The sequence below is a fragment of the Eleginops maclovinus genome, chromosome 15 (assembly GCF_036324505.1).
Source record: "Eleginops maclovinus isolate JMC-PN-2008 ecotype Puerto Natales chromosome 15, JC_Emac_rtc_rv5, whole genome shotgun sequence".
Taxonomy (NCBI): domain Eukaryota; kingdom Metazoa; phylum Chordata; class Actinopteri; order Perciformes; family Eleginopidae; genus Eleginops; species Eleginops maclovinus.
In genome coordinates this window covers 11989500-12133678 of record NC_086363.1, presented here as the reverse complement: position 1 = coordinate 12133678, position 144179 = coordinate 11989500, and the positions used below count along the sequence as shown (strand labels likewise).

At 39.3% G+C, this 144179-nt stretch overlaps 7 protein-coding genes across 13 annotated transcripts in view; 1 reads left to right on the top strand and 6 right to left on the bottom strand.

The window, feature by feature from the left end:
* Positions 1–5881: 5881 nt before the first annotated feature.
* ehd3 (EH-domain containing 3) lies at positions 5882–20383 on the bottom strand. Its single transcript, XM_063901984.1, has 8 exons — positions 19241–20383; positions 15435–15611; positions 14135–14232; positions 9790–9931; positions 9532–9631; positions 9032–9202; positions 8365–8529; positions 5882–8277 (listed from the first exon to the last, which is right to left on the bottom strand). Exons 1-8 carry the CDS (start codon positions 19465–19467, stop codon positions 7750–7752), a joined length of 1608 nt encoding a protein of 535 aa, XP_063758054.1. The 5' UTR covers positions 19468–20383; the 3' UTR covers positions 5882–7749.
* Positions 20384–21018: 635 nt separating this feature from the next.
* il20ra (interleukin 20 receptor, alpha) lies at positions 21019–29753 on the bottom strand. The gene is made up of 7 exons (XM_063901812.1): positions 29409–29753; positions 27186–27309; positions 26633–26841; positions 26314–26489; positions 26060–26204; positions 25656–25792; positions 21019–25339 (listed from the first exon to the last, which is right to left on the bottom strand). Exons 1-7 carry the CDS (start codon positions 29458–29460, stop codon positions 24257–24259), a joined length of 1926 nt encoding a protein of 641 aa, XP_063757882.1. The 5' UTR covers positions 29461–29753; the 3' UTR covers positions 21019–24256.
* Positions 29754–30619: 866 nt separating this feature from the next.
* med23 (mediator complex subunit 23) lies at positions 30620–46335 on the top strand. Of its 2 annotated transcripts, XM_063901811.1 has the most exons (31): positions 30620–30789; positions 31413–31444; positions 31551–31638; positions 31795–31919; positions 32231–32342; positions 32592–32690; positions 32787–32888; positions 32971–33040; positions 33433–33545; positions 33628–33723; positions 34423–34440; positions 38198–38239; positions 38631–38774; positions 38913–39058; positions 39176–39421; positions 39573–39715; positions 39790–39964; positions 40435–40598; positions 40802–40926; positions 41025–41230; positions 42139–42319; positions 42404–42574; positions 43131–43347; positions 43428–43537; positions 43638–43764; positions 44109–44274; positions 44377–44449; positions 44623–44837; positions 44944–45064; positions 45155–45286; positions 45670–46335. In XM_063901811.1, exons 1-31 carry the CDS (start codon positions 30739–30741, stop codon positions 45907–45909), a joined length of 4050 nt encoding a protein of 1349 aa, XP_063757881.1. In that variant the 5' UTR covers positions 30620–30738; the 3' UTR covers positions 45910–46335. The 2 variants fall into 2 exon arrangements, with proteins under 2 accessions (XP_063757881.1, XP_063757880.1); XM_063901810.1 differs by lacking the exon at positions 34423–34440 and having other exon boundaries at positions 38033–38239.
* An 11259-nt stretch (positions 46336–57594) lies between these two features.
* On the bottom strand, positions 57595–102477 carry LOC134876922 (A-kinase anchor protein 7-like). The gene is given in 12 exon segments (XM_063902179.1): positions 57595–60426; positions 65653–65682; positions 91421–91521; positions 92340–92386; positions 93735–93847; positions 96737–96874; positions 96877–96896; positions 99121–99257; positions 100145–100293; positions 100369–100527; positions 101613–101739; positions 101869–102477. Coding segments are annotated over 12 exon segments (1401 nt in total). The 5' UTR covers positions 102049–102477; the 3' UTR covers positions 57595–60226.
* A 450-nt stretch (positions 102478–102927) lies between these two features.
* LOC134876940 (uncharacterized) lies at positions 102928–107676 on the bottom strand. 2 transcript variants are annotated; one of them, XM_063902215.1, is made up of 11 exons: positions 107421–107676; positions 107251–107319; positions 107035–107156; positions 106768–106909; positions 106172–106225; positions 105950–106071; positions 105826–105847; positions 105529–105714; positions 105078–105107; positions 104697–104897; positions 102928–104406 (listed from the first exon to the last, which is right to left on the bottom strand). In XM_063902215.1, the coding sequence occupies exons 2-11, from the start codon at positions 107309–107311 to the stop codon at positions 104078–104080; spliced, it is 1269 nt and encodes a 422-aa protein (XP_063758285.1). In that variant the 5' UTR covers positions 107312–107319; positions 107421–107676; the 3' UTR covers positions 102928–104077. The 2 variants fall into 2 exon arrangements, with proteins under 2 accessions (XP_063758285.1, XP_063758284.1); XM_063902214.1 differs by having other exon boundaries at positions 105078–105110; positions 107421–107675.
* A 2046-nt stretch (positions 107677–109722) lies between these two features.
* Positions 109723–116775, bottom strand: LOC134876632 (uncharacterized). 3 transcript variants are annotated; one of them, XM_063901660.1, is made up of 16 exons: positions 116530–116775; positions 116360–116428; positions 116082–116203; positions 115932–115992; positions 115600–115797; positions 114630–114683; positions 114394–114515; positions 114170–114257; positions 113774–113842; positions 113546–113667; positions 113388–113448; positions 113076–113273; positions 112258–112305; positions 111654–111683; positions 111289–111489; positions 109723–111044 (listed from the first exon to the last, which is right to left on the bottom strand). In XM_063901660.1, the coding sequence occupies exons 2-16, from the start codon at positions 116418–116420 to the stop codon at positions 110752–110754; spliced, it is 1728 nt and encodes a 575-aa protein (XP_063757730.1). In that variant the 5' UTR covers positions 116421–116428; positions 116530–116775; the 3' UTR covers positions 109723–110751. The 3 variants fall into 3 exon arrangements, with proteins under 3 accessions (XP_063757730.1, XP_063757732.1, XP_063757731.1); XM_063901662.1 differs by having other exon boundaries at positions 116082–116250; positions 116530–116773; XM_063901661.1 differs by lacking the exon at positions 112258–112305.
* A 21574-nt stretch (positions 116776–138349) lies between these two features.
* The window catches only part of trdn (triadin), a 20227-nt gene continuing 14397 nt past the window's right edge, over positions 138350–144179 (bottom strand). For all 3 annotated transcript variants that reach the window (XM_063902182.1, XM_063902183.1, XM_063902184.1), the window contains 2 exons: positions 139632–139793; positions 138350–138597 (listed from right to left, as the gene is read on the bottom strand). In XM_063902182.1, coding sequence (XP_063758252.1) covers positions 138575–138597; positions 139632–139793 — 185 coding nt within the window. In that variant the 3' untranslated portion in view covers positions 138350–138574. The remainder of the gene's footprint in view (positions 138598–139631; positions 139794–144179) is intronic.

Below are 144179 nucleotides of genomic sequence, written 5' to 3'. Positions count from 1 at the left end.
ATGTTGAGCTGAATTGATTAACAGTGTTTGCGCTGCAGTGTATTTCCAAATCAAAACATGAGAAGAGTCTTATGCTAGAAAGACATTTTGAAAAGAGGCTATGAGTTACCCAACGTTGTCTTGCACAAAAGCAGAGAATAACTGAGAGGTCTGTTTGGTAGGCCTAATGCTCAAAACGTTTACAAAATATCTAGAAGCAAGGCCTTTTGACATTTCACACAAGAACAAAAACTGACTTGCATAACCCCATGTTGTGTTTGTTCTGTGTCTGTGTTACACTTTGTGGTAGTACAGCTAAAACATGACAAAATCAGTTTTATGTAAAGCCTTCTGGGGATCTTTTCAAGGCTTGATTTGAAAAGTAAAAAAGGGAAACTCCGGCAAATTAGCTCATCTTAGCTTCTTGCCGTGCCTTTACAATGCTTCTCTGATTTTTATGACTCCATCGAAACGCCATACAAAGTCATCAGGAAGTTTCCAATAAAATAAGCTTCCATTTTAGGGAAATTAAAATCACCTGTTCTATGATACCAAACAGGCTCTTTGGTGCAATAAGGCTCATCAAGACCGTATTGAATAACATTTTGTACTCCTTTTTAATACATTCTGCAAGTAACCTCTTTGTCTTTGTCAACATTTTACCCCAAAATAATTCAATGTAAGTGTAGTATATTTGTTTTTATTGAAGCCTGAGTTGTTACAGCCACTCAATGACCAATAGGTGGCAGCAGAGACATTTCGAGAGGAAAAGGAAAGAGGGAGAATTTGGAATTTGTTGTTCCTCTTTTTTCTGGTTAATATAAACACATAGAAAGCTTTAGTATTTGTTTTTTGTTGTTGGTGTATCTGTATTTTATGTTGGTTTAACCCCGGAAATGCCATAGATAAGCCTGATCTGAGAACAGAAATTCAACAATTTACCCATTTGTTTTAACTTAACAAATATAGATTCCATGTTGATCTTTTTTAGAGAAATATGATGGGAACTTAATATTAATGTCAGGAATGAAGAAAAGCCACTGAGTGTGAAAGTGCTTTGGTAATTTTGTTAGAAATCAACTTTTTTTTACCAACATGTTTATAATTCATCATCGTGTTTTCTGAGAACACATCCTGTCTGTGTGTTAAAGAGGACATCTTTTAGCAAACAATAACCACCGTCTCCTCTCTGCACATCCTCTCCTCACCCTGGCCCTTGACCAATTCAGATAACAGACGCTCATTCATCAAGTGATACAGTGTTTCCTCCGTTTGCAGTCGGCGTGCTGGCTCTCCGTGAAGAACACCCTGCCTGCGGGGAAATGCTTTGCCCTCAAGCAAACGATCAACTGACCTTAATACGACTATAAAAGCCCAACCTGTCCATATATCAGGTTGTGAAAGTCTTGGAATTAAACCAACTGTAGTAGCAATTGATGGTGGGAATTTACTAGAAGGGCTGGACAATCTGACCCTAACCATGTTGATATTCTCCATCAACCAATCCCTTTGCAAAATTTGAGAATTATTTCCCAAGTGTTTGAAAACGCTTTGTTTTATAATAGTGACAACTCAAGGAAACTTACATGCACTTGTGCACAGTTCTGTAGAGTTGAGTAGAGCAATTACAAACATGAACGTCCTAATTGAAACATCAGAGGATTTTTTAAACTTTTAGTTCCAATTATCTGTTGAGCTCCAAAAACACTAGATACTACATTTCCCATGATGCAAAATCTTTAATTAGCCCCCCTTTCCCTAACAAACATCTATGTTTTTAAATGCAATGACTCTTGATTCTGCTAAGCATGTGTAAACTGAACTGAGTGACCCTTTAACTGACGGTAGGGCGGTGGTGGCTATTCTGTTGGGAACCCAGAAGATCACTGGTTCAAGTCCCTGAAAGACCAAGTGGTACCGAGATATCCCTGAGCAATTCACCCCGGGCACCGTACATATGGCAGCCCACTATTCCTAATACTAGGATGAATCAAATGCAGAATGTAAATTCCCCCTCTGTGGGACAATTGAGGGTTTCCTTCTTCATTTATTTAAAGATGTAGTGAGAATGTTACCTAGACCTCACTGTTCTCACAATAATCAGTATAAATTATGACTGGTTACCTTCTGCGTCCGAATAAAAGAGTAATCTACAGCTGAGTGAGTCTGGTGCCAGCTCTCTGTGAGAAACATAACATTCCTTGATAACGTATCAGAGAATTCCTCATTTGGACACATCTTACATAACTTAGGAACACTCCTCCTCCTGGCATGTCGATCGCAAGCACTTCCACCAAATAGCACTCACACACAGACATACAGGCGCACATATACAGAAAAATAAACAGATTTGGCATGAACTGACGGGAGTTTAAAATACTTTTTATAAATACATTAACTGACGGAATTGAAAGACATAAAACAGAAATAGATGGATATTCACTGGAAGCAGCTTCCCAAGAATATAGAATAAATGACTAGTTTAGTTTGCTTTAATTTAGTCTTCGTCAAAAGGTGATATATTTGTGAATTTATTCCCGGTTTCTGAACAATGATGCTTGTCATTTTTAAGGTCAGATTTGTTTGGCGAACGAATGCCACAAGAGATTCTCAGAAAAATGAAAAGATGGAAAAACACTGAAGCATCCAAATAAAGAACATGTGTGTGTCTTTCAGTTTTATGTCTGTGTGTTTGCCGGAATGTTGACCTCCTTTATGGGCTTTGTTTTAGCTAGGAAGGAGGTTCAGAGAATTGCCACCAGGACTTGGGGTTACTTTGAAAACACACACACATTAACACACTAGCTATTTTCCTCCATCACAGGTTAAAAACACAGCAGAGACAGGTGGCATGATGTGAGTTCATAAAGCATGGGACATGTTATTCTGTGTCTTTAACAACATAACCCATGATTTGACTAAATTAAAACTAATTTGAACCTTGTTCTACACTTAATAGTCTTCTTGTCTTTGTTTGAAATATAAATTCAGTCACCTGTTGAGCACGAGTCAGTGAAATAAATTAGCATCTTGCTTTGTTATCCAGCCCTACTCTCACAGTTTCTTTCACCATGGAGACAAAGGCCAATTAACAGTACGGTGTTAGGCCACCTTGTTACGACCCAACCCTTGAACATGCACACACACACACACACACACACACACACACACACACACACACACACACACACACACACACACACACACACACACACACACACACACACACACACACACACACACACACACACACACATACAAGCCAAAGCAGGGTTGAGTCATGACTCAGAGTCACAAGTGGCTGTGTCAGTGTTCTCAAAAGGCTTGAGTCAGGTTCATTCCCATCAGAGGGTTCTCCTCAGTTTGCTCATTTGTTACAACAAACATCATTGGCAGTGTTGGGAAGCTGGTGATGGATCATGTCTCCCATTGGTTGACTGAGCTGCTTGCATGAAAGGGAACATGTGGGTTAAAATAACTAACGTAAAACAAGTAATGTCCTCCTGGTGAAGCTCATTGGCTGACAGGTAAAAAGAAGCAGCTCACAACAATAAAAGTCACAGAGGTCATATATCTCTCTGCTGGCCTTAAGCCTCCTCCGGTCTGGAGATGTAAAAGAAATGTAGAGGAAAACCACGCATCTGACTATATAACATAAACGGGCCTAATGTCTCAATGATAGGTGCATTCGTGTGCATTTGCTCATCAGACGTTTGTAGTTGATCATGCAAAGGTCACCATCCTGCCTCTATGTTACATCAAGAAGCTAGTATGCCGAGGCTAAATGTGTTAGCGCTAAGTGTTTTCAATAACATGGTTACTCCATTTTCTTATGAAACCTAAACCAAATTTCTAATAAAAGAAACAGAAGCAACACAATGTTAAAAACTGGGTTATACTGCATATACTTGTACATCAGCGAAATGATGCTAATAGTTTAGCCTCGTGCTTATGGCTATAGCTAGTTGGTAGCTACAGTTAGCAGAAGGCTAAACTTTAGCACCATTATCTTACAATCTCTGAAATGCTTTGCAGATATTGTAGCTAGCCAGAGCCTCAAAGTTTGTTAAAAAACTGCATGATCAAGCCTTCTGATATGTTATTCTAGCTGTCCCAAAAGCAGTATTTCCACATTTAATGCTTAATTACCTTATTGAGTTAAGGGTATTTTGTATTTTTTTTACAAACTGTTCAGAGACACTTGTATCTGAACACATTTCAGATGAGTATCCTGGTTTGTCTGGGTGTATATGTTTCCACCTGATGTATGGCTTCCTTGTACGCACCTCTCCACCAGACAAACACACACATCTATCACACACACCAAATGTTCATCCATCACTGTTGACAGACGTCTCCACATTATTTAAAAATGGCAAACCAGTTCAAGATATTCTGGGTTTCCTCCTGAATAGATTAGATACAAACCAAAAACAGACAAACACATTTTGGTTATCTCTCGCTAGTGTAGTTTCCGCTCCACCTTCATCATTCTTTCTAGTCTCTCTGTATTTCCAGGAAAGACTAAAATACTGTACTTAAAATAGATGTTCTGTTTTCCTTTTATTTTGTTTTATTAGCCAGTACTTTACCCTATGGCTACATGTGGTTTTATGATCTTGGGAGAGTTCCTGAATACTTACCGCTACAATACTCACACTCACGCGCATAGCATCTACAAAAATTGCGGATTGTAGTTTATTTAATCGCTGTCTGCTATTTTAAACATGAAAATAATCAATTTAGTTATTTCCAAATCATTTATATTTGCAAATTCAGCTTTTTCACATAGAAAAGGCATATCTTCTTCTGAAACTTAAACTCCTCGTTCTTACTATCAAGTGGCCTAAAACTAATACAATTTGAGTTTGTTGACTCCACATGACATCAAAATTTAAATGTGTATGTTGATGTGTGTGTGTTACAGGGTCAAGGGACGATGGACAGGATATGGTGGACAAGAACAGAACTTCCTGTGTGAGAGGAGAAAGTTCATATTCCCTGCATGTGAGCCTTGATTTCCTGCCACACACACTCTTATGCAAACGGTCCCTAGATAATAAAATAATGTTTAATCATGCATGTTTCCTGCCTTGTGTTTTATAGCTCTTGTCATATTATGGCCAATGTCAGTGACTCCTGATAATAACATCGAAATCTTCCTCCATTTATAAACAGAACAGAACATTTTTAAGGAACATTGCACACACGCACATTCATACATTCGTTCATGTACAGAAATAGCTCTAACCTACTGTAACATTAATAGAAAACATCCCTAAACTGAATCCATGATAAGAATGAATCCCTGAGTTCAACATGAAGACATTCAGTATTTTTTTGCTTTCACTGGACATTATCTTTCACCCTTTCTTTTCATTTGTGAGAGCAACTTTTTGAACTCATAGAATCCCTCGTCGGCCACTCATGGCTTCTTCCCTGAAATGATTTTCCTATCAACGCATGTTAGTATTGTTTGTTTTTAGTTTCAGTCTGCCTCTGATTATACAGCGCTCCTCTCTTGGCATACAGGGCACAGAGAGTTTGTAAGTGGAATCAAACTTTTAGCGATGAAAAGCATGAGCTAATGTGTTACTGAACATATTACGCTTCCAGTGTACATTTTGTCTAATTTTATTCAAATTACTTACTATATAATCTAATTTTCAATCATTACTGAGTCACTTTTTTACCTGTCAGAGAGGAAAAGACAAATTATTCTCAGTTTATTCAAAAAATATTTGCTGCATCCATCTGCATTATTTTTGCAAGCCTGACTTGGATAAAGCAAGTCAGTTATATATACATAATGAAGGTATGATTAGGTTTATTTTCTTTCTTGTAAAATAATCCCACTCACCGCTCAGATTGCTCCTAACAGAAACCAAACAAGGCACAAAAGTTGAGTAAATGAATTTTATTACATTTTTGGACTGTTCAAGTTGACAGAAAAGCTGTGAAGTACAGATTTAGCAATGCATACCCATCTTAAAACTGAAAAAAATATATAACGCCAGTGTTTCCACATAGAGTTTTTACCAGTACACAGACTTCATGTTGCAATCTGTCAGGGTATGAAAACATGTTAATTTCAAGGACTTTGTTATGCAGAGAATCCACATTTAACAAGAACCCTTTTTTATATTTACTCTATTTATCTGAGCTGTGAAATATGAGCAAGTGAAGCACAAAGCACTGGAGATGATGAGGATGATGTTCCTCAATCTGTGTTCATGGAATGCAAACAGTCTTATGTACAGTAAATTCACAGTAACGGCACAGAGATGCACGGGGAGGGAGGGAGGGGCACAAATATTTCAGTCATCTTTAGCTCAGACTCACTCATAAAACACAAAGTGATTATTTCTTATTATATGGGAACCCAAGTTTAGTAGGTCTAGTGTTATGATTACCGACAAACATAATCCTAATGTTAGTATATGTACATACTGTACATACTGGCTTACAGTTAATCCAATTAGATGTATACAAGTTAGACATGAAATGAAAAGCCAAATTAGTGTTTTTAATCATCACAAAAGAAGCAAACAGCTGTGTGTTCTTTCTTTAGAATAGTTTACTTGTGACATATTCATCCATTTTTCAATCAACAATCCACTCTCAGCTCAATAGCCATAATACTTAATACATATACGTTACAAATGCTGACAGTGATACATGTGGTCATTCAACAGTCAGGATGTGTCCACACAGAACCCAGAACGTCTTCACATTCAACATTCAAAGTCCTTACAATTACATCTTACTGAGTATGTCTGAATACTTGAAACAATACCCATTATATAGTTCCATGTCATAGTCACAGTATTTCCAAACATGTTAATATTTAGAGCTACGTAAAAATCATAAAAGGGACAAACTACTTGTTATCTTTAGTCTTTGTCCCCGTTGGAAACAATATCCCAAATCTAGATGCTACAGTAAAATGATTTACACAAATATCAACATCTGCATATCACATTTAAAATAACAAAACAAATGTTTGTAGGTCATTTTCCCTGCTCTGTATACAAACCATGAGAATTGTGTTATTTTTCCTTGTGTGTGTGCTTCTACACATTTGTTAAGCAGTTGCAAGAAATTCCTTGTAGCATTTTTAATATGTCACCATGAAACAAAAGTTAATACAATAATAATTTGCATTTTTAAAAGCTGATCTTCCTTCTGTGGGAATGATCCTTCCAACTCTTTCATTGTCGTCTTCACATTGTTGCGTATTACTCACTTTTTCCTCCAGTAGTTTGGATTACCTTACATTTAGTTGTCTTCCAGTGTCTCTTGCTTTAGACTTTTAATATTTTTTCATATCTTCTTTAGCTTTGCTCTATCTTTAGCTCCTGTCCTGCCTATCATTCCCAGATATCTCACCCTTAGAAGTAAAATACTTAATGGGCGAACTCGTTACGATCCAGTTTTCCTACCATGATAAAAGCTATTACAACACTGCAGAAATGTAGCATTTGAATTGACATGCTAACAGCTGCTGAGCATCCATTTTCATTATTTGTATGTTACTGAATATTTTTGCTTTAATTATGCCTCTTGAAGCTAAGGAAAGTCTGCCTTTATGGAGATGACTGCAGCAGAGCAAGATTGTGAGTTGGAAGGGTGGTTTAATTTTGTTAAAACATAACGTTTTTTGCTATAATGCTACAGGAATATTTCTACTTTACTTTGATACTTTTCTCTTGGTGGAGGGGATGGGTCTACTTACAGGTTTTTGGGGCAGGGAATGATGTAATCTTAGATTTACTCAGTTATTTTCCTCTTGGAAGGCGGCACCAGATGTGCAGGCAGGTCTGATGGCAGTTCGTGTCCCTCCAGTTTCACTTTGATCAGGTGATTGGCCAACGCAAACTCCTCATCGTCAAGCATCCCGTCCTTATCGATGTCTGCCAGCTTCCAGATCTTTCCCAGCACCGTGTTGGGCAGTTTTGACTTCACCATCTCCCTCTTGGCGTTGGCTCCCGTCACCTTCCCATTGACGGGAGACAACGTGTAGAAGATCTCGTCGTAGGCAGGTTTGTCTCGTGCGACCACCCACTCTGCATCGTCGATGCCTTCGCCGGCTCCTTCACCGTACCCGTGGCCAAACGGGCCATCCAAAGTGCCGTCAAAAGCACCACCTTTCACAACTGGGTTGGGGCGCTGGTTTTCCTCTTGGCGGACCAGGACCATTAATCCGGCGATATCGTGGGCCAGCATGTCATCCACTGCCTCCAGGAGTTTGGGTTTCAGAGGCTGGAATTTGTTGAGATCCTGAGATTGGAGTAGGTCCTGGAATTGGCAAGACAAAAGACAACAAGTTTAGACCCAATCTTTCTAAACAAAGATTTATAAATCTACATTCCTTTGTCTGCTTACCTGCATCTTCTTCAGATTAGGAAAATCTCCCGGTGATATCTGATGCTCTCTTTCGATGCGTTTGTAAATATCTCCCAGACTGCCAATCAGTTCCTTCTTCTTGTTCTCCTTCCCGAACACAGAGGGCATGTCTTTCTTCAGTGCGCTGATGATGTAGGCATGGACCTGCATTGTGAGAGGGATATATGATCATGTACTTAAAAACAACAGTTACTAAAACAACAAGTTGGCCTCGTAAAAAGTTGACAGTGGTGTGTTTCCTTGAATCCACCTTGTGTCCTTGAAGCTGATCCCAAAACACAAACGCACCCTATCAGCTGTCCAACAGGAAGACTACGCTCAACTGTCAGTTTGATAAATCTGTTTGTGTGTGTTCGATTGCGTGCACGCGTACATCCTCTGTGTTTTCCTTGAACTACAACGGTCAGCGGACTGTCGCCTCTTATACCTGACTTCCTGTCCGGGGAGGAAACAGGAAACAATTCACTCAGAGAGAGAGAAGTAGCCCAATAAGTCTGGTTCTGTGACAGCAACGAACATTTTCTGTCAAGGTTAACAGCTGGACGGGGCGGGGAGGGGACTGAGTGATGGGAAGAAGAAAAAGGAAACACACACTCACACACGCACACACACACACTCCATCAGTGAGTCTTCACTTCTGCCTTACCTTAGCCAGTCTTGCTCTCTTGATCAGATCGTTGAGTTTTCTAAGCGCTGCATTTCTCGGTAAAGACTGAATGTCTTTAAATAAGTCCTGCTCTTCTGCTTCGAACAGCTTCCTGTTGTCTGGGATCAACAGAGGATGGGACCAAAATGACCCGATGTACACCCGGATCACCTGTTGTTGGGGGAGAAATCAGACATAAAAGGCACATTTAAACAGGTATCCTCTTATTTTTCTTCATCTTCATAGACTTCACCAGCTCATAATAAAACCAGCTAAGCTCATCATTTTTGCCACAAGGGAACTCGCAATCAAAACAAAATCAGAAATGAGACTCTGATTCCGTTGTGATGTAGCTTACGATCATGGAGTTGTTGTTATTTTTTAGCAGAAATGTTACATAGATCTCCGATGACAAACACCAGAAAAAATAACTGAGCACTTTAAACTTCTGCAAAACTTAAAATCCATTGATTAATTGTACCAATTCATGCTTTGATTACCTCAGGGGTGTTGACTATTTTTCCCAGTGACCACATTAGGGCTCCATACACTCTCATCAACTGCTGTGTCTCTATCTGGTCAGCCTTGTTCAGCACAACCCTGGCAAAAGACGAGAGAACAGTGTTCATGTAAACCAAACAGTAATATTGCATAAATGACCTATAATGTTGATATAAATGTACAAATAGAGCAGCTATTTGCATACCTTTGAACTAGAATTAGATCTATATGAGTTACAGTAAGCCACCCTGCAGTACCTGATCTTGTCTTCATGGTTCTTCAGGGCCTTTATCACCTCTGAGAACTCATCAGAGATGTCCAGTTTGTGGGCGTCAAACAGTAAAATTATCCTGTCCACTCGCTCTGCAAACCACTCCAAGACTGCCGCAAAGTCATAGCCTGCGAGGATAAGGAGGATGAGGACCCCAATAAAAGGGTTGGGGTGTAAAATAAAATAGAAATTAGAATTAGGGAAAAAACTGATTGCGAGAAGAGAGGTGATTAACGATGTTTACTTTGACTTCCTGTTTCTTTGATCGAATCCCATAACAGTGTCCTAATAGCATTAAGAGAGGCATTCATATTCAAGGTTCTTTTTCAACACACAAGTTTATGAAGTTGCAATAATGAGTAAACCATTACAATGTCTTCAGGTCATAGAGGAGGCATTACAAATAACGCCTGTATTACGACATTCTGAGAGAAGACAGATGGATGCTGTCCTGCCAAAGATCAACTAAGCAGATCCCTGAAACCAAACAAAAAGAAATCAAAAACTAAAACAATAATATGTCACGGTCTCTTTTGGCTCCGTTCTTTTAACGGGAAATGCAATAGTGACAGTAATGAGTGAATGAATGAGTTAATGCCTCCGTTATGCATGAGTAAATGAATCAATGATTAAGTCCGTCAGCAGGAGTACAACATTTCCTCCTTTTAACTTTGTGTCCTACTCAAGGACACAACAGACTTTAACCTGGAGAAATTCCACAGTAAATGAGAAGGGAACAAAGAACAAAGGGCAGAACGAAAGATTAGTGAGCTAAAGTTTTCCAACCAGCGCTGAAGGATACCTCTATGTGAACCAGCTGAGATTATGGGACAGCAATGAGGGGGCATTTGCTGTCCAATGATAGTACACTGGAAAATCTGAAAGCTTGACTTTAATTAAACGTTTTATGTCAACAAATTTCACATAACTGCATTAGGTTAGTTAAAAGCAATAATAATAAGTTGAACCTATTTAACCCTAATACTATTATTATGTCAACTAACCTGATACAGTTATGTGAAATATGTTGAGATAACATTCATTTAAGTCAGTGTGTAAAGAAGCTTTGTTAATACAGTGAATGAAAAACAGATTTTCTGAAGAACAGGTTCTCCATTCTAAATAACAGACTTAATGTTCAAGCTTTGTGTTTGTTATTGCTTTGAATCTAAGTCTCGCTAAACAGAAAAAGCTATGATAAAAATCCCTCATTATACATACTCAACTGCTGCTGTAGTGCTGCTCCTCCCAGTAAAGGAATACTTTATACTCCATTTGAATGGTTTCTAATAGCTATGTGTATATATTCCAATGTTAAAAGGTACTGCTGACATGATGCCTCAAAGGCTCTTTCATGACAAATTAATCTTGAGTGTTTGATATTTCCTTCCTGGGATGTGAGCAAACATTTGGCAGCTGTAGCAATGAGTATGTAAAACATGTAAACATGTAAATTGGTTTAAGCTGTGTCTCTCTGTCCTGTATAAACACAGCTGAGATTAGATAGAAGACAAACTGCTGCTTGAGCAAAGCTACGCAGGGTTAAGAATGTGAGATAGTTTCTAGATATTTTGAAATAAAGTGGATTGCTTTTCACAGGAAGCACTTTTCACATGGTGTGGGGAAGAATATTAAGGTCCTGTATCTATCACAATGTTCATTACAGTGTCAAACTGAAGGTTATCCTTCTTAGAGCCTTAACAGTGTTGGTGGAGTTATGTGCAGGGGATCACAATTAATAGTTAGACTTGCATACCTACAATTCATTTCATCAGTTTGGAGTAACTTTTGTTCAAAGCTAATATTTGGACCTGAGGATAGCACTATAGTAAAGCTATGGGAATATCAATCTGATCAAATTATAGGGATTTAAGAGGAAAAATTCTCACCAAAATAATGATTCTTTTGAATGTAAATTTAGTTTTTATTGGTAGACACAAGGAGCAAACCACTTAGGGATTCATCCCGTGCAGATTACAATTATACAAAATAGGTACAAAAATAAATATTTAAATAAAAACAACAACTATGATTCATCCTCTGTCGATCATAAATAAACTCATAGCAGCTGGCTAATAATTGTTGAAAATGTCTTACTCTGGAAAAACCTTAAGGACACAGACACGGTCTGAAATCTGACTAAAATATAACATGTGTAGCTAACAAGCTAAACTCACAAACCTATATACTGTATATTTATATATATATATTATTTGTTTCCCCCCCAAACCATGTGACAAGATTCTGGCGAAGAATCTCTAACAGTCCAATAATTCTTCAAAGTATCATTTAAAATCAGCTGGTTGTTGCCAACATTTATTAGCTACAATACCTCCATAAGGACATCTATGTAGGCAGCTATAGCCTGACTCTTCATCTGGACACACACACACACACACACACACACGTTGGAAAAGTAATAATAGCATGAAGTAAAATGAGACACAACACAAAGGAAAACATAAAAACATACACAAGACAGGCAACATGATGAAAAGACAAATGAACACACGCACACAAACAAAGCTCCACCATACACACTCATACACACTCTGTACCCAAAGATAACACAGCTGTGCTGACTCAGCAGATGTTAAGTCTAACCAGTATTTTATTTGTTGTATCCAACGGACAACAGCGGGGTCACACCACACTGTGCCGTTTATTTGGTTTGACAGCACTTTCACGGGACGCTTCGACTGAACAAAGAAGAAGTAAATAGAACGGAGCTGATGTGGGTCGGATTCAATTGAACCACTTCAAATTGGAAATAATATCGTACTGTTTCCCAATAGAAAAGCCGACGAACGCATTGTTCTTCTGACAAACATTAATCCAGACCCCATTGTGCTATGAATTAATGCACTGAACCCAAAGACCCGACTATGTTCATAACTCTTACTTAGCTACTGGAACTACAAGTATGTATACATATTTTATCCTGCAACGACCAAACACGGGTCTATTGACACGGCTAACAGTATTGTGTATTGACAAAAGCATCATTACACAGCTTATTTAGAGCCCAGCAGTAGAATGGAGCATGAATGCCAGCACACCTTCATTATGTTTAGTTTGTCTTGTGAAATCATTCACTATAGAAAGTGGACTATTGTTTGTCACACTGCCTGCGATTAATAATTAATGTCCTGTGGTGAAAGCCAATATAAAACAAACATGGGACCTACTTGGCATAGGGAACTTTTTAACAGTGCACACATAACCGTAGACTAACAAGGGGAAAGAGAACAACCACAATCAAAGATGCCCAGTGTAAGAGTGAATGTGGGCAGCAGTAAATTGCAGCTGTGATTCATTATGCTAGCTCTTTTGTTAATGTCAGCTGTTGGTAGGGCAATGCCTGTATTTAGCTCCAGGAATGCCAGCCATGCCGGACACTTATCAAACTGTAAGAAAGCCGGAGGAATTCTTTTGAGGCTTTCACCCCTAAACTTCACTTCATCCTGAGGTCCAGTTCAACACCAAGTCTGGGATCCGTCCACTGCTGATTCACTCGTTTGTGAAGCATAGATAAATTATAATATCATCAGGAACGGTAACGTTTTATTTGGTTATTTTATCCTTAATTTTGTTTTAGCGTGTTCAATTTGAAGGTGAGATGAATGGGTTTTTGTGTAAATAGATGGACTGGATTAGGGAAAAAGTGTTATGAAACTAAATGGCAAGGTGACACTTTCTTATACTTTGATTTCCATCTCACAACCCAGAAAGGAGTGAAGTGTAAACGGATGGTTAGAGGTGTTTTGTGCTTCTCTAACTGCATTTTGTGTGTCTGCATTAACTTTAAAAATAGTACCTGCAAAAACTGAATTTTCTTTCGGAGTTAATGCTAGTACATACAGTATGTAACTACTTTGAGTAATCTGCAGGTCATATCTGGGTGTGTGTGTGTTTGTGTGAGAGAGAAAGAGCACATTCAAAGCTCATCTTTTTGTCACCGCTTCCTGTTCTTTGAAATGAATGAAGCATAATCCTCCTGATAGCTAAATGCTAGAATAAACACACACGTCCAAAGGAAACGCTGACATTGTAGTCCAGAGTTCAGTGGGACTAGAGGAACGCAGCTGAATGGGTCCAGTGAACGAACACACACACACACACACACACACACACACACACACACACACACACACACACACACACACACACACACACACACACACACACACACACACACACACACACACACACACACACACACACACACACACACACACACACACACACACACACACACACACACACACACACACACACACACACACACACACACACAAACTAAGGGGACTAATACAGTGTGTGTGTCTTACCTCGACTGATTCTCTGTTTCTCTCCTGACAAAATCCCTGGTGTGTCAATCACACTGATGCTTTCCAGCACTGGGTTAGGCAGCTGGGCACACACAAACCTAAAAGAAGGGGAGATGAGAGGAGAGGAATAGAAGTTGTGTGGAAAACAACACGAGAAGAAAAAGAGATGATGAAAGTGAGGAGATCATAAGAGAGGAAGAAAATTAGGTGAGAAGATAGGAAAAGAGTTGAGAAGAAAAAGACAGATAATATGAATAGGAGAAGAGATGAGAAGAAAATAAAGAAGAAGAGGAAGAAAGGGAGGAGAGGAAAGGAAACAGGGGGAGAATAACATGAGAAAAAGCAGATAAGGAGAGGAAATGGAGACGAACGATATGAAAAGAGAAGAAGAGGAAGAAATTGAGAGAAGAAAAGTAATGGGGAAAAAGAGAGGAAGAGATGAGGAAGGAGAGGAAAGATGCAGCAAATGAGGAGAGGAAAAATTAAGACATGAGAGCAAAGTTTATGGACAGAAGTGTAAAACGCTTTAACAACAAACATGGCCCTACCCCAGACTTCTACCTCCTTCTCTCCTCTATCTCTCTGTCTTCAGCTGTATAAACACTAACAAGTTAGTGGTCATCCTCACTGCGACCCCCCCCCCCCCCGATTCCCCACTGACAGTCAGCAGTTCCTCTGTCTCCTTTTAGCAGCGTTGGCCCCTCACAGCCAGGACACCACCGCAAGACTGCTTGGCATCTTTCCTTCACCAGAAGGATGACTCTGCTTCACACACACACACACACACACACACACACACACACACACACACACACACACACACACACACACACACACACACACACACACACACACACACACACACACACACACACACACACACACACACACACACACACACACACACACACACACACACACACACACACACACACACACACACACACACACACACACACACACACACACACACACACACACACACACACACACACACACACACACACACACACACACACACACACACTAAGGCAGCCATTAAAAGAGAAAGGCCTGACCAGTGAGCAGAGGGAAATTCAATCACATAGGAATGTAGAGCAGTGGTGTGGATTCTCACTAGTGCTCTCATTCTCCCTTTCTTTTCTACTCATTTCCCCCCCTACAGCCACATACTTCACCTTGATGTACAACGTTGTGCTCCAGTACACACACACACACACACACACACACACACACACACACACAGAAATCTGACAGCATCTAGCATCGGGGCATGTCATCTTTGATAAAGTGTGTTTACCTGTTGAGGAATGCGTTTCCAAATGCGTTCAGCTTTCTGAACGGCTTCTTGGGGTCAACCACCAAAGCGTTGCCAGGGATGACTCCTTCGGTGTCGCCGTGCATCACCGCGATGAAGGAATCTGTGGTGGGCTCGGGGCCGATACGCATACCGGGAAAATCCTGCTCCAACAGGTAGCTGTGGTCGAGATATTATATATCAGTGTAATACAAAACAAGGGATAGAAGAGCTGTTTTTTTTATATATATATATAAAACAATTTGTACAGAAGATGCTATCTGAGACCATGAGCAGAGGGCATTGTGCATTGTGCAGCTAGCATACCTTAAACCAATTTTCAGGTAATCTCTATAAACACATATCTGCGAATGAATGCCGGATCTCTGGGCAACGGGACGGGATTTTGATAACAGATGTCTTCTGGTTTTTGTTTGTAGTCTGAATCGTATTGGGCAATCATGAACACATTGACTGAAAAGGCAATCTCTAAACCAATCAGCTATTATCTGACGATAATTAAGCTTTCTCAGCTTCCAAAAAAGATTGTATACATGTCATAAAATGGGGTCCACTTTCAACCCAAGTTGCTAATCGGACCTATAACAATGACCAGCAAAGAGGAAGTGTTGCCCAGGATATATTAGCCGTTACCCAAGATGCTAAATCTTTGTTAGACCAATAACCAATCTGAGAATGAATTACAAGAGATTGAAAACACTTCATCAGACATTAGTGCCAACCATGTGTACAATTCTCTTCTTCCACAGCTGCTTGTAGTTGGTCTTTTATCAGGTTATACTTCCTATGGTTTGAAGGTTCTTTGCAGTCAACTGTAGGCAGCTGGTCAGATGTGTGATAGATCAGCAGGCTCTAATTTATAAGAAGTGCTGCAAGGCCTTTTAGTCTGGATGGCAAAAGAAAAGACTCAAAATTCACCAGGAACCAGGTCTGCCTTGAATTAGAAGCTGCTGGAATAAGCATTAGGGGAATTTTTACATCATTATGAGCTGGATGGCTGCTGAGCACGAAAGAAGCCACTGCTCCAAACTCAGCAGCATGACGTTTGATTTGAGTTTGTTGCTATTTAGTCCGTTGAGACAAAGATGGAAGGCATTGGGCCAAAAATAGATTAGTACATTTGCAGGAGACATGAGGACTACTGTCACACTTTGCTGCAAACAGATAAAAGTTGACATAATAATGAGGAAACAAGCATAGCAATGAGACCGAGCAGTACATCTTGGACTTGATTAAGTTTTCCTAAAAGGACTATTACCTTGAACATGACAAACTAGTTGTGCAGTCACTAAATAATGCAAGTATTAGAATATTAAGACGGGTTTAGGAAGACACATCTGAACAAGAATTTGGTTGAGCTTTACGAGAGCTGACAAGAAGACATACAGCAGCTTGCCAGGGTCTTGTGTGTTTTATAGATGATGCGAAACAGCTGACTGAGGTGAAAAAGGTCAAGGGAAAGACAGCCAAACATGAATGTATGGTTTTGAAAAGGCACATTTTCCAGAAGACCTATAAAAAACTTACATGTGTTTATGTGTTTCACAAGTATTATGTCTAACTGTTTGAAAACTGCTGCAAACTTTTGACCTCATCTGTAAGTGTTGCTGTGGCAACACAGCATGCTTGCATCTCATGCGTTTAAGGTGTGAAAAGGTTGCATGGTCATCTATTAATTCAGTGACATCACACATGTTAAAAATGAAGATTAGTGGGTTTCTGCTGAGTTTCACAACCCAAACATTGTGAGCGAAGGCCATTAAGAGATTTAGGAAAAAGATTTACGGCTAAAAACAGACCATAAATATAAAGTGTGAGTGTGGGATGTGTGTGCATCTTAACAGCTACCAGATGTATGGATGGATCCCCTTACACATCTCCACATACAATCACACACACCTTGTCAGAGCAGTGCCTGGTAGAGCCATCTCTCTGCAATCCTGTCTGTTTAATGTGTCTGTGGGGAGGCTGTGCAGTGCAGATTGTATGTTCCATTTCATATATACATACTGTGTGTGTGTGTGTGTGTGTGTGTGTGTGTGTGTGTGTGTGTGTGTGTGTGTGTGTGTGTGTGTGTGTGTGTGTGTGTGTGTGTGTGTGTGTGTGTGTGTGTATTTCACCTGCATTTAGCTCTCATCATACCATTACATTTCACACATTCTTTGCAGCAAGCTGTCAGTGAGATAAAACTGAAGATTCACAGGTGCTGGTTTACAAATCCAATCCTAACGTAATAGACTGTGGTGTGTAAAGAATTGATACACTTTAAAAATCAGCTTAAAGGAAAACCTGGATTCTTGGAATCCTCGAAAGACTCAAAGTAACATTTGGGAAACAAGTGGAAAATCAATCAATCTCAGTCCTACAATTAAGACAGGCTCAGATTACTGACCTCTGAATGACCATAGAAGAAGAGAGACTATATAACCCTCTCTTGTCTCTCCTTCCATTCATTCATATTTATTGACTTTATCTGATTCACATCAAGCCATAACTACACATAGTTACTCTAAACATTCTTTCTTTTGGTTCAACGACCTGCAGTGCTCGAACATCCAGAGTCTGACACCCAGCGATGAAGAGATGCTGCTGAGGGAGGGTTACTCAACAGATAACATTCTACATGTAACTGTTACAATGTCGGGGGTGTGGGGTCCGGCTGCTGATTGTTGAATTGTGTGATGGGTGAAAAGTCAGTGAGACACAGGAGAGGAAGAGGAGAGAGCAGTCTGTACTGTCTAGTCTTATAACAGGAAGTCACTAAAAGCATCCTCTTTCAGGCTTTCAAGGGCTAACCCCACTAATTACCCACTATGCTCTGCAAGACAGAGAGAGTGTGTATGTGCATGCGTGTGTGTGTGTCAAGTCGTTAGTAGCTGTCTTGCAGTTCAAAAAGAGGCCCAACACCCAGCTGCTAATATCTCCTGCTGTCACACATACACCAACACCGGACTATTCAAGGTCACGAGTTCTCACAACTCTGACTATATAACATTATTTTTATAATGAAGAAGATTATACTTCATCTGAATTTATGTTACGTTAGGCATGTATTTGCTTGGGCAGTGTACCAGCATGAATCTTGCAATGGAGTACAGGGTGTAAAATCGAATTGTAGGAAAACCGTCATCCTCCTTTGCATACAATCTGAAAAGTGGAATTTAGATTTGCTTTTCTTAACGACCCTGTAACATCCAACATCACAGCACTAGTTTGAGAGGGCACATATGATGAGAGGATGGACATGATAAAAAATGAAATAAAGCATTGACTAATTTAATCTTTGCATGTAACCCTAGTTACCCCTAGTCTTTGAAACCAAACTTCAATTTACTGACATGTTGTGCGAGTACATTAGTTAGTAAAAAGCAAGAAAACATCTGCTTAAAGCTTGATTTGTAACCCAACAACAAGCTTTTAATGGCCACCAGATGATGTTTTTTTTACAAACCATGTCCGAGGAATAAACCCTGATGTGATAGATGTCCTTCTCAGGTGTAATCATATATATAAAACATGCATACACATACACCTCTTCAGAGAGGACTCTTAATCTTGCAAAGGTGCGGCTCTTTAGGCTATGAGTGTTTCTGTGTGTGATGACTGATCTTTTCTATTGGTCCTTTTGTTTTTGATTGTTTTTGATCCCCTTCTTCCTCACTTTTTGACAAACTGAAGCAGACAGAGAAAAGTCAGTTAGGGTGTGTCAACCTCTCCTTTTATATCTTTCTGGTGACCTCATGTGTTTTGTGTGATTCCTGTATGGGTGTTTGTGCTGTTTTTCTCACCGTATGAAGCTTGTCTTGCCAGTGGAGTACTGTCCCACCAGTAGGACCATGGGCTTGTTGTCAAAGTCTGCATCCTCTAGAGCTGGGGAGTGGAACTCATGAAACTTGTAGCTCTCCTCCAGCGGCAGGAGTTTGGTTCTGTAGAGCTTCTTCAGTCCATCACCCACGGTCTGAAAGACTTCTGGATCCTTCTTCCTTCTGTCGTCGCTCCCAAGCCAGCTGAACATGGCTGCTGAACTGGTCAAAGATGCTGTGGGTCACTCGTGTCAGATTATTATCTTGTTGCTGACAGGTTATAGGTTTAACCTGACAGATGTACAAATGTTAAATGTCCTTGAGGGATCAAGGACTTCTTAAGAGCTGGTAAAGGAAAGTGAAGCAAAGATCTTACCCTAATTGAAAATTTAAAAAATAAATAAATAAAATAAAGGATAATCACATTAAAAAAAGAATCATTTATTTCGTTTTTTTCCTAGTAGTAGAATAAATGTGTCTAGGTGAAATTATGTGTGGTGACTGTTATTATTGATAATATTGAGCCACCCCAGTTGAAGGTTATCTTGCTATTTATTTCAGGCCTATATGTTGTACGGTTGAATGTTTTTAACTGAAAACGATATCCAAATTGTTCAATACTTTCCAGAATTTAAACCTTATTCATTAAATGCACTCTCATCATCAGATCCATCGGTCCTCCAAGTCCAGGCCACTAATGCTCCTGGGCCAAAAAAAAAAAAACCCCACTGCATTCATTAACTTTGTTTCTGTTTACCAATCTCTTTCAGAAAACAAACAGAGCTCAAAAAAGCTTAAATAATTCCGCTCATGCATAACATCCCGTAACCGCTATTCAATTTCGTCCAACAGCTAGCAGAGGAATCCCAAAAATGATGCACCGAGCTGCTGTCAGAGCACAGCCTCCGTTATTGTTCAATCTCTCCCGCTCTTCTGCAGCAAAACACCCCAAACCTCCTCAGACCATCAGGTACTTCTGTGTTTTTCGTCTAAAAACTAAGAGTAGCCTGTTTTGCTAATGCAGAGGGTTACTGTCTGTCACAGCACGGCGCTGAATGTAGCCGCAGCTGATGTCCTGCAGCTCAATTTAAATGCCGAGTCGAAGGAAACCCGAGCCCGGCGGAAGTGCCCAACGCTTGGCAGTCCGACCCACCACGGCCCCGCCCAGAGATGCGAAGCTGAAGCGGGGCAGGGCGACGCCATGACGGATGAAGAGAGATGGATGAGCCGTGGTTCAACGACATAGCGCCACCTAAAGGTACATCTATATACTGTTAATACATTTATATTTGAATTTATGTTATATATTTTTACTTTCATATACCTTATAGATTTGAACATTACTAATTGACGATAAGACACTTTATTTTTCTGTCGACAATCTCCCAAAACTACATAACGTTTGAATGAAAACTAGCAGTGCTGGAAAAAACAAAAGTATAATTTAGAAAAATATTATTCTGAAGGTATGTATAGTTTTTTTTTTTTTACGCTTCTACTGCAGATTTAGATTATTAATATAAAATACAGTATACTTAAACTGTTTAACAATTGACCAGCAGATGTCTCTATTCATTCTCTTTTCGTATCTAAAAGGCAGGTGTCAGAATTAAAGTTGAGGTTCAACCATGTAGCATATATATTACCTTAAGTATGTGCATATTTTGTAATTGTTGAGCCTGTAAGACTCAAACCTCTAGCGAGAAAAGGAAACAATGGTAAAAGATGCCTTTAATGTTAAAAACAAAGCAGAACCAAACTAGTTCACTTTAATATTGTTTATTTTAATGTACAATAATTCTGTCTGGCGATATACAATTCTATGAAAAACATTTTACATTCATGCATAGCATCAACATTTTCATCACATTGCAGAAAAACCTGAGTTGTGAAACTAAATGTGCCTTAGGGTTTTATAATTCCTGTTTACTGTGGCTTTGAAAACATGCATGTGTGTAAAACATATCAAAGTCAAAGCTTCCTTCATTTATAATTTTTGAGTAAAAATAGTGACAAAAATTGAGAGAAAGAGGAACAACATTATAAAAGGTCATGGTTTTCCCCTTTCAAAACTTAAAGAAACAAGCTATGTTGCATTCTTCTGGATAACAAACAAAGTGAAAGTATGTACAGTGCTTTAATCATTGATGGACTGCAGAAGAGCCAGTAGTGTAATGAAGTCTGATCACTTGTAGGCAAGGCAGCATACCATATTCCAAAAAGCTTCTTAAAACTTCAGCTCCAAACAAACAAATATAAATTGTTGTATATAAAAACAAGAGGACATTTAGTACAAATGCACAAATAATATTGGCACATACTGTAGGTCAGGCAGATCCTTTCTTTTAAAGGAAATCATCTCTACATTTAGAAGAAAAACATTAGGAGTAAAGTGCTTTCTTTAACTTCATTTGTAATTGCAGATTTAGATTATTAATATAAAATACAGTGAATCTAAACTGTTTAACAATTGACCAGCAGATGTCTCTATTCATTCTCTTTTCGTATCTAAAAGGCAGGTGTCAGAATTAAAGTTGAGGTTCAACCATGTAGCATATATATTACCTTAAGTATGTGCATATTTTGTAATTGTTGAGCCTGTAAGACTCAAACCTCTAGCGAGAAAAGGAAACAATGGTAAAAGATGCCTTTAATGTTAAAAACAAAGCAGAACCGAACTAGTTCACTTTAATATTGTTTATTTTAATGTACAATAATTCTGTCTGGCGATATACAATTCTATGAAAAACATTTTACATTCATGCATAGCATCAACATTTTCATCACATTGCAGAAAAACCTGAGTTGTGAAACTAAATGTGCCTTAGGGTTTTATAATTCCTGTTTACTGTGGCTTTGAAAACATGCATGTGTGTAAAACATATCAAAGTCAAAGCTTCCTTCATTTATAATTTTTGAGTAAAAATAGTGACAAAAATTGAGAGAAAGAGGAACAACATTATAAAAGGTCATGGTTTTCCCCTTTCAAAACTTAAAGAAACAAGCTATGTTGCATTCTTCTGGATAACAAACAAAGTGAAAGTATGTACAGTGCTTTAATCATTGATGGACTGCAGAAGAGCCAGTAGTGTAATGAAGTCTGATCACTTGTAGGCAAGGCAGCATACCATATTCCAAAAAGCTTCTTAAAACTTCAGCTCCAAACAAACAAATATAAATTGTTGCATATAAAAACAAGAGGACATTTAGTACAAATGCACAAATAATATTGGCACATACTGTAGGTCAGGCAGATCCTTTCTTTTAAAGGAAATCATCTTCATTTAGAAGAAAAACATTAGGAGTAAAGTGCTTTCTTTAACTTCATTTGTAATTGCAGATTTAGATTATTAATATAAAATACAGTGAATCTAAACTGTTCAATATTTGACCAGCAGATGTCTCTGTTCATTCTCTTGTTGTATCTTATAAAAGGCAGGTGTCAGGAATTCAAGTTGACTTCAACCATGTAGCATATATATATTACCTAAGTATGTGCATATTTTGTAATTGTTGAGCTTGTAAGACTCAAACTTCTAGCGAGCAAGCAGAACAGAGCTAGTTCACTTTAATATCGTTTATTTCATACAATAATTCTGTCTGGCGATATACAATTATATGAAAAAAGATTTTACATAATATACAATTCATGCATAGCATCAAACTTTTCATCACATTGCAGACAAACCTGAGTTGTGAAACTAAATGTACCTTATGGTTTTATAATTCCTGTTTACTGTGGCTTTGAAAACATGGTGAGGTGTGTAAAGAATATCAAGGTCAAAGCTTCCTTCATTTATCATTTTGAGTAAAAACAGTGACAAAAAAAGAGAGAAAGAGGAAGAACATTATAAAAGGTGTGCACGGGTTTCCCCTTTCATAACAAGCGATGTAGCATTCTTCTGGAAGTATTTACCGTGCTTTAATCATTGATGGAATGCAGAAGAGCCAGTACTGTAATGAAATCGGATCACTATTCCAAAAAGCTTCTTAAAACTTCAGCTCCAAACAAACAGATATAAATTGTTGCATATAAAAACAAGACGGCTAAGTGATAATGCTGTAATATTGCACGGCAGACAGTATGTTGTTTAAAGAGATAAAGACACTGATGATTGCAAAATTATGTTGATGCCTTTTAGTACAAAGGCACACATAATATTGGCACATACTGTAGGTCAGGCAGATCCTTTTCTAAGAAATCATCTTTACATTCAGAAGAAAAACATTAGGAGTAAAGTGCTTTCTTTGACTTCCTCATAAACGATATGAACACATTAATCATAGAGGTAGATACTGTCTTGTTCCTCTGAACATCAGTATTTCCTTCATATAACATTCAGTATTAGTGGATTTCTATTCAAATGAATACTGCAATCTCTGACTGGAAATCAGAAATGAATCACATTATGATTCTGCCCAATTTAGCAAAGATAAACAGTACAAACAACTACTATTCCAAAGTGTCTCTGCAGTTTAAGTGCTGCACCAGGAACTTAAAGAGGGACAGACCTGAAACATGAAACTAAACACACCTTCTACTACTAGACAGTAAACAAGGATATGTATAGTCATGGAATATCCGCAGTAAACTGTACCACATATAGTATCCAAACATGCTTCACAAGTAGAAAGCAAATCACCTAACTCACAAAGAATTGGCAATTTTCTGCAAAATCTTGTATTATTAAGTTATCTCCAAGAACACTTTGACTATGCACATGCATCAAGCCCAAGTGAGTCTCCTGCATAAGTATTCACATTGATCAGTATATTAGTTCATATAAAGTTTGAATCATAAAGTAATGATAATAAAGCAACTTTAACATTTACAGGTATAAAAGTAACACAACTACAATACTAAATGCTCCTAAGAATTCAGTTTTGTAGTATTAATAAAACCCATAGGTTATGCTATCTAATTTAAGTGCACATAATAAGTGCAGAAGAAGAGCATATGTTTCTTTATAGTAATGGAGTAAATAAATTGATGAATATCATCTACTTGTCCATCGAGATTACCAAATCCCATCTGGTCAAAAAATCCTCCCCACCTCCCTCCAACTCTCTCTCTGCCTCTGCCTTTTCCTCAGACCCTTGTCTCACAAACACATTTTCCAACCTCAGCTCACCGTTCCTCAAATTCCCCATCTCCTCCTCTTCCTCTCCTCCAATCCTGTTCTCCCTCCCTTTTTCACCCTGCATCATCCCATCCCACACTCCCTCCTTGTTAAACTCCATATCTGGCAACACAAGTTTCCCAGTCAGGGGATCCCAATCAATACAAAGAGTTCCCTCCTCCTCCTCCTCCTCCTCTTCTTCTTCTATATTGTGTGCTGTATTCATCGTCATAAGACCATAGTCATCTGGTAAGTCATCTGATAGGTCAGAGTTGGGGATAAGCATGGTGTTCTGAGAGGCATAAGAAGAAAGAAGGGGTAATACCTCACTCTCCCTTCCATCCATCTCACCATCAGTTCCTACTCTCATATTTCCATCCATCTCTTCCCCCATTCCTCCCTCCTTCTTTGCCAACAGATTGAAAGGAATATGGAAGAAGCCTGTTTGTGGGGTTGTGTTTATTACTAAACCTGGTAACACTCTTTCCTCTTCCTCTCCCTTCACCTTTCTCATAGACGCTCCCTGAACAGACAGGAATGGTGTTAAAACCGGCTGTGACCATGCATGTGCTTGTATGAGTGTGCTGATCTCTATCTGTGATTGAGTCAGAGGGGGTCCAGCAGAGTGGTCATCTTCAACATTCCACTCTTTTTTTTCAAAACTAGCACTTACTTTGCATTTCAGATTATTCCCATTTCCTCCTTTGAGGTCGATTTTAGAAGCTGCGGCAAGAAACCCATAGTCGACTGAAAAATCGTCCCAGGTTTCCTCGGGTGCCGGAGGTGTTTGGGGCCTCTGGGAGGCGTATCCTGGTGGGGGACGGGCAGAGTTTGTCGGCTTCTTTGGGCATGCAGAGTGTGATGTGTCGCTTTCTGGTTGTTGATCTTGGATGATGGTGATGACGATGAGTTTGGGATTCTCAGGGGGGAAAGTCAGAGGGGGCGGATGAAAAGTAGGCAGGTTCTAGATGTTGAAGGAAAATGTAAAGTCATGTCAGTATGCTGAGATGCCAGTCATAAGTCAAAACTGTATATTTTCGATAATAATTACACACTAAAATGAAGTCGGGATCAAATCTCAAAACAACATGGCGCTACCTTAAAAATGTTTTCAAAGCCAAGCTGATATTTTTTAAGACTTAACAAAGCCATACAAGACTTTATATAGCTGTAAGGCATGACAAGTAAACTGATCTTCAGATGTAAAATCAAAAGAGTTCCCTTTTACCCTTTAACAGATAACATTTGACATCTCCAATAAGTGTGTGCGTTTTCATTACCAGTATAAACGGGCTCTTCTGTCCTTTCCCCGACAGGTAGCGATGGAGAAGGTAGCCAACCACCACCAGCATACACATGCACACAGATGGAACAACTATACCCACAACTACCTGCTGCAGCTGGCCAATCACAGGGTCTGGAGGGAGATGGGAATCAGAAACGTGTCACAAAAATACACACACATGTGCATAAATGTACATATAGGAATTTCTATAAATATACATATTAAAACGTATTGTAAAATTCACTATTATCAAGCAAAAGCAAGACTATTTGAGAAAGACATTTCAGGCACAAACAATGATTACTGCTTCACTTGTGTATCATGTTTAGTCACATTCCTTTCTACCTGCCAAACAGGGCGCAAAAAATGTTTCTCTCACAGGCACACAGGCTGTTGTACCTTTAGGTGTGGTTATGCAGTGCCATGCTGAGGGCAGGTATTGGGCGGGCATGGATTCTAAACTTGACCTGGCAGAAAAGCAGTACTCTGTGTCGTATTCCATCAGGCGAAATGTGTACGGACTTGAGACCTTTGGGAAATGGTGCTAAAAACAAACATAACAAGACAATTCAGTGCAATAAAACCTAAGGTGTGCTTGATTTAACAACCTGTCTGTGCCAGAAAGGGGGGAAAAGCTATATATTTTAACTCACTATCTGTCCGCCACGGGTATTTTCGATGGAAAGGTTGTAATTCATGTCGGGGTACACTTTTGCCATGGAAACCACTGGGGTGTAGTTGTTGGGCTGATATCTCATGGGTCCTTTCAAAGAGATGATGGCATTGTTGTCCTCGATCTCCACAGAAACCAGTGGACATCCAAAAATAGCTAAACAGATAGACAGACATATTACGTTCCGGGTAGAGGTTGAATATTCGAGGTAGAAATGTAGGCTAAGTTACCAGCCCCTCCTCTGTGTGTTTGTAAGTATTTATGTCTGAACTTTTTTACATGTTGTCACTTCAACTTACTGTCCATCTTTGGATCAAATCTCTTTTTTGTCCTGACCCATTTGGAGGATGCTCCCAGGGTCACAGCACGAACTCTGGCATGGTATCCCTGATCCAGATCCCACGTCTCATTGCTCAGATCACACCAGCTCCGCACGATTTTTGTACAGCGCTGCACCGCCCTCCAGTGAACCCGTCTTCCTTCACTCCCCACAACACTGTCCCCATAGCTGCGAAACACAGAGAACACCCTCACAGTTTAGAGGATTATCCCGTGAAAGCTGGTACAATAAGAATGGAGCAAAGGGCTCAAACACACTCCTTTCCTAAGACAACTTTCCCTCAAGCAGGAAACTTTAGCTTACACAAGCGGTTTGTTAGATACAGTTACATTTCTTTCCTTCCCTCTTTTTACTTAGTCCAACATTGATATATTATGACCAATGTTCCAAAAAGGAAAGAACTTATGCAACTTAAATACAATATATGCAACTTAAATACAATAACTGCTGTCAGGAATACTTAGGTAAAATATAAATGTAGTTTTTATTTAATCTCTAAATGCTTTACTCACATGGCATACTGCACTGTAAACTCTGTGTCATCCGGTGTGTCACCTCCTGGGTGCCATTGCAGCACATTTCTCAGATTGACAGAAGAGAAAATCACATTGGTCGGGCTTAGGGGAGAGCAGGAGACTAAGGAGAAAGAGATTAGGAATGACAAGAGATGCAATTAACATGAGGCCATGTTTTTCTTTAGAATTTTTACCAGTCTCTTGTAATGTTACATAATGCATTGTCAATTTTGAAGTAGACTTTTTCGCAAATTGGTAGTTGTTGTGCTTGGATAATATTGGTTGCTTATAACAAATCTAGTGTAAGAAATGAACCAATTTAACTTGTCGGAGTACTTCACATACTATCTTTAAAAAGTTCATACAACTGTGTGTGTGTGGGCAACACATTGATGTAAGTTTCTGATGAAAGTCAATCGGTTGCCCAATTTGATAGGTTATAGACACCTGAACCTATGAAACATGAATCTTTAACTACAGATATAACTCATTTTTATGACTTGTGAAAGGCCTGGGACCCATTCTTGGTTCTTTCACTGAGGCGCAGAGCACATAATCACACTGACAACAAGCCGTGTACAGGAGGAGTAAGTTATTCAAACCTGTCTGCACATTATAATTTCTATTCTAATACTTAATGTGAATTAATTATTGTGTCTTTCATCAAACTATAACCATGCTGCATGGGCATATAAAACAAGATATAATTAATTTGGGCAAACATCATAAAACTACCTGGACTTTTGAAATATTACAGCCATATTAAGATCAGTCAATGATTAAATGCATCTGCACATTTCACTTAATGCCATATTCAGGGCCAAAAGAACAGTTTGGTGAATAATTAGCAGAGATCTTCTACTTTAGTAAAAGTACTAGAGTGTAGGAATAGAAATACTTTATTGATCCCAATTTGGGAAATGTGTAATATATAAAAAGAATACTCCGTTACAATTACAAGCACCGCAATCAAAATGTTACTCAAGTCAAAGTACAAAAATATAAGAATTAAAATATACTTAAATTACCAAAAGCAAAAGTAGTTATTATGTAGATTGGCCCCTTTCAGAATAATGTATATTATATGTTGTCATTATAACTGTTGATGCATTAAAGTGTTATCAAAGGTGGTTAAAGTGCAGCTGGTTTGAATGACTTTGTATACTGCAGGGTAGGTTGTGGATTTACTCCAGGTGTAACTTAATTCTTATTTAAGTGTTGATTATATTAATATAAGTAACTAAAGGTATTAAATAAATGTAGTGGAGTAAAAGTACAAGATTTACCTCTAAATTGTAGTAAGGTAGAAGTCAGTGGCGGCTAGCCAATAGAGGGCGCTAGGGCGCCGCCCCACCACTCACCTCTCACCACATTTCCTTGAATAAGACGTAAAAAAAATGAAATAAAAATGGAATAATAAAATATTCCATCCGAGCTGAATGCAGCTGGATTTGGCGGCGGGGCTGACGTCACAGCCTTCTGTCATAAAGTATGTGTATTGTCCATGTTATATATGATATATATTATTTAAATATAGATATAGAGATATATCTAGAGATAGATAGAGAGATAGATATAGAGATAGATAGATAGATAGATAGATAGATAGATAGATAGATAGATAGATAGATAGATAGATAGATAGATAGATAGATAGATAGATAGATAGATAGATAGATATTTATTATATATGTATATTGGCCATCTGTATAGTAATATAGCACATCTGTATATTTGTTCCTACTACATCTGTTTATACTATGCCAATTATTCCCACCTCTTTATACTGCCCTTATCTTTACATAATCACTCTTAACTGCATATACTGTACATACTCTATATATCGCACTTGTTTCTCTTTGCACTTCTAGCTATCTATCTATAATGTTGTTTTTGTTGTTTTCATTTATGTAAATACACTCGTTTGATACCTTAGTACATGTATGCATGCTTTTTTTTTTAAAAATACATTTTGGAGTTATAGCCCCCCCTGGAGAAAACTCCACCAGCCGCCACTGGTAGAAGTACAAAGTAGCAAAGAATTGAAATACTCAAGTACAAGTCTCTCAATACTTAAGTACAGTATTTGAGTTAATCTACTTAGTTACTTGACGACACTGATAATTAGTATGTTATGTTAAATCATGGGAATAGCCTACGTAAAGACAGGATAACAAACAAAAAAGAACTGTAGTACTCGTGATATATTTTTTTTCTTACCTTTGAAGTGCAGAGCTCCCAGGAGGTTCAGAAAAACTACCACTGTCCACATTTCTGTATACAGCGGTCATGTTTCACACATTCACAATAAACACCGACATTGTTAATACTCCGCAAGGTGCTCAGACCCTCCACCGGCCCGTGGGCTACTTCACCAGCGGTTCAATGTTATTCCACTCGATTAAAAAAAAAAACTTAAAAACATGTCCGAGGAAGAATGAGATTAGAGCAGATTTGGTCCGAATGGAATGGCTATCCTTGAGCGACTATCGATACTTTAACGACTTACAAAAAACCCCAAGGTTTCCGTGTAGGAGGAAGGAATGCGATCTCACTTGTTTGTGCACATTACACCTGTGCTAGTGAGTGTTTGTTTGGGCGTGCGTGCGTGTGTGTGTGTGTGTGTGTGTGTGTGTGTGTGTGTGTGTGTGTGTGTGTGTGTGTGTGTGTGTGTGTGTGTGTGTGTGTGTGTGTGTGTGTGTGTGTGTGTGAGTGAATGACTAATCTGATCCGTAAGCAAAAGCAAACAAAACATGTATAACTCAGACAGAAGTAGACATTCTTGTGATGTGAAATGGGCCATGCATAATTTATTTGTATTTTAATATATCAATCAACACATAAGCATGTTAGTTTAAGTTGGATCAATCGCTATAGTCGGTTTTATATTAATTTATAAAGTGTTGTTTAATCCAAAACTATGCAATACAATGAGAAACTAATCATATATTTGTTTATTGTTTTTTTTCATTTATCTTGACATGGATTTGAAATGGATTTGCGTTTATAATTCCTTCCGCTTCTGGAAAAAAGTGTCGTATGAGCTAAATCGTTCTACCTATCATGCACAAGACTTGGTGTACTTTAAGTTAATGTTGATCTGTGTATATGCGTATATACAAGTGCGGCTTGCGAATTTATGTGAAAGCCTTCGTGTACATATATATGTATACATTTTAACAATTGTACACGAGACCTTAATTAGATTAAAAAGGCGAAATTTAAATAAATATTGTTTTTCAAAAAGACGTTCCAAATGCAAGTGGTACACATTTGTGAAAACTTTCAATAATATATCATATTTACGTTATAATTGCAAACAAGGGTTACACACTTATGCAGTATATTGTTACACACTGTAGACAAAGTCAAGCGGAACTGTGCAGCTCCTGTTTCTGATGTGTCTCCGGATTGTTTTTGAAGTTGCACATCTCGCGGCGCATTCATTCCAGTGCCTCTTTGGAATTAGCTTTCCGATAGCATTGGATGCGACTAACCCTATTCATTCGTGTGATGGTTCGCTAAAAAAAATACACTTTTGGATGCAAACATGGCGCTTTCGATGGAAACGCAGCTCCAGAGCATCTTTGAGGATGTTGTGGTAATTTGCATCTTTATTTGCTGCTTTTTAAAGCTATAACATTTGTTAGCATTTCAGACACCGTTAGCCTTTTCATATATTCACTAACGAAGCTGCTGTGCAAATGAATCATTCAAACTTTAAAGCTAACGTTACGCGATATATCATTTCCCTTTCGGTTTTTACTAGCCGTAAATATTTGAACCAACAGCTAAGATTGAAACATTTTAATCGCCTAAGCATTGAAAAGTTAATTTGAATTCCAAACCAAATGCGAAATGAGTTGTAATATAATTAGCAACATTGCTTTAAAACTAAACGTTTTGCTATGTGGGGTTACCTTCCAGTGGACGATGACACGAAGCATTTAAAGGGGGATAGCACCAACGTAAGATGAAGGAAATCGGATTTACCTGCAGCTATAATTCAGTAACATCTACTGTAATCTCTCTCTATCTCAGTTGTACCGTAGCAAATCTGACATGTGACTTTTCTGTTAACTAAGGCACCAGAGTAGATGGTTATTATTGCGACTACTATTATTAAGACAGATGTCAATAGCTGAAGAGCGATACAATAATGATCATATTATATTTCTTTCTACATAATATTCTACATTTTTATTTTTCTCTTCCTACCATCAGAAAACGGAGATGATAGAAGAGGCCTTTGCTGGGTAAGATGCCTCCAAACACACTCAAACGTACTACCCGTTAGTAGAAACAACAGAAAAGAACATGTTAAAATATTTGACACTGTAAACCAATGATCTTGTCTTTTAGGATGTTTATGGACACTCCAGAGGATGAGAGGACTAAACTGACCAGTTGTCTCGGAGCCTTCAGGCAATACTGGGGGACCCTACCACAGGTTTCTGAACACACAGAGACACACAGAGACACACACACACACACACACACACACACACACACACACACACACACACACACACACACACACACACACATAGAATAATGAATGAATAATTGTCTGAATGTTTTCAATTCCTTCCATGTCTTTCTGCAGGAGTCTCATGATCAGTGTGTGCAGTGGATTGTGCGCTTTATACACAGCCAGCACAGTCCCAAAAGGATCTCCTTCCTTCACGACTGTCTAGCAATGGCTGTGGAGACGAGTCTGTTACCGCCCAAGTAAATGCACACACACTTACGAAGGACTGTAGCATGCATGGATTTAGACTCTGGGGATTGACAGAGTATTTTGTAATTTGGTTACTTTTTAATTGATTTCTGTTTAGGCTGTATATCAATGTCAGAAAGATAGAATGGGATTAGATTAAAACTGATCTTCATTGTTTATAATGACACTTTTAACATGCATGCTGCAGAGATTTATTTGAAGATGTGATATAACTCTTAACACATTGTGTGCCCGCTTATCTATTATGCTTGTTATTTTTGTGCTAATCGTGCTTCTAAGGAATCTCTTTGTGTCTCTGAAGGATGGTGTGTGGAGCTCTGATCAGCTCCGACAGTTTGGAGTGGGAGAGGACTCAGCTGTGGGCATTAACTTTCAAACTGATCCGCAAGATCATTGGAGGGGTGGACTACAAGGTCTCACACACATTCACAAAAAAGCACAGCTGAGAAAATGTGTGATAAGCATCGCTTGATAAAAATTCTGTCGTGATCTCTAGTATGCTGACTAACTGACATCTGTGTTGTTTCTCATGTTTTAAGATGTTACAAAGTAATCTAAAAGTTCCATAATGTAAAATCTAGACATATCTGCGCTTCTCATCTCTTCCTAAAAGACTACATTTGAAAATCATCCGCCATGTTTGTAACCTGTGTTTGTTTCAGGGAGTTCGAGACCTGTTGAAAGCGGTACTGGATAAAATTCAAACCATTCCTACCACTGTCAGCTCAGCTATAGTCCAACAGCTTCTGGCCGCCAGAGAGGTAATTCTTCTTTTACTTATTTTTCCCTTGTTGGAATAATTATCTGTAAGCATATAAGATCTTTCCCTTAAATTGCTTTCTTTGTGTTTACTCCAGGTGGTAGAGTACATCCTAGACAGAAATGCGTGCCTCCTGCCAGCCTACTTTGCCGTCACAGAAATCCGAAAACTGTATCCAGAGGGACAGCTATCACACTGGGTAAGTGTCAGTTTCTGGTGTGCATGTTTGCAGCTATGTCATATGTTTCTAACAGATTTTGTCCTTCTGTCTCCGTTTGTAGCTCCTAGGCAGTCTGATATCGGACTTTGTGGACAGTTTCAGACCCACAGCCAGAATCAACTCTATCTGTGGTAAGAGAGACACAAACACACCAACGCTGGCAGCTTACAGAATATTGTATGAAGATTATGATTTAAAAAAAAAAATATATATGGTTGTGCTTAAGGGTTTTTGGTTTTGGCAACACTCTTCTTCATGCTTTGCCGAACCTTTAATGAAGTCCATTCCTTTTTGAAACCAAAATATATACTAAAATGGAATATCAAATTCTGAACTGAAGGGTCGAAAAACTGAAAGCTGTACAACTATAGAACTATAAAACTATACAAACACTCAAATCTTATCTGTAGCTAACTCATCACATAGATTTATACTTAAATGTTTGGAGAAAAGAACATAATGCAACTCGTATATTGATGAATCAGTGTGCGTGTTTAGTCATTCGGTGTGAATCTACCCTCAGGTCGGTGCAGCTTGTTACCCGTAGTGAATAACAGCGGGGCCATCTGTAACTCCTGGAAATTAGACCCCACTACTCTCCGCTTCCCCCTGAGGGGCATGCTGCCGTTTGACAAGGTAATATATTCACATGTGCAGAAAAAACAAGCATTAACACAAATGCACAAATCCGTAATTCAGTGTATCATTTTGTGCGTAGGATCTGTTCGAGCCACAGACGGGCTTGCTGCGCTATGTGTTAGAACAGCCATATTCACGAGAGATGGTGTGCAACATGTTAGGACTCAACAAGCAGGTAGGACAACCCTTTTCTTCTACGTCATTCGTTTCTGTTATCCCCAGCCCCTCCACCTGCCTTCACTTCTCCTATCCCTTACATCTATTTAATTTTTTCCCACCCATCTCTCCTTCCCTCTACCTCCTCCTGTTGATCCTTTTTCCCATTTCTCTTCACATTCTGCTCTTCCTATTGTTGTTTTTTATCTGGTTCTTTTCTTATATTTCTTGTTCCACCTCCCCACCCTTTTCCCCTTTGACACCTCCCTTATTGCCCTGGTAACACAGCTGTATAATACCATATGTAGAGCAAGCCAATGCTGTGAGCTTGACCCATAATGCACTGGTGTTAGTTTTCCCTGTTGGGTTCATGCAGTTTCAACTCAGCCAAGCTCACTGAGCACCATGTTGACAGACAGTTTGACAGTTTGACCAGCTTGCACGCTCTGCTGTTAACCAACACTGGCTCTGAGATCTGATTTTAGATTTTGTTCTCACATTTCAAATACGAACAAATAACCCACAATGCAGTTTGTCTGTTCGAATTGGCTGAATTGACGTGACTGAACGCACAGTGAACGGCCTAGCTCCTTAGTCACCACTTTCTCTGTCTCTCCTTTTTCCCCTCTCTGTTTCTTTGTCCTTCCTTTGTTTCTCTCTCTTTTGTCCTCTGGTTGTGTGTTGTGTTTTCTCTGTCTCTCCGCCATGCGCTCTCTAGACTCTGAACATTGCCCAGGTATGTCGTTGTTCCTCCTCCTGGTCACCCGACCTACTAACTAACCAGCCCATTGGACCCATAGCTTTCTTTTTATTTGCCACATCGATGTCTTAGAAATGGGAATCTGGACGATAAAAAAAAAAGAAAGAAAACCTGAGTGAAGACAAATGCCACAGAGCTTGAAATGTTCACACCAGGGATTTAAAGAGATATACTGGTTAAAAACACACAGTGGCCAAACATTTACTAAATAAGCACAAAGGCTGACAAGCATGTACGTTAAATATGATAAGACATGCTGCAGCAGGTTGATCGATGTTTATGGATTATTAACCGTGGATGGTGTGTTTACCTTTTTAAGATGTTTAGTGCAAATTGAATTGAAATAGATTTGTTTGTTGTGTGATACCTTATCTCTTCTTTAATACAGCAGTGCTCCATACAATACAATGTATTGATTGCATCCAAAGATGGCCAGATGATTCAGTACCTATTTATTGGACAATTGTGTGGAGAACAAAACAACACCTAACCTCTAAAAAAAATTCCTGTTTTATATTGCAGAGTTTCATAAAGGGAAATAAACCATTCCTAACTGGTGACCACACATATGGAGAATACTCAGTCTGCTCTGTTGATGTTTTACTGCTTAAATGTGTAGTAATGTCTTTGCCACTTTTGAATTGCTTGTTATGTTAAGGTTTAATCTTCTCTAAACTCTTCTATTATTTTAATATATCTTATACCCTATGTTCTACTTAATATTGCCTTGTTGGCAATGCCCAATGTGTGATACCTAGTTGAATATCACAATCAGCTAGGTATCACATAATTGTATTATCACAATTCTTGACAGATAATAGTGTTCTCAGCTATGCCTCTCTGCTGCTTTCAGTGGACTGCTAAAAGCCATGAAATTCCACGAAATTCCAACACTTATTTTTCATTGTACATTGAGCGGACCACAACAGGGAACCAATACATTTAAAAAAGAAAGTTACTGCAATCTTTATTTGTTTATCCCGCAATATGACATCACGATGATGTCGAAGGCCCATCATTGATGAGAACTGAGCCAGCTGACACACATCATACAGTATTTTTATTCCAGACTTATACTGTTTCTTTACTCTAGTTTTTTAAAGGTTTTAGACCCATGTTTGTGGTTTTATATTATAAGCTAACATAGGTATCCTGATTTAAACCCTGCTGTTGACATTTCAAGTCCTGCTGCACTGCATGTTTGAATGTAGTCTGGTTCTTGCTTGTTGTTGGTGAGGTCCTTTCGTGTCTGACCCTGCTGCTTTCCCTTTGTGCTGACCTGGGCAAAACTACTCTTATCTGGACTGATTACAGTTTGATATGCCTTACAACTGCCATAATTTGGCATCAATCACAGGAAGACCATCCCTCTTTCTATATCAATAAGTCTGCAGGTACATCGTAAGGTGTTTATTTTTGGGTAGGCGTGGTGCGTGATTGCTTTTGTGAAAATAATGATTTTCTGATTGTCGTTCTCCTTCCAGTTCTGTTGCTGGGGATCAATAAAGGTCCATCTTAAACTAGCACATCAATGATTCTTAGCGTTGTGCAATTCATTAAAGGAATTACATTTGCAAAAAAGGATAAGAGGTTCACAAATAACTGGCTTTCATTTCTTAATACGTGTATCATTCTGCTAAGAGTCCCTCTTTCCAGTTTAGTGATGGATGTGTATGGGAAAACGCCAAAATAGAAGACATGGGAAAGCATGGACTACAAATCCAAATGCTCCTTACCCTTATTTCTAGTGTTTTTGCCCAGATCGGCGTTGTCAGAGTGGATGAGTGAACTCTGACCTGTGTTTTGTGATGTTCATTGGTGGACGTGTGGTGGATTTTTTTTACGTTCAGTTGTACCTTTGCGTTGTAGTTTTTACCTCTTGCACTGAACTTTCTTGAGAAACTATATGTCAAAGACTGAGTGATTGAGATGATTCGAGCGGGCCTAAATGACAAAAGGAAAAACTATTTCTTTTAGAGAAGAATTAAGAAGTTAAAATGAAATTAATATTTAGCTCCAGTCATTTATTTCCATGTTGATATTTCCTTAAAGGGGCCCAATTATAAGGAGTTTCTCTCCCACACGTTCCCCTTGCCTGAAACGCCCTCGATTGGACTCCTTTGTTTACTTCAGTAACATAATGACATCACTAAGAACAGTGACATGCTAATTTGCAGAAGAAATGCAGAGAAGTAGATATTTTATATTCCCTAAAATGTATTTGCTTTACATAATAATATACATGATATGTTTGTAGAGGAGGTGGATTATAGACCGGCTACTGGTGTGGTTTCACTGTTGCTAGGACACCTGTTTTGGGAGGTAACTCTGTAAGCCATTGGGATGATTTCTTTAGCTGGCAGAGGGAAGATGTGCTCGTGGATCCTTCTCTTATTCTCTCTCTTTTTGTTTTTTCTCCCGCCCTCTCTTTTTCTTTGTGTGTGTGTTTGGAGGCAGAGGAGGAGGAGTGACGGTCAGTCTAATAGCTCCTCTTCTTCTTCCCTCTATTCACACCACCTGCCCGCCTTCCCGTTAGCCTGCATGCAGGAACGTTTGCGCTCTTTGGTTTGGTGTTGTGTCATTTCGTGATGCTCTGTGGTGTGCTTTTAAATTCTTTGCTGTGTTGTTCCACAGTTTTATAAAACGTGTTCTGTTAAATCCTGCACTGTTAGCCACTGCTGTAAAAAAACTCTTACTAGGCAAAAAAAAAAAATGGTTTCCACTTAACCGATTGGGGCTTCAAGATATTGTTCACCTGCCTTCCCGTCAATAATCACCTCCCTGTCTCCCCCTTTCCCCATTTTTTCCCTGAGACAGTTTCCTGATTTTCTCCTGATTCCCTTCCTTCCCTCTCTCCTCCCCTCTTTCATTAAACGTCCCCTCACATATGGAATCTTAAACTTGTTGTTGGTGGTGGTGTTAGTGAGATAGTCACTATCTTTGGATAGGAAGTTCTAAAAAACACTCATTTTGTAGTAACCGTGTCCATTTTTAAATTGACTTTCCAGGATTTACTTGTGAGTAAGCTGCTAAATGGCTGCCTCATGCTTATTCTCAAACATCACAAACACCCACTACCACATTAACCTCCTTTGTGATTTATTCCCTTACCCCAAAACATAAGTAATGTTACCTTTTTGGACGTAGTGGAGTTGCAGCGCAAGATTTGACCAAAATCTTACTACGACCAAATTATAAATAAACACCACAGGAAAATAACCGGTGTGTTTGAAAGTCAATCTGAAAAGCGGTGCACAGAAAGGTTCATTCTTGACACAGGCAGGATGGAGATGCTGTAGCGCATGCAATGGATGGAAACATTTCTCCAATTGTTGCAGTGCTAATTAAGATTAAATGTGTTTGTGAAGTAAATTTAACAATGGTTTCTCCCACATTCTCTCCCTCCCTCTGTCTGTCTCTCTTCTCCCTTTCTTCTCTTCTGTCTTCCAATGTTTCCCTCACCCCCTTTTCTCTTTCTGTCCTCGGGCGTCCTACCCTCCCTGTTTTAACTTCCTCTCTCCTGCCCACTATTTCCTTTATCTGTAACACTCCCGTCCTCCCCCGTCAGCATAAGCAGCGCTGCCCGGTGCTGGAGGAGCAGCTGGTGGACCTGGTGGTGTACGCCATGGAGCGCTCGGAGACGGAGGAGCACTTTGACGCCGACATCGGGGGGACCAGCCAGTTGCTGTGGCAGCACCTCTCCTCCCAGCTCATCTTCTTTGTGTTGTTTCAGTTTGCCAGCTTCCCTCACATGGTGCTGTCGCTACATCAGAAGGTAAGAGGAGGGAGATGGCAGAGGAAGAGAGGCGTGAACCATCCATATAATGGGATTTGATTGATTTCGGCCCCATTATAAAAAAGATTTCAAACTACTAATAGCTTGTTTAATGTATCCTATGAATGAATGTATATAAATAAATGAAATTATAAACAGAATTATATGTTGGTACAAATAAATACACTAATAAAACAATTCTATATTTATAAAAATAATTATTCATATATTACTTTTTATTTTGAGTGAAGTACATTGCCAAAAAACAAACAACAAGCTGCGTTTGACTGATCAACATTTTTATAAAACATTTATATTCAGGCCATAAAAGAGTGTTTAAATGATAGCCTAGAATCAACCCCTGACTTTAAGTGTATCTCTATCTCCACAGCTCGCAGGTAGAGGTCTCATTAAAGGCAGAGACCACCTGATGTGGGTCTTGCTGCAGTTCATTTCAGGAAGCATTCAGAAGAACGCCTTAGCTGACTTCCTGCCTGTCATGAAGCTCTTCGACCTGCTTTACCCAGAAAAAGAGGTACCAAGAAATTAGTATGGTTTACTTCAATCTACCTCTACTACCAGTGTCAATTTCTTTCCAGAATTTGACAGTCTTTATTGGCTGTAGCGCAGTAGTAGTGGAACGATTTATCCCTGTTTTCTCTCCCACTCACAGTGCATCCCAGTTCCGGACATTAACAAGCCCCAGTCCACTCATTCCTTTGCCATGACCTGCATCTGGATCCACCTGAACCGCAAAGCTCAGAACGACAACTCCAAACTACAGATACCCATCCCTCACTCTCTGAAACTCCACCATGAGTGCGTATCTTTAAAATACTGGAGCCCAATATATGTACTTTAGGTTGTTAAATACCCAAGTATGCATCAAAATACAAAAAGTCAACATGTTTCTTTCCCCCCCCGCCTGTACGATAGGTTTCTCCAGCAGTCCCTACGCAACAAGAACCTGGGCATGTCCGACTACAAGATCGCCCTGCTGTGTAACGCCTACAGCACCAACTCCGAGTGCTTCACTCTGCCGATGGGCGTCCTGGTGGAGACCATCTACGGGAACGGATCTATGAGGATCAACCTCCCCGGCACCAACTGTATGGCGTCAGGGTCGGTCACCCCGCTGCCCATGAACCTGCTGGATTCACTCACAGTGCACGCCAAGATGAGGTAAGGAAAAGCAGGTGATGTCAAGATGAACCAAACCTAAGTCAAGGGTCCTCCCACTGGAGATCATTGATTGCATGATCCTTGAAATCTGAATAGGAACAGTACATACAGCATGCATTTTTTCATCTCTGCCTCGCTTGCCTTCCCCCAGTCTGATCCACAGTATTGCCACGAGGGTAATAAAGTTGGCCCACGCCAAATCCAGCATCGCCCTGGCCCCCGCACTGGTGGAAACCTACAGCAGACTGTTGGTCTACATGGAGATCGAGTCACTGGGCATCAAGGGATTCATCAGTGAGTTACAGAAACATTTGAATTGCTCTCTGTTAATAATGTTTAATAATGTGACTCTCTCTCGCTCTGATCAGGCCAGCTGCTGCCTAACGTGTTTAAGTCTCACGCGTGGGGAATCCTTCACACGCTGCTGGAGATGTTCAGCTACAGGATGCACCACATTCAGCCGCACTACAGAGTCCAGCTGCTGAGTCATCTGCACAGTCTTGCTGCTGTGCCCCAGACCAACCAGAACCAGCTGCATCTGTGGTAATGTACACCCATTCAACTTACTTTACTCAACGTCACTGAACACAACTCTCACCTCCGATGGAGCCACTTTTAGAATCTAAATGATAAATTGTCTCAATTTTTCCCGTCATTTGATCCCCTGTTCTGATTGACCCACCAATCAAACAGTTTGCTCATTGATCCGAGCACCCTTAATATTTATGTTACTCCTCACAGCATTTGTGATTGTTTAAGTAAATCCCTCCAGTAATGCAGTGTGCAGCATAAAGTGGTACATGACTGAACGTTATAGTAACCCATAACCTAATATATGACTCAAAACATCATACACATCTGCAATGCAAATAAGAAAACATGTGCATTTGTTTTTATATTCTGCCCACCTCTTCTAAAGTCCATTATAGAACACAACAAGAGAATCCTAAGGATGTCGACGGTTTCTCTCTGTGTCTGTATTGACGTCTCTGCCCTTTTGTCTCTGTCCCCAGTGTGGAGAGCACGGCTCTGCGGCTGATCACAGCCTTGGGGAGTTCTGAGGTGCAGCCCCAGTTCACTCGCTTCCTCAACGATCCCAAGACCGTTCTGTCAGCGGAGTCTGAAGAGCTGAATCGAGCCTTGATCCTCACTTTGGCCCGAGCCACGCACGTTACAGGTAGATTATGTTGTTACTATTTAAGATTTGACTTTTCTTTTGGTCTTCGTTCTACTTCTTTACTCTTTTCTGACATGTTTGTAATTGTTTTATGTATTTAATTCATTCTTTTTTAAATGAATTTGTAGGAGTTGCCTGTTGTGTCTCACATATACTCTAAATATTTAGTTTTTTGAGTTGCTTTCTTTGTTGTCTGTGTGCAGATTTCTTCACAGGGTCCGACTCCATCCATGGGACTTGGTGTAAAGACATCCTGCAGACCATCATGAACTTCACCCCTCACAACTGGGCCTCACACACACTGTCCTGCTTCCCTGCGCCACTGCAGGTGCGGTATCCTCAAGTGGAAATTCATGACACTGAAAATGTTCATTTCATCTCAAATCCGTTTCTCCTGTTGTAATGACTTCTCCCTTCTTCTCTCAGGCGTTCTTCAAACAGAACAACGTTCCTCAGGAGTCTCGGTTCAACCTGAAGAAGAATGTGGAAGAGGAGTACAGGAAGTGGAAGTCCATGGCCAACGAGAATGACATCATTACCCATTTCTCCATGCAGGGCTCGCCCCCGCTCTTCCTCTGTCTGCTGTGGAAGATGCTGCTGGAGACGGACCACATCAACCAGATAGGCTTTAGGTCGGTGCCCTACAGAACAGATGCACTTTCACAGAATCCATCCAAAACCGTTTTTATTTTATACAGTCAGTGAAAGTATTTAGTACTATACTGCACTCAACAAAAAATATATAACTATTTAAAATTGCTTTCAAACCTTTGGAGCCCTGATAAACCCCTTCAAGTGATTTCTTTTTCGACAATGATCTGCTTAAAGTTCTTTAAAAAACAAATGTGTGGAGAAAATTAAGTTTTGCCACCAAAACAATTTATACTTTTATAATATTTTTCCTGTTTCTTTAATTATTCCTGTTGCACCTTGTGTTTAGAGTGCATGAAGTAATTAAAGCACACATGGAAGAAAACTTGAATAATCGGAGTTCTTTTTATAACACGAGTAACGGTGCACTTTTGTGGCCAAAATTAGATTTACATTTTCTTTAAAAAAAGAATACAAATGAATTAAATCACCTACCAAAATGTTTAGCAAAACTGTGTTTCTTTTCACCTTGTAAAACCTGTTTCCAACTGTTTAGATGGAAACGAAGAAAGAATTCAAAAAGATCATGTTGGTAAAAAACAAACTGTTCACCACAGAAGGGAAATCTAGCAATGTATTTTCTACCTGCCTCTCAGGGCTTCTATTCAAATCTCTGTTTTTATGAATCTCTCTCTAATTGACTTTAATAATTGCAAATGTTAGCCAAGTTCCCAACACTTCAATTCAATGGCCTGTGTTTTGATGAAGCATGTGGTAATGATGCGCCTCACCACTGATGTTCTGGCATTTTGTACACTAATTGGCCCAAAGGGTGGGGGGGGGTTCCCAAGTCTCTTGAAACAACATCTGTGAGTAATTGGTCCAGTGGGAGTGCACGGTGTTGTGTTGAGATGAGGCGCTAAATGGAGACTGACTTTGTGTCCCCCAGGGTCTTGGAGCGTATCGGGGCTCGCGCGCTGGTGGCTCACGTGCGAACGTTTGCTGACTTCCTTGTCTACGAGTTCTCGACATCAGCCGGTGGACAGCAGCTCAACAAATGCATCGAAATACTCAACGACATGGTCTGGAAGTACAACATCGTCACCCTGGACAGACTCATTCTGTGTCTGGTGAGGAGAGACGTGCGCATGAAGCGATATAAATGCTATGTGACGCGCTCTTTGTGTCTCACTTCTCCTCTTCTCTGCCTCCAGGCGATGCGCAGCCACGAAGGCAACGAAGCTCAGGTGTGCTATTTCATAATCCAGCTGCTGCTGCTGAAGCCCAACGACTTCAGGAACCGGGTCAACGACTTTGTCAAGGAGAACGCTCCGGAGCACTGGCTGCAGAGTGACTGGCACAACAAACACATGAGCTACCACAAGGTATGCAAAAACTCACCTTTCTCTGTTAAGGGAAGTTCAGGTCTTCCGAATTTATATTGTGAGAGATACATATCCGTAGTTTGTATAAAACCTACAGTTGATAGTGGTCTGGAAGCCCTCTGTCTGACAGGAGTACCAGCACAGCAGCAAATCAATGTACTGGTCTAAATGGGGGCAAATGCAGAAGCTATTTAGCAATCTAAGAAATCAATATCAGTTTAAATGTGTGCTATATTTAGAATGTTCTCCCAGTTTCCGTTAATCAGGCAGTTATGTTTGCTCTCTTTAAATCCACCTTATTCCCTTTTAACAAATTCATTTTACCTCGCAAAAACAAAGGAGTTTCTTGTCTTCCACTTGTCTGTGTGTTTGTGTTATTGGGTGACATAGGTGAATCCCAACTGACAGTCACACCAACAAACCTTTAAAAAATGTCGAGTTACAGCCTTGCCACAGAAAACCTCATCTGATTTAGACTCCTCATTTTATAAAAAAAAAAAGGTGAAATGAAAAAACAATCTGATCTGAAGTCAGTAATGTCCGTTTGTCTAACCAGAAATACCCGGAGAAGCTGTACTTCGAGGGACTTGCAGACCAGGTCAACCCCCCCATGCAGCTCCAGCCTCAGTACCTGCCCATCTACTTTGGCAACGTGTGCCTGCGCTTCCTGCCCGTCTTCGACATCGTCATCCACCGCTTCCTGGAGCTCCTTCCTGTCTCCAAGTCTCTAGAAACACTGCTGGACCATCTGGGAGGGCTGTACAAGTTCCATGGTGAGTTAGGTTGCTTAAAAGTGGATGAAAAGGTGAAGAAGAAGAATTACAAGCACGCTGATTTATATTTTTGTGTGCAGACCGCCCCGTCACCTACCTGTACAACACACTTCACTACTACGAGCGCCATCTGAGGGACAGAACCAACTTGAAGAGGAAACTGGTGCACGCCATCATGTCTTCCCTGAAGGTAGGCAGAGGAAGAAGGAACAGAAACACACACAAAACAAATGTGAGCGGATGTATTAGTTAATTAAAGTACATTTACACTGTTTGTGTTTTTTTTGTAGGACAATCGTACCCCAGGTTGGTGCCTGAGTGAAACCTATCTGAAGTTCGGCATGAACGCCAGAGAGGACAACGTGTGGATCCCCGATGACACCTACTACTGCAAGCTGATTGGACGCCTGGTGGACAATATCTTTCAATAATCTCCCCCTCTTGGTAGACAGATCGAACCCTGTTCTCTCTCATTCTGGCTAATAAGAACTTATAGGCCTCTGGGGAATATGTACCTGAATAATTCACTTACCTTCCTGCCATTACTTCTTATGTCCCTTAATGCCTCGTTGCTTAGAAGAGAGATAGATAGTAGTCGTATATCTGTACCTAATTAAATCTTGGGTCATTTAATTGCAGCCAATGTAGTAACAAAGGAGACAGAAGTGGCTGTAGGAGTGTGTCATAGATTGGTAGACATACCAGCCAGGAAATTGTGTTTTTCCCGAGTGTTTTTTCTATCCTCCTTAACTCTCTCTCACCGATGGCGGGCAAGTCCCCCGGTCCCTTCCCCAACTGCGACTGGAGGTTCAACGAGTTCCCCAACCCTGCTGCCCACGCCCTGCACGTCACCTGCGTGGAGCTGATGGCTTTGGCCGTGCCGGGAAAAGATGTCGGCAACGCTCTGCTCAATGTGGTTTTGAAGAGGTACAATAGACTATAGGGCTAGGTGCAAAACAAAATATATAAGATAAGATTTTGAGGTCAATTATTGCAAAATCAAACCATGTTTCTTTTTTCATCTTTCAGCCAACCACTGGTTCCCAGAGAGAACATCACAGCTTGGATGAATGCCATTGGACTTGTGATAACCGCACTTCCTGTAAGAAGAACTCACTGTGTCAGTGTCTATATATGCAGACGCTATATATACAGAGGTTTTCTGTGCTATAAGGCAACCAGTTCTTAACCATTAGCATGCATCCAAGAGGAATCTAAAACAATAGCATACACAGAGTTTCCGCACCATGACCATCTCCCTCTCTCCTATCCCAGGAGCCCTACTGGATCGTCCTCCACGACCGCATCGTGTCTGTGATCAGCTCCCCGGCCCTGACATCAGAGACGGCCTGGGCAGGTTACCCCTTCGCCTTGCTGGACTTCACAGCCTGCCACCAGAGCTACAGCGAGATGAACTGCAGCTACGTGTTAGCGTTAGCGCACGCCGTGTGGCATCACTCCTCCATCGGACAGCTGTCTCTGATTCCCAAGTAAGGAAGTCTTCCTGACTCTGTTGCTTCGTCTCTTTCAGTTTTCTTCAACCAACATATCATTCGTGGTTGTCATACCATTATAAATACGTGTGTGTGTGTGTAGGTTCCTGTCAGAGACGCTGAAGCCCGTCGTCCTGACAGAGTTCCAGCTGCTCTACGTGTATCATCTGGTGGGGCCGTTCCTGCAGCGCTTCCAGCAAGAGAGGACACGATGCATGTTGGAGGTACACAATTATCAATAATGTCCCCATCACGTCACTGTGAATTTTCAGGATATGTCCACAAAATATATATCTTTGTTTTGTGTGTTTCAGATTGGCGTGGCCTTCTACGAGATGCTGCAGGCGGTGGACCAACACTGCCAACATCTCAGCTACATGGACCCGATCTGCGACTTCCTCTATCACATTAAGTACATGTACACTGGAGACAGCGTGAAGGAGCAGGTGAGGCAGTGTTTTAATCAAATGGAAAATGTAACTAGTAAAAATAAACCTTTAAAAATTATAATTGGATAACTTTGTTACAAGTGACAGGACATCTGTGACCTTGCAGGTCCTGGGGACATGGTTTGTGGGTTTCTATTTTTAGCTTGCATGTGTCACCTCCTGTGCAGCAGGACAGCTCCCCAGCAGTGCCCAGACCTGACACTAGAGTTAATTAACTGTAGCTCCATTTGTGCTTCAGGCTCAGAGAAGTGTGCTTACATTTGTTTTAATAATTATTTTTTTATAAGTAATTCATTTAATGGAAAAAGCCGCCATTTACCTAGAGAGCAGTCTCAACGCAAGCTACATGTGTTTTAATTTGATCTTTTGTCTTTCTCTAGGTGGAGAAAATCATCATGACTCTGCGTCCGGCCATGAAGCTGCGTCTGCGCTTCATCACACACAGCAGCAAGATAGAGACCGCATCATCAGCTGCCGCCGCCGCCGCAGCAGCCGCCACCTCCGCCGCCGCCGCTGCCTCCTCCTCCTCCTCCACCCCTCAGCCTCCCGTCCCCTCAATGTCATCATCCTCTGCTGCCGCCTCCCCCTCCTCCTCACAGCACGCACACACACCCATGTAGGTAGACACAAACACACAGTAGCAATCTTGACATTTGACTTTCACACACGAGGCCTAAACATTTTGGAGGATGAGTAATGTTTCCTGTACTTTTATAAACAAGAAACCTGGAGAGAATGTTGTTATTAAGTGCATATAAAACATCCTATTTTCAACATCGAGTGACAAACCCAGAATAGAATCAGGATGAACCACTTTGACAGAATCACTCATTCATTAAGAAAGAGTCTTCAAATTGAATCATGAAAATTCCACCCTTATCAATAAATAATATGCAGCTCTCTATTTCGGCTGCATTCAGGAGGATCACAATGACTAAACATTTCTTGTTAATTTCATGGCATCTTTTTTATTGTTCTGTTTGTAGTCCATTTTTATATTGTACATGTTTATTCTTAGTCCATTAAAAAAAGAATTGGTAATATGGGTTCAGCTTTTTATTGATACTTCTTTCTGCCTCTAGTGTGTATTCTTACGCATGCATATGTATTGAATTTACAGCAAACAAGGCCAATAATAAAGGCTTTTCTTCCTGTGAAAGGTTTAACAAGGTTGTCTATATTGTCTGGATAGCCTGAGTTATACCTAAAGCTACTCTTTTGATTTATTTATTTAGTTTTTAACATGGTTGTCTCTTATGGCTTTTCAGTCTGTGTTAGCCTGGATATTACTTTAACTTCAGATAACCCTCTTTGCTCAAACTCTGCAGAAACACCTTTTCTAACGCTACTCCTACACACATTACAACAGAATAACATAGTAGCCAAAACACCAGTAGGGGGAGGCAGACATGTACACTTGCCTTTTTTCTATCTTTTATGACTCGAGCACAGAGGGAGACATTAGAGACTCCACTGGCCCCATTTGAATGTTTCCCTGTCTTTCTGCCAAAGAGATGTCTTTAAAACATCTCAACAGATAGCCATTACATTTGGTGGAAAGTGCAGCTTTGAGCCAAGAACACACAGGAGTTTGGCGGCGAGTTGGATCTGGGATTTTTGCCATTTTCCAATTGGCAATGAAACTAATGGCGAATGAAAGACCTCACTCTGAATCCGGGGGGTTTATTTGTTTGGTCAGTTAGTCAAATAAAGGGGGGCCTTTTGGTGTTACAGGAAACTGGTACATTTAGCCATTGATGCTTTTCAGTCTCATTCTGGCATGTAAAGTATAGTCAGTATTCAAGTCAGATTGTCAGTGAGCTAAATGCTAAGAACAACAGGCTGATATTTAAAATGTTACATGACAAAACATTTCACATCAATTCAGATTATTAGCAAAGTGAGGTGTAAAAATTGACCTTTGACCTGATGTTAGCGCTAGATGAGGATCTCTGAAGCTGTGCTGCTATCGTGGTTAGGGAAAACTTTTTTTAAGGGTTAAAGTCTAAATAAAAACGGTATTCTACTATACACACTAAGACAAACGTTTTTGAAAGATTAAATTAGCCCTATTATCATTGACTGATAAAGAAGAAGCAATATTTCTATTGTAATGTTCACAATGTGTATTGGCAAGAATCTAGTAATACAATACATAGAATGATGTAGGGGATATGATTTAATATATTGCATTATATTGCAATAAAAAAACAAATGATGGTGTAAAGAACACATGCCAGTATAAATTTGAGATTGTATATATTTTTAGATCCTGTTTAAAGAGTCACATTTTGTACAGTAATATAAAGATCCTTGGTCAGGTTTATTTTAGTTTTTTGTTATTGTCTTCATCTTCTTATAAAGTGTATTTGAGCACTGTAAAAAGTGCAATACAAATGTACTATAACAACATTACATAACACACTGAGATCTTCGTCATCTCTTATTGAAAGCTTTTCTTATTCCGCTCGGTAAAGTATATGAAACACATTGAAGACAAACGAAGAGGTTGAGGCCTATAATCAATCATTGTTGCTTATCCACTCTTAATTACATTAGGTCTTCATCGAGTCAGCTGTAACTGAATTAAATGAGCATTGTGCAAGCTGTTATTTAAGTACATTAGAGACCAGAGGCCATCGCTTGTGTTTTCCAACGTGATGACTCTGCAGAGTTAACCCTTGTTGTCCTTGCTGAGATGAGAGTGAAATGTAAAGAGAATTATATTTTAGTTTTTGGACATGAAGCTTAATATCATTACTTCTCTTCCTTAAAATTTAATGTATACCAGGTCAACCGTGATTTAATCACATCACAACAAATGCCAAGTACTCTGGGCGTTTAGTCCCATTCTTCTTTCTGGGAGTAAGTCATGATATCTCAATAAGGCCCAAGATAAGATCTAGGTCATCTGATGTACTGCTGGCCCCGTTGGCTCACCCATTAAACTCTGGCCCCAAATGCAATGTGGCAACACGTAGGCCTGAGGGATGCAGATGCACAGGGAGTCCTTAAATCACAACAGGCTCGAGTAGAGCCGTCGTTCCATATGTGTGTTTCCGCTCTCCAGTCAGTGTTGCGTGGGAAGCTCGGGTTTATATATAACACAGCAATATATAACGCTCATGAGCTGAAAATGGACTGGTACACAGCATGGATGTGTCATCAAGTATTGATTGTAGACAGAACTGCTTTTAATTCTCCTTTTTTCCCATTGTATTTTATTTAGAAACAACACATTTGGTCACATATATATCAATATCACTCAATTTAAGCACTCTTTGGTATATACACTGTTGCCCATAAAGTTGGAATCAAATATGTGTTACCTCTTCTCATTAAATTGCTTCTATACTCACAACTGAAGTACATTCAAGGAGACACTCATAAGGCTAATATCTATTCCTTGCCACACAGTAGTTACTCCTACTGTAAAGGAAAATGAACGTTAGCAGTCATACCACATTTAAAAAGAAGGTGGAAAAGGATTGAAAAGTATGACGACCTAGTACTACTACTAATACCTCCAAAACGTCAAGCTTTCCCATGAGCTTTAGCTTAAACAATTATTTCAAGCTAGTTAGCATGCTAACATACTAAACGAAGAGGTGAATATGGTCATTATTACACTGTAAACATGCTAGCAAGCTGATGTTAGCCTTTAGCTGCTGTAAATACCACTTTAAAATTGCAAACTTTCAAGGTTTCAAGGTTTAGTTATTTGTCATATGCACAGCAGATACAGCGTATATGTTGGCAATGAAAATCTTATGTCGCGTGCTCCTCCAACAACTCCACATACATGGTGCAAATAACATAAATAAAATATTGCAAAAAGAGAGAAGAATATTTACAATATCAACAATAAAGATTTGAGGATGTGAAATATATACATATTTGGAATACATTGAGAGTATTTAAACACTTTACACTGTTGAATGAAACTAACACACTATTCATGCTCAGATTAATATAAAAATGAGTTATCAATGCATTCAAGTATGTATTCAAGTCTTATACCTATTTAAATGATAAGAAATATGTTGTTTTTGCTACACTTAGCGCTATCGTGACTCATCATATTTACAACATATTTCAGTATGTAGGCCCACTACATGAAATTATTGTAAGGATGCTTTTTTAAAAAACTTTTCAGCATGATATAAAACTTTTGCACGATGTCTAGGGAAAAAAAGAATCAAAGTTGTTACCCTGGATATTTTTTAAGTTTACTGTGACCTTATTAACAATTAGTCAAATGTGTAGGCCAAATAAATAATCAATACTGTTATTTTTGCCGCAACATTCAGAGTATATCGTTTCTCAGATACAAACGTAGCCTAACTAATTGGTTTTATGCTGAAGCTACAGCATTAACTGAAATATTTCCCTGCCTACATTCAAAAAAGCCACACACATACGCTAACTAAACACTGCAACAGCGTGTTCACTCGAGTTTTCCTTCCTTTACCTTTGAGTATTGTTAAATGGAAATCTCTGGGCTAAACACAGAGCATTTTATTTCTTCATCTAGGGTTTCCACGGTAACCGGCTGCATCTGTCTCCACAGTGTTTCCCTGCCCAGAAGTCTATCAGTGTCTGTGATAGTGCGGTGATCCTCTAACCCAATCACCCTGAGTCTGGCCTGGCCATCTCATTTCTGTGACAAGGATCAGAGGGACGGAGGCAGCGGATGTGAGTGTGATGAGGGAAAGGGGAGGTAAGAAGGGAAGGGGGGAGAAGTGATAGAATGACCACGGGGACAGAGGAAGGTGTTGTCCTTGGCGATGATTGTCGTCCTTCCCGAAACACAATTTAAACTTCACACTTGTGACACACTCAAATCAGAGAATTCACGTTAAGATGCCATTTAATTAAAAAATCAAGCAGAGAAACCTCATTGTGCGTGTGTGTGTGTGTGTGTGTGTGTGTGAGTGTGTATGTGTGTTTGGATAATGCACAAATGTAATGATGCCAGAGAGGAAGCAATTACTAAGATAATTATAATAAACTCCTCAGTAATTAGCACTACTGTGGAGGACAGAGACGGACAAAAGAGTGCAGCACCCGGTTGTTGGAGTTGTTTCACGGTTATCAAATGATGTGAGTGCATATAACGTGTCTTTATAGACAGAACAATCAGAAACATTGTACAGATAATAAATGTTGTAGGGAATATGGCTACAAATCACAGACACTCCTCTATGCATTGAAGCCCTTGAAAAACGTTTTTTTGTGCTGTATGTGAGGCAACATATGCAAACAACCCCTCAACTGGTGCTCAATCCTTATTGGTGCATAGAGAAACATGTTTTCCTCGGACCAAAATGAATCTCTCATGGGAAACGCTTTAAAACATTGGCAGAATAACATACCTCCGTTTGAATCCGCATTACTTGAATATGCTGTTTAAGAAAAACAGTTTTCAGAACCTTTAATATTTCACTAAAGACTTCTCCCTTTTAAATAAGAAATGGCAGCAGTTTTACAGATTACAGATTCCCTGTTTTTGTCTAGCCAGTGTGTTTCCTGCCTATTATAGCCTATTCTTCCTAAAAAAATGTAAACCCATCAGACAAAATATCTTGGCTTAGTTCATTAAACTGATGCTCATCCTGTTTCCAGTTAGGACATTCAAGATCAAACTTACACAATTTCAGGCCTTATTCATTATACTACACATTTTCCTTTTGACACACACACACACACACACACACACACACACACACACACACACACACACACACACACACACACACACACACACACACACACACACACACACACACACACTCATTCGTCAGGGCTCGCTCAAATGCTGGTGATTAATTTATGTGACTGTAAACCATTAACAATTCACTTTGAAGGAGTACCACCTGCTTAGCAGCATGTTTGTGTGTGTGTGTGGGCGGGCAGGCAGGATCGACAAACAATCTGTTAACGCTCACATTTTAGGACCAAAATGTAAGTCCTCATAGATCATTCCTTTATTGTGGTGAACACACTCAGTTTAAGGTAAAGTGGTCAAGCAGGTAGAAAATGAATGATGGTCAATGTTATGTCCTCTAAAATGATCGAAACATGTGCATGTGTGTTTTGAGTCTGGGTATCTGTGGCCATATGGTCTGTTATGATACAATAAAGAAAAAGACAATGACATCCTCCTCTTTCGTCATGTGTTGCTAGGTGAAATTTTACGATGAAAGCTGCCCAAGGACAAATAGAAAAAAAAGAAATAGGATATTATAGCTGCAAGAATCGATAAACACTCCTGTTGTTTGATGAGGGGGCAAGACAGGCCAATAAGGTCATACGCAGAATTCTAGGAGGCGATATTTTGCCATTTTTTCCAAGCACAAACATTTTGACGATGTTTGAATTTCGCACCACGTTTAACTCAGTTATGTTATGATGTGAGATATTCGCTTCTCTTCTGAATGATTTTTTAATGTACTCTCTAGCCAAAACAAAGCTGCAACATATTCCTCGGCCTGTTAGTCTGCTAAGAAGAGGTGAGGGTCTGTTGGAGACTCAGTGTGTGTGAAGCGGGCCAGACTCTGGTAAACACTTCTTTGTGGATGAACTCTGCCCATTTGTGGCTCTGGTAGTTTCTCCACCATTTTATATTCTGCGATACTTTATGTGCCTGTGCTGCGTGGGTGGGAATGTTTGGGTACTTTTGCAAGTGTGTCTCATTAGTAGAGACAAAATCTTCGAGTTGCTTTGGATAAATCTGTGACTTACGTCCTGAATTACGAATAGCAGAGCAGTGAATGATTATTATTATAAATCCAATCTTTCATGCCTGCATCTTAAAGGAATGTTAATGTAGTGTGGCGTTTAAAGCTTCATTACCAGAAACATCAGACCATGAGCTCTAAACAGGATCAAACAGTACATTTTACTGCTTCCAGTATTTGTTTTTACTGCTCATTCAACCACAGACATGCCCGCTTAGTAAAACACACACACACACACACACACACACACACACACACACACACACACACACACACACACACACACACACACACACACACACACACACACACACACACACACACACACACACACACGATGTTCAGAGCAATTTGCTGCTGATATTTCCGTGCACGGTAAATTGCAGAATTTATTTACAGAGTCCACATAAATCTCAATTTGAGGCTGTCAGATATAAAAGACAGGAAAGCAATCAATACATTCTCTGCTTCCTCCTGGGACGTCTTCCTGTTTTTGATGACTACAATCAAAATTAAACATTTGTGGCATATCTCATTCTCAGAACAAAGCTGTAATTATAAATGACTCAATCTTAACATTACTTCCAACCTTTTTCCAATGCAAAGCGCAGATTTTTTTATGCTTTTGAATGTTTTGTGAGTGTTACCTTTTGATGTAAGCACCTGAACACACCAACAAAGAGCCAAGGCTACCCTGAAGGTAGAGAATCAGTTAAATGATGTCAAGCATACTCGATTTGTGGTTAATGGGCTAAAACAAAACCTCCATTATGGCCTTTTGTTCTATTATTGCGGCTCATTAACAAACAACATGCAGTCTTTTTGTTCTCACTGTGTTTACATGCCAACTAATTATCAATTTGAAATTTTACTGAATGAGCAAATTAATTAGAAAAAGGCGATTTATTGGAGGCCATGTTGGAGTGTGTGTATAGAGATGTCAAGTGTTGATTATTCTGTGATATTTAACCTTCAGCAGCTATAAAAGTTAATTAAAGCAACTTCTGCTTTGAAGAATGCAAAAAAGGAACTCTAATTCAGATACATATGCATTTTCATTCCTAATCCTTCAGATTTGTCCTGGTTGAATCTGTTAGGCTAGACCAATGGGCCAATCAGATGACTCGACCCAATGAGCCTGACAATGACTTGATTCAAAGGGGCAATCCAATTTCACCATGAATAAATTGTAAACTCAATTTGAAAGCAACTTTGTTTTTTTAGGTTTCTTTGATTGTAAAGGCAATTGAAATCCCGGTCACTTCTAATTTTCAAAGGGATCACATTAAAGTTGAATAATATATAGAATCAGCAGTGTAAAGGAACTCAGATTGCCAGGTCATTATGGCTCCTGCTACCTATGATTACTAGTATCGAGTGATATTATTAAAAGCATTTAGCACAAACCATAAATCAGTGTGTGTGTTTCAGATCCGGCTAAAAGCAGGTGTTTATCACAGCAAATGAACAGAAAATGGATTTTGAGGTTACATAAAGAGTGTTATTGCAGTTTGTCAAACAGGCTGCAGTGAGGTGACAGTTTATAATGGCTGCAGGCTGTGAGCCTAATTATTTCAACACCTTATCTGTTGCAGGAGAGTTTTAGCTAAATGTACTTACAGCTAGAGCCAGCAGCTGGTTAGCGTTATCATTTAGACTGGAAATCGGGATCAGCTTAATTCTGTCCGAGGCTAACACAAGCTACAGCACCCCATTATTTTGTTTCAAATCATATTTCTTTTTGTGTACGAGTTAAAAAGAATTACAAACAAGTTCATCTTTAAAAATTGGGCTACTGGGAAATAGTTTTAGAAATAAATGTTTAACTGTTTCCGCGATGCTTAAAGCGCTATGTGTAGTAGCTGACTACTATGTAATAGGTCAATACAATTCAAATTCATCACAATGTAATTAAAATATATAGTTATAATAATACAAAGTTGTATGTTAACTAAAAAACTATAAAAAACCACTGCTAATAATCTTTACAAGCACCTCTCAAGGAACAACTGGTAACATATGCTAGCCAGTTAGCATGCTAACTTCCTAGCATTCCACTGTTAGTGAAGAAACCTATACAGTTCGGTTATGCAATGATAAAGGAATAATGTAAGTGTATTCGGGAGGGAAACAGGAAAAATAGTCTGTGAGTTTTGGAAAGTTTAAAGAACATTAGTTGGTGAATGACAAAGCAAGCCTTATTCTTCCTAATAGATCTGCATGTGGGTGAGTGGAGGGGGGATTATTTGTTATTCCAGTCATGTTTGAGTCACTTTGCAGCTGAGGATCTTCATCACAGAGCATGGCTCTCCCTCTGCCTCCCTCTGCCAGCCTTTCAATTTCTTAAAATTGTTATTGTGGTAATTGCCAGCTTTCAGCTAACAGCCTGAGTGAGATGATTCTTATGTTTTATTGTAATGACAGTATGTGTTTTCTGCAGTCTTAGCACTGAAAGGTTAAAAGAAAGTGGTATGATAAATGGACCAGCCACATGTATGCAGAATATAAAACCTACTTAGTTATGTTGTTTGGGAAACACGCACGCACACACGCACACTTACCCACTCACAAAAGCAGATGGTGACAGATGGAATCAAGAAAGAAACCTCAAAATAAAAAAAATAAAAACTGGTATTGTGTCTTTTAAAGAAAAAGCAGAGAACAACCCTGTGGGCTCACAAACACACAAGATAACTCAAACACTCTGCACAACCCAACACATCAGTGGCATGAGGTCGTACATGATGTTGACTTGTTTTTTGTTTATTCTTTTACTCTTAAGTTGCCGAGAAGTTTAATCACATTAGTTGGTCAGAATTTTGACATATATATAGCCACAACTGGAATCTTACAAAACTACTTACAAAATAAAAAGAAGTATACGTTTACACCCCTGATACCTTGGATCGTATACCCACACTGGAACACAGCAGTTTTTACAAGCTGAATAGTAAACTGAACTTTACTTGTACAATCAGGAGTAAGGAGTGCTACTGTAATTGTACTCTGACCTGTACCTCAAATTTCAATCATTACAAACTAGTCGCTGTGACATTTTAACTTGAGGTGACATTCTCTGCCTACCAGCGGTCATACTGTACTTAGAACCAGAGCAAGCTCTTATAATAAGGTTAAATGTACATTAAACACTGGAAATGATCTGCTTTAATAAAAACATTCTTATTTTGTGTTTTCTCCAAGAACAATAAACACGTGTGGTTATATTATCTTTATGATTATTCAGCAAAAGTTACATAAGTGTTCCATACAATGAGTTCCATTATTCTTTGAGAGAGGATTAGGTCTCATATTTATTTGTCTCCTGTTGATGCAATGCAATGTTTTTCCCAATATGCTATTTAAAAGATAAATACACACTGAGTGTATTTAGTACGTTTTTGTGGATGTAAATGTTTTGCAAAGGCTAACATCCCAAAGTTCCCCCTGCCTGAAATGCCTCATTTTAACTCCTTTGTTCACGCCTTTAACATGGTGACATCACTGTGTAACACTCATGCTTCTTTTGTAAGTGATAGGTGAAGGGGTTCATCTCTAAGTGGTTCACCAATCACAACAGAGCAGACCAGCTAACCAATCAGAGCATACTGGGCTCTGGTTCCAGGGTGAAAAGAGGCACAAAATACAAATATGAACCTGAAAATGAGCATAATAGGGCCCCTTTAAAAAAAAAAAAATCCTCCTTCCAAGAAAGTGCTAGATCTTTATTCGACCCTCACAGATAATCCTGCTGCAACACGTAACTCAAGAAGTTGAAATCCCAAGAGGGGTTTCATTTTACATATTTAAATCTGATGTCATTTTTGTGGTTGAAATCTATCTGGCAACTCCACCATGTGACACAAACGCAGCAGAACAAGCCTCCACATTACTGAGAGATGTGACTCAAATTCCAAAGAGGAAAAAGATCAACACGATACTATCTTTCCTCGGATGCTTCGATCATATCAGACAGGTGATCCCATATTTCAGCCCAGGCTCTAGTTACATCACGATGCGCTGGACAGTCACCCTTGGCAAGCTGTTTGGTTTGCATATCATGAATCACTCAGAATCTGCACCCATCATGGCGCAATTTCTCAAACAGGTCGGGTGATGACTAAATGCAGCATTACTCCACATGATTCAACAGATTCTCACATTAGGAGGGAAGCTGTGTAGAAAAAGATCTGGCATGGTGTCACGTTGGTAACACCCTTATGACCCTTTTTTCACACATTAAGGATTTTACATTCATTTAAAATCTTGATACAGGAAAAAAAGCTCAAGAAAACGATACATGCTGTAAAACAAAGGTGCTGGATGTTGGCAAGAGGTACTTTGATGCCATCGTCACTACTTCTGCTTCAGACCTGCTTAATGTCACCATATGGAAAAGAGGGTCAACATTGTTTGCCACATGTCTCATCACCTGCTTCACTGAAAATCTGCATCATTTCTCTTCTCTTGATTGATGTATGTTATATTGTTTTGGTTGTTAAGTGTGAAACAGGTCATGGATAAGAAACATGAACAAATATATACTTCATCGACGTTGCCTATAGACACATAAACATGTCAGAAAACGTTGTAAAAAAAGTCATCGGATAGTATGCCATAAAAATATTGTTGAAACGTCATAAAGATTTGTGCATGTAACGAGAATAGCATGTCAGAAAAAGGTCACATTACTGTTAATTTTGTTGCTGTTTTATAATAAATGATTTTTAAAATATATATAGACATATAGTGTTCAGTAGTATCTCTTAAATGTCAAGGACACCCAGATCCTCCAATGCGTTTCTCTTATAATAACCTGTTACTTGTTCATATTTCACAAGAAATCGTATTGGATTTATTAGTTAAAAAAATCTAAAAATAATACATTGCAAAATATGTCAAATCATAGCATGTTGAAATAAAAATAAATTAAAAACCACATGAATCACCTCGAAAATATCAGCAAATGTTTATAATATAGCATTTCAAAATGTTGCAAAAGCATGTTGAAAATGTCTGATAAAAAGTCATGGCTTGATGTGAAGAAAAGAAGTCATGTCGAAAGCGTGGAAACCGTCAGAGAAGACTTCAAAGTACCGAACGTCAGGACACATCCTGTGGATTTTTACTGTAAAACCACCTCAACTTCACATTCAAATCAGTCCATATTAGGGCTACTGAGAAAGTTTCAGTTTTAGGTTATATTACAATCCACTTAGGTTTAACATTAATATGTTACACAGAGTCCCTTAACATAAATGATATGCTCTTTATTTGTAAGATAACTCACACTGACATTAATGTTAACATAACGATTCAATTTGCTCATTAAATTATTTTTGAAAATAATTTGTTTTACTGCCTGGGTGATATACCCACTGCTATATTCCTAATACACAAACGCCTCCATAAAATCACATTATACAATTCTTCCAAAGCCTTTTAAAACCTATTGGGGCAATGTAACCCTGAAATGATCTCGGCCTTGATGTAAACACTACACGCATACACAATCTGCACTAGAACTACACACAGACTGAAATCAGGAGACAGAGGGAGAGAGGGATATTGGTTTTGAATCTCATATCCTGTTTTATTGTTCAAATATGGCAGGACAAGATGTACAACACAGTACAACCAACACACCCATCAGACCATCAGACGTACACACGGACAAATGGAAGGACAAACAGAGGGGACGTTCACACGCACACAGTCGCCATGATTGATAGAGACAGAAATTTCTCTGGGGAACCACTGATCAAACTTTGTGAACCCGCTCTCTCACACACACACACACACACACACACACACACACACACACACACACACACACACACACACACACACACACACACACACACACACACACACACACACACACACACACACACACACACACACAAATGAACAGACTTATCGTACAGACCAACAGGATTACTTGTGTGTTAAAGGGGATTTTAGGGATATTAAGGATCCGGTGACAGAAGCAAGATAAAAACAAATACGTTCAAAGTCCACCTTTAGACAAAATTAACCTTTGTAACGTTTCAATGAGCCCACAGCGGCAAGACTTAAGTGGATGACGAAGCGATGAGAGCACATTTTACAGCTCCACCTGTTCGCACTCCAGGGAAATAAACCTCTCGTGGCTGGAAATCTAGGCTGGCAAAGTCCCTGCCTCTCGGATATCGATTTTTCTGAGAGTGGAAATGACAGGAATTGAGCTTCATGGTGGACAATTTCTTACAATTAACTCAATAATCCTTTAAGTCTTTAGCCACAGGTTAACATCGACTTTGGCAAATCTCACAACAAAAATAGCGACAGTTACCTTAAAAGGCTACCTATGGGTCGTCACCTTAAGCACTTACAGAAAAGTGGGACGTGAGGCCCCTTTAATAATCAGTGATTTGATTGAACAGCATGAATATACATTTAGCTGCTCATTAAAAAGTGAAACAAAAGACAATTAAAACATCATTTTGTGTTTTTGCCACCTTTCAATGCAAACAGAACGCTCTTTTTCTCATTTCAAAGTCAAACATCTTTTCACGTAGAATTCATTTCTCTAACGGTGACGGCAAAGCATTATAAATAATAGTTAGAAAGGATAAAACAACAGTTAATAAATCATTTATCTCAGAGCTGTATCACAGGGAAACCCAGTTTAAATAAAAATCAGACAATCCCCCTGAACATCTTCACTGTTCAATATTTTTTCTCCATGGATTTCATGAGCTATCAGGTCAGATGGAGTGAGCGGAAAAGGCCAATTTAATTTTCAAGTTAAAGCAAAGATAAAAGTATTGAAGACGGTGAAAAGAAAAGCAGGAGGGCTTTCAGCTGACAGCAGAGATTGTCTGAGTTAACCTCCCCGACATCAGCATCACCATGTTGCTTGGCTATAAATGTGTTCGGTAGAGTAAAAACTGCTCGGATTAGCATAAATATTTCCAATAACTGAGCCTCCAACAGCCAGACTTCAGAATTATTAAATAATGGATTTTTCACAAAGAAATCACGGAACAATATAGTGTGTGAACAAAAGATAATGTATATACGGTCAGGCAGAAAGCGTGTGTTAATAGCTTGTAGCATTGTTGTGATTTAAAGAAGCAGGTCATTAATGGAGGAACAATGCTCTCTTGTAGTGTCATGTTGGGAGTGTTATTTTCTCTTCTTCATCCACTATAAGTATCTCCAATCCTGCTGTAAAGTACGTTTATTAGTGAAAAATAAATAAATATGATACCAGTCTGTCTGTTCCCACAGCGTTGGGGTAAAAAGAGGGTATCACTTTGTTTGTGTTAGGAAATTTGACTTCAGAGCTTATGACTGATTTTAAGTTGCTGATTGTCTCAGTGCTACCCTGGCAGGAAACACCACAACTGGTATATATAATACATTTCTCTAAACAACTTAGTGTGGTATGTGCAGACAAACATGTGTAAAAAGTCAAATTAAATGCTGGAAGTTTACAATTTTCTGTGGAAAGTGCTTTTAACCACTGCAAAATACAACAAAAACCTTCACTGATGCAGTCCAACATCCCACTTGAGTTTGTAGAATCCTGTCACAGCGAAGTCAAACCAGCTCTTTTATTAACATTTCTCCTCCAGCCACAAAGATGAACAAGTCATCTTTTGACAATGAAGACAGCATAAAAAGCAAAGTGGAGGAGAAATATGTTTTTGTTTTCACTGGAAAATTATGGATATTGACTATTTTAAGTGCAGGTGTTTACAAAACATGACATATTCTAAACGGGCAGTTTTGTGAGTGGCAGGTCAAAGTGAACCTTACATGTGCACGAGTCTCTACAGGAGTGCTTTCTAAGTTTGTCTTTCAAACGCAGACCCAAAGCTGAGTGAGGATCTTGGGTCAAGGCCCCTGCTGTAGGATGTAGTGAGTTAAATAACAGGCTTAGGTAGGCTGGCCCTGTTTGGACGGTCACTTAGCACCGAACACAAGCTACATTATTTATTAAACCGGCACTGTGACAAGCCAGGTCAGTTGGGCGGGTAGCTAGCATGACTGGCTAGCCGCTGTGGTGGGCTCGCTGGGTTAGCTCGTCAGCTAGTTGGCGTGTTCAGGCTTTGTGCCCAGGGCTCACTGACTCTTCTCCTGTTGAGCCTGGGCCTGGATGATGTTTTCCAGGCGGCAGGTTTCTCAGTCTCTGTACCTCAGTCCAATGATGTCACTTCCTGTAGTCAGTGGTGGAGTTAGCTGTAGTGTCCGTCTTTGTTTCTTCAGTGTTTCCAGGGGGCTGCGGTGCTCCCCCGTTTTGAAGTGTTTCTTGTTTGTACTGTAGCAAGGCGCGATTGACAGCATCCTCGACCAATCGCCGGCTCACCCTCAGTAGCTCCGCCTCGTCGGGCTCAGACCGGCGACGCCCACCTGAGATAAACAGGCACAAAATAACAATATTAACAAAACATTCACAAAAGTGTATAATCAGATCGAGAGTCCTCTTTCTGGCTAAGGGTTAGGTACATAATTAGAAGTTACACCTCAATGTATGGAGTTATTGTATCAACACACAGACACCCATAATCCATATAAAGCATAAAAGATCTGATCGTGATTATAGCATTGTGAAATGTATCCTATCGTGGGGCCTCTGGTGATTCCCAAACCTTCCATCTGATAAATAAAAGTCCACATTTGACTCTATTTTACCTCTGTTTTTGGTCTCCTCCAACTCGGCTCTCAAGCTGCTAAATGTTCAGCTTTTCTATCTGCTATCCTTCGGACACTTCTCCTCAAACAAGGCTGATGATTGTGCACCAAAACAGTTCAGTTGGATTTCAAGTAAATTAAGTATTATGCCCCTATAAAACTACTCTGGGATATGGTTGATATGTATGGGTCTACCTAAATTCTGAACAAAGCTCTATTTGTGTTTTAACTTTTTAAAGTTTTTTTGGCCTGAGACCAATAATGAATTAAGAAGTTTCGCTAAAAATACATCTTTGCGGTACTATCGTGTTAGAAGACACTGCAAATGTGTTTATACCGGCGTTTACCATCATGCGCTGACACAAAAAGGAATAGTGGAACAGTATTGCAATTCTAATAATGTTAAACATGATATTAACGTAGAATTTAAAGGAGATTTCCTGCTGCGTTTATGGCAATAGCTGGAGGTTAGCTCCACTGCTGTAAATGTGACAGGAATGACATATAAAAAATCCTAACTATGGCGATATTAAAGGTAATAAAACTCCACAAAGAATTTGAATGTAACTGAACGCCTCCCCTTGTGTTTAAGTGTTATTGCATTTGATACCAGGGCTGATTTATTTCTTCTTCCAGTAGGTTTCAAACAAACACAACAGAAGAAAGCTATAAATCTGACAATGAAACATGAGTATATACTCACTGAACCCAGCAACAATAGATTGAATCTGACACAAGATATCACAAGTAGAGCAGATAATAACAGTTGAGGTAAACAACAATCCCCCAGCTCTTTTCTTCATGCATTTTAAATGTAATGAACCTCCTGGAGTTATTGAAGGCTATTTAACACACAGTTGGTTTTGCTTTCGCTACAGGCACAATAGCAGAGAAAAAGACAGGGCGCTGGATGAGGAGTCAGAAAACAACATAGGAAAACAAAGATGGGCAGAAAGTCAATAATTCATGGAGGAAGACAGTTAAGGCAAGAGGGACAGCCTGCACTGAGCATTCAGAATAATAATGAAGAATCACTCAGCCATGCAGTCTCCCAGGACGCTCGCATCTGGTTTCCAAAACACAATATGACCTTCTCAATATTTTTGATTAGCGAGCAAAATCCCCAAGATTACCTTTTATACCAAAAAATCCCACTGGGCCCACAGGTTTGTTTACATTTGAAAGCAGCGCGGTGCTATATGGTATTATTCATAAAAGAAGGAGACAGATCATGAGTTAGTTCTGCGTGCATTTTGACTGTTATTGCAATAACATGCACGGCTTTTTACCAAACAGAGGTTTTTCTTGTTTCTATAGAATACAATTTGTACCGAGACATGTCGGCAGCACAGCACAACCTTCATTCAATCAGTACGCTTTTTTTATTCTAGGCTAGGGGTTATATCGGGGGTTTATACCAGGGGTATTCAAATCAAATTCAATGAGGTCCAGTTAGAAAAAATGTCCTTAAGCAAAGGTCAGGAACATCGTAATGTCTAACTTGCTTTATTAATTAGTGGGAAATACAGCTCCGGAAAAAAATTAAGAGACCACTCCAAATGTTTCTTAAATCTTTACCTCTACATGTACGGCAGCCATTCCAGTGTTTGTTGAAATCCAACACAGAGAAAAAATGTCATTAGTTTACACACTGCCTGGCCAAAAAAAAGGTCACACTCGCCTTTAGCTTCGATTACGGCACGCATTCGCTGTGACATCGTTTCCACAAGCTTCTGCAATGTCACAATATTTATTTCTGTCTTGCATTATTTTTTCGCCAAGATCTTGTATTGATGACTGGAGATTCAGACCACTGCGCAAAGTCTTCTCCAGTACATCCCAAAGATTCTCAGCCGGGTTCAGGTCTGGACTCTGTGGGGGCCAATCCATGTGTGAAAATTATGTCTCATGCTCCCTGAACCACTCTTTCACACTTTGAGCCCGATGGATCCTGGCATTGTCATCTTGGAACATGCCTGTGCCATCAGGGGAAAACAAATCCATTGATGGAATAACCTGGTCATTCAGTATATTCAGGTAGTCAGCGGACCTCATTCTTTGGGCATGTTGCTGAACCTAGACCAGACCAACTGCAGCAACCCCAGATCACAGCACTGGCCCCCATGGGCTTGTGACCTTTTTTTGGGCCGGGCAGTGTAGAATACAATGAAAAACTGACTAATTTCACTCAAAGACAGTTATAAATAATAAAACAACAGAAAATGATAATTCTGAAGTGGACTCTTAATGTTTTTCCGGGGATATATACAGTATATTGAAGTAGCTGTATTAACAGCTGCATGTTAACAAAAAGTTACTGAAAAATCGAAAACATCTATCACTTTGAACTATACAGACATATAATACTGTAGATATGTATAATGTTCTTCTCTGGCTGTATTGAGGAATAACAGAGAAAATGTTTCGCTCTCTGTATCTCTCACTCTCTTTCGCCCCCTGCCTGCGCCGGTTAAAATAGAAGCTCCCCGTCAGAATTGAAAATCCCTTTATAAATGATTGATTATAGGTTCGGTGCCTGGGTCTGCCATTTAGTGATGCCTGGTTTATACAGTATGTACTGTACTATTCAAGAAACTGGAAAACATTTCAGTTGTTGTAACAGCAGCATTGTTTCATCACCACCACTTAAATTCTGGTGGTGCTGCTAACAGCGTGCAAAACCCCCTAACAAACAGGATTTGTCACATGAGCTGGGATATGCACTCTTAATTCAGCCAGATATGGTCACCATGTGCTTCATTACGTATCTTTCTGTTGAATAGATTGGAGCTAAAATACCGATCTGCTGTAGTAGATCCCTCTCTGTTCTGAGAAGCCCTGCTGCTGTTGTACTGAGATTCTTTATTTATTGCTTCAGCCTTCCCGTCAATTTGAGTGACTCACACCTGACCGCTGTTTGATGAGGGACCTTTGCCCTCAGTAACGTCAGCAGAATGAGCCAACTAAAACCCGGGCTTCAGGCACCAATAGATCATTTCAGAGATATATAAAAATACTGGTCACCTGCTGTCAACATACAGTATATCTGGATACACTATATGAATAATGACATCCAATGAGCTGCCTTCATCCTTGTACTGATAAGCATTTGTGCTATATTTATTCTGGAATCTGACGCCAACATGACAATTATTTCAAAGGATCGTGAATTGGCGTCTCAATAATAAATACCAGTTGAGTTTCATGATTTTCTTTTTTTTATTGTCTTCTATAAACTACTGACAGCATTTCTCTGTGTTGGAATTCAACAGACACTGGAATGGCGGCCATTCATGTAGAGATTTAGATTTAAGAAAAATGTGGAGTGGTCTCTCAATTTCTTCCAGAGCTGTATATATATATACATATAATTATAATTATTATTAGAATTATATATCAGCTAAATGAACTACCCAGTACAAACACTTTTACAGCCCTTATTTATACATTAGTGTCTAAAATTTGAATATTGCGCTGAAAGTCGAATCCAGAGTTAATTTCCTTCTCCATTCATTAGATTGAGCCGGGAATGGTTGATCAGATACTAGTCATTTTTGAATCTATAGCTGGTATTTTTTGAGCAACCCTCATAGGAACGAACAAGGCCCAGCCTCTGACTCTGTATCCGGTTCTCTTAATACATCGATGCTTTAGCTAGCATAAAGAATAGGTTATCTTTCAAGACTGTAGGCAGATTTTTGTCTCACTGTACAGATCGTATCTATTTGGCTGAGATTTGATCACAATGCCAGCCTGACCACCTCCAGATGTGTGCGTGCAAGTACTGTACACCTAAATTAACGTGTGTTTTTCTTTATCAAGATAAGAGATCCAGAAACACATTGCTTGCATCTTCATGGTTTTGCACGCACAGCCGCACACCCCTCCGATTAAGGTCAGCATTTGAAAGAAAAAGGGCAGTCTATATGCAGCTCATTATTTATGATAGCCTCCCGGTTGATGAAACCAACAGTTCTAATTGTCTGGTGATCACACAGACACCATTTTCTTTCATGTAGGATATGTGGATGTGTCTTTAACTGCTTTCCAGTGGCTGGTAATTTGAAGATCCACTGCACTGAAAGACTGTGGTGTTGAGTCTCTTTGTTCTATTTGTGTGAGAGCTATTGTGATACAGTATTTTATCTACATAAAAAAATCAAACCTTCATTCAGCACAGTGTGTTTCGTTTTCCACACAGTACCACAGAACGAACTGCAGTTATAAATGGTTTGACACGTAAAGATTTTCTAGTGGGGTTGATTGTCCAAACAAGCTAAAGGGGCTGAGTGCAATGGAAACTACCATAAAGATGAGAGAACAGCAGTATGTGTACTTGGTGAACTAGGCATAAACAGTTGGTAAAGGCTTAAGATTTACACTCTATTTACACATAACTAGTGGTTGCATAAACAGAAATGTCTGTAATAAAATCTTTGCAACACCGGTGCATTAGAAATGTTTAGGGCTGTAGTTACAAGCTTTTGGATATCATTTCTTATTAGAGTAGGGATAATGTGAAACTGTATTGATCTCTGTAAGAAAATACTTAAATGTGTCCCCTAAGAGACTTCCTGGGGAAAAGAAGCTAATCGCAGAAAGCAGATCTAAGCAGGCCTTCCTGTCCTGCTTTTAAAACCGGATGGGACTGATTTTGATTGGTTCATTTAACTGAATTTAAAATGATGAGGAAAGTTAAATGATTAGAAGTTGAAAACATGAATGCTGAAACATAAAATGCTGTTGAGACCCTGGGATAGGATTCAGGGATCATCATTTCGGGTCAATCATTTTCCTGTGATTACATACACTGATTATTTCAATTATTATCTTTGCAATTAATATAATCATGGTCTCTGGAAGTGATCCCATCATTTGATTGTTTGATGACCTGAGCAATTACATGCTTAGATTGAGACGCATGCTATGAGGAAGGACACATACTTGAGCGTTTGGCTTGGAGTGGGTTCAAATCTGCAACACAAAAACATCAAACAAGCATAAAAAATAAAGATATTTTGAGGTGAAAAACCATAAAACCCTATTTGTCTGTTAACACAAGGGAGACACTTGTTAGTAAAATATTAAGTCTGGACCCCAGGGCTACACGAGGACCAAAAAGAATATCACTCTGCAGTGTATATATAGGCTGCAAGTGTGCACTTTTTGTTGGGGCTGTGTGCGAGGCAAGATCAGCAGATAAGGGTGAATAGTTTATTACACTTTATATAGAAAAATAAGTTCTTTGTGAACCATCAGGTGCTCAAACTTTTTTTCCCCCAGAGGTGGAAGAAATGCAAACACAAACAAAACATCTGTGTTTCAGATGAGGCAGCACTTTTACAAAACACATTTGTAGTTATGGAAATAATGACATTTCATCATGTCTCCCTTAATCATACTCCGTTGTCGTTATTAATACTGAGAAAATAGAATTTGGCCTTACATAACCAGCATTCCCCGTGCTTTATCGTAGGTCTGTATCATTTAAAAGGGGTGTGTGTTTGTGAGAAGGAGGATTTTATCTGCATGTTCGATCTTGGCTTGGCAAAATGAAGGCCTTTATGATGGCTGTAAAGCTGCCCTCTGTACCTGCCACACACACACACACACACACACACACACACACACACACACACACACACACACACACACACACACACACACACACACACACACACACACACACACACACACACACACACACACACACACACACACACACACACACACACACACACACACACACACACACACACACACACACACACACACAGATAAGCTGTTCTCACTGCGGATAGACTGATTCCACAGCAACAGGGCCAACAGGCACAAGGATATGTTTTTCACACAATTTGTCAAAGCCTTTGTCCTCGCTCTCACACTTCATCTTTCGTACTCCCTGCACTTATGTGGCTGCAGCACCAATCTCTTCTCTGCCTCTGTACTTAAACCACTCTACTCACCTTTTTTCTGATGGCTCTGTTGTCATGGTGACAGGACAAAAACACATGTGGTTGTTCTGACTTACTTTGGGCAGCTGGCACTCCTCTCTTGTCTTTAAAGTGTCGCTCTTCTCGCATGTGTTTTGACTTTTTGTTCAACACTAAACCTCAATGTGTCTTTCTCCACCACCACACGCTCTGCCTCTCTCTTTCAGGCTCATCTTTCCCACATTTCAAGTTCTGTTCTGGCGTGAGAAAGGGCACATTTTCAGTATCAATTACATTAACTAAGTCTCGACCTCTTTCAATGACAGACTAAACCTCTTAGCCCATATGCTGCAAGCCAAGCCAATTAGAAGATTCTAGATAAACCTATTGTAGAGATAAGATTAGACTAGGATACCATTTCTTTTCAAGCAAAAGTAATAGCATGCCAGGTTGGGTTTTTCCTTAATCTTATAAGATTTTAACGATACTAGCATCACGGCTCTAAGTCTGTTGATTGGTCTGGCACTTTGATGTAAATATCTCAACTGAGGCTTCAAACAATTGTCATTTTCCCTTAATCCAACGACTATTTCCTCTACATGAATGATCTTTTTGGAATATAAAATAGCAGAGAATAGTAAAACAAAGTCTCATATTTTGCTGTTGTCCCTATGTAAAGCCTAAAGAGCTGTTAGCATAGTTGTGAACTGTTTTCAAGTATTGTAAACACATGCATTACAACATTAAGTCGATTTCAGTCAGACAACTCATGTGTTTCATTAATATGTTTATTAGAAGCCGTATATAGTTTGAGTTTGGCGTCTAGGCTCGGGCCTCATCACTCCACATATTAACATAGAACATTGAGTGATGATTACATAACTAACCCCCGAGCCGACAGGTGGAAGCTGGGGAGGAAGCTGGGGTGGTGGTGGGGCAGGCGAGCATCGCCAACTTGAACGCATTAGTAGCGTGGAAGCAGCAGCAGCATTAGCGGATCCAACAGCTTAAATAGAGCGCCAAATTTAGAAGACTGTGTTTGGTTGGTTGCGAGAGTGACGAGGGGCGTTATGTGCGAATGTATCATTGGTGCTCGAGTTGACTGCCTGAACTAGCTCGCAGTCTTCGCCCTATTCATCCAATATAGTTTTTCCGACACGATTATCCACTACAATTGTTGGTTGACTTTGAGCTTTGAACTTTGTGCTCTTGTTAGCAATACTGGTTGATCATTTTGTGCTCTATAAACAATTTAGTCATAAAAACGATGGTTGTATAGATACACAAATCTAACCTAATGCCACTGTTCTCACTTCAACCCGTCACCATTCAATTTAGTAATGTTATCAGTGGCTGCAACTCCCGATGACCTAGAGGTGTACTTAATTATTTTACTTGTATTAATGTGAGCTTGCCTCTTTATTTAATATGTCAGTCTATTCTTAACATTTTTGCCTTGTACCTGCATGGTCCACTTGTTGAAACAATGTACATTTCATGTGAGAAAAATGAAAGATTTCTGAAATTATTATTAGCAAAGATCTCTCTCTCTTTAAGGTAAGCCCTTTAGATAAAGCCTAGTTATTTATTTTCTTACAAGCTATTTTTTTAGCTCTTATTTCCTTGCATTAACAAAGCATAGTCAACGAGAGGGGTTCCATGTTTTAAGACGGGTCAGGCGGGTTGCCATTATTGTAATTTTTCAAATTGGAATTGACTATATCCAGTCATCCAATGTTAGCATTATCATTGTTAGCAGGTTAGCACGCTGACATTTAGCTCAAGACATCAGAGCTGCTGGCAGGGCTTTCAACTTGTTATTTTTTTCCCACTATTTATTCTTCTGTCATGGTTTCAGAATCACTCAGAGGAGCATAAAGGTTGAAAGGTTGTTGGTGTGCAGATGCTCAGGGATTACTGTCTGTCAGCGAGCTGTGAGTCTGCACAACCTCAAGTGACAGCTACTGTGCGTCTGCTTTGTTTTCATCTCATTCCTCCTGTCACCGCCCTGCTCTGCTTTACTTGGCTCTGCCATCTTCTCCTTGGCACTGCCTTGCTTTGATTTATGTTTTGCTTTGTAAGAACCTTTTAACACTATTACTTCTTCAAAGTCCCTTATGCTCTTATTTATTTTGTTCGTCCTCCAGATAACTAATAGAGTCCACTTCCTGGTTGGATCGGAGCTGGCTTTCTGCTAAAGTCTGCCAACATTTTAGCCAGCCGCTTTCAATACTTTCCATGATGGAGGGAGCACTTTATTATATTCAGTTCAAGCTGAGGTAGCTCTCTGTTGATGCTCCCTTACGCAAGCACTTCATATTTATATCCAGTATTGGATATATATCTAGTAAAAGAGTCATAATAATCCCCATTTTTAAACTGAAACAAACTCACCGGATAAAGAAGCCTAAATGATTATGTTTACATCAAGCCTTCTCATCTGCCACTGTGACAAATTATGAACTTATTTCCTGAGAGCTAGAGCAGTGGTTTAGGCAGAAAATAAATTGAGCATATCTGGAAAGAGGCATACAAGAAAAAGCGGGCATACGAAGAGGAGGAGAGGGATAGAAAAGGGGGAAGACTACAGTACAGAATGTGATAGAAGGAAGAGGGGGGCCATGTGTGTGAAGACCTCCTCATTGGAGGTTGGAGCATTTAAGGACAGAGCGGGAGGGTTGAGAAGGAATGAGGAAGAGCAGATGATGGAAGAAAAAAAAAGCAAAAGGCGAGGACAGTGGGGGGGTGTAGAGGCTGTGGAGCTGGAGGGGTGAGGAGGAACGGCTGATCATGGAGCGGTTTCCTGAGGAAATACCAGGAACTCTCAGACACGAGATAGGGACTGAAGCCCAGTTAAACTCATTCATATTGGCAGTTTGTCTTTGGATCTTTATGAATAAACATAGCGTTACCAAAGAGACCAACCTAATGGAGAAAAACAGGAACACCACTGAACGCCAGGTAAATGTAAACACCACTTACTGCTAGACAACATCAGAATATTGATGTGCTTTGAAGTAATGGAGAATAATCCAGTTAATTAAACATTCGGCTAGAGTTGGACAGTCAGATCAATAAACCCGAGCTTTCATGTTTCCACTTGAGAGCGGCTCATAGACACACAAGGCAAGAGGTAAAATTTGTCTCATCTTTTTATAACATTCCCCAAAATGTTTCCTAATGAGTCTACATTTCTGCGAACAATGATAACATTTCTGTCCATTGCTACTCTGTTCCTGAACAGTGGGAGACAGGGTGATGGTGGGTCTACTGTGTTCCTCTCCACTTGCTCACTGATCAACAATTTCACGGCCCATAAAACGAAGCTCTTTTTTCATCCTGAAAGTGTGCCTTTATATAGTAATGATGAAAATTAAGTAAAAAGGAGTAAAAAGGATCTTTAAATAACAAAACATTGCTCGTTGGAACAACTCCCTCCGTCTGTCTGACCTGAACAGGATGACACAGCTTAGATGCTAGATGTAAAAAAACAAGACACTAGATAATAAGAAAAGATGGCTATTTGTGTTTGCAACTTTTATTAAAAGCTATTTCAAATGTGCGTTCTAGGGCATTTTTACAAGTCCTTGAATGTTTTGCAAAAGTCAATGTACTTTTAACATCATAAAGCTAAAAATTAGATCAGCCTTTTTCTTTGGTGCCTGCTAGCACTTATATGAGGCTAACCTGTTAGCATTGTAACCTGTTAACAGTGACAATGATAACGTAATGATGTTCATTTAGCATATTGTGATTTATGTATTTATTTCGTACAAGGCCCATGCAGACATTACATTAATCTCATAAAAGAGAAGAGATGCTTTAAGCGAGATTTTAGTTTCATCGTGTTAGCATGTAAGCATTTTCTAATCAGGGCAAAACACAAAGTACTTTATAGCGTAAGGTTGATAGAAATGTTGTTAGTTATGCAATAATTTGGTAAAAATAAGACAATTATAGTTTTTTTACCTGAGACAGTAGACACTCAGTACCATAAAGATCAACCTGATGTAAACTAGGTGCTACGGGGGGAGTCAGGAAATCACCAAGGATCCATCCCCAGGGGACCATGAATGTCTGTCGATCTATAGTTGACTAGATATTTTTTAAAAACGACTAAATTGGTGCCCTTTTGTTGGCACAACAGGAGAAATCAGGGGACCAGCGGACCATCTTCTGGGGAGCATGAATGTATGCTACCCAGAAGATGGACGTTGGATTCTCTTGACCAAAGCGGTGGACCTATCATCCAACATGCCATGCAGCTTAATTGACGCAAAAATAACAAATGCTTTTTTCAACAACAACATAAAAATAGACACGGCACAGTATATCTGAATAATTGACTCAGTTGGTGAAACTGGATGCGAACATTAAAGATCTGCAGCTGCTCAGGTGTGCTGCCTGTGAATGCGGCTTGACCGTAGATCAAACACACCGCCTGTTGTTTCTTGTCAGCATGAACAACAGGCTAAAAAAAAAACAACACACTCTTTGCTTTGATTTGACATCGTTTGCTCCTCTGGCCTGGTGTCACAGCACAAAGCATCGTAGTCGGTTAGCAAACCTAAAAAGACAAAACAAGGCATGACTTGGCTCTCAGCACAGCCCCACTGTGACTGAATGGGTTATAGTGTGGCTTCTGCAGGAGGTTCAGTGGGTTTCCATCTCCTAATCATTTCAGAAAATCAGAGAAACACAAAGAAAAACATGCCCTCGCGCTGCGACACCAAACTGGGTTATTTGTATTCCTCCACTTCATAAATCCTACCTACTACAGCTTGCTTTTGAGAACAAATATCTGTATAAAGAGCGCTGGCTGTGTTTGGCCTCATTCTGAAACATGAAGAGTGTCAGGGCAAACAGAGACCCTGGCTGTGATCCAGTCAGACCTTGGCACAATCAAACCGTGGGGAGACAAATCATTGAGGAGTTCTCTTATTGATCGCACTTTTAAAAAGCAGGCATGGATCTGTTTCCATTTGTCTTCACACAACAAGACCTTAGTACCTCATTCCCTAGGGTCTAGCCCTAAGGTATGCTGGCAGTGATTTAAACCGCAGCTGTCAGTTTGGGATTTTCTGCTCAGTGACCCGACTCACTGAGCTGCAGTAGGCTGTCAGACCTCTGGAATATCTCAGTGTTTTTACATTTCTTAGGAAAAGGAGACAATGGTAATGGAACGAGAAATAATTAACACATTATGGTGCCATAATGAAAATAAGAGAAATCGACAGAATGGGAGGAAAAAAGATGGATTAAGCAAAGCTGCGTTCTCCTATTCCTTGCTCTGCTCCCTCCTCCTCTTCCTCCTCCTCCTCACTTTTCTGTTCTCATCTTTATCCCTCTCTTCTTCACATGTGGTCTCAGCTGCCTTCACCAGCAGTTTTTTTTTATCCAACTTGCTCTCTTTCTCTTCTGTGGCAGGATTTTTTAGATTTTTTACTTTGCAATGCCTTTTGCACCAACCTCGAAAGCCAAAACAAGAAAAAAAAAAGGATTCCTGTCTCATCAAGGTCGTCTCTTTTATATTGCTACATACTGTCAATGCAAGGCAGCTCATGTTTCATGCTGTGTCACTGAGGGGTAGAGCCACCTTTATCTCACTGTTATTAGAAGGGCAAAATACAGGGTGATAAGAGTGTGAGGAAAGGTTAGGTTTAACCTTAATCAATGGTGTGAAAGGAGCGGTTGCAAAGGATTAACAACGAATAACGTAGCACACTATGTGCTTCAGGAGAAGTCATAATAATGCTGCCTCAAAGCAACACGTTCAAAATCTATTCTGTAAAGAGAAAATTGTTAAGAATAAAAACGACGTGGCAAAAAACAAATCAAGACTTCTCAAACATCAGTAGCGAGAGAGCGAAGACACGTTTAGTTTAAGCTTTATGATAACAGTTGTAATGTGTGGACTCCCGTTTGGCACTTAATTTGTCTAATCTTCAAAATTGCTCAACATTTTTTTATTAAATCTGGTGCAACTAATACGACTTTGTTACACTTCTAATCCCCCATGTAATATTTAATTGATGAAGTACTCCGTTTATATAAATGTCTCCTCAACTTTAAAGAGAAAAGAGCTTAAAGAATTATTCTATTAATTGATAAGTCAACCAACAGAAAACCAATCAGTGGCTGTGTTTTTAAAGACAGATTAATCATACAGCCTATTAATTCAAGCGGCATAGACACATATTCCCTGGTGTGAGTTCCTTTAATCAGATATTTCTTGCTTTTATGTGTTTTAAAAGATTTAACATGGCATATATTTACATTTTTAGATTGATGGTTGGACAAGAACATATACCTAAAGACTTCCCAATGGCATTACAGAGCCTGAGATTCAGACTTTTTGCTTTATTTGGATACTTTATACACAAAAAATGTAATCCCAAAAATAACTGACCGATTAATAATGAGCTGCAGCCCTACATGAGAATCATAATTCATAAGTCAATTCTTCCAATAAGCACATTTAGGAACATAAATCCAATCAAGTTGAACTAGTTTGACTTATAAATGGATTATAAAAATATGTTTTTATAAACCATACCATTTTCCTACAAATGTACTGCATCAGAGTACATATTAAAGGAGTCAAAAATTGGTGGTCATGACTTGTGTTTACTTCAAATTTTGGACAATTTATCCCAGTTACTGCGCTCAAAATTGTCCCAGCGAGTACACAATATTTGAATAATCTTTTCTACTGAGATAAAACATGCAAAAATATCTGACACATGCTATTGTTGCCCGTGTATCCCTTTCTTAGCAATCATTTCTATTCTATACGCACTTATGTGTGAGTGTTTGCATCCCAAGTACTTGGTAGTGAAAGGTAGTGTGTGTGTGTGTGTGTGTGTGTGTGTGTGTGTGTGTGTGTGTGTGTGTGTGTGTTGCTTTTCACCTGCACTGACTGCTGACACCGCTGTGTGACACATTGTCAATAATGGTTGAATTCATACACACACACATGCACATGTCAGGCTGTGCTCACGAGGGGGACTGTCACCATATCACAGGGATAGCAGCTGACCCCCACCCCACACACACACACACACACACACACACACACACACACACACACACACACACACACACACACACACACACACACACACACACACACACACACACACACACACACACACACACACACACACACACACACACACACACACACACACACACACACACACACACACACACACACACACACACACACACGTCTCCCTCTCCTCTGCCCTTGTTTCAATATTACCATTTCTCTTAAAGCACTTTCCCTCCTTTCGCCCTCATTAGTCTTTATTCCCTGCATCGCTCTTTCCCCCTTCTCCCTCCATGGCTCTCCGCTCAGAAGTAGGGCACAGTGGCTCGACTGTTTATAGCAATGCAGCTGCGAGCGGTGAGAGAGATGGGAGAGAAAGGGGGGAGAACACAGGAGGGAGGAACAGACACAGAGAGAAGCAGGAGGAGAGAGAGCACACAGAAATGTGTAGCCCAGTTCGATATTTCTGTCTCTACCAATACCTTGGTACAAAAGACGAAACATGCGCCTACACACCAACTATTTTCAGAATCACCATTACAGCCTGTGTCAAAGTCTGCATTTATGGCGGTATAATCAGCATAATGGGAATCTTATTGGCAGCATGCAAACACACCCTGAACAGGCCACAAATCACTGGATGGTTTTATTACTCAGACCCACAGTTCAGTCATTAATCGAACCAACCAACAGCAGCAGCAGTTTTACTATAAAGAATCTCTGCTCATCCTCTTTAAATGAACAGGAAAATCATTAAAAAAAATCCAAACTACAAGTGTTTGGAGTGTGTAGTTGTAGTAGTATTGGAAGTATGTTAATAAGATCAGTTTCTCACACTACAAAAAAAAAAAACTGGGGCATGAATAATCCAATTTACTCCATAGGGGGGAACTGAATTCTAGCCCAATGGGTCAAAGCCTTCTCTTCCACCAAAACTAATACAACATTTAAAAAATAAACAGCAGTCAACATGTCAGTGTGAAACTGTAATAACAAGGTACTATAATTATCAAAATGTTACATTTTTCTATCCTCTGTAAAGAGATTGAGTATCATAATAACTGCATTTCTCCTACATGCACCCAACACTACAATTAAGCCGCTACAGAACAATTGAAAACGCTTCTTAACAATCCTCTCCAACTCATGTCCTCGTGTTTGAGCAAAAGCAGAGCAGCCGGTTGTTGCTGTCGCTGTCACCTTGTGGAAAATGAACTCTGCCTTTACTTTAATCTTTTATTTAATGTTCCTTTAACTGGGCGCTGACGCTGCGTGACGACAAGCATTGGATACCATCAGTGTTCAAACAACAGTCATCCAGAAAAAGCAGTGGTTGTACAGATGTTTGGCTAATCTGTATCACATGGTTGTGTGCTAAAGGAGAGTGGGGTGACAACTCACAAAGAGCCGTTTACAAGTTGCTTTAAAAGTCCCTCTTCACTCAAAACTGTTTGTGCCTTCTGTTGCTTCTGTTTGGGTTTGTCTCACTGTGTTTGAAGCGTCTCTGTCGTGTTTAAATCTGAGTTTGTTTGAGTACGATTTTATGACCTCAAGGCTAGTTTTAGAAACCATGAAATGTACTGAGTGATGTGTGATGTGGAAACTTGAAATGTTCAAATGACACATAATAGATTATTTTTTTATAACAGAAAAGAAATGGATGCAAAATAATTATTATTGAAAGATTGTTTCTCTTAAAACCTTAAGGCTGTTCAATTTAATTCAATAATTATTATTGTATATTTTTAAAATGAAACGATAGATTAAAAATCAATGATTGGGTGTGGTGTGAACGTTTTTATATTTTATTCAAGCCGGATCATTAAACCCTACTGTGAATGAGACTTAAGCTAGTTACATGTCAGCAAAAAACGAACATCCCTGGAAGCTCTTGACCACTAGTAGTGCTACAGAGTAATGTTTTTATGAATTCACAACCTGACAACAGACTTTCACCTGGAAAATTATTCAGGTAAGGCTGCAGCTGAAGACTATTTTCAACGTCATTTCATTTGTCAATTATTTTCTATATTACAGTTGTTTTATTGTGTGTAAAATGACAGAAAAAGGAACAAAAGGACCATAAGGGGTTGCCAAAATCTAAATTGATGTCCTTATTTGGCTAACCTTGTCTATAATGCAACAATATTCAGTTTCCTCTCATAGATGAGTGAAGAATCCACCAAATATTTACATTCAAGCAGCTGGAATTAGACAACTTTCTGTTCCTACATCTGATTATTCAAGTATCAAAATAGTTGGCCATTAATTTCAGAGTTGAACCTTTTTCAATTAATTGATTAATCTTTGCAGCCCTACATAAATTGTCTAAGAATATTAGGAACACCTCAAGGATTCATAGTGTTTTTTAACAAAAACACTATGAATGTTAAGATAACATTTGTTGGTTTTTAAGAATACTCAGAAGAGCACCATTAAGTTTTCTAGCTCAGAGGCTAATCAGCATTTATAAGAACATACTTTAAGTTGAGTACTGAAAGATAATATTTGCAGTAACTTTTAACCAAGAAACTATTTCCTCTTGATGCAGGAGCTCATGAATCAAAAGCCAGACAGAGCCATTTCGCAATGAAATATGAATTACACACATCTGTATGCAACACTAGACTGCACACAAAGGGAAGTGCAAGGTCACACTCTCACACACTCACACAAGCACTCCTTGTCCATCTGTAGGTCACAGACCGTCATGGATGCAGCCCTGTACACACAAAGACACACACAGTGTGCGGTATATCCCCCCCACTGCATGCATACAGCCCCTATCCACTGAGTACACCAATCCAATTGGTTTGTCCAACAATGTACACCCACGCATGGATGCAGGAGACACTTACTGATTTTCTCCTCCGCTTGGGAGAACGGGAAGCAGCACAGTTGACCCATGGCGCCTCCTTCCCTTCTCCTGTTCCCCTTTTCCCACTGTTACCCCCTCTTTTTCCTCTTCCCTTTGCTCTCAAGCAGATGGACGTATAGCTTCTTCCCTCTGTCTCCACGACTCTTGTATCTCCTCGTCTCACCCTCTTTGTCCCCCCCCTTGAAGGACAAACGGAACCCGGTGAGGATGGAGGCGACAAAAAAGAAACCTCTCCCCTTTCCCTCTGTGCAGCCCTGCAGGAGCTAGTCAGCAGACGCGGAAAAAAATGAAACGAGTTGCTCCTTGCTCTCGCTCTACTTTGCACTGACACAGGGAGGAGGGGTGAGTGTATCAGAGAGAGAGAGAGAGAGAGAGAGAGAGATAGAGAGGGAGGGAGGGATAAAGAGAGAGGGAATGGGAGGGCTAAAGCGCGTGTGTGTGTATATGTGTGTAGGAGACAAAAAGATTGTAATTTGTTCACGTGTTTGAAGTAGGGAAAGCGGAGGAGGGGTATGTATGAGATTGAGAATGGCATGTGTGTGTGTTTGCGCATTTATGTGCTGAAGGGGGGGGGGGGGGGGGTTGTTTTGTGAGGAAGCTTCTGTAAGCTTATGTATATTCAAGGGAGACAGAAAGCATGCTTAAGAGTGTAGCAGTGTGTGGAAGATGACAAAGGAGGGGTATGAGGAGACAGCAGACACAACTGTGTGTGTGTGTGTGTGTGTGTGTATGGAGGGTAGGGGGGTACCAGGCTCCAACTCCCCTCTTCATCGTAGCTTGAATAATGGTCGCAGAATAGCCGGCAGCTGCTGCCTGCTACCCGCATGCATCTGTGTTATTTATGAGACCTGTGGTATTTTGTGCCGGCCAAATATCCTCGAAGAATAGAAAAATAATTACAAGAATTACATTTCATAATGAAATAGGTCAACTTCAAGGCTCAGCATGGATTACTGTTAACATGAGAGTCAATACAGAATCTGGATATCCCAAAGGGCAGGTCAAGAGAATATGGGGACATATTTTCAGCTGATTGCATTCAGTGTATTTGATGAGATGTTTTATGCTGAAGTCATTCAAAAAAATGCTGCAAATGTAATGAATAATAGATAATCCAATGTGGCATTTACATCCTGAGACTAGCTGAATATGACGTGATGAGGTCAGGAAAGTTCAGGCTGTTATTTTTCACGTTTTATTCATTTGCATAATAGAACCTTAACATGTGACTGTGTTTTATGACTTCTTAGTCTGGAAAGAAAAGCCTGAAAATAATGAGTATTTCGATAAAAAGATGAGTGTCTATATCTTTTTTTTTTTTAAGATATTTTTTGGAGGCTTTTTGCCTTTAATCGGATAGGAGAGTGGAGAGTGACAGGAGGGTGGGAGAGAGAGTCGGGGTGGGATCCGGAAAGGACCACGGGTCGGGAATCGAACCCGGGTCGCCGGCGTACGGTGCAGTTGCCCCAGCCAGTTGTGCCACGGCCGGGGCCGAGTGTCTATATCTGAGGTTATTTTTAACACTCGAAAAGTAAACTATTGACAGATTTGTATTCAAGTCATTAACCAAATAATTCGCTTAATTCCTTGGATTTGTAAAAAGGTGATACATTGGTTCTGTACTTTGTTTTTGTATTATCTTAAATGAATAACTTTTACACAGATAAAACCTTTCATCATCCATTACCCTATTATTTCCGGTTTATTTTCAAAAGTTATACACTTGACAAATTTGCCTATTATGTTTTGATAGCCCATCCTTAGCTTAATCTAGTCTTGATTCTTCACACTTGCATAAACAGCACAGTGTTCTGAGTAAACAGCGCATAATTCAGTGTTTCCCTGCAGCAACACTCTGCGTAACCCCATAATTGACGAGTCATGAGCTGGCTTTTTTGTTTATATGTATTACTATGCCTCAGTCGATGCGTAATAACACTGCACAACATTAGCTGTATCACCTGGTTCCTTGCATAATTAGAGTAGCTGAGAAATTGTGGTGTGTATATATGTTTCGGTGCCTAAAAAACCCTTTTCTGCTTTTCCTCAGCTCAGCGTCATCACTGCACTGCGATGAAACGAGCGCTCACAGTGGGAGCTCGGTTTAGTCTGGCAGCATGAGTTGCTAGCGCTGATGAAGTCTTTTCTGACAGAATTAGAGGAAAAAGTGCTGAGCTTCATCCATTATTCTGCTATTGTTTAAATGGGGTTATAAGTACGTAACCAGAGGTGGTTTTTTTTGCCTGATTTTAATTTCATTATATGTATCTCGCCCCACACACTGATCTGCTATTTGTGGTTGTTGGGCGCACGGTGGAAAATTGGAAACATATTGCCCGATGAAGCACATGTAACTGTGAAAAAGCAACTTGTTACTAGCCAGCTCCATATTCATAATCTAGCCAAGGCACACACACTGTCCTAACCTAGTAATGGACAGCTTTATAATAGGGCTCTTTTAGTGTGAGCGCTTTACAACAAAAGCCAGCGTTCAGCCAATCACACACACGGTCATATAATGGTGCAGGAGATTACTATACAAGGCGCCTCCTGCTCATCAGCAGCGATTAACATTATAGACATTTGAGGTTTAGTATTTTGCCCTGAGACACTTTGACATGTAGACTGCAGGAGCCAATACTGAAACACCAAATCCCATTTTTTTATTATTTTTCAAAATTGCGCCAGAGTGCCTTTATTGGAGATGCAGAGTTGAAAGGGGGCGATAGAGGTGGGTAATTGGCTGAAATGTTCGGAGGACTCAGTAGTCGGGCCCACTTATTTGGCATTTGACACTGCATATGGGCCACCAGTCTCTAACCACTGAGCTATCCTTACATTTTAATAAAGTATATGAATGCGAATAAAGTTTATTGTTAAGACTTAAAAATAAACTTTATTCTTCTGGCTAAAATCCCATTGTCATTCCATTTTGGAGCTACTCATATCAATATGAAGAAAAACAAGGTCCAGCTCCATTTACAGATCTTTAAAAACGTGTTATTTACAAGCTATTTTCTCTCAGCGTGTAGCACTATGAAATGATGAGGATGCCGGTTAAAAAAAGGGGATAAGAGACAATTATTTTTAGCTCAAACGTCTTAGTTCAAGCCCTGTCCACACGCAAGTTCTGCAGCTCTGCTGATGAACCCTTGATTGAAACAATGAATGTCCACCAGTTCCAAGGATGCTTTTTCAGTAGCTAGCTGCACGTGCACAACACTCAAGAAGAAGCCTATCTTTGTAAAACACATCTCGACTCTCCGGGATAAATGGAGTATTACTGATGGCGGATTAAGGGGTTTAGAGTGTGAAGAGTGAAGCAGATGAAGCATACATTGTCATGCACTGAGCTCAGCTGTATGAGGAGACAGCAACGGCCTTGCTCCAACAGCAGCATTCAGCAACAGCTGTTACTTTTTACACACACAAGCACACGCACACGTACACAGCTGTGATGACTGCTATTTGTGGGGCTTAAGTGTTGTCATTGACGAGGCTGACTAATATTGAGCCTCAGTTACACTATCCCCACGTGTACATGAACACATCACACCTGCGTACACAACATCTAATTGATTTGTGCTTTTTTCTATAAGCAACACGTTTTTGTGAATATCTGAATATTTAATCCGTGCAGGTTTATAAGAGAGGATGCTTCATTTTACAATCAAAACAAAGAGATTCTGACTAAGAAAGTATCACTGATCCACACCGAAGAAGTGTTTGCTTCATGCTGTGAACTGCAGTTTGTTCAAATTCAGCACACTTTAATAAAAGGCTTCATAATGCAGAGAGAGGGAGAGGGAGGGAGAAAAGGCAGAAGAAAACAACTGCAACAGTGTTGACTTTGTTTAGCTGAGGGACAATTCATGGCGCCTTGGTACTTGAGTCACAAGACAGGTTATGCACACAAGGGGAGAAAATAACAACTGCATGCTGCAGATAACAGGAGCTTCAGCCTGCTCCAGTGATTGGGCTCAATGTTCATGCATTCAGACAAAATACACAAGGGAGGCAAACACCATGATGTGCCAACACCTGCATGTGTGTGTGTTATTAATAAGGTTAGGACTGTGTGTGACATGCCCTGCCACAACACAACAACATATATCTATTCCTTAAACTTATACACTGAATCGTTCCTGTTGCCCTTATGATAAACGTATAATTAAGCCTTAAGAAACTCTGAATGTAATTACAACTGCTTGACTCTCCTTTTTCATCTTTTTTTTCCTGGTTTAAAAGCTTTGAGCAGTTGTAACACATGCATATCCTCCTTAAAGAGTAGAAGGCTCATCATCTGGTAGGATGTTTCACCACAGAGATGACAGGACACTAAATCCAAGTGACACGTCAGAAGATGTATTTATAAAAGATAGATTTATACACACGCATTACACGTTTCAGCACGGTTTAACACAAAACCAAATATGCTTTGTAAACCAACTGTTGCACACAATGAGGTGCCTTGACTGTTGGTACCTCAAGGAGAAACAAGTGAGTTTTATTCAATTTATTAAGAAATGCTCATAATTGTATAGCTTGTTTGTTTCTCTTAATAAACACATCCCACTGAGTATTTATGTCCCTTGCTAAAACCAGAGCAAACCGTTGAAATTGATTTAGGGAACATGTCTTCATGCTCCGCCATCATTCGCTCACATTACAGCAAACAAGCTAACCATTCAGGCAGTGGTTGCGCTCTACATCATCTATTCTGTGGTATTTTTATTTGAACATCCCTTCCATCTGAGTCAATCATAGGGTTAACTGCTGTGGGATTTCACTGTAATGTTTACTGCTGTGGGTTTGTGTTTCTCTGACAAATTGAGGTTGCTTACATTATTTACATAACTTCCAATTGGATTTGAATCAATTGGTTTTTGCTGTTTTTCTCTTTAACTAATCTCTATAGACGTTTATGGGTAAAAACACATTTAGAATACAGCTGGTTGATTTATGGTTTTCATGCCCTGCAGCAAAACAAGGTAAAGTCCTGGGTAATTTGTTTCTATTTAAACGTTTGACAGAGCTGATCCAAATGAATCTTCAAAATGACTAACACTAGAATAATGTTAAGGCAAAGACAGAGAAACAGATGGAGGAAAAATATTCTAGTAGTAATTGTTTAACATCTCACTGAGAAAGAGGATGATTTAAATTGTTCTAAATCTTATCCAATCCTCCTCTGCTTGTCTTGACCCAAGTCGGCCTGCACGTTCCTCGTTTGAATATCAAACCTGAACTGCTCGTCTGTTTAATGTCACCTTCACTCAGACTCTCAATTTTCTCTCCCCGTCGTCTGGCCAGCCTATCTGCTTGTCTAATCTTCACTATCTATTTAATTCTATTGCTTCTGCTCCTCTTCTCTGGCTCTTCTTTCTCTCCCCTCCCTCATTTATCCTTCTTGTTTAATCTCCTTTCTCTATCCTCTTCGATCCCACTCTCTTGGCTGTTCATCCTCCATTCTGCTAAGTCACAGTTGCTCTATTTCCTCCCTATTCTCGACCCTTTTGCCTTCTGTTCTTTCTTCTTTTATTTGCTTTATCTGACTGCAGCCCTTCTTCTATCCTCTTACTGTTCACTTAGGCCAGCACTAAGTTGTCAGGTGATTATTGTTGGCTAAACCCGATGCAGCTTTAGAAATCAACATGAGATAAGACAACAGCCTACCCAGAGGTGGGAGGTTAACTTAAAAAAATGGTCTACTTACACGTAATAACATGGGATCGTAACCTCATCTGAGTATCAAAAATAAAAGTAATGTAACAAATACTTTTGGATTACCTCTGTATCGAATGTAATATAGATAAATAAAAGAAGAAAAATATGTTTGTGTAATGTAATGTAAGACAACAGAACAATATAGAAATGAAGAAGACACTAAAATATTGAGTTTGTAAAATAGTTCATCCTAAATTAAAGGCTAGGCCTACAGAAAAGTAAAGTTAAAATTCAGTTTAATACATTAATTAAAAGCAAACCTACTGCTTTAAAAACAGTGATTTAAAATGAAAGTAGCCTAAATGAAAACCATAAAGAAAAATGTGGACAGTACATCCACCTAGAATATATTGATCTTTCTTAAAACTTAGTGTACTATTGAAATACTGACCCTTCAGAAGCTGGTGGCAGCTGCCTCATGATGCAAGTTCTCGTGTGCGATGTATAATGCCTGGATCAGATCACATGAGATTTTGTCTTTGCATCTCAGAAGTGATAAAACAAGCAAATGTCACACACGTGCTCATATCTTGTAATCTGAATGCGGACTGAAATTTGGAATTTGTTGTAGCATTTACATAATATCATTACAATTGAAAGACAGGGAAACCCTCTCTTTTACCATTCGGTTCTGTTTACTCATTGTAACTCCTAGCCTTTTTACACATTTTAAACCATGAAAAGATGAATTAGTATTACTGCAGCAGATTAACATGAATGAGCTTTCAAACTATCTTCCAAAGATTAATTGACACATTTGACTAAGTTTGAAGTATTCCTGAATCAGAATTACAACCTAAAGTCCCTTTATTTCCTCTTTGAGCTGTTTAATTTCACAAGTGATGTAAGGTGAAGGCGAAATGAGAAGGACACCTTACATTAGGTCAACCAGTGCCACGAGAGATGGTTCGCATTATTAAAATGCACATTTAATCAACCCTTTCTAATTTCTTTCTAAGAATAGCTCTCCGCCTGTTGGATTACCGTTAACAATTCTTCCCTTCTAAGAGGTCTTACTTCAATGGTGAAATAATGACCTGCTGAGTTTTTGAAGTTATGAAATGAACAAAGGCTCTAGTGTGTTAAAATGCTTCATATGCAGCTATAACCAAACAAACCTGAGCGACACTTCTGTGGAATATGAGTTCTGCAATTTATAACAAAGGCCTTATTCAGCAGCAGCTGCATTTTGTATTATATGTCCTCTCACTGTAATGAATTACATGGAGGAAAAGGGAGTCTATACAATTAATTATTAGAATTAGGACTGGTGGTGATTTGGAAAGCTTTTCATGGAGGATGCCTTTATCTGTTGTATACACAGTATATAACAAATGACCAAACGTTTATATAATTTCCACTGAAAGAGGAAACTGATCACTGCTGTGTATGGTAAGAGACGTCTGCATATTGCCATGGCAGAAAAAAGGAAGAACAACTTCAAATGAGCAGCTTAGTCTCAGAAAATAATTAACAGTTAGACTGCAATGTTGGCACTAGAAAGGCTATTAATAAATTCCATTGTGCCTGCTATTATTGTTTTTTGTATCATTATCGGACCAACAGAGTGGATCTTAACAAGTGGCATCTGTACTATAAAACCATCCACAGAGGAAAATGGTGGCGAGGAGGAGGCAAGGTGCTTTTACTTAAAGGTGCCATAGAAGGCATCTCTGGTATTTTAAATTGTTCTCTGATGTCTACAAAGAAGGTATATAACTTTGGTTGATCCACAAAATATCCAAATGCGGTTTTACATGCCCATTGACAACCCTATGATTTGGTCCTAGAATGAAACAAGCTGAATTGCCTTATTTTGGGCTAATTTAAATAATTATTGCGTGCTCTGCTCTGATTGGCTGGTTTACAAGGAGCAATCCATGGCTGCCTCAGAGCCCACAGAAGTAAGTGTAGTTTGTGAAACTGTGAGAGGAGAAAACCGATGAATTTGAAGAACAGCCAGTTGGTCGGAAATTGGAGAGCAACGTTACGGAGTGGTAAGTGTTAGCGTTAGGGTTTCCAGCAGCTGGTGTATGCAAATGCTACCGTGTGTGACGTAACACACAGGGATTGTTGTAATTCACCCGTTTTACCGCTGTGATATGCATATTCATGATTTGCACGTGAAGAGGACACAATGGTGTTTGAGGTTCACGGTATGTCAGTTCAATGTACCGAACTCTCCTTATTCAAATATGCCAAGGTAAATACAGTTTTCCATTCTATGGCACCTTTACTACTACAGATTAACTAAAAAGGACAATGGGAAGGATTTGGTGGCATCTAGGCTCATTCTGAAGTAACCATAACACAACAGTGAATAAACACTGATAACACCACAGTAATTAATATCCCATATCTGCTGATAAACCCCCCAGATACTACACACTGGCCCTAAAATGTGTGTTTCAAATGCTGCAATTTCCTGTTTTAATATTTCTCCAAAAATACATTTACACACTCACATGCAAATTAGCAAATGACATCACCTGGCACTGGTGGCTGGGGACCTAATTGAGCTCTGCCAAAGACTTGGTTCTTGGGGAAAAGTCAAGCAGCACAGTCTGTACACAAGTGAGGGACCTTTTCTCTATAAAATACCAAAAGGTCACAGAGCAACAAACCATCATCATCATCATGTGTGTACGCTGCCAGAGTGCGTGTGTGGTGTGCGATTGCTGTTGCACATATTTATGTGTTTATAGATGTAAAATGGCCATGAGAGGAGCTGAACCTGCCGGCCTACTGAAAGAGTATTATCTCCACTTTGCAGATAAACTGGAAAGGTCACACTGACCATGTGTTTGTGTATGTTGGGATTAGATAAAGAAGCTATGACATTTGAAGAACGTCTTTATTGGCATTTAAATACCCACTAGGTTCAAATTAACTAGAAAAAATATATCCACACTAACAAAAGGAGTTTAAATTACATAAGAAACCTTATCAGACCCGAACACAGGAGGATTATTATCTCACAAACACACGTTGCTACTTTATAAACCACTATCCTTTTTCAAACCTTCAAAGGTGCCATAGAATGGAAAACTGTATTTACCTTGGCATATTTGAATAAGGAGAGTTCGGTACATTGAACTGACATACCGTGAACCTCAAACACCATTGTTTCCTCCTTCACGTTCAAATCATGAATATGCATATCACAGCGGAGGGGAATTACAACAATCCCTGTGTGTTACGTCAGACACGGTAGAATTTGCATACACCAGCTGCTGGAAACACTAATGCTAACACTTAACACTCCGTAACGTTGCTCTCCAATCTCCGACCAACTGGCTGTTCTTCAAATTCATCGGTTTCCTCCTCTGTTAAAGGCTCAAACAAGTTAGGTTGGATACCAATAGCCTCCATGGTTCATCTCTCACAGTTTCAAGAACTTCACTTAATTCTCTGGGCTCTGAGGCAGCCATGGATTGCTCCTTGTAGCCCGGCCAATCAGAGCAGAGCTTGTCATACTTATTTAAATGAGCACCCAAATAAGGAAATTCCGCATGTTTCATTCTAGGACCAAATCATAGGGTTGTAAATGGACCTGTAAAACCACATCTGGACATTTTTTTTGGATCAACCAAAGTTATATACCTTCTTTGTAGACACAGAGAACAATTTAAAATACCAGATAGATGCATTCTATGGCACCTTTAATATCCAACAGAAAAATGTGTGTAAAAAAATGTAGCTGAAAGTGTGTTTTTGTTCAAAATTGTAAACTTGCATCTATATCCGACTATCTAAACAGAAGTGGCTACACAATGTTTCATGCCATTTCGCTCCGGAGTATATATAAGCAAAAGAGAATCAAAATAAAAAGACATGATAGCATTCTGCGGAAATCTGGGCGCTTAACTGCACTAGCTGTTACCATTTTAGCCAGAGGTGTCGCCAAATCCACTAGTATAAAATGGTTGACTATAAATTAAACAAAAATATCAAATCAATCCAACAAAAAACTTTTTTCATCCTTCCTTCTCTCACTGCCCATATACAGTATTCTGGCCCCACCCTGGCTTTATCCAACATTCACACCCTATTTGGTTGTGTATCTCAGGCACTGTTGTGGATTATGTTGTACTGCGGATTATGGGATTAGCACATGCATAATACATGATCAGACACTGACCACTGTGTACCACCAGAACAAAAAAACTCAGAGTGAGGAACAGGAGGCAGAAAAACAGAGCAATAAAGGTTTCAATTTGTTCAATCTTTTTTCCCTGCTGCATTAATACCTATTTTGACAGTGCTGAACAGTTGCTCATCATGGCTTTATAATACAGAAATATAAAGTTTATCATTATTACACCATAGCTTTAAAGATTATTGTTATCCTACCTTCCATGCAGCCTTCTTTTTCCATTCATGAAAAAGGTCTTGATCAACTGAAAGCCGCTGTATTCTGGCGCTAGTTCGACAAAATCATAACATCTACGTAGGGTATCTTGTGCAGCACATCTGGGTGAACCGGTACTACAAGTTTTGCATGTAAGTGTTTTGAATATGACGTCAGATAACTAGTATTCTAAAAATATATTTAGTTCTATGAGACATGAATGTGTGCGTGTATTGTTTCTGTATTTTCACCTTGCATTGGCTCTTTATATAGATGCCTTTCTCTCGTCAAACAGTGTTTGTGTGTCCCGTGAAGCACCTTAAAGACTTCCTCCTGCAATGGTTTAGTGAAATACCCCATGTGAATGAATGGGAGGAGCAATTTGTCCTAAATCACATTGACTATGACCTAATGACAATTACACATTTCAAACCAAAGGCTGACTCCCAGGCAGGGAACAGTTACTTTTCCTTATTGTGTTCAAGATCCTGGTGTGAATATTGTGACTCATTGTGAGCAAACAAATCTATTCTGTGCTCTGTTGATTATACACATTACCAATGACACTCAGTTTAACTCGTAGGCCCTTTCATGATGCTTTCATTCGAAGAGAAAAGAGAGCCAGCGGACATGACGGGATCAAAAGGTGAAAACAGCGACAATATGTCAAAGCGCATCAACTCCACTTTAGTCAGATTTTTCATAATGCTTCCGGGATGTTTCAGAAAAAAACGTTTCACTGAGGGCCACATACAGTAACACATACCAAGGTCTGGGCCCCTCAGTAGAGGTGAGGTATATTGCCTCATGAGTTAAAAAAAACAGCCAACATCATCACAGCTCCTTCCTTAAAACAGAAGCCTCAGATTGCTTATAATAAGGGGGAATATGAAGGGTACATCTCAACTTCGTTACGCAAATAAGTTATGAGGCTTTGTTTTTTTTATCAACTAAGATTTGTAAGAAAATGTTTTCAACTTTAATTGACAGAATTTATTTGAAAATTCGGCTTATTAACACATGAATTGATTATTAATGCACATCAGCAAACATTAGCACAGAATAGTTTTATGTTTGTTCAATAAAAATGAATTTTACCTTAAGAATTTCCTTGCTAAATATAATTCATGCGCTTCAAGAATGAGGCACCCATGTAAAATGATCCATGAATTTCCTTTAGTTTTGAAGGACCTCGTGAGCCATGTGCTTTAAAAACCACATCATTAGGGGATCTGAATGAGCGTGAGTGAGATGGGACCGCATGCAGAAAAGCGCACATGTCTCCCGGTGTTTTACAGCAAGTTCATTCACTTTTAATTTGTGACTACAACCTTAAAATTCACAACTTAGGGGCAGACGCTACAGTATGTTCATGCTCAACTCTGACAACATGTTGGTACATTCTGTACCGTATTGACTAAAAAAACATTTTACTCGCATATAAAGCTCTCCACAACCTAGCCCCCACTACATCACTGACCTCCTTCTGGTGTACACCCCCTCCCGCACCCTCCGCTCTTCCTCCGTTGGACTTCTCTCCATCCCGAGCTCTCGCCTCAGCACCATGGGTGCTCGAGCTTTCAGCATCTCGGCACCCAGACTCTGGAACTCCCTGCCACTACATATCCGACAGTCTGATTCCATAACAATATTCAAAACCCAACTCAAAACCCACCTATTCGAACTGGCTTTCTCATTATAACCTGTACCCTATGTCTCTTTGTAGTCCATTTCCATTTCCTGTTGTTTGTCTTGTTTTACCCCGGCTGTCCACTGTTTTAACCCTCCCTATATTACCCAATGCCCTGTAAGGTGTCCTTGGGTGCTATGAAAGGGGCCCTCCAAATAAAATGTATTATTATTATTATTCTTGCACACATGTCTGCACAGCCCTCCACTTATAATATAGATCCAATGTAGTTTGCCAAATATTGCCATATATTCATTGTTTTAAGTGTTTGTTTATTTAGCTTTTAAGGTTCTTTGTATATTTTAATTCAAATTTGGTGTAAATTGGTCTAAAGCATTTTCTTTTTTAATGCTAAATAGATTCTTAAAAATACTTATTTTATTATGTTGATATTACTTTTACAACTTATTTTCTTAGATTGTCTATTTTCACACTACCAGACACCAAATCAAAGTCCTTGTATGTGTAAAGGTACCTGGCGATAAACTTGATTCTGATTCAGAAGTAGAGAAGAGTCAATGTTATGAAAGTGGCTCAGAAATATCTTGAGGAAACGTAAGCTATCATAAGTTAAGAGGTTGTAATGTGAAAGTCTTTTAAGATCTTGTAAGAGGACGATATGGTGAATACTTCTTTTCAAGTGTACACAGTGTTGATTTGAAAAGCTTATGAAAGCTAGCTTGGGGGGGGGACACTTCATTCCCACCACTTCATTCAGAGACAACAAGTATTACAAGTTAAACCCACAACGCTGCAACGCCTCGCTGTGGACAGAGCACGGTGACATCACAGGACACGGTGCAGTGTTCAGCGCATTTCATATTATGTGTGTGTTGTTGTGAAAAACACTTGATAAAAAACACCAGCTTTCTGATGATATGGAGTGACACACACACACGCACACACACACACACACACACACACACACACACACACACACACACACACACACACACACACACACACACACACACACACACACACACACACACACACACACACACACACACACACACACACACACACACACACACACACACACACACACACACACACATACACACACTCTCTTTGTCTTTCACAGACAGCCCAGTGATCCACAAAACATTGTGACAGCCTAGTTCCACTCAAGCAGTGCACACACACACACACACACACACACACACACACACACACACACACACACACACACACACACACACACACACACACACACACACACACACACACACACACACACACACACACACACACACACACACACACACACACACACACACACACACACACACACACACACACTGGTAGTTGCTTCGCAGTGGGATTCAGGGAGTCCCTGTCAAGTAGCTTATGTGAACTTGAAGGCATACACACTAATTCCGCATGCATGGTAACCCACGAGTAACACTTTTTTCATGTTTTAATTCCTATAGTATATTTGTAATGCTGCAAGATAAATGCATATGAACATGTTCCTGAATACTATTTAAAAATGGCGTGAATTGTTTAAAAACAAATATTACAAAAGGATTTCAATATCCTAAAAGGGTCAACATTAAGCCCACAGGCAGAATGTAACTGAAAAAGGGTATTTGGTTTGTCAGTCGGCTTCTATGCCTGTGATTTTCACTAAAAAGCTCCAGCATTATAAACCTTAATAAGCCACTACTTTAGCCTCTAAACTAAGAGCACCGTGTTACAATACTGGTCAGCTATTTAGGGAGTAATGTGCTTTTTTCAAGGAAAGCAGAGACCCATTAGGATTTAATAAAGCCTCAGAAGTCAATAATGCATCATTTGTATCTACAAAATTCTACCTCGGTCTTTGTGCCTCATGTGAATCATAATAAAGGGGTTTGACAATTAAACGTCTTCCAGACACTTCTCATTAGAGAAACAGCAGAGATCGCATCTGGCTTCAGCACTGCCAATCGATCTTGGTGGCCACAAAGCGCCAGCACCCCGCCTCCCTGAGGGGGGTTTTGCTGCTAGTGGCTGCTTAAAATCCTATCCTGACAAATTGATTCAGCTGTGGACTCACAACACGGATACATTCATAAAATAAATCCTATATTTCTGCTCCTAGTATGCCATCAGAAGCCTCCAGCATTTGATAGACACATCAATACTGTCTGTCTGGCTTCAACCCAACTCCAGATGTGATCATGAGTGCCATCTGGAGCTCATGTGGGGATACACAGCATCAACTTCCACTGGGTCAACTCAAAGATTGTTAAGTACATTTCCTCCAATGACACATCAGGGAAATGCTAACCAGATCATATACATACGCATTCATTATATAACGGCATCATCTTCCATCAGCTTTGCATTCATCAGCAGCCATTATACAGCAGCTTCGCTTCTACACTGCCAACTCCTGAGAGAACTGGCAGGAAGGCTCAAATGGAAATGAGCTCTCGTGTATTCCCATGGTGTTCGATAAGGGCGGTTTGCCCCTCTTTTAGCTGCAGCACATAAAGTGAAGTTTGATGATGTCACTTATTTACATGCTCAGAACTCACTCTTGGATAACTTTCATAGCAAGTTATTTGCCAATTACCACATTTTTAATAGATCTTTTCCAACAGAGATCAGACAAATTAAGAATGATTTACAGCATTTGTTTTCCAGAATATGGAAATATTGCCACATGTGGGAACCATCTAATGAGAGAACATATCCTTATATTGATATATTATTACAGTATTTAGTCTACTGTACAGATCTTGTACTGAGGTAAAAGTACCAGAAACAAGTACCAGAGTGTAGTGGAGTAGAAGTACAAAGTAGCATAAAATGAGTACTCAAGTAAAGTACATCAACATTTTTCCTCATCCCTGTAATTTACTGCCACCTTAATGTCTTCAAAGTATTTATACATGTTTGTTATGTTGAGTTTATTCATATTTTCAGTGCTAAAATGATGCTGCAGTTATCGCCCATAATAAATAATCCCTTCAAACCTTTGAAAACTCATCGTCCCGTAGGTGTGCACAGAGCGCCCTCTGGTGGTCTCAGGTTGCCAAATAAACGGTAAACACAAACACAATAAAGCTCTCTCGTGCACGTGCACACTCACCAAGTTGTAGTGAAGTCTCAGTGTGGTAATATCCATCTTGTTGCTTCTTTTTCAACATGGAACAAAGATCCACCCGCTCGACTGTCTGGTCTCCGAAAAACCTGCAGCGAGACGGACAAAGCGGCTGTGAGAATGGGAGAGACAGAAGAGTGTTGTTGCCTCCAGCAGATGCCGACGTCCGTCAGTACAGCCACTTATGAGCAATGATGACTCAAATTACAAGACACAACTCAATTAAGCTCCATGGCTATATACTTTTGGATTATATAGATTTGTTTCCCCCCTAAAAACTACAATATTGGAGACAAAACCGCATACCACTTAATGTGCTGCTGGTCAAATGAAAAGTGATGCAACTTTCACAAGAGAAAAATAAATGATTGAGATTCTGAGTCAAAGAGTTGATTGAAATGAGTGGTAAAGTGGATTAATGCAGAAGTTTTCTCCTGTATGTATATATATATATATATTTTACTGTATATTATATACCTGTCAAATTCTATTTTAACTTTGCTTTTATTTATCTTATCTCTTGTTTTTTTTAATGACATTTTATATGCATTTACTGTAAATTCATAATGTGTTCCTGGTGCACTATGCTTTAATGATGTTTGTGTTTTCTGTAAAGCATTTTGGATTGCCTTTGCGCGTTGAAATGCACTTTTTTAAAAGGATTCATTAAACCAATGATCTGTCATCATTGGGAATGCAGACTGGAGAAATGGAATAGAACAGTGCTGGGAAAAAATTATCAAACCAAATTCAAGATCAAATCGTGCCCTGGTATACATTACCTACAACGTTCCATCTCCATTTAATGTATCCATGCACTATTGAAAAAGGAAATGGCCAAACGTCCCAGTGTACTGTTCAGGGTCATTTTGTGTCTGAACTGTTATCTAAATAAAAAAGCACCTACTTGTTTGTATAGTTTGAGTAGAGGGCTGGGTCCACACGTTTTATACCCTGAGAGACAGAAAGAAAAACAAATGCTTATCAGACTTTTAGGATATTCCCTGTTGTCGCACATACACAAACACACAAACTAACACTGACAGGGGAAGACAGGGATGCCGCCCGGCAGACGCCAGCCAGGATATGATGTCATCAGGTGTCAAAGGAACAAAAAGATGGATGCTGTCCTTCCTGTCTCTCCTCCTGACCAGTACTCACCTCTGCTTATCGTTCTGTCCTCTTCCACCTCAGCTTTATTTATATCCTACTCCATTTCAAACACATTTCCTCAATAGCTCGATCACCATATACCGTTGTTTAACTCCTGGGTTTTCTCCCCTTAATCCATCCCAATTATTTTCAGCTTGGGCGTCAGTTGTTTGGCTGGACATTTCACAACCACTTTCACAACCACTGAGTTATGAAAAGAGAGCTATTTGCTTTGGACTGCGTATAAAAGCATAATTTGGATCCTTAAGTCATTCAATGCGAATATACTGTATGTTGATATTCTCCATTAAAACCAAAACCATGCTGTGACAGTGTAACTTTGTCTGGATATTTGTATATGCTATTTGTTGCGTAAATACAGACATTGTTAAGGAAAAAAAACCTTGAATTTGTGTTGTGACATAATCAGTAGTTTAATTAATGCTTTTGACATAGACAGAAGGCGAGGTCTTAGTACTTAGTAGCATGCCTATGCTAAGTAAATATAACAGTTAAAAAAAATACAGCCGCAGAAAGAATTAAGAGACTCCAATTTTTTCTTAAATCTTTATCTCTACATATATGACATCCATTCCAGTGTGTGTTGAATTCCAACAAAGAGAAAAATTCCCAGTAGTTTATAGAATACAATAAAAAATAAATAAATCATTTAACTCAAAAGACGTAGCTATAAAAAATAAAACAAGAGAAACTGATAATGCTGAAGTGGTCTCTTAATTTTGTCCGTGGCTGTATATATATCTTGGCACTTGAATCAGGTTACCAATTTGGCATACTTGAAGAAAATAATCATTAAATGTATTTTAAAAATGTGTTAAATGATCTAAATTAGCATACAAATTGTTATGAAAGAGTTATGGCCCCGTTTATGAGGTACCAGTGACCTCCACCTTTGACAACCAACAGTTTATCATTCCTTTTTGAGTCCATGTCGACTTGGTGCCAAATTCTAAGACATTTTCGGAAAGCATTCCTGAGATATAATGTGAAGAGAAAGTTGATGGCAAGGCATTGAATGCCGTTAGAATCAGTCCATTATTGGCAGTAAAAGGCATGTTGGACTCATGTCAACATTGCCTCATATAGTATGCAAAGATATTGAGCATCTCAATAATAAATGTGTGTATACCTGGGATCGTAGTTTTGATGCTCGGGACAGCTTCATGATGGTGAGGTGGGGTTCAAACCCGCGATTTCCTTCTTGAAGAAGACCCTGCTCCTCAAAACGGCTTCGCAACAATTCTGCAACACATGACAGCAACTCTGTTATAAGCAGGAGGAAGAGGAAGGCTTTCAGTTGACATAATTCAATATCAATACACACGGGAGAGATGTAACAGAGGTCATGACTTGGATCCAAGCCCACAACATCATGAGCAAGATGCACGTCATCCACCTCAATTTCTCTCAAATCCCCTTCATGGATTTTTGTAAAAGCCAGAACGGGAAGACACAGAAACAGATGGCAGCGAATGCGTGTCAGAAGATGGGAAAAGAAGCGTTTTAGTTGCATGTCATTTGACCACGCAGATTCAAAACAAGGGCACAAACTAGCAGTAAATAACCTGCAAGGACAGACAAACACACTGACACCGACTGATGAGGATAACAGGGAAACCAGAGGGGTATTTTTAGAAGAGGAGCTCCACAGGGAGAGAAAGACTAGCATATAATCAATGATGGGGTGGAGGGAGCAGACGTGGGGACAGGAGAGTCTGACTTCCTGCCTTATCCTTATTTAGCTTTTCCAAAACAAAAATATGGACTCACTGAGGTAATTCTCTGGAGTTGCAGTGTCGTTTTTCACGTCATAAATATAAATTAAACTCAAACGGGAGGATTCAGAGGGAAATAGTCCTGTGGTAGAAGTCAACGTCAATGTGTTTCCTCAAACAGCAGCAAGGCTCATTTCTAAACTCTATCACAGACTGTCAGTCTGAACCACATTTCATGTCAAACTAAAAGAGAATAGCATCATGTGTGTGTAGCACTAGTTTCAACACATTTTCCTGAATATTAAATAATTTAATGTGTTTCTTTATTACAACATGAAAAGAAAAAAACTTCCAAGTCAACAAACACGGTTGAGGGAATGTGGACGTACTGATGTAAATAATTCAAATATATAGTATCAGAATCAGGTTGCCAAGTAGGTTAACACACACGAGGAATTTGTCTTGGTGTTTTGGTGTATATACATAAACATACATGTATAAATATACTGGAGTTTCCCAAAAAATAGAGCCTCTAAAAACTAAAAGATACTTAATTTCGATTGGCATAAAATAACCTAAATAATAACAGAAAAATGGATAAGGTTTTCACATAAGACATACATATAATTTAGTTGACATAATGGAATTATAGAATAAAAGTGATAAAGAAATGTGTGCTGCGTTACTAGCTGTATCCAGCTCTTTGCAGCTGTTCGTTATGGTCACATGTTTTGACCTTCACTTGTCTGTTTAAAAGCTAACACCTTCTAAACTCATGATCAAAATAATAAATAAATACATTCTTTTCAAAAAACAATTAATTAATGAGATCATTTGAAAGATTTAACTACTTGGCAGCATTCTTTTTGAACGCTCTTATGTTGGATAAAGAGTGTAGGCCTTTGGCTATCAGACTGTTGACCTCTCCCTCGGAGCATCATGCACTTGACTTTTATTGGAAATGTTACTTTAATTCTTATGTTTGTTTATCTTATTGTATCTTTTATTGCACTTTTTACTTCTTATATTATATAATACATTCTATTTTTATGTGATGTATCTTTTATTTTGTTCATTCTATCGTTGAACAACTGTAACTTCATTTGAGGCCGTAAACGTCAGCACCAAAAGGTCAACATGAAACGACCAATCGAGCCAAACTGTCCTAATAATATTTCTCCACACACTTCACATGATTGATTGGGTTAATGAGGGAGGGTCTGACTGTGTCGATGTCAGCTAAGAGGTTTGATGGAGTAGATCCCGAGTTAGACGCTGCATGTTCACCTCTAAGCAAGAAAAAAACTACCATTATCTGGAGACTTATAAAGGCGAGTAATGAAATTCCTATCAGGTAACTTTTATGATTAATTGAACCCTGATAGCCAGGTTAATTGTGTACAACCATCTCCCTTGTATATCTCTCTCTTTAAAAGATGAATTTACTGCACTTCCGATTCATATCAAGCCCTGCAATGAAAATGCCTTTTGGGATTTGACTCAGCTTGCTAGTCACTAATATGCCAAATGTAATATTTGCTCTGATCTGAGCAGTTAATATAAAAATAAATGTGTGTGCAAGTGTGTGTGTGTGTGTGTGTGTGTGTGTGTGTGTGTGTGTGTGTGTGTGTGTGTGTGGGTGTCACATGAGCAATAGAGTGAGAATCCTCTTAGAAATGTTGGCTTAGTGTTGTTGCCAAAGGCACAACACAAAAACACACACGCAAGTGCTTCTGCATACACCCCACACTGTACAGATGCAAAATGACAAATGTAAGAAGATGGATGAACACTTATCACACGCACCGCTGTAGACACTTGTGTGAATACATTATCAAGACACACACACAGGAAATTACACAAAAACACATATTATTTGACCAATTCCACTTTAAGCAGTGGTGGAAAGTACATTCACTCAAGTTCTGGAGTACTATTCTGACATACTTACAGTATATGATGCAGTACTATAATACTAATCTGCCAAGTATTATACAGATTGTCTACAACTGGCTCCACAATGATGAACGACAATAATTAAATACTCTTACGTGTAAAGCTGATTGATATTAGCAAAACGATATAATGTTTTACATAATATCAGGTCCCGCCACAACAAATTGAATGCGAGACTGTGAGGGTTAGCCTTTACAGATTACACCCTACAGATTACACCCTATGAGGTCCTAAAGATGTCTAATCTGTGACCTGGCACTGCAAAGCCTACAACAGAAAGCATCCGCCTAATTTGAGTGTCATTAAGAAAGACAACAAATCTTAAGAGCTCCTCCGCTGACCGTAAAGAAAAAGTACTAAAGTAATGTATCCATTAATAGAGAACAAACAGACACAACACAAATGGGATTCAACAGACAGACGTATGAGAAGAGCGAAAAGTCAAATGTTCATCACCAACCTGCCAGACTGTACAGTGTGTGTCTGTGTTGTCCGGGGGCCAGCCCAACAAACACCACCTCCTTCCTGAAATGACCGATCCCCGAGAAGGGCAGCACCAGATCCCGCCCACACAGCAGCTCGGCCAATGAGGACTCGGCTCAGCCAGGACGGTTGCGGCCCTATAAGAAAATATAAACACATGAATGAACACAGCACGCACACAAACACACACGCTGACACACACCGGTTCACAACTTAATCCCCTCTCTCCCTCCTGCTCATATTACATAACGAGAGGATCTGGTGCTTACTAATGACACAATCTTCTACTTAAGATTAAGAATCAGTATCATCACACAAGCCGCACTGGGCTGTCACTCAAAACGAACATGAAAACATGAAATGAACGAGAAATCAAGATAAAAATGCACTTTTTTTTATATTGAATGTTGGAAATGTTGGAAATGTTTTTTCATACTTCTAAAAATGTACCTGAAATATAATACAAATTGGTAGTTTTCTTCCTCATTGACAACAATGGTTAGCAATGTCTCATGTTATATAACTGTTAAAAAGTTTGACCATAAACTCAAATACGTTTTATGGGAAATGGCAGCCCTTTATATCATATTTTAATTCATATAAAATCCTACCCCCTGACTAAGTCTACATGTTCCCCTTTTAGTTATGATTTGTTTTTTGATGTCTTCTTTGTGGTGTTACTTGTTCTTTATCATGTGAAATGTTTCAGGATGTGTAAGGGATACAATGCTGTGACCAATTTTCCAGTTATTGTGAGGCTGGGGGGGTGGGGGGTTGTTTGTTTTCTTTTATTAAACAACAGAGGGGTAATGCAGCTTCCTGTATTTTTTAACTGATTGCAAAAACCAGGAAATGTGAAAAAAATGTGTATTGTCTGTTGAAGCTGCCCTCCTTAATAAAGACATTAAAAAAATGTTTAAAGTGTGACCGTTCACGTGACCAATTTATGGAAAGGGATGGAATTGACGTCATATTGAGGGACGGGGGTTAAGGGGGACATTTTATTCTACTTATTAACTGGAACAAAAGCCTCAGATTACATTCTGGCCTCAGGGAACGTCCTCCTTCAGCACTGCTTTTCTCAATATCGGAATCCAACCCTTAAATATTTAAAAGCACGATCAAGCAGTTTTCCTGGAAGTGCTGAGAGGAAGAGATAAAGGCAGAAGCAGCGTCTAACGTGACATGCTGGTTATTATTCTCTGCAGGACTCTCCATCCCACTACAACAAACTCGAGGCCTTGTTTGTTTATGTGAGGTCCTAACAATGCACAGCATCACAGACTAAATAAGATAGCCTGATAATATATGGTTGAAGGCCGTAGAGTAATTTGAGTGGTACTCTGTCCGATTGTACGGGTATTTAAAGCTGTAGTATGGGTTATATCATGGGAGAGCAATAGGAAAATGCAGAATCCAGGACAAAAGAGGGATTTTATTCAACAATCAATCAATGCAGAAAAACAAAAGCAGCACAGGACGTATGTGCATGTCAAACAGATGATCAATTCAACTGAAAGCTGTTCACAAACCATGATCCCTGCTTTCGCGTTTTTTTTGTGCAAATTACACAAAACATTTTCAGAGATAATGTGATGTATCTAACACAACAGACTAGTGTATAAACAAATCTTCATAAATATATATATATACAGCGGTATATATAATAAGTAGTAGTAATAAGTATTGAACACGTCACCATTTTTCTCAGTAAATATATTTCTAAACGTGCTATTGACATGACATTTTCATCAGATGTCGGTAAGAACCCACGCAATCCACACATGCAAAGAAATCAAACCATAGATGTCCATAAATTAAGTTATGTGTATTAAAATGGAATGACACAGGGGAAAGGTATTGATCATGCTTACTGAAATGTATTTAATACTAGTCGCATGCATTGCTGAGGTGTGATTTAAATGATTAAATAGTTAAATGTTTATTCTAATTTATTCAATACATATAACATTGACATATTTAATGTGTCATTTATCATGTGACTTATTTATAAATGGTGGAAATTAAGCAATACATTACATAATTATTAGAGCCTTGAATTAAACTTAAAATATTTGTTATTTTAGATTTAGACTCTTACACTTATATTTAGTTTCTGTCCTTATAACCCTCCCTACACAGTCACTGCAAAGAATCATGGTTAATTATGAACATTTGTGTTGCATTTTGGCTGTGAAAAAGTTCAATTGTTGGAAGTTATTGGCTTTTAACACCGAAAATGTGGAATTTTTCCCAAGACTTCGAGCTAGACAAAAACTTTAGTGTATAAGTAGGTATAAATATTATTAATTATCTGCTTGTACAGAGTGTGTTAGAATGGTTGTGTGTGCATCCACTCACAGCTCTACCTGCTCCTGACTGGCGAGATGAGTGACTAATAGCGTGATGTGGAGAGTTGGGACAGGGATCATGGCTCTGGCCAATCGGGGCTCCTGCTGAAGAACCGCCTCTTGGACCTGGATCACGGTTGAGCTGATCTGTCATTGGATAGATTTAAGATCAGTCAGCAGCAGCCGGCATATGCTGTCACATTCAGGGTCTGTTTGTTCCCTTTACCGCCAGACCTCTCTTCCCAATGATCTAGCTTGGGATGTATTGAGGGAGATTGAAAGAGGGGCAACTTCTGCAGTTCAACATCACAGATGAAGCTCCAAGAAAAGAGTACCATCAGGTAAATCTAAGTTCATTCAGAGGTTGGTTTTTTTGTTGTCAATAAGCATTTCAGTTTCATCATCTATCGGGTAATTCAATATTGAACGTTTTTTTCCTGACAGATATCTGCCGTTATAGATCAGCCTACACTGACCATGACCAAGTATCAAACACTCTACTAGAAGAAGAGGAGAACTTTCCTTAAGCATCTCACTTTTGTTTATGTTTGTTTTAACCAATTTACTACAAATATGTATTCATTTGCTGCCTACTGTCCAAAGCATACAGTCATTTTAGACTTCTGAATGCAGTTTTAAATGTATGGAGCAACACATTTCCAATTACTTAAGTAGTGTAAAGAATAATTAGCTTACATTTAAAACGCTTAAGATACTGATAATCACATTGAACATTTTCATAGGCTGTATTTCTTTTGTGAATAATATGTTTCGGAAGTAGAAGAGTAAATCGTTTTTAGAAGGTCTTCTGATCAATTGAGGGAATTGCAAACAAACAGGAATGCTGTGAAAATGAAAGTGAATACAGGATGATGAAATAAAGAGGATAATTGATAAGTTGATGAACCAAAATTAATTTGGCAAAAAAAAATGTATAGATAAAATCTGTAATTGGTATATAGAAATGTATACCATGCACACAAACTTAAGCATGATCCTTAAAGTACACAAGCAAGACAACATCAATACCTCACCTGTGTGTTAGTGATCGGGATGGAGATAAAGAAGTTGGGCCGCATGCTCTCTTTCTTTTTTTTCTTCTTATCCTCTTCACTGTCCGCTCGCCCTCCAATGTCTCCTCTCGTCCTCTTTCTCTTCTTCTGAGTTGAAGCTGGGCTGGAGACTAGAGAGAAAGGGCGAGCCTACTATTAAAAGAAACTCAAAGTTGTATAAGTATAAACATCAAGAATATACACACATTCAAGCTCTTTCCATGTGGCGGGGCTGGTCAGAGAAAACGGAAGCTCTGACATATAATTGTCCGAGGTATCGCCTGACTTGAGGTGTTTGTTTATTAATTTCCTCTTCTCCCTCCTCTTCTTCCTTTTTGTCTTCTTCTCATTTGATCCTACTGGAGCTGAAGAAAAAAATCACAATACAACAATAATTAATATTGATTAGGCTCACCCAAACACAAAGACTATACAGGTACTTCTCTAAAACTTTTGGAAAATGTTTGACCATAAGAAAAAGCAATATATTATAACTTGAATTGGCTAAAATGAAAATAAAATGTCACAACTGCTGGAGGTTCAAATATATTATTTTTTAAAAATTGGAAACAAGCAAGGCAATACATTTTGTGAATATGTTTCATATTTAGTAGCTACATATGAGTATGTTTCTCATTATTTGTTACCATTAACACTTGTAATTAGTCATTTCCGGCAATTACCATATGGGTGGTGCTGGGCTTGGAGAATGATGAAGAGGGTGAGCAACTGTAAGCTCAGATATTTTCTATGGACCGTTTGGTCCTGTGCAAAGATGATTATTAATTTTATTTGCTTTATTAAACACCATGATCCACCACAACTCCAGCACGGACGAAAGTGATGAGCCAAGTTTTAGCTTCTTAGAGACAGAACTGATTGGGAGTTTTGCCGCTACAGTATATTTTATTTGGTAGGACTCAACTGTAGGGGTAGGCATAGTTCCCGCTATAAATCATGCAAGCGTTTAAAATGTTGTGCAGAAAAAGCCACTGGAAGTGAAACTGACATGTTGATTTTCAGAGTTAGGTAGTGTGGCAGATTCTGAAGTGACACCTCTTTGTGAGGATAAGTTGCATTAAGGTTTACTTTAGGTAGAACATAAACAACTGCTGTCTTTTTAGCTAACTGCAAACATTAATAAAGCAAATAATTCACCTGGCCAGCTTTAGATGCTGCATAGAACATTACAAGATCTTTTTTGGATTTAATTTCAACCATGAGCAGCCCTGAAAAAGAGGTGTCCATCAAATTGTAAAGCCCCATAAAACAAAAGTGTGTTTGTCATATCTGGTGATGACAATAAAATTGACTTGACATTTTAAAGAAGCCTATTTTGCAGAGTTTAATACATGAAGTCAAAAATCTTGATAACTGAAATACACCATGTATCAGAAATCACAAAGTGGTGCTTACTGTCAAACACAGTCATCACGTCAGGTGTTCTCACCTGACACTGTGGAGGTTCCCGGGCATTGCTGGACCTCTTCCTCCACATCATCACCATCATCTGAGGCAATAACAGTAGCCTCTTTGCCATAGGATATACTGGCTGGCTGCATATTACACACTGTTAACTGATAAACACAGATAAACAGAGAGGAATCATACCACTAGGTCCAAACCATCATCATATTTAGTTTTTATACATCTGAGGTGAGGACTTCCATGAGTCATTTTTCTCTTAAGGAGTTGCATTTCATTACCTTAAGTCCAAACCGGTGTGTGGATGGCTGCAGTGGGCTGACGTTACGATAATGTCTGTGAGAAATGCTATGCAGTCTGTGAGATGATGATAGTTCATTGACAGTAAAACCTCTCTGTAAACAAACTATTTTTGAACACGTGGATCTGCAGGGGCTCAACAGCACGCGACCGAGGAGCATGACACACAAGCGAGACAAACTTCTGCTAACGTTTCTGGTGTTAACAGCTGGGTAGTTGTAGAGACGTCAAAGCAGACTATTAGCTAACCTAGCTGCTAAAGCTGAGAATATATACTTAAACTCTCCTCGGAAAAGCGAAGGACGTGTAGTAAAAGAACATTTCCTCCACCTGTAAAGACAGACTTGTCCTCCCTGTAGTTAACACCTGCTGAAATGAATCAAGCTGCCATGCTGCAGAACACCTTTGAGCTAACTGTTAGCTAACTGTTGTGCAGATGATTGTTTAAACTAATATAACTTCTTGACAACTTGTCATGGTGGTGTTGCTGCAGAAAAGCCGTTGGTGGCAGTTTTTGTCAGAAGAAAAGTCAAAAAATGTAACGGGAAACAACATTTATCTTCGCAGCACGCGCTAATAGAGTGCAGCTTCTATTTGTAAACAATGTTCCACTTCCGGATTGGTTTTTCAGAGTAAAACAGATTCTCTCTTTCCAGAATAAAAGCATGGGGAATTCGACATTAAAGTATTTGACTTTAAATTAACATTAATTTAAATAATTCAATGTGGTTGAGATTACATTTAACTTAATAATCTGGACTTTACACAAATTGTGTCTTGAACATTTCTGCTGTAATAACCAATAGTGTCTGTCAGTCAGAACGTTTTTAAAAATGCATTAAACATTACTGAAACATAATAATCATTATATCTAGTTAGGGAACTGTTTGTTGTTTAACGTTTTTCTTTTTTATAATTAGCAGACTTTATTATTACTTTTTATTCCAGAGTTATTCGCAATGGCAATTTTGATCAACACAATTCTTAAATTATTAATGTCAAAAAGACACATGTTCCAAGTTCATGGCTAGAGAAATATGTACTTTTCTTTACTTTTTATTTTACTTACAATATGATTACACCCATGGCACTTTAATAGATTATGTACTTTAATCATCAAACATAACATTCACTTCATGCAATATAACAACTTCAGAAAACAATTAAGTCGCAGATAGGCTGAAGCCGGGCCTGGTCGCAATTGTGTGACACACTATCAAAAAATAACTTTTTGAGATCGAAAATGAGGTGAATAATAATGTCATTCAATGAAATAACGAGACGAACAACCCAGGACAAGAAATTATAATAATAATAATCTAAGTAACCATAAAGTTTGAGGTCAACAACAAATATAAGGACCCTGTCATCACCCTCTCTTCCACTCACATACACACCTGGCTCAGGTGAACAGGTGATTATCATGAATTCCTTTGAGTGCCGCCCCTATCCATGTGACCCAAACAAACCAAACCATTGCGATCACACACACACAATAATATCTTATAGCCTAATAATAACAATAATAATACAAACCATTAACCAAAAATGAACTAGTACAAACCAAATTTGTATTAAAACAAAATACATCAACAGTGTACGTTTCATGGCTCCTACATGCAACATAACATAACTTAAGAGTCACATGCAGCAAAACTGCACATTATTGCAAAAATAATATGGTTTTAAGTATTATTTTTTTATATGTTTCCAGTAATTGTTAAGTATTTGGCCTAGATAGATATTCAAATATCCTTTTGCCACCTAATTAACTCTGTGGCACTTTTAAATCAAGTGTAAATTCACATCTAATTACATACAGAAACAACAGTAGCAATCGGACACTAGATATTTGATAATGAGGCATATATTTTCTGAAAAGATAGGTCTGAAGTCAGTGGCAGCTCACAACTTTTTTTTTTCTAACGGCCAATACACAAGTTAGATGAAGAAGGTATACAATTCTTTAGCAGTAAATGTGCAAAGAACTCTTTGTTTAGCTACTAACACCCATGATTTCCTGAATAGACTACATTAGATTACAACACAAATTATTAGCTCAAATGTTTACACATGAGGATAAAACATTTTTTCCGCAATCGGTAGAAGAGTAAAATCCAAACTCTCTTGTGTTGTTAGTGATCCATTACTCTTTGTTGTTTAACTGTGACGACACATCATAATCGCTGCTCACGAGAACAATTGAGTAAATCCCTCGAATAACTTAGATATAGAGTTGCTTCCGCTAGCATCAGAACTCTTCTTTCTTTTGATAGATTTTCGCGAATTTCTAGCAGCCACAACCGGGGCATTTGAGATTGTGAAGTCTTGCAATTTCTTTTTCATCTCGCGAACAGCAGCTTGATTTTCTTCACATTGGATTAATCCAGATTTCGTCTCGTGGAAGAACACGTTGACTTGCAGCTGAACATTAGCGCCGTCACGCCCTGGATTCCAACTTGGAATGAACTTGGCCTCATATGCGTGGTGCATCAAAACCAGAATGACAGGTTTATCAGCTGAGGACACAAAATGAGAGGAGGATGAATGAGATAATTAGGGAGGACATTTTTAGATTAAAGCCGTAAATGTAAGGTTTGGTGTGAAAAGCAATTCTAAGAGACGATAAATGATCATTAAAACATGTAGCTTTTTTGTTTAATTATAACCAATACAAACTCTTAAATAAATACATCAATATGTTGATAACCTAACTATGATTAAACAAGTAAGAGTTAACCTATATGTTCATACAAATGTATAGCCATTTCCATCCACTATGAACAGGCTGAAACAAATGTTCTCTTACCTTTAACATGTCTCAGGGCTGACTCAACATCTGGCCCCATGCGAGAAACGATGGGACAGAAGACAATGGTGACGTCGAAGTCATCACTGTTGCTCTGAACAAGATCAAACTGATCCTGAACTTCCCTTTTCACTTTCTCCATCAGCTGATCATGTGCATCAAAGGTTTCCCCGGTAACAACCATCTGGTAATTCAAATCACCTGTAAAGACGAAAATGGATGTGAATATCAAACTGATTGTTACACTGATATATCTTGAGAGAATATAACACTAAAATACAATGATATGTTTTGCTATGTCCAAAAATCAGACAAACTGAGTCTAAAGTCATGTAATTGTAATTATCTTAATAATAAGTAATTGTATTAACTATCACTCACCTTCCATTTCATTCACAACCAAAAAGGACACTTCTAATGAGAAAAACAGCAACATCAATTAGTCAGACTCATCCACAATTTCATTTAAAGTTTGAATGCAGTCAGATGGCTTAGAGGATTACTTTACTCTAAAGTTGCAGAGAGTCTGCCTGCACACAGATTTATTTTATGAAGGGTTTGCAAAGAAATTGAAATCGAAGGTTAGTCTAAGGTTGTTACTGTTTGAATTGGATCAGGGCACATCTGCTGGAAAGGCTGTGTACAACCACATCACAGTTTATCCCTATTTAATGTACCACAGTAGACCCAAAGAAAAACGAGTTTCCCAAAAACATTTACATCCCAGTTGCACAGTTGTGGTTAAAAATTGAGAGGATGAGATTAAGGTTTACTCTGGAAATCAACTGAAAACTATTTTTGGAATGGTAAGATGGAACAGTATGATATTCACCGGGTGCCCCTTGAGTAGGGCCATGATTAGGCTTCACGGGATCACAGGTAGCAGATTTCTGGTCGGGCTGAGGCTGCTGATCTTTCTCCAAAAAATCAATTTGAGTGTCAAAAAGATTCATTATTTGGGTCTTCATGTCTTTCAGGGTGAGGGTCTCAACCAATTCCTCGTTGTTGTTTCGAACAGCTGGAGAGAGGTGTGTGAGTTCAAACGTTTATTATTTTTTTAATGAAAGTAATGTTGCAAGGCTGTACATATGTACCTATCAAGAATTGATCTATGAAGCATTTTACTTACTTTCGAGCTGTTCAACTGGCATCTAAACCAAAAATATTAAATTAAAGAGTCATTCCAAAGGAGAACTTGACTAGTGGTTCATTCTGTCCATGACACATTGTTTAAAATTTCAGCTTGTAGTTACCCGTTTCTTTATCATTTCAAAGATCCTCCTTCTCAGTTGGAATTTCTCTAGCCCAGGAAACAGCTCGAGCAGTTCTTCTAGAGTCAATGACTGGATGTCAGAGTCGCTGCATAAACTTTCCCCTGATAAAACAGAGTTGGATTTACCTGTGATTAAAACTGAATCATAATACTGTAAATATGTTTATGTGCAACAATTACCCTCCATAAAATGGCCACTTACCTTCCAGAACTTCAGCAGCTTCTGAGTTTGCTTTCCTTATTTCCTCCAGTAAATCTAAAAACAATTGAAATGAGGAAAAACAAACCAGACATAGGCAGATTCAACACATGGATTCCAATGTAAATACTGTTCTGATATGAAATATTTGGATAAAACAGCCTTTTAAACAACCATGTAGAACTAGCAAAATTCCCCTAAGCTCAGAAATCGATTTCAAGGAGTTAATGCACAAAACTTCCTCAACATTTATTTTCATATTTGATTATAATACTATAATAGAATTCAAAATTTGAACGGTTATTTTAAGACCTGTGTTAGACATTAGCTATTAGTATTCAACCAAATGAAACACATTAATGGGACTGCTGTAGTAAACATACACAATCAAAAGCTGCATACAAAAGCTAATAAATGAACCTTGAATTAAAATATTACTTAACTGATGGGTTTTGACAGTCAATCACATACTTCTGATACCTATTCATTTGTTTTGGTTTTGAAAGGATGTAAGTTTCTTTTGGAAAGTGGTTTGGTCTTTATTGATAAAGATTCATAAAAACATGTCCTAAGATATCAAGCAGAAGTGTGATATTCACCGAGTGCTCCTTGAGGACAGTTGTCATCTTGGGGCTTTATCACATCAGAAGCTGATTCCTGGTTTGGCTGATTCTGGATTTTTGCCTCACGACAATAAGTTTCAAGGAAACTCTGGATGTTATTCATAACGATCTGCCAGTCCTTTGGGACACAGGGGTCATCAATATATATATATATATATATATATGTATAATATATATAGATATATATATATATATATATATATCATCTTTAATCAAATTTAACAATGCAAATGTTAAGCTCACCTGTTTGTGTATGATATCAAAGATCGTCCTCCTCAGTTTGAGGTCTTTTTTTTCAGGAAGCAGCTGACGGAGTTCTTCTCGAGTCAGTAACTGGATGTCAGAGTTGTTGCATAAACCTGCCTCTGAAACAACACGGTTTTAAAACTGAAACACAGTACTATAACTATAATAATGGTTTATTTCCAATAGTCACCCTCTATAAAAATGGCCACTTACCATGAAGACGCTGAGCAACATCGGGATGTTCGTTCTTTATCATCTCCAGTAAATCTGACATGACTTCACCTGTAGGAAAACAAAACAGAGGGTCAGATTCAACACATGGATTTCAATGTCAATACTGAAGTCATATCTTCTTATTTCTTGTGAAATATTTGGATACAAACCTAGCTGTCGCGCTGCCAAGCTCAACTCGAAAGACGAAGAGAAGATTGTGAGAGGAAATCGAAAGTAACCTCTGATCTGACCGAAGCACACGATATGAGCTTTACTTCAATTATATGGTAAATGATTAAGATGTTGATAACGTTAGCTGTCGATTATTCTAAATCAATAAACTATTATAGACAGTATTTCGAATCGACCTTTGTAGATAAAAAACCCTCCGTCAGTGCTGAATCGAAAGAGAAAGTTTACGATATAAAGGTTGTTTACTTATATTTAGGAGGCTCAAACTGTGATTGGTCGCAGCGTGATTGACACATATGAAGTCCCGCCCTCTGAAAAACGTGTTGTGCAGTAGGCTGCAAATTACGTGTGTGACTGTTCCTTACACACGTAACAGGAGCAGTGACGTTAAGTCTAGGTCTACATCTTTAGATATCTAATCATTTGAATTTTAGTTTGCTTTGTTGCTTCAATGTATGCCTTGTTGTATTTGTCCACTGCCATTATCTGCACGTTGCAAGTTTACACATAGAAATAAACAGAGCACACTTTGTGAAGCACTTAGAAGCACGTAAGCACCCAGTGGCCCCTCAAGTGCACACAGTAGAGACACAGACCACAGTCTGTATTTTTTCTAGACAATACTGGACACCAATTGCAGAGCGAACTGGCACCTGGGAACTTGGTATGTATTCTAATGTGTGTGATGCTGAAGGCTTAATTTAGCAAGATAAAATAGTTGTGATGACTTGTTGAGTACTTATAGATATCACTGAAAACCTTCAGTAATAGTTGCTTTTATTTGCATGCCTTCGTGGTTTTGGGAAAGTGGGATGTCATTTTTTTTCACTCAGAGCCTCTTTATTCTTACTTTTTCTTCAAGGAAAAAGATGCTTTCCTGAGAGATACCATCGAGGCAGCATAGTGCCAAACCCAATCGCTTAACAGCAGAGTTTCCCTCCCGGCGGTGATTGGGATGGACGGGGAAGACCAAAGGACAGCCTTAAAAGAGCTGAGATCAGATGACAGCAGGGATGAGTAAGAAACCCTTCTTCTAATGGAACCCTTCCTTTTCAGATTCAATTCCCAGAATGATTATGAACATTTCTGTGAGGAATTAATTGACAGGAGAAACCTTAAAGTATTTGCCTCTTTTGAGGAGTGCCAGTGAGGCCCTTTGCGTGCGTCATCATTATTTTCTTTATTAGGGCCCGATTGATTGATTTTGTTGATTATTTGTAATAATAATAAGTGATCATTTGTTTAATTAGTTTGCTGTGAGTATTATCTTTTCTTTGTATTTGTTTCTGTTATTTTTATATCAATTGTTCATTATGTTGTGCAATAAAAAATATGATGTTGTGGCCTTCTGAGTCTGGTATAAGTTAATGTACAAAGCACATTCAGCTTGTCACTATAGTCTGTGTACATTGCAATGAGGAAAGTGTTTTTGGTAAATGTAAAATGTTACACAATGTGTCATTAGCATAGCAGGATGGGTAGTAACTATATATTAACAATGACATAATAAAATAAAAGTTTTAACATTTATCAAAATAGAGGGAGCAACAACAAAAAAACACCAGACTTAATCGAAAAGGCTGGCAATTAAATTGGCATATATAACCTTGTATAACATAACTCACACATTCTGGAAGTATGTTATAGATGTTTAAATAACTATTTCTTCTTGCAAATATGAGACTTTTATTAAAAAAGGTTGTATGTGTATACTATTTTGATATAGGTTCCACTGTTAAGAGCTTCATTTTGTTTATAGGAGACCCCACAATATTTTTAAGTGGGCTATAATTTGATTTAAGCTAACTTGTCACATTATTATTGCATTGTTTTTAGTTCACAATTTTGTAGGCTGCCGTGTTCATAATCTTTTTCTTCATGCAGTATTGACGTTTGTCAATGTGCTGCCAGGAGGTGCCTTTGAGTAGATCTAGGTTGGTTACCGCCCCGATCTGCGGCCTGAGTAAGGCTACGGGGCAAACTCGTTCCATGGGCAAACTGCGGTCCGTTGTCCATTTTGAAATGGCCCTCAGCAAATTCTGAAAGTATAATGGAATATGGCCCACACAAGAAACCTGAATTGTGTTATATTGTACATTTCAAATATATTAATCATGTGTCATTATTAAACGTAGTTTTTCAAATGAATTCAGTCAATCTATGTTGAAAAAAATAACCGTATAACTTATTTACATAGCAATCAAATATACCCTTCCTTTATCCCCTTATTATAAGCAAGCTGAGGCATCTGTTTTAAGGAATGAGCTGCAAACACCTGAGTCCTGAGGTCAGAGTTTTTTTTATTAGTTGATGGCCTAACAACTGCAAATTAAAGAAGTTAGCATATCTGGAGTCTTCCTCATACTACTCCCACAATCTCAGTAGTTGTGTTTAACTCTAAAGGTGTTAGTATTGGATGTTAAGTTGTGAGAATGTATTAGGCAACGTCAACAGAAATAACAATAATTTCATGGACAAAAGCCTTCAAATCAAAGAATAGATGTTTCATGACAGCTCCTCCGCATACACGTGGCTGTTTTTTACTTTGTTTCCACCAACCAAATACATAAACATCCACTTAAAATATGTCAAGGCTTTAAATAAGCTTTGATTTATAGGTCTAAATATACCTTCTAACCTCTAAAACTGTTTGCGGTTCAATTTCCCTGCAATAACAATGAGGTTAACACACAAATAATGTAAATTAAACCAAAAAAACGTATCATAACGTTTGTTAGATTACTGTATAGCAATACGCAACCACATTTTTGATGTTTTTCTTAATTGGCAGACTGTATTATTAATGTGTTATTAAGTATTCTAGTGTATATAAGTATTACATATATCGTCATCACACAAAACATACACTTCAGGAAAGAAAACTTTAGAATTAGTTGCAGCAAAAATTAACATTCATGCATTAAAACAAGACATACTGTGCCTTTCATTCTATTCTTATAGTTGCAGTAATTATTTAATTTCTGGCCTATGTAGGTTTTCAAAAGGTAATTATGTTGGCAAATCACTAAGCTTTGTTGCACTCTTTAATCACTTACTTTACACTCATGTTATAATATCTGGAGAATTATTACACGGAGATATATAATTAGACTACAAATTAGTAGCTAACCACTTTTTACAAAGGAGAATACAATTATGTTTTCAGATTATGATAGAAGAGTCAATTCAAAACAGTCTAATGAATCACATTTGGATTGATTGTCTTCTGATGTTATTGGTCCATTCCTTTTTTTTTGTTTGACACGAGAGGAAAAAACGTCATTGCTGCTCGTACCAACACTGCCAATTCTAACGATTAAACAAATTCAGAATTCCAGATCTAGAACTCTTGTTGTTACTGCCAGTTGATCCAGAATTTCCAGCAGCCACAACATGGCCATATGAGATGGGGAAATCTTGTAATTTCTTTTTCATGCAGTTAACAGCAGCTTTATTTTCATCACACTCAAGTAATCCAGGTTTCGTTTCGTGAAAGAACACGTTGACTTGCAGCTGAACGTTAGGACGCTCTTGTTCCACATTTGGAATGAACTTGGCCTCATAGGCGTGGTGCAACAAAACCAGAATGACAGGTTTATCAGCTGAGGACACAAAATGAGAGGAAGATAAATGAGATAATTAGGGAGGACATTTTTAGATATCGTAAATATAAGGTTTGGTGTGAAAAGCAATTCTAAGTGACGATCAAATATCATCAAAACGTAGCTTTTTTGCTTAATTATAAAAAACAAAACATATTCCTTAACAAATACATCAATATGTTGATAACCTAACTTTGCTTACACAAGTATTTGTATGAACACGCTGAAACAAATGTCCCCTTACATTTAACATCTCTCAGGGCTGACTCAACATCAGGCCCCATGCGAGAAACGATGGGGCAGAAGACAATGGTGACAGCGCAGTCGTTGCTGTTGCTTTGAACAAGAGCAAACTGATCCTGAACTTCCTTCTTCACTTTCTCCATCAGCTGCTCATGTGCACAAAATGTTCTCCCGCTAACAACCATCTGGTACTTCAAATAGCCTGTAGAGAGGAAAATGGATGTGAATATCAAACAGATCAATACATAAACATAACTTGAGAGAATATAACACTAGAATAAAAGTATGTGTTTTGCTATTCAGTTCCAAAGAAAGTCAGAAAAACTAACTTGAACTGAGTTTTGTAACCATCCAACTATCACTCACCTTTCGCGGTTTTCACAACCTTGGGGGGCCCTGCAATGAGAAAAACAGCAACATCAGTGAGTCAGATTCATTCATACTATCATTTAACAGTTTGTGATCTCCTTCCAGTAAAGCTTGATTGAGTACAGTCAGATTGCTGAGAGGACAACACTATATTACTTTACTCTAAGGTGTGAGAGAGTCTGCTTTATATTTATGCTTTACACATAAATATGTTTTAGAACAAACACTGTTTCTCGCAACAGAAATAGATGCTTAGTCTTAGGTTGGCACTGTTGGAATTGGATCAGTGAATAACAGCAACTGAAAATGTTCATTTGACCACAGTAGACCCGAAGGAAAACAATTTCCCAAAACATTTACAGCCCAGTTGTGGTTCAAAATGTTTTAGTGTCACATACTTTTTTCTGAACTTATTTAAAATCGAAGGGTCTATATGGTAACAGACAGTTATCTCCCATGTCCTGTATCCATTTAATTGTTTTTCCTTTTGCTATTTCAATATAAATAATACCTTTGTGTCTGAATAATACTTTTTAAAATCTATCAATAAAACAAATAATTCCAAACATTCAAGCTGAACACGGAAAAAAAATATAGCTACCTTGTGCTTGTTTTCTGCCAGTAGAGTGCACCTTATCAACGGAGGAACCTGTTTATGGGAAGCCTTAATGTACTTACTGACTACAAATCTTATAGTGTTGGATTTAAAAATCACCTCCAGAAGTAACATTCATTTTAGGTTGTAACTTCAAAATTGTCTACTTATTAAATGTGGCATGGGAATGTGAGATAGTAAAAACTTCGATTAACATTGTGTTGCAGGCGGATGGAAATGATGTTGGTTATTGTAGGGCTTCATTAGACCAACCACGGCTGGGGTATTTCCGTGTGTCAAAGAAAATATCAAGGAAATAGCATAATTCAATTACTGACAAAGAAATAAACCAAATGGAATCCGAGCACATACTGTACACTTTGTGTGCTAAGGTGGACAGATGTTTACTCTGCAACCAGTACGCCAAAGTCTAGGATTACTCTAAACTCAAAGTCCAGTGACAAGCATTTCCAGGGCTTTTCACCGTATCAAACGGACTTCTTCAGGAAGTACTGGGCTTTCTTCATGTGGTAGCTTGCTTATATATAATAATTACGTTTGTGATTTAATAACCCTGAAGAAACAATTAGTTGTTCATGAACTTAAGATACAAAGACATAGAACTAAAATGAAAAAGACATCATTATAATGTGTTTCAGTTTTTCGTAGTATTGCAGTTGGCAATCAAATGAAGCATTAACGTGAGAGTATGTGTGAGCAACGTTTCAAGTCCTTAGGGGATCTCAAATTCTCCTACTGATAATTTCTTTAAATGACTTCTAAAACATGCCATGGGATGTAAAGTGGAAGAATATTATATTTACCATCTGGCATTGGATGAAGGCGTCCATTGCGATTACTCGCTGCAGATGGTTTGGCTGATTCTGGCTGGAATATTGGCGGATCCTGGGTAGATTCTTCCAGAACCTCAATGTGAGCATCAAGGAAACGCTTGACATTATCCATTTGGGTCTTCTTGTCATTCATGATACCTAGGAAATCTACCAAGTCCCTTTTGTCAGCTAGAGAGAGAGAATCAATTGTTGCCTGTTAGGATTTGGATGACAAAGTATTAACAAAATGGCAAGTATGTGCAAAATGTGAAAGTGAAAGGATGTTAAAAAGTCTGTACATACCGCTGAGAAATGTATCTGAGGTGACGTTATACACTCCTCTGAGGAGATGTTCAACAGACTTCTGAAAAAGTTATATTACAGAAACATTTAATGACTTAATTAATGGTTAGTTTCTATGTCATCTCTTTTAAAGCTGACATTTTAGTTTGAAAGCTTACCTGTTTCTGTATCATGTCAAAGATCCCCCTTCTCAGTTGGAGATTCTCCGGGTCAGGAAATAGCTCGAACAGCTCTTCTCGAGTCAGTGACCGGATGTCAGAGTCGGTGTGGAGACCTGCCCCTGCAACAACAGAGTGGGATTTACCTGTGATTCAAACTGAAACCTAATCCTGGTGTTATGTTTATTTCTTTTTTGCAATAGGCAGCAAAAAAATATGGTCTCTTACGTCGCAGAACATCAACAGCAGCTGGGTATTTTTGCCTTATTTCCCTCAGTAAATCTGACAAGACTTCACCTGTAGAAAACGTAACAGACATTTGACGGACAACTTTGAAGAATACTTCTAATGAGAAAAACAGCAACATCGATGAGTCCTAATAAATCACAACTTCATTCAAAAGTTTGCGGTCTCCTTCCAAAAAAACCTGATTGTATACAGTCAGATTGCTGATAGGACAAAACTATATTACTTGAAGGTTTTTTAAGAAGGGTTCTAAATGGAGAACAACACACAGATGTTTAACAGAAAAAACAGGTTTCTGCTGTTAAAAACTATTAATTCCACTAATAATTTCTAAAAAAATGACTGCTAAAGCAAGAGTATGAAGAGTAGGAGATCTACCGTGTGGCCCTTGAGTATGGCCATATTTGCGACGCTTTGCTGGATCACAGGTACATTCCTGCTTTGGCTGATTCTCGATGGATTCTTCCTGAAAATGATTGGAAGCATAAAGGAGACTCTGGATACGATGATCATAAACAAAGTATTGTTTACAGAATTATTTAATGACCAGTTTCTATGACATCTCTATTTAACTGTCACCTACTGTCCATGTCAAAGCTCACCTGATTTTCTTTTATTTCAAAGATAGTCGTCATCATTTCGGCGTTCTCCAGGGGAGGAAACGGCTTGAGCAGCTTTTCTTGAGTCAGTGACTGGATTTTGGTGTCGGTGTACAGACCTGCCTCTGCAACAACAGAGTTTTATTTACCTGTGATTCAAACTGAGACCTAATCCTGTTGTTATGTTAATTGTTTATTTGCAATAGTCACCCTTGCCCAACATAAAAATGTTCTCTTACGTTGCAAAGCATCAGCAACACCTGGGATTGTATTTCTCCTTTTCTGCAGTAAATCTGTAGAAAAGGAGACAGGCATAGGCAGAATTTACACATGGATTTCAATGTACACATTGATGTCTTTTGAAAAGTATTTTGAAACAACATGTAGATTAAGCAGATCTCCCAAAAGCTTGGAATTTGATTTCAAGGAACTTTTGCACAAAAGGTCCCAAACACACAAATATTATTTATGTTATTATGGTAATATGGTATAGAATTTCAATATTTTTTAGACCAGTGCAAACAACTTGTTTGAGTAAGAATAGAATCCTACAGTGAATACAACAAAAAGAAGGTATGCAGTGGTGAAAACATACAGTATGTGTATATATATATATATATATACATACAGTATGTGTATATATATATATATATATATATATACACACATACTGTACATACATACATGTATATATATATATATATATATATATATACACACACACACACACATATATATGTATGTGTATATATATATATATATATATACACACACATACATATATATACACACATATATATATATATATATATATATATATATATATATACACACATACATATATATATATATATATATATATATATATATATACACACACACACACACACACATATACACATATACACACACACAATCATATAATTCACTGTAGTTTGCCATATACTGCCATATTTGCATTGTACCAAGTGTTTTTGTTTTTTAGCTTTTAAGGTTCTTTGTACATTTAAAATGTAATTTGGTGACATTGGTTGCCTAAATACTTGTCTTTAGCGTTTTCTTTTTTAATTCTAATTGCTTCTTAAATACTTTTACTTATTTTAACCTATACTATTGCAACTTATTTTTCTTAGATTGTTTATGTTCGCACCACCAGACACCAAAGCAAAGATTTGGAGTCTGGTGAAAGTGGAAGAGTGTGAGATTCACCTTGTGCTTCTTGAGGACGGCCGTCACTGAGGGGTTCCTTTAGATTGGTGGCTGATCCTGGGTTTGGCTGATTCTGGATGTTTTCTCTGAGAAAACAAATGTGAGCATCTTGGAAACTCTGGATATCCTTCATATGGGTCTGCATGTCCTTCAGGATATAGAGGTACTCAACCAACACCCCGTTGTCATTTATAGCAGCTGGAGAGAGAGAATCAAGTTGTGCATGTTAGGATTTTATGGCAATATCAACCGTTTCCTATCATTGTTCTCAAAACAAAATGGCAAGTGTGTGCCAATGTGAAAGTGAAAGTATTGTTAAAGGCTGTACATACCCCTGAACAATTCACCTGGGATGAATTGTTTCATGTGTCTTAAAAGCGGACTAACAGGTTTCTGAAACAATAATATTATATTTAAGAATTGTTTGGTTATTTATTTATGTCATCTCTAATTAGTTTCTACTTATCAAATGTTTAGCTCACCTGTTTGTGTATGATATCAAAGATCGTTCTTCTCAGTTTGAGGTACTTTTCTCCAGGAAACAGCTGATGCAGATCTTCTCGAGTCAGTGACAGCATGTCAGCCTCAGTGCGCAGATTTGCACCTGCAACAACAAGTTTGATTTACCTGTGATGGGAGCATTTCCTGCCTCTGAAAAAAACTGATTGTTTTATTTGTGCTTTTAAAACTGAAACATTGAACTATAACTATGCAAATGGTGTATTTCCAAAAGTCACCCTCTATAAAAATGGCCACTTACCATGAAGACGATGAGCAACATCGGGATGTTCGTTCTTTAACATCTCCAGTAAACCTGACATGACTTCACCTGTAGGAAAACAAAACAGAGGGTCAGATTCAACACATGGATTTCAATGTCAATACTGAAGTCATATCTTCTTATTTCTTGTGAAATATTTGGATACAAACCTAGCTGTCGCGCTGCCAAGCTCAACTCGAAAGACGAAGAGGAGATTGTGAGAGGAAATCGAAAGTAACCTCTGATCTGACCGAAGCACACGATATGAGCTTTACTTCAATTATATGGTAAATGATTAAGATGTTGATAACGTTAGCTGTCGATTATTCTAAAGCAATAAAATATTATAGACAGTATTTCGAATCGACCTTCGTACATACACCATTACCCTCCGTCCGAAAGTGAAAGTTAAGGATGAACGACGTTTACTTAAAAGGAGGAGGCTCAAACTGTGATTGGTCGCAGCGTGATTGACACATCGGAAGTCCCGCCCTCTGGTAAAAAAAAATGGTTCACATATTTTGTGCACTGCTCTTAAGTTGATGAGTTACTTAAATATATGTTTAGTCAGGAAACTATGCCTTATTTAACGTGTCTTTTTATTTGTAATTAGCAGAGTGTATATTAATTTGCATCAACATTGAACAAACACTAATACAAAAAAGGGATATACAGTATACTACAAAAAAACACAAACAATATGATTGTACACCTGTGATTGAAGGTAATTAAAAAGTATTTAGTGTATTTACCATCAACACACACTGCACTCTGCAACATTACTTTACAATGAGGTTCTGCAAAATGCATGCATTAACAAAAATACCTCTTCTTTGTATTTTTATTTTTGCTGTGATTGTTTGGATTCTGGTATATATATATATATTTCAAAAGTCAATTTTTTTGTTAAATTACTAAGCTTTGTTGCACTATTTAATCACTAATTTTACGTGTATGTCATATAGAAAAACAACTGTAGCAAACAGAGAACTATCAAACACATTTGATAACATTTTATCACAAGATATGTCTGATTGTCAGTAGCAGCACACATAATATAAATATGCAAAACACACTACATTATGATACTGTAGATCCAAGAGCAGGAAAAGAGTACAGAAGTCTTTGTTTAGCTGTTACACTCATAATACTTAAATGCAGACATCATTAAACCACAAATTAATGGCACAAGTTATTTTTATAAAGGACAATAAAATACTGGAGTAAAGTTATCAGGCAAAACAGTCTAATCAATCAAATTTAGCCTGCTTTAATTTTGTTGTTAGTGATTCTTTACATTTAGTTTCACATGAAACAACAAATCCCACTCTTAGCATTTCTACTAGTATCACATCTTCTTGAAATGGGGAAATCTAGTATTTTATTTTTTATCTCACAAATAGCAGCTTTATTTTCATCACAAATAAGTAATCCAGATTTCGTCTCGTGGAAGAAAACGTTGACTTGCAGCTGAACGTTAGGACGCTCTTGTTCGACATTTGGAATGAACTTGGCCTCATAGGTGTGGTGCATCAAAACCAGAATGACCGGTTCACCACCTGAGGACACACAATGAGAGGAGGATAAATGTGAAAATTCGGAAGGAGATTTTTAAGCTTTACTCTACATGTAAGGTCTGGTGTGAAAAGAAAATCTTAAGAGTCCATAAATGATCATCAAAACATGTAACGTTTTTGTTGAAATATAAATACAAATGTATATACCTTAACAAATACATCCCTATGTTAATAAACTAACTTTGCTTGGACAAAAAACAATATGTTGATTCAAAGTGATTTCCACTCACTATGAACAGGCTGAAACAAATGTTCCCTTACGTTTAACATCTCTCAGGGCTGACTCAACATCTGGCCCCATGCGAGAAATGATGGGGCAGAAGACAATGGTGATGTTGTAGTCGTCACTCCTGCTTTGAGCCAGATCAACCTGACCCTTCACTTCCTCCTTCACTTTGTTCATCAGCTGATCATGTGCATCAAACGTTTCCCCGCTAACAACCATCTTGTACACCAATTCACCTGTATGGAGGAAAATGGATGTCAATATGAAACAGATGCAGGAACTAACATATCTTGAGAAACCATAACACATTAATGAAATATGTTTTGGTATGAAGTCTGAAGTCATTGTGATTTTAACTGCTGAGTTTGTAATGATCCAACTATGACTCACCTTGCCGTACAGTCACAACTTTGGCTGGCTCTTCAAATGAGAAACACAGCAACATCAGTGAGTTAGATTCATTCACACTATCATTCAAAAGTGTGTCATCTCCTTCAAGTTATTATCCTGTGTGAACCACACTGTCCTGTTATTCATTCTTATTCTGTTGCTGCTTTAACTACTGAATTTTCCCCACAGGGATTAACAAAGGTACATCTTATCTTATCTTAAGTCAAGTTGATTGGATACAGTCAGATGGTCGACAGGACAACACTATATTAGGCCACTTTATGTTTTTTTTTTTTTATGGTGTTGAAAATCTATTGATTCCACAAATAATTTGACCAATGGCAAGATGTCAGAGCCGGTGTTCCAGTTTAACTGGATTCCGGTTTAACTGGTGACGTTTGTTTACTTTCTCCGCCAGACGTTGTGGTTGTCCGGTTCGTCATTTTCACGTAACTTGTGTGTCTGAAGTGTGACCAGACAACATAGAAAACCTCGGCGAAAATACGTTAACATCACCAGTTCATGTAAAATGCACATGTTGAGATCACCTACAGACAACAACACAAAATATGCTGGCCAAAAAATAAAAATGAAAATAAAAATATTCATACTCCAGCGACAGGATTCGAACCCGTACATTTGGGCAATATATAGCCCAACCATGAATGTTACTCATTACGCCACCGACCGGCTCAAACAGCGCCCTGCTGGACCCATGTACATCTTGTCAGGCTCTTGTCAGCTGTTTACAAATCATTGTTTAACATGGATGAAATAAACCCCACCCATGTTAACTGGTGATATTCACAATATGACACAGGTAGACCTGCCAACGCAAGCCTCAAAAACAAATGCAAAAGCCATGTGTTACGGACAAAACAAAAGCATGGCCACCTCAAAGGATATTGCTTTGCTTTTTAGCCTAAAATGTGCATATAGTGACCATTACAAAGCACATATCAAACGCTATGAAAATAGCCGCTATGAGATACAAACCCAGTCATGCTTTCAAAAGGTATTAATCCACTGCTCTACCGCTAATGGCCTGAGCTACCATTCAGGCGTTGAAAAAAGTAAGTTGAATATTTATTATTGACAAATTGCTTGCAGCTGTTCCCAAAAACAGTAACAATGACATTGAAAATGATCACTGGATGAAGTCAATTAGCAAATTAGGTGGCATAGGATATATATATATAGCTGTTTAGACGGGCCGTTTATAATCTTCAGCATGGATGGAAAAAGTGCTGACATAATCTCAAAGAAGGGCAAGACCTTGCATAAAGTATATAGACCAACTCGGCCATAGAGCCAACACCACGTGTGCCGCACAAATGGCAAACTGGTTCCCCATACGCAATTACTGACCCATCCTCACCTCAGTCCAGCCCTACATTTCCACAAGTACAAGAAATACAAGCAGACACTCTGGAAACTGGTAATGGACTTATTTTGTTGATTGTTGATGAAACTGGTGGCTGGTCCCTTTGATGAGCAGGGGATCAGCCACCTGCGATTGGACATTGGACAACAGCTCATCAAGGAAACGGGTTGGCTTCTAATTTGTTTTCAGTTGTTATTGTCATGCAATACTATTTATTTCAGCCAATAACATGGCTATCTGTAATCAGCGGATGATTTGTCGGAGCTATGTCGGGTGTGTGGCGAACATGACACCCATGACGAATGGGTCAGGCAAGTTTGGAGCATTTGAAGTTGATTACTGTAATGTTTTTATTATAGAACTGTAATAAAGCATATCCTTTTTTTTTTTTGCCCTTTTCTTCCAGACGGAGTGTAAGCTTTGTAAAAGCTGGTATCACAGCCTTTGTGATTACTGTCCTGCATGTATTTGACAGCCAAAAAATAAATAAAGTCCCTTGCCAAACCATGCCTCTATTCATCCAGTGATGAAGTTGTAGCCAATTATGACAGTTTTTCTCAATTGGGAACAGCTACAAGCAAATAGTCCATCCATCCATCCATCCATCCATCTTCTCCCACTTTTCCGTCAGGGTCGCGGAGGTAACAGCTCTAGCAGAGAGCCCCAAACTTTCCTTTCCCTGGCCACATCAACCAGCTCTGACTGGGAGATTCCAAGACGCTCCCAGGCCAGCGAAGAGATATAATCCCTCCACCTGGTCCTAGATCTACCCCTCGGTCTCTTCCCAGCTGGACGTGCCTGGAACACCGACCTAGGGAGGCGCCCAGGTGGCATCCTCACTAAGGACCCGGACACAGCTCTCGCTTTTAGAGTACAGAGATCAGAGTAGAGACCCCCTCACCCCATACTCCCGCAGCACCTCCCACAGTATCTCCCTGGGAACCCGGTCATACGCCTTCCCCAAATGGATGAGTGTACTCCCAGGCCCCCTCCAGGATCCTTGCGAGAGTGAAAAGCTGGTCCATCGTTCCACGACCAGGACGAAAACCGCAATGTTCCTCTTCAATCTGAGGTTCGACAATCGGCCGGACCCTCCTTTCCAGCACCTTAGAGTAAACTTTCCCGGGGAGGCTGAGTAATGTGATGCCTCTGTAATTGGCACACACCCTCTGATCCCCCTTTTTAAAAAGAGGAACCACCACCCCGGTCTGCCACTCCTTCGGTACTGTTTCCGACTTCCACGCAATGTTGATGAGACGTGTCAACCATGACAGTCCCTCAACACCCAGAGCCTTCAGCATTTCTGGGCGGATCTCATCCACCCCCGGAGCTTTGCCACTGTGGAGCTGTTTAACTACCTCAGTGACTTCCCCCCGTGAGATTGGAATTGATCCCCCTTCATACTCCAGCTCCACCTCTAACATAGAGGGCGGAGTTGTCGGATTCAGGAGTTCCTCAAAGTGTTCCTTCCACCGCCCTAACACACTATCAGTTGAGGTCAACAGCGCCCCATCCTTACTGTACACAGCTTGGATGGTTCCCTGCTTCCCCCTACTGAGGTGTCGGACGGTTTTCCAGAACAACTTTGGTGTCGACCGAAAGTCCTTCTCCATGGCTTCTCCGAACTTCTCCCACACCCACTGCTTTGCCTCGGCCATGGCTGAGGCTGCTGCCCTTCGGGCCTGTCGATACCTTGCAACTGCGTCAGGAGTACCCAGGGATAACATATCCCGGAAGGCCTCCTTCTTCAGTTGGACGGCTTCCCTGACCACCGGTGTCCACCAGGAGGTTCGAGGGTTACCGCCCCTTGAGGCACCTAAAACCTTGAGACCACAGCTCCCCGCCGCAGCTTCGGCAATGGAGGCATTGAACACCGCCCACTCTGGTTCAATATCCCCAGCCTCCACAAGGATGCCTGAAAAGCTCCACCGGAGGTGTGAGTTGAAGGCCTCCTGGACTTGGGACTCCTCCAGACGTTCCCAGTTCACCCGCGCTACACGTTTGGGCTTACCAGGTCTGTCCAGAGGCTTCCCCCGCCACTCGACCCAACTCACCACCAGATGGTGATCAGTTGACAACTCCGCCCCTCTCTTCACCCGAGTGTCCAAAACATGCGGCCTCAGGTCTGATGATACGATAACAAAATCGATCATGGACCTTCTGCTGGTACCACGTACACTTATGATACCTGCAAACTCAGAAGGGCTGAAAAAGGTGACAAACTAAACCGTTGTAGGGGGGTCTGGAGGTCTGGGGTCTGGAGGTCTGGGGTCTGACCATCCCCCCCCCCCCCAGCCTTTGTACACGTTGCCTAGCAACGCCGCGCATGCGCATTATATCCTGCTCCGCTCCGAGTTATAGTAGTAGGCTATTCATGGGAAACGCATGAACAGCACGTTAAGATCTCGGCCAAGTCGTAATTAAAAGCAGTTCTTCATTATTTAAGTTAAGCGGCGGTAACGCCAGTGTTAAACAAGGTGTTAAACACGGTGTTAAACACGCAAATGTCGGTTGGTGTGCGTACGGTACTGAGTGTTTATTGGTCCACGGCCGTAATGAACGTGTCGCATTGGTCCATATGTAATGCACACGTTCTGTTGTTCCCATTGGCATAGAGCTATTGAACATTAATTTTAACAAAGGATACGGATAACATATCGCCCACGGCAGTTTTGTCATTGTATGTATAGCCTATATTTGTATTACGCTATCATCATTCAACATGTAGAATGAACGTGTAATCTATAGAGTCGATTTACATAGATAATCCACAACCATGAACCTAATCTGGATCTTAAACCTGCCAATTGCCAACAATTGTTACTACATATAAAACATGTTTTCGTTTTTAGATCGCGTGTTTCAAAGGCATCTGCGTCTTGTGTACATAACACAGCGCAATATGAATACTGTCATTTACAACAGTGAAGCGTTATATGTGCTTACTGTAAACACACTCTACACACGGTCGCCAGCGTTTGTAGATTTTGTTCGTAACTCCAAACTTTTCGTAGCTACTAAAAAGTTGATGAATGCGAAACCGAAATAATTGATCCGAACGGATCACGTATCATCCGTTGCACCACTACTAGCTACTCATTAACCACACACTGATGTGTATTTGTTCATTATGTGTTCGTTTTCATCCCTCTCAGATCTGACCACAATGACATAGCCGCCAGTAATATCAGGTAACAGGACGGATGCTGTGGAGATCAGCCTTCACACACGCATTCTTTTCGCATTGAACGAGGTGACGTAGAACTGGTCTAGCTAGGCTAACTTTAACACAATTCACTGAGGTTAGCTAGCAACCTAACAACCTGATAAGCTTAAGCATGTTAATACACTTTATTTGGCTAAAATAATTTGACTTCAGCAACGTTAAAATGATACAGCATACAATGTTTTTGCCAGATTAGCTGCTACTAGACCTACCTCAAAACTTGTATCTGTAACGTATCCCGAAAATTGTCCAGAAGAACCACTGAGCACTCCACTCCAAGAGGGACCGATGGGTAAAAAAACGCGCGCTGTGGTTTATCTTGCTTATGATTGGTCGGTGGTCGTGGAATGCGAGTCATTTGAACAAAGATTTTATTTATTGTGAAGATAGCAAACTTGTTTCTTGCTCATTATACAGTCCGTTATACAGTCTATGGTTGGTCGGTCAGTCGTCGGTCAGCCCCCCCCCCCCTAAAAAAAAAACTCTTCGGATCTACACGATTCACGTCAATGACATATTTTGAGTTGAAAACGGCGACTTTCGCCGAAAGGTGACTAGTTTGCAGGTATGACTTATGAGCATCCTTATGTTCACAAGCAAATAGTCAATAATAAATATTCACCTCGTTCTTTCAACGTCTGGACGGTATGCTATTTGCAGTAGAGCAGTGGATTAATACCTTTTGAAAGCATGACTGGGTTCGTATCTCACAGTGGCTATTTTCATAGCGTTTGATATGTGCTTTGTAATGGTCACTATATGCATTTTTTTAAGGCTAAAGAACAAAGCAATATCCTTTCAGATGACCATGCTTGTTTATTGTCCAAAACACATGGCTTTGCATTTGTTTTTGAGGCTTGCGTTGGCAGGTCTACCTGCTTCATATTGTGAATATCACCAGTTAACATGGGTGGGGTTTATTTCATCCATGTTAAACAATGATTTGTAAACAGCTGACAAGAGCTGAAAAGATGTATATGGTTCGAGCACCGTGTTGTTTGAGCCAGTCGGTGGCGTAATGAGTAACATTCATGGTTGAGATTTATATTTTCAGATTTACGGGTTCAAATGCCGTCGGTGGAGTTGGAATATTATATTTTCTATTTCTTGGCCAGCATATTTTGTGTTGTTGTCTATAGGGGATCTCCACATGCACATTTACATGAAGTGATGCTTACGTTTTTCCCCCGAGGTTTTTCTTAATATTGTCTGGTCACACTTCAGACACACAAGTAAGGTGAAAATGACAAAACTGGCAACCACATATGATTTGGCCCGTACAGCGTCATATGAAGCTAAAGGAGTGGAACACGTAAAACAACGCCACCAGTTAAACCGTAATCCAGTTAAACTGAAACACCGACGCGAAAACAGACTTTGTTTTTCCTGTGACTAAAACTGAAACCTAATCCTACTGTCATTTTTTATTTGCAAGTCACCCTCCATGAAAAAATGTCTCTTACTTTGTTGAACACCAGCAGCAGCTCGGCTTTCAGTCTTTATTTCCACTTGTAAACCAGACATGACTTCACCTGTAGAAAAACAAACCAGACTAGCAGGTTTAACAGATTTCAATTTTGATCTAATTACTCTTCTTTACAAACGTAGGCTACCTGTAGTGCTGACAAGCTCAACTCGAAAGACGACGAGAATATTGTGAGAGGGAAACGAAAATAATCTCTAACCTGATCGAAGTACACGATATGGTCTTGACTTCAATTATTTGGCGAAAGTGAAAGTGAATATGTTGTGGATATGTATTTACGCAGAAGAGCCTTCAAACGATCGTTGGTCGAGGGAGCAGCGTGATTGACACATCTGAAGTCCCGCCCCCTGAAAAACGTTGCTGACCTGTATTGTGCAGTACTCTCTATGGTGATCATAATACAGAGATAATTCTTTCTGAAATGCCATTACATTTGCTCAAGAGTGCATTATGACTTGTCTAGGACTGAAAAGTCAAAGTTAGGACTTGCTTGTCTAAATTTGGGACTTGAGAGAAATAATTGACTATTACCTGTGACTTGCTGAACAATGACATTTACCCAACTCTGGTTTAGATGGCGTGTGAGCTGTATTCCTCTGCTGTCTGCAGGGGATGTGGGAGACAACTCCTGGTGATCTTTCTTCATGTATGACGGATGAATAAAAAAGAGTTCTGTACCAACCTGACAGTGTAACATATAGCGTTCACTGTGTAATGAAAGGCCCAATCTGTTGGAGACAGCGAAAATATGTGACTGCTCCTTCAGCAGCTTAAGAGGGGGCAGGAATGTGAGATTCAGTCTTTTGAAGCCTCTTCAGTGGCATCCATCTTTGAACAGAAATCAAATCACGTAAACACAAGGATTAAAGCTTTATTTGTAATGAGTACAGCGGAAGTGATTTGGTAATTCAGGATTTTCACCTTTAATCAATGAATAAATAAACCATATACAACTGGTTCTTCAATGGTATTTACTACATTTCACATGCAGTGACAAACATTGGCCAGAAGATGGTAATCAGATATCACAAGTGAATCTGTTTGAATCAGAAAATGCAGAAATCTTAATAGAGTTTATTTTTTTTAGAGGATGATTTGGCCTCCAGCCTGACTTTTAGATCATGCCAGCTCTGCGGTGCATCAGCAGATTTTAGGGTCGGAGCCAACAGTTAACATAAGCAGATGTCTCAGTCCTACTTGCTGATCTCATTTATGGCCATCAAGATTATATCAAACATGTTTGATTCTGAGTAAGAGGCTAAAGACTTATTTATAGATGTTTCATTTTGTTGTCCATCCACAGCCAAATTCTCGAGTAGTTACAAACATGAAAGCAGCACAGATTCGAAAAAAACGAATATATTGTCCCCAAAACATAACATATTAAATAGGATTATAACAACAGTGAGTTGTAAAATAATCCAAATTATATAGGAATAGTGCATTATTTCAAACCAAGGCCACAAAGCGCTTCACTCCAGGCAGCAAATTATTATCAACATATTATAAAACCATATGAAGGTACAGCAGATACCAGTAACGCAAAACAGATCAAACAAAAAGATTAGGTCAAATTAAAAAATACTTTTATTAAATCAGGATAAGCTCCCTTTGTTGAATCTATTCATTTCATATTGTTACATAATTGATGTGTTAATTTTGTCTGTCTTTTTTACACTTAAATGGTCTTGAGGTCCTCTAAAGTGGATATACTGTAAAATACAAAATTAAATTACATTTTAAAAAAGCCTTTTCAACCCTAAATAGGTATGTAATCCTAAAAACAACAACATTGGAAGACATTTGTTATCCTCAGCTCCCAGGAGGAATCAAAGCATGATGAAATAAAATATTTGGTCTCTGTTTAAAACTTCAATTAGATTGGATTTTTAGATATAGACTCTTATTTGGTCAAATCTGCCATGACTCTCCTGAGGTGACATAAACAGCGCCGTACATCCGAGCATGATCCACTGGCAAATATGTTTCCTTCCTGGATCACTCTTTGTTTGTTGGGTTGATCTCATATCCTCTGCCTGCTCCATCATCTATTGTCCTGCACAGAGTTGATTTTGGAGGCTGTAACACAAATGTCAATACAAAGGCAAATTGACAGTGGCAGAAATGTTTGTGGATGAGCTTAGAACTCGACAGTGAGATCAGAACGTATCAGTCTTTTGTTTAGTTTGGATTGGGTCTTGATAAAAGGATTATATACATTGTGAAGCCCTCTCGCGTGCACTTCAGTTACTTTACTCAACAGCAATGAAGTTATACTGGCAGCATAGAGGAAAATAATATAGAACAGGTGTGAGTGTTTGTCTGTGACATTCCTTGATATTATTTTGGCAGCACCACCGGAGAAAACAAATTGGAGAAGACACATGTTTACCTAATAATATTCCTTCAGGGAAGTGGAATTGAGTTGCAAGGCAGAAAAAAAACCCAGAACTAGAGTAACAGAAGACATAATTGAATAGTTATTGAACCATTGATATAAGAGCAGTTCAATGGAGGCATTCTGTGTCATTTATTGTGTACAAATCCATCACATTTGGACATACAGACAATGAAATCTCAACAGATAAGCAATTTAGAGATAACCAAGAACAATGCCTCTTGCTTGTGTGTGCATAAGGTGTTGACCTACATGTTTCACCAATGGAGAATGAAAAATTAAATGTTCATGCATTAGATTGTTGCTTTTAATATGAACAGCGGTGCGATAAGAAAAGCTGAGACGCTGCAGGATAACAGGGAACCAATGACGCAACTCACGCTCCTTCACACCAGGAGTTGCATCTCTCCCTCTTAACATGCTCAATTATAGCAAAATGTGATTTTCTCTCTCTTAGAGCAACATGTTAGATTAAAAGTCAGTGCTTTGTAGACACAAATTCTCACACACACACACACACACACACACACACACACACACACACTCACACACACACACACACACACACACACACACACACACACACACACACACACACACACACACACACACACACACACACACAGACATGGCCCTCAGTTATTGTGCATTCATAAATCAAAAGGGTTGTGACGGGAATTAATCTGAAACGATGGTGAGTGTAAGTCACCGGATGCAAATATGACAGCTTTATTAGAAAACTAGATTGTTTGAATTTGTCTGAATTAATGTGACACTTTTTTTGATTAAATAGCAACCCCTTCACCTCGCGTATACAGCAACGGAGCTGAAGGGGTAGGCGGATCAGTCAACAGCAGAGAAGCAGTGGAGGTTCATTCTCACTTTCACTTATATTATAAAGCCATATTTTCATATGTGATCCAAACCAATTGAGAATATTGCTTTGAGTTAAGTGCTAACGTCAGCATGCTAACATGCACACAAAGACAATGCTAACACGAAAATGTATGGCGATAATATGTAGCATTAGCGTTATCATTGGATTGCTAATAAGCAGCCAACAAAAAGTACAGGGGGTCATTATTATAAGTTTTGAAGAAAGTTTTGACCTGCGGACGGTGCTAACATAAAAGTTAAGGGATTACTAACATAACTTAGATTTCTTCTCATAATTAAAGACCATTTTCAACATTAATTGCTGAAATTTCCAACCATTTCTGAAGTTGAACATTTATAATTAAAGGTCTGCTGATGGTTAAGGATGTTTTGTAATGCTTCTATTTTTTTTACTTCCACACCTCGTTGGTGAAACAGAACACATCAAACTGTTCATTCGGTAGCTATGCCAACAGTACTTAGCATACTTTTCCCTCTTTTCTGTTTTATCCTCTTTCACATGTCTCCCCGTTTTCTTTTAGTGCTCGCTCACCCTGCAGCATTCACTCACCTGCTCTCATGAGGAGTGAAGAGAAACGTTCTTTTTTCACTTGATTGAAGCCAACAGAAGAGAGAATAACTTCAGTCTTACCTGTCAGTGCAGCTTTCTCTCTTTCACGAGTAGAAAATAGTCCCTTCGTCCAAACGCATAAGGGTAAAACATGTGAGGGAGGTGGCAGAGAGGAGCAAAATGGGGAAATATATATATTCACAAAGAGACATAGCATTTAAGAGACAGGTTTGGGGGTTATGGTGGATAATAGGGAATGACTCTGCTGATCTGACAGGAGTAACATTATTCCACCTTTAAGAGACAGGAGAAGAGAGGGAGGAGGGAAGAAGGAGTGATAACCAGCCTGCCGCAGGGAGAGTAAAGCTAAGTGGCAGCTAACGACAGAATGCAGATCACAGACCAACGTGTGCTGCCAGACTGCGGCCTGGAGGTTTGAGCAACAGTGTTCTGAATTCGATGCAAACAGCCTTGTGAAGCCAGTGCAGGGACTGCGGGACCTAGGTGTGTGTATGTGTGTGTGAATGTCTGAATTCTCGAAGTAAAGGCTAAAGAGTGCTTTGGGAGTTGAGCCAGGAGGGATGCAGCAGCAGCCCAGGCGGGATGACTAAAGCATGAAAGGAGGGTTGGGTAGAGTCCCTTGCGAGGGAGGGGGTGGGGGTGTGAGGATGGTATAGACTGCAAACCTGCAGCAGCACATCACAATACAGTACATTTGTCTAAGAAAAAACAGCCTTTTTTATATGTAAAAGAACATGAAAAGCAATATTTCAAGCCTTCATGTGGCTGCCACTAAGTGTCTCATTGAAGTGTGTAAGATGTGGGGTGGTTACAAAAACATCTTAAATGTCAAAAATGAAATAATTTTCCCTTTCAGTGCAGTCTCAAATGGCATGGGATCTTCGACTGATCATTTACTACGGTTGGACTCTGCTGTGCGGCTGTTTTGTTGCATGAGTAGGTTCAAATGTGTGTGTGTGTGTGTGTGTGTGTGTGTGTGTGTGTGTGTGTGTGTGTGTGTGTGTGTGTGTGTGTGTGTGTGTGTGTGTGTGTGTGTGTGTGTGTGTGTGTATGTGCACATTCCCACACTGCCATCTTCTCAACACGAGACAAGCTTCTTAACAAAAGCACAACATCAAGCGGTGGTGAGACTTTCTTTGTCTGAATGTAAGTCACAGTGTTTGTGTATGGTGTGTATGTTGGTGCATGCACATACAGTATGTGTCAGGGTGTATCCCTGTGCCTCATTATGTTTTGGTATTTATCTATGTGGGTTGTTGTGTGATAGTCATGGGAGTTTGATCCCTTTCATCACGACAGCGGCATGGAGAAACAGATTATCTTTCGCAGCCGCGGTGACAGAGAAAGCGCTCTCAGGTTGACAAACCTCACCAGCAAATGTATTATCCTCCAAATTCCCAAATTCCACAACAAACATAGCGCTACAAAGAGTCTATTGGGGAGCTGGATTGAATTTGTTTATGACCATAATGCTAAATAGTTTGACAACTCGTATCTTATTAATCCACTTCTGAAAAATAAAAAACTTCTGGAAAGATTGAACGTTGGAATTCATAAACAGTTCTGATCTTTTAAATAAATAGTCTGACATTTTTTTTTCTTTTTTCTTCTGTTTATTAATAAATGGAACCACTGGATTTAGCAAAGACTGCAAGCACTATGTTACTGCTCTAATACTAGCCAGCGTGATAACCCCGGGAAACCATAATCCAGTCAAATGTTGGCTTGTGCTCAGTGTCTGATTTCTATCTAATATTAAGATTATAAGGATTATTAATTTTGGGGATAGGAAGTTGCATATACAGTAAAAAGATTATTGTGATTATTACTCTGTGGGATCACGGGCAACTGCCATAAATACCATCTGTAAACACACCCTGGACTTTTGGCAACAAGAAACTCATCATGGGGTGAGTGAAATCGAAGCTTGGCGGCACTGCTGACCCTGAAATTTGTCTTCGGTTTAAAGGACGCCCGAGATGGAAGAAATTAAACAGGGTTGCTCTTTCAAATCAAAACATAAGTATAGGCATACAGTATGTGGTTATATGATATGTCCTGCACTAATTGTAATTGTATGCAAATTTAAGGATGTAAAATCACATATAACATACATACACTTATACCTAAAACTGAAACTGAATCTCAACACCACATCAGAAGTTAGCTAACTCTGCTACATGTTACGCTGATCAAACAACAGTATGGACCTGGCATCCCAACCAACGCTCAACAGCTGCTGATGTCTACCCTTGTCTTGTTAAGAACTGAATCTGGCAACCCAGACGAGGAAGAGGAGGAAGTATGCTGCTTGCTGTTTGGATAATTAGAGCAGCTTCCGTCACAGTTTTGCAACTTGCCATATTTTTCACGTGCCAAAGTATAAGTCTGTCATAAACATTATTCCCTAACTGTGTTTTGTGGCAGGTGTTGACAAATGCTTTGAATTTTTATACAGATATTGTCAAACTACATTAAATCAAAGTTGCATTCTTATACTTGAAGTAAATAAATGCAAGAGCAGCTGCCATTCCAGATGCAATGTTCTCCTTACTGACTAATACTGACACTGCACATACTGTACATGTACAGTGGACGAAATAAGTATTTGATCCCCTGCCAATTTAGTTAGTTTACCCACTTACAAAGAAATGAACAGTCGTATTTTTTATGGTATGTTTATTTTAACAGTGAGAGAGAATATCAAAAAGAAATCCAGAAATGTACATAAAAAGATATAAATTGATTTGCATTTAATTGGGGGAAATAAGTATTTGATCCCCTTGCAGCCAACAAGGATTCTGGCTCCCAGGGAGTGGTTAAATAAGTCCTCTTGCTTTAACAAAGTACTCCTGATGTCAAATTGTTACCTGGATAAAAGACACCTGTCCACATGTCAATAAATCAAATTTCAACCTCTCCCCAATGGCAAGACCAGAGACCGGTCTTGTGATCATGGTGGAACTGATATCTAAGGACATCAGGGACAAGATTGTAGACCAGCACAAGGCTGGAATAGAAGACAAGACCATCAGCAAGCAGCTTGGTGAGAAAGAGACAACTGGTCTGGGTCGCCACCATCTAAGATCTCGCCTCTTAGGGCATCAATGATCAAGAGAAAGGTGAGGGAACAGCCAATAACTACACAGGATGGACTTGTTAATGATCTGAAGGCAGCTGGGACCACAGTCAACGAGAAAACTATTGGTAACACACTGCACAGTAATGGATTACAATCCTGCTGTGCCCCTGCTCAAGAAGGCACATGTACAGTGGGGCAAAAAAGTATTTAGTCAGCCACCAATTGTGCAAGTTCTCCTATTTAAAAAGATGAGAGAGGCCTGTAATTTTTATCATAGGTACACCTCAACTATGAGAGACAAAATGAGAAAAAAAATCCAGGAAATCACATTGTAGGATTTTTAATGAATTAATTGGTAAATTCCTCGGTAAGATAAGTATTTGGTCACCTACAAACAAGCAAGATTTCTGGCTCTCACAGACCTGTAACTTCTTCTTTAAGAGGCTCCTCTGTCCTCCACTCGTTACCTGTATTAATGGCACCTTTTTGAACTCGTTATCAGTATAAAAGACACCTGTCCACAACCTCAAACAGTCATACTCCAAACTCCACTATGGCCAAGACCAAAGAGCTGTCAAAGGAGACCAGAGACACAATTGTAGACCTGCACCAGGCTGGGAAAACTGAATCTGCAATAGGTAAGCAGCTTGGTGTGAAGAAATCAACTGTGGGAGCAATTATTAGAAAATGGAAGACATACAAGACCACTGCTAATCTCCCTCGATCTGGGGCTACACGCAAGATCTCACCCCGTGGGGTCAAAATGATCACAAGAACGGTGAGCAAAAATCCCAGAACCACACGGGGGGACCTAGTGAATGACCTGCAGAGAGCTGGGACCAAAGTAACAGAGGCTACCATCAGTAACACACTACGCCGCCAGGGACTTAAATCCTGCAGTTTCAGACATGTCCCCCTGCTTAAGCCAGTACATGTTCAGGCCCGTCTAAAGTTTACTAGAGGCCATTTGGATGATCCAGAAGAGGATTGGGAGAATGTCATATGGTCAGATGAAACCAAAATAGAACTTTTTGGTAAAAACTCAACTCGTCGTGTTTGGAGGAGAGAGAATGCAGAGTTGCATCCAAAGAACACCATACCTACTGTGAAGCATGGGGGTGGAAACATCATGCTTTGGGGCTGTGTTTCTGCAAAGGGACCAGGACGACTGATCCGTGTAAAGGAAAGAATGAATGGGGCCATGTATCGTGAGATTTTGAGTGAAAACCTCCTTCCATCAGCAAAGGCACTGAAGATGAAGCGTGGCGGGGTCTTTCAGCATGACAATGATCCCAAACACACCGCCAGGGCAATGAAGGAGTGGCTTTGTAAGAAGCATTTCAAGGTCCTTGAGTGGCCTAGCCAGTCTCCAGATCTCAACCCCATAGAAAATCTTTGGAGGGAGTTGAAAGTCCGTGTTGCCCAGCGACAGCCCCAAAACATCACTGCTTTAGAGGAGATCTGCATGGAGGAATGGGCCAAAATACCAGCAACAGTGTGGAAACCTTGTGAAGACTTACAGAAAATGTTTGACCTCTGTCATTGCCAACAAAGGGTATATAACAAAGTATTGAGATGAACTTTTGTTATTGACCAAATATTTATTTTCCACAATCATTTGAAAATAAATTCATTAAAAATCCTACAATGTGATTTCCTGGATTTTGTTTTCTCATTTTGTCTCTCATAGTTGAGGTATACCTATGATGAAAATTACAGGCCTCTCTCATCTTTTTAAATGGGAGAACTTGCACAATTGGTGGCTGGCTAAATACTTTTTTGCCCCACTGTACAGGCCGTCTGAAGTCTGCCAATGAACCTCTGAATGATTCAGAGAAGGCTTATGAGAAGGTAATGTGGTCAGATGTGACCAAAATCAAGATCTTTGGCATCAACTCAACATGTTGTGTTTGGAGGAAGAGAAATGCTCACTATGACCCCAAGAACACCATCCCCAGCATCAAGCATGGAGGTGGAAACATTATGCTTTGGGGGGGTTTCTCTGCTAAGGAGACAGGGCGATTCACTTCATCGAGGGGATGATGGAGGGGGCCATGTATCGAAAATATTGCCTGACAACCTCCTTCTCTCAGCCAGGACACTGAAAATGGGACAGGTCTTCCAGCACGACAATGACCCAAAACATACGACCAAAGCAAATAAGGAGTGACTAAAGAAGAAGCCCATTAAGGTGATGGAGGGGCCTAGCCAGTCTCCGGACCTCCATCCCATAGAAAATCTTTGGAGGGAGCTGAAGCTTCCAGTTGCCAAACATCAGCCTCCAAACCTTAAGGATTTGGAGAGGATCTGCAAAGGGGAGTGGACCAAAATCCCTGAGATGTGTGCTAACATGTTGACCAACTACAAGAAACATCTGACCTCTGTGCTGTCCAACAAGGCTTTCTCCACCAAGAACTAAGGCATGTATTGCAAGGGGATCAAATACTTATTTCTGTCATGATCGTTGGTTTGTGTCTGTTTCCTGTTTTATTTTGAAAGGTTTTTCCCTCTCTTAAGTTTCACTCCTGCGCCAACACTAACCAGGGGATACTGGGACACCGGGAACAGGAGCAGACAGACAGACGGGCAGGAACAGGCAGGTAACATGTTCAACATCAGGTACGAAACGACGACGACTGAACAAGAGACAAAAGGGGAACCAAGACTAAATACACAAGGCCAATCAGAAGACCACACACAGCTGGAGAGGGGAGGAGAACCACAGGGGCAACAGGTGAACACAATGACACAATCAGGGAAAGGAGGGAAACTTAAGACAGGGAGTGAAACTTAACATGACACACAAGGGAAAAACCTTTCAAAATAAAACAGGAAACAGACACAAACCAGGGATCATGACAATTCCCCCCAATTGAATGCATTCATTTGTATCTTTTTTTTAAATCTACATCTCTGGCTTTTTTTAATATTCTGTCTCTCACTGTGAAAATAAAACTACCATAAAAATTACGGACTGTATTTTTTTGTAAGTGGGTAAACTAACTAAATTGGCAGTGGATCCCATACTTATTTCCTGCTCTGTATATATATGGATATGAACTGCATTATATAATATTTATGTAGTTAAAATGTCTTCTAGCATCAGTCTCATTACCTTATTTAATCTTATAATCTGAATTTTGCTGGTTTCAATCCTTATATTTTGTAGATTTTATTGCAACATGTATCAAATTCACTTTACTGTTGCTGTGACAATGAATAACTCAATACTCTATCTGTTGAATAAACAAAAGCGTTTAAAAGTTTGGGAAAGTGAATTTATGAACGATAAATGGTTTCGATGGGGCTCTAGCAGACTGATTCGACATCTTATAAAATATTGAACACTTCTATGTTCCCTTGTGAATGAGTGAAGCAGACATATTTCTTCTGAGATGTAATTTGAATAAAAGACATGCCAAAATGTGTGTCATACTTGCTGCATGTGTGTTTCCTGTGTGTGTGTGTGTGTGTGTGTGTGTGTGTGTGTGTGTGTGTGTGTGTGTGTGTGTGTGTGTGTGTGTGTGTGTGTGTGTGTCTATGTGCGTGTGTGTGTTTGTGCAAGAACATGTGTGCATGTGCCTCCCAGGTTGGTTCAGTTGTGTGTAATGCATCTAGCCTGAGGGCCAGGGTTGCCAGGTTGTGTAAATAAATTAAAGCAACAAATTATGTTTAAAAGCTTTTCCCTCAGGCCAGGAAAACGTAGATCCATTATTCATGGCTTTTACTGCCAGGAATCTAAAGGCAGGTGTGTGTGCCAGTATTTTTTTGTCAATTATTCAAAGATTAACCGCTTTACCCAATCGCATTATTTTTTTAATTAAATCGAATAACATTTACATTTTTTCCAGATCAGCTGAGTTATAATTCTACCACCACGTCCTGCCCAGTAAGATTATCCACACTTGTAGTTAGTACATCTTCAACAGGAACCTTCATGGTCATGTGTAAAGACCACACAAACCTGGCTCGTCTCTTATCCACTGTCGATCTACTGATAAAACCAATTACAGAAGGAAGTGTTCAGATGAATACAAAGTTTATTTCCTTAGCTTTTACTGTAAAATAATAGTTTGACATTTCGGGAAATATGTTGATAAGCATTTGCCAAGAAATACACAGAAAAAAAAATCAATATTTGTCAAATGTCTGTGCGGTAAACATGATGCAAGAAGCTGGCAAGCTAAGCTTAGAACAAAGACGGGAAAAAGAGGCCAGCCTGGCTCTTTCTGTAGGTAACTCCGTCTTTAGTCCAAGGGGCAAAACTGATAAGCAGGTGTTTAGGGCGCAGACGACTTTTACAAATGCCCTGCGCAGCCTTTCTAGTTGGACTGTTGGCTACACGTCAATCAATTACCCTATATCCGCACGTTTCCTGTCTGTGTCCACTGCCCCAATCAATAAAAGCATGACAAATCCCCCAAACAATGCTAAATCTGTATGAGACTGCTTATGCTTAGCTAACTAGCTGCCGGCAGTGGCCTGTTTAGCAGAGATGAGAGTGCTATGAAGTGATATTATCGTTCTTCTGAACAAAATCTTTTCCAAAAGGCTAATTTTCATGTTTCCCCAAATGTCAAACCATTCTTCCTTTGTTTGACACGGTCAAACAACAACAGTTGATATAAAAATGAATTCATAATTTTCCTTATAAGGCTGTGCTAAATTGAGGTCTGGATACTGCTTAGCTCCTTTACCAACAATTACCAAACTGTGTGTGGTCCACATTTTCTGAATAATGATGAGACATGTAACCGTGCATTAGAGAAGATGCTGCGTTTTTATTTGACAAATCAAAGACCTTTTTGATTTTCATCTCCATTAAAAAGAATAAGCTTATGCAAAGTTGTTTTATCTTCAAGTCGGAGCTGCTGTGTATTTTTTAAGAGGTTTTAGTGCTGTTATCTGACCATTCTGGTTGTATGCAAAACATTTTGAATGGTATTTCCAGGATGATGTTTTTGATTATATATTTTATAGAATATCTTGCTGAGCAGCCTTCTACGAATAAGGTTGTAATGAAATTAACAGGTTCAACTCCCCATACAGGCATATGGTAAGTCTGCGATATGTTCACTTTCATTTAGATTAATCCATTAGAGCTGTAATTAAGTGATTTCATTATGATTTACACATTCCGTCAATCCTGATTGCCTGTACCTGTACACTTCTTTTACTTGAACATTAATGTATTCCTATTTACATTTTGTAAATAAGTCTCTCAAAGTGCTCGATGAGAGGCTGAAATGAAGATGAGAAAAGAAAAGCCAGATGTAAATAAACATCTGATAGGAAATAAAGATAATAAACAGCTGTATTTAACTCTTTCTGTTTACTGTACATGCAAAGAAGCAGTACACTATATCAAATAACAAAATGAGTTAAAAGGCAGTTAAATCCCACACACCAAAATCTTCAGGATTGAATTGTCACATGCTACACATGTTTTAATGTTTAAATTGCCCATTGAGTAACTTGTTGCATTTACTTCAGTACAGAACTTATACAATCCAATTTTGAGCACTTACAGTAACTTTTCTATGCAGTACTTGACTATATTTTGTGCTACTTCATACTTCTATATCACGTGTCAGTGTAAAATATTGTACCTTTTCACCACCAACTATAGTTATTTACCATTGACAGTTCTTTCACTTTCTTATAATATATTTTTAAATACTACTGTACATTACCTTTGATACAAGACTTTCACTGCTGTAGGTCCCCCTCTCCTTTCTTTTTTAAGTCTGCATATTATTCCTAATATGTGGTTTTCCTTTGGATTTCGAACGGTCACAATATATGAGGTATTCATATAACTTGCTGGTGATCTCATGCTCAGACTAACAGTCCATTTTTCTTATGCTCTCACCTCTTTTATTCAGCCCTGTTTTCTTTTAACTGCGGGTCACACTGCCCTCTTTATCTCAAGAAGAATTATGTATTTGCGGTTCTGTATTTTCTCAGTGTCGCCCACCATCATCCACTTCTAATATTCAGGCTCCCTGTAGGGACACCTGGTCTGATGCCGAAGGGGGCCCATCGCGGGCCGGTTGATCCTTATCTCTTCCCTGTCTGCTTCCTCCTGGCAAGAACCGTTTATCTTGTTGCACCGGCAGGTTTCTTGGTGCTACTGTACCTCATCACTTGCATGCTGTTGTCTCTGGGGCTTGTTATTGTCATTGGTCATCTCGAATTCAGACTACCTCCTGTGCATTAAAGAAATGCTGTATAAGAAGAGAGGGAAATATAGGGTGGCACTGTGTGTGGAACTCTTACAAAAGGTCCCTTATGCAAAGGAAAGCCTAAATATGATGTTTCAAATCATGTGTGTGTGTCCCATTGATTCATTTGGTGAAGTCTCTGGCAATGAGTGTAAGTCAATGGAAAGTACTTTTTTAAACAAGTTGTGTGTGATTTTGTGTGTTTGATGGTTCAGAGTATATTTATGTTTTTTTCTGAACATGCAAGAAATAAAAAAATTACATTTTTATTAAAAAAGTAAACGTCACATAGTTCTTTCTTTTTTATTACGTATTTTTATATTTCCATTATTTTGTCCCTTTTCCGGATCCAATGATGTGTAGGACAAAACTTGTAAAAGTATGAAAAATGTAGAGATGTTTTTTTAATTGGGCCTTTTATTACCCTGCTGATTCAAAAATATGAGAATTTATTTGAAGCAAATTATGGAAAAGATATAATAAAGATCATTCTGTTGTTTCTATTGCACCCATAAATTAACCAAAGCCATGGATTCAAATGGTTGGTTTTTATTCATCAAATTCCAGTTAACTACAGACAGACAGAGAGAAACATCATTGTGATAAACTATACATCCTCCTCCTCCTCCTCCTCCTCCTCCTCCTCCTCCTCCTCCTCAGGTTTCTTCTCTTCAATTTAAGTCAGACAGTTGTCTCTTTTGCCCTCTCTTCTCTCCAGCTCTTCATACTCTTCCTCTCTCCACATTCCTCTTGTTCACAGCTCCTCAGAGTGGAAAGCTGAGGGCCAGAGGACACAATTAGGTGCTTATCAATCCCAGTTATTGCTAGAATAAATATAAAGGCAAGACACTGCAAGAATAAAACAAAAATGTTTATGCACTGGTCAATTTTGAGAGTTTGGTCTGAATTGAAAATACCACTGGGTGTTAATTTGATCTTTTTCTCCTAAATCTACCAGAAGTAAGCATACGATAATGACTCATTTGCATCAAGTTACATAACAAAAAATGATGTTCTTTTATTTATATTCCCTATAAAATCCCTTGAATTTCAAACAAGACCTTTGAACCTGGATCTATCCAATGTTCTAACTGTTGTTGCAGACAATCCCTCATCAGCATAAATTAACATAACATTGCATAAAACTTGGAATACAAAAGAAATGTTGCTTAAATGTCAGTATTCAACTGAGAAAGTTTCACAGTATCTCTGATATTACCTGGCAAGCAGTAAATTCTGTAGCTGCCAGCATAAAACTGGCATATTTTTTCTGTCTTTCTGCTTCCTTCTTTTACCTTGAACCTTTGTAAATTAACCTCTTCTTATGTTTATAAAACAACAAATTTCTGACTTACTACCTAGTGATACTTAATGAGAGCATCCTTTAAATGCTGTTGTGAAATAAAAAGCACTTCAGTTCCAGTGAATTAGCAGTCATTTTAATGGGCCGTTGGTTCTGTTAATTAAATAAGGAAGACTAGATATAAGGTTTATTTTCTGCTTAATGTATTTTCACAATTTAACAAAAGGGGCGTCAGATTCATTATAACTCTATTAGTCGGTGAGTGATTAGGTTCTGACAGCTTCATTATTGCTATTATCCGGACAGTTTGGATTATCTTGATGAGCATATTCTTTGATTTTCAATGTGTTTCCATACTGATTAATAGCCTTTCTATATAAATATCTTCAATCATGATTTGGTGCATGTAAATGCCATGTCCAGAATAAGATGTTAGGCGGGATAATCATGTTATTCACGATATTAGTTAGACATTAAATGGTAAATTAGCATGAGGCGATTTTCTTACATGTGAGGGTATCAGTTAGCTGGTGAATACCTTCCTCCTCATCTTCAGGAGCTACCAAACTGACTGCAAAATTCCAAATCATCTCCAACCAATCAGGGCTCTCCTGAGCAGTGACATCGGCGGAGACTACTGCAGGGCTTGACTTGATTGGACGAAAACCACCTAAATAGAACACAGAAACAAACATTAGAATAGAAAACAACTAAATGCCAAGCAGATTGGTGTCGAGTATTACTAACCGATTTGATCCAACATATTTTAATGAGTACAATTTAACTTAAGTAAACAGGGGTGGACAATATATCAGGGAGACAAACTTAGCCCGAAAAACCACTTTACACATCAAATGTTAATCTAAACAATTGTATTAATCAGCATGTTAGCATTTTTGGATGTTTTTTTGATTGTAAATGTGTTTAATATCGTGTTTTATTCTAATGTTCTACTCTACGTGTTGCTGCTAGTTATTCCCTGAAAACAAAATAAGCGTTTGTGAATTGAAATGAATTACATTTGATAAGGTTTCTTCTGTCCAAAAGCAACAGTAAACATACTGGTATTTCTATTATTCTCATCTTTTCACCGATTTTGGATTCTGAAAATGAATTGTGTTGTGGTAGTGTTAGAAACTACAAGTTCCAAAGAACTACAAGTGCATTTCCCCTCCGCTCCACAAGGTGGTACAAGTGAACAATCTACCTGTCAATCATTGCCTACCCTTTAAATACAGACCTGTAAGGGCGGGACTTCCTCTCTTTGTCCCTAAACACGTCTGGAAATTGTTTGGTGAAGTGTGCCATGTGTCTTTTGGAGTTATTTCAATGTAAGTCCAGTTTCATTTATTGATGAGGATCATGTTTAGGTATTAACTGCTAATATGTTAATAGTAAGTTTAATAGTTCATTAGATCTAACTTGTTGATTATGAAGTTAATGTGAAGCTTGACTAGATATCGTTTGAATTGTCTACGTTTGATGTGGCATGTGTTGCGATTGTAAGGCAACATTTCTGTTTGTATTTTACTTTGGACAAAGCATTGTAATGTTGTTTTCTGTCTTTGTAGAACCATTGGTACTCATCATTGGCACTCATCCAGTCCTGTCTCCAATTCACCATTTTTGGACTAAGAGAGAATAAACTTAAACTTGAGTGCAACCTTGTTTCCTGTGTGGTCTGTGTGGCTCCAGTCTGAACCTTAAATACCCTACAGTTGGTCCTTCGAGCCGGATACTGAGCCACACACCACACGAAGACAATGGCCGATGTACAACCAGACGAGATAAGGTCTACTGATGAGCCCCCTGTACTTGAGACCACTGAAGGTCAGGCTACCTCCACTGAGTGTGCGGATGGATCCCAAGGTGAATTAGACGCAACCAAGCTTTACGCAGAAGATAAAGCCCCCCCGCAAACATCACCTACGCCATCTATACCCACTCATCAAACAGAGCCTAGCCTTTCACCTAAACTCCCATTACCTACCTCTCACAAAGAGGACCAAATCCCTTTGCCATCAGTACCTTGTGAAGTCGTCTTAAAGCCACCTGCCCTTGACCCAGGGACTAGACCGAAAAGGCAAACACGGCCCCCTGATTTCTATAGTATTCCTGTGCGATCGCAAAGGCCGCATACACTTTCCCATGGCTCCCGTAGCTCTCATAGTAAGAGGGGTCGTACAAAAACGACCTTTAGTCTCCCTGCTAGATCTCACACCAGTAGGCATTCTAGTAGTAGCCACACTAGTTGTTTGAGTGACCTCCAAGTCAGCATGCTTGAGGCAAAGAAGAAGAAAGATGAGCTGGAGGAGCTGAAAAGACAAAGACAGGAGGAAGAAGACCTGGATGAACAATGCAAACTGATTGATAAGAATGCCAAAGCTGCTCAGCAGTGGCAGGAAGAGGCGCACAAGGACAGAGAGAGAATTGTCAGACAGGTTGCGATTAATAGACGCATTCGCCAGAAAGAACTAGAGCTTGACTCAGCCCAGCTTGTGACTAGTTTCATTCAACAAAACCTCTTTGATGACCCCTGTGGAGCTGCCGCTCTCTTTCCCTCACCTCCTAATGTAGCCACCTCTTCCTTTTATGATCTGCCTCCATCCAGAATATTCACTCCTGCCCCCTCAAGAATTCCGCATGCTGACAATCAAATTCTCGCAGCTTCACAGTTTTCTCTATTCCCTCAGCCTGGCCTTCCCAGGGTTCCCCAAACCTTTCCTATGCCTCAACCTATGGAGCCAAAGGTAGCCATTTTCCAAGCTCCCAATTCTGTTGCTGCACCTCAAACAGCCCCATTGTCCATAGGCTCTATTCAGTCTTGCCCTTTGCCCCCTGTAGCTACTGCTCAAGCTGCAGTGCTGTCCATGCCTAGTGTGTCTACCCAGCCTTCCAGTCACCATGCCTCTGTCAGTGTACCACACTCCTCCCTTCTTATTCACCGTGCAACTGCACCGTCAGCGACTGTCCAAGCTCCTGCTTATATTGCATCCATGCCTGATCCTAGATGGCCCATTTCGACTGGTAGATTGCCCCCAGTGCAAGTTACATCATCCCAGCAGCCACAAGCTCTTTATCCACATATTCAACCCCCCAATAACATGGATCTGCTAATAGCCTCAGCATATGGGATACCAAGACCTTCACTTCCTGTGTTCAAGAGTGGTCAAGAGAGTGAGTTTGCCCTCCTGAGAATGGCTCTTAGCAACCTCCTTGAAAATCACCCACATCTTACTGAACATTATAAATATCAGATCCTCTTGGACCATCTGCAGCACCCAGGTGCTAACAAACTGGCCAGATCCAGCATGCATGATGCTAGACCATATTCCACAGCTCTTGCAGCGCTTGAGGAGAAATATGGTCAGCCAAGGCTCCTTGTTCAGAGCGAAATTGGAGCAATATTGAATTCCCCCATTATTCGCATAAGCGATGTAGAGGCCCTGGATGATTTCTCCCTTTCCATCCATGCTTTGGTGGGAATGCTGCTGTCCCTAGAGGGCCCTAATGGCTCTGAATTAAGATGTGGTTCTCATGTCGACAGACTGCTTAGCAAACTCCCTGTGCAGTATAGAGATGGATTTGTTGAGTACTGCATTAAACGTGGCATTATTACTGGGCAGGCAAACCGAACTTACTCCCTCCTTGACCTTTCAACCTGGCTGCAGTCAAAGACAAGAGCTAAACGCATATCAGAGAGAGCGGTTGAACTCCATAAACAGGAAAGACCTACAATTGGTGACAAAAGACCACAAGCTGTAAATGAACGCCGGCCCTCTAGACCTGTCTCCTCTGTCTACCTGTCAACATGGGAAAAGGATACTACATCAAGCGCACAGGAGAAGGTAGAAATTAAGCCCAAACCTTACTGTCCTCACTGTAATGTCAGAGACCATTTTCTTGGTTCATGCCCAGACTTCAAGAAACTCTCAAAAAATGACATTCTGAAATGGATCAATGAGAAGGACAGATGCCGTAAATGTGGGAGAACACACAAATTTGACAAATGCACATTAAAGAGGCCATGTAACATTTGTAAGGAGATTCACCTAACCATTCTCCATGATGTTAATGTAAACAAATCAGTCACAGTGATGCTTACATCCTCCCCCTCAGAGCTCCTTTACATGGACAAACCCAACCGTTCCCATAAGGTCATGTTGAAAGTTGTCAATGTATGTCTCTACAATGGAGAGAAGACCTTCACCACATATGCAGTCCTTGATGATGGGGCTGACAGGTCCATTCTACTCCCCCAAGCTGTTCAGTCTTTGGGCCTCACAGCTCAGCCTGAGACCATCTCACTACGCACCGTAAGACAAGATATAGTGCAAGTACATGGAGCATCCGTATCTTTTGAAATTTCCCCTATCAACCAGCCAAACCAGAGGCATGTTATCAGCAGTGCATTCACTGCAGACAATCTTGGCCTGTCAGAGCACACATATCCTGTGAGACAGCTACAAGAGCAGTATCACCATCTCAGAGATGTTCCATTACAACTTGTTGAACATGCATGCCCTCTTGTACTCATTGGTTCAGACTATGCTCATCTTATTACAGCCATAGAGCCAATTCTCATAGGGCCCCCTGGTGGCCCATTGGCTGTACATACCAGGCTAGGATGGGCTCTGCAGGGACCAGCCGGTTTAGTCCAAACTCATCATCACACTCTGTCTTTCGCTCTTACCTGTTTCAAAAGTGAGCTGCTCAGTAATGTAGAGAGGCTCTGGCAGATTGACACCTTGCCCTATGTTAATGAGAAAACAGCTACACGGTCCAAACAAGACAAGCTAGCCCTTGATCTACTCCATTCCAAAACAGTACGAGTAGAGATAGATGGTGTAATGCGCTATGCCACTCCCCTGCTAAGAGCTCCCAACACTGCTCTCCTTAGAGCTCCCAAGAAAGCTGCCTTGCCCCGTCTCTGTGCTACAGAAAGACGCCTGTCCAAAGATCCCCCACTGGCAAAGAAATACCAAGAAGAGCTGGATAAACTTGTGCAGTCTGGCTATATTCAAAGGATTCCCAGCGACCAGGTAGATCAATCAAA

Coding starts and splice junctions, on each gene's coding strand:
- il20ra (XM_063901812.1), bottom strand. CDS start 29,460: ATGTGGACAGTGGTAGTTTTTCTGAACCTCCTGGGAGCTCTGCACTTC. Junction 26,842..27,185: donor TTTACAGTGCAGTATGCCAT/GTGAGTAAAGCA, acceptor TGTGTTTCGCAG/CTATGGGGACAGTGTTGTGG. Junction 26,490..26,632: donor ATTTGATCCAAAGATGGACA/GTAAGTTGAAGT, acceptor CTATCTGTTTAG/CTATTTTTGGATGTCCACTG.
- ehd3 (XM_063901984.1), bottom strand. CDS start 19,467: ATGTTCAGCTGGCTTGGGAGCGACGACAGAAGGAAGAAGGATCCAGAA. Junction 9,632..9,789: donor AACCATGAAGACAAGATCAG/GTACTGCAGGGT, acceptor GTCTTTTGCCAG/GGTTGTGCTGAACAAGGCTG. Junction 9,203..9,531: donor AAATAGTCAACACCCCTGAG/GTAATCAAAGCA, acceptor CCCCAACAACAG/GTGATCCGGGTGTACATCGG.
- med23 (XM_063901810.1), top strand. CDS start 30,739: ATGGCGCTTTCGATGGAAACGCAGCTCCAGAGCATCTTTGAGGATGTT. Junction 38,240..38,630: donor TGCTGTCGCTACATCAGAAG/GTAAGAGGAGGG, acceptor CTATCTCCACAG/CTCGCAGGTAGAGGTCTCAT. Junction 44,275..44,376: donor CTCAATGTGGTTTTGAAGAG/GTACAATAGACT, acceptor TTCATCTTTCAG/CCAACCACTGGTTCCCAGAG.
- LOC134876632 (XM_063901660.1), bottom strand. CDS start 116,420: ATGTCAGGTTTACTGGAGATGTTAAAGAACGAACATCCCGATGTTGCT. Junction 114,258..114,393: donor TTGAAATAAAAGAAAATCAG/GTGAGCTTTGAC, acceptor AATCATTTTCAG/GAAGAATCCATCGAGAATCA. Junction 111,684..112,257: donor TGGCAGAAAACAAGCACAAG/GTAGCTATATTT, acceptor TTCTCATTGCAG/GGCCCCCCAAGGTTGTGAAA.
- LOC134876940 (XM_063902214.1), bottom strand. CDS start 107,311: ATGTCAGATTTACTGGAGATGATAAAGAACGAACATCCCGATGTTGCT. Junction 106,072..106,171: donor AGCTGCTGAAGTTCTGGAAG/GTAAGTGGCCAT, acceptor CTGTTTTATCAG/GGGAAAGTTTATGCAGCGAC. Junction 105,848..105,949: donor TTGAAATGATAAAGAAACGG/GTAACTACAAGC, acceptor TTTTTGGTTTAG/ATGCCAGTTGAACAGCTCGA.